Source organism: Heloderma suspectum, chromosome 4 (genome assembly GCF_057233095.1).
Source record: "Heloderma suspectum isolate Gila_16-S chromosome 4, 16-S_ref, whole genome shotgun sequence".
Lineage (NCBI taxonomy): Eukaryota > Metazoa > Chordata > Lepidosauria > Squamata > Helodermatidae > Heloderma > Heloderma suspectum.
The window spans coordinates 226578003-226720728 of NC_139461.1; the positions used below are offsets into that span (position 1 = coordinate 226578003).

General features: G+C 44.0%; 4 protein-coding genes and 1 long non-coding RNA gene across 8 annotated transcripts; 3 read left to right on the forward strand and 2 right to left on the reverse strand.

Annotated features, from left to right (window-relative positions):
* The first annotated feature begins 457 nt into the window (after positions 1–457).
* On the forward strand, positions 458–20143 carry ECHDC2 (enoyl-CoA hydratase domain containing 2). Of its 3 annotated transcripts, XM_084852496.1 has the most exons (10): positions 458–692; positions 4804–4871; positions 5242–5329; positions 7971–8057; positions 8458–8550; positions 8796–8852; positions 14784–14971; positions 16500–16550; positions 17569–17616; positions 18244–20143. In XM_084852496.1, the coding sequence occupies exons 1-10, from the start codon at positions 533–535 to the stop codon at positions 18319–18321; spliced, it is 918 nt and encodes a 305-aa protein (XP_084708622.1). In that variant the 5' UTR covers positions 458–532; the 3' UTR covers positions 18322–20143. The 3 variants fall into 3 exon arrangements, with proteins under 3 accessions (XP_084708622.1, XP_084708624.1, XP_084708623.1); XM_084852498.1 differs by lacking the exons at positions 4804–4871; positions 5242–5329; XM_084852497.1 differs by lacking the exons at positions 16500–16550; positions 17569–17616; positions 18244–20143 and adding an exon at positions 15515–15690.
* Positions 19238–36269, reverse strand: LOC146348160 (protein zyg-11 homolog B-like). Its single transcript, XM_084852492.1, has 14 exons — positions 36125–36269; positions 34183–34348; positions 32823–33577; positions 31607–31747; positions 31194–31370; positions 29108–29172; positions 27473–27572; positions 27334–27387; positions 27033–27194; positions 26887–26934; positions 26265–26462; positions 26121–26182; positions 23000–23097; positions 19238–21214 (listed from the first exon to the last, which is right to left on the reverse strand). The coding sequence occupies exons 1-14, from the start codon at positions 36197–36199 to the stop codon at positions 21024–21026; spliced, it is 2292 nt and encodes a 763-aa protein (XP_084708618.1). The 5' UTR covers positions 36200–36269; the 3' UTR covers positions 19238–21023.
* Positions 36270–36366: 97 nt separating this feature from the next.
* On the forward strand, positions 36367–40234 carry LOC146348161 (uncharacterized). Its single transcript, XR_014790554.1, has 2 exons — positions 36367–36936; positions 39393–40234. It is a non-coding gene; the product is annotated as an uncharacterized LOC146348161 (long non-coding RNA).
* Positions 39764–75736, reverse strand: LOC146348162 (protein zyg-11 homolog B). Of its 2 annotated transcripts, none has more exons than XM_084852494.1 (14): positions 75295–75736; positions 60913–61078; positions 59080–59834; positions 55392–55532; positions 54020–54196; positions 52402–52466; positions 49878–49977; positions 49726–49776; positions 47866–48027; positions 46513–46560; positions 44924–45121; positions 44782–44834; positions 42303–42400; positions 39764–41032 (listed from the first exon to the last, which is right to left on the reverse strand). In XM_084852494.1, exons 2-14 carry the CDS (start codon positions 60923–60925, stop codon positions 40869–40871), a joined length of 2025 nt encoding a protein of 674 aa, XP_084708620.1. In that variant the 5' UTR covers positions 60926–61078; positions 75295–75736; the 3' UTR covers positions 39764–40868. The 2 variants fall into 2 exon arrangements, with proteins under 2 accessions (XP_084708620.1, XP_084708619.1); XM_084852493.1 differs by lacking the exon at positions 75295–75736 and adding an exon at positions 73535–73677.
* A 39-nt stretch (positions 75737–75775) lies between these two features.
* On the forward strand, positions 75776–78386 carry COA7 (cytochrome c oxidase assembly factor 7). Its single transcript, XM_084852499.1, has 3 exons — positions 75776–75979; positions 76889–77029; positions 77366–78386. Exons 1-3 carry the CDS (start codon positions 75874–75876, stop codon positions 77815–77817), a joined length of 699 nt encoding a protein of 232 aa, XP_084708625.1. The 5' UTR covers positions 75776–75873; the 3' UTR covers positions 77818–78386.
* The last annotated feature ends 64340 nt before the right edge of the window (positions 78387–142726 follow it).

Consider the following 142726-nt stretch of genomic DNA (forward strand, 5'->3'; position numbering starts at 1 on the left):
TGCATGTATTTATTTATTACATTTCTATACCGCCCAGTCGCTCTCTGGGCGGTTCACAACCATTAAGACTACACGTCCTAAAATACAATATAAAAGTTTGAAACTACAGTTTAAAAGTACAGGCCACAATAAAACCTAGCAGCAGTGCAGAGATTTAAAATTACATGCACACCTAAAATAAAGTCTTGGGGAAAGCAGAGGGTTAAACCTGTGCCTGAAAGGGGGGGGAGGTCCCCCGCCGCCGCACCGGTTGGGAATGCGCCTACTGCGGCTCAGGGAGCGCAAGATCCCGGCTACGCTTCCACCGCGCGACCCCAGAGCGCCAGGTCTCTCGCCTGGGCCAGAAAGCGTTGCGCTCCCCGCCGTCTGGTCGACTAGTTCGAAGCCGCGCCCCGCGGGGCAGAGCTTCGGCCGACCGGCGGGCGGCGCCTCTCTCTGTCCCCCCAGCTCCAGCGGCGGGGGAGAAAGGGCCGCCCTCGAGCCGCCGCAGGGTCTTCCAGCCTGGTCCGCCCGGGAAGCCGGAAGCGGCGCGATGCTGCGGCTGGGGAAAGCGGCCGCTTGGCTTCGGGCGCTCTCCGCCGAGCGCCTCCGTCTCCTCGGGCCCGGGGCACGTGGCGGCTTCCCCCGAAGAGCCGCGTCCGGAGGGAGGGGGAAGGAGGCCCTCCTCCGCGTCCTTGGAGAGGGGGACTGTGGTGAGTAGCGCCAGCAGCTTCTCTCCGAAGCGCGCTCGGGCTCCATCGCCCGTCGGGACGTCGAGGGCAGAGGAGCAGCGGCAGCCTTACAGTAAAAGTGCGCTTCTTGGATACGTGATCGTAGTAGCGCTCCAAAATTCGTGTGGACTTAAGCATGTGGTTCCATAGGAATGTTTCTTACGGACAGCACGGCCGCCTTTTTTTGTTTTTGCATCTATTTCCGGAGGGGAGCCGTGTTAGTTTATTGCAGCAAAAACAAGGAGATCTTTAAGGCGCCGCTAGACATTTTTTGCGGTTTCGGGTGTGTATGATCGTAGTAGCTGCTCGTGTAGGCAAGCCCTTGCGTCGCCTGCTTACTGCACCGAAAAAACGAACTAACTTCCCCTTCGTCACAGCTGGCTGGTGGGAGGTTCCCTGAGCAGAGACTAACTTCCTCTCCCTATACCGGCCGTTTCAAATTTTTCCGAGCTGGCTCAGCCCCACTCCCGCACGCCCTGATAACCCGCCAATCATTACGTTGCCCACGAACCGCGTCCACCTATTAGCCATGCATAGAAAGCACCAATCACCATGTAGCAACTCGAAGGATTCCTGAGCCAATCGCACCTAAACGGTTCCTTGCCCTTTCTCATGCACAAACAGACTGCAAGGAGTTGCTGAGGTCTCCACTCCACCCCTGCCCCCTGCAAAAGGCTGCCATAGCCCAGTGGTTAGGGAGGGCTATGCACTGCACTAATAGGCGACAGAGCCTGGTCACTTGAGGATGGGTTTGATTCCCACTTGCATCCAGTGCCTCATTACAGGGGGATGTTGCAGAGGGCCACAACATGGAAATGGCTGTACTGCAATGAAAATGGCCAGGGTCATAGCAGAGAAAGAGCTCCAGATTCCACAAAGGCTAGGGACACACAGCCCCCTGAATTCCATTCCCAAGAAGGATATAGCCTGCATAGGAAAGCTGTTGTGAGTGGTATCTGTTAAGGACAGCCCTCATCTTAAATGTGGATGACAACACTGGATTACTTGACAGAGTTGTTGTAGCCACTGTCTCTCAGCATCAGCCCTTCCCCAACCAGTAATATGCGATAACTTTTGTACTTTAGCAGTACAAATGTTCTAAATTGAAAACTTTAAAGAAAAATAACTCCCCCTCCCATAAGCAGCCTTGAGTTCTCACTGTTAGCACTCCAGTGGGAGATGGTCATGGTGATAAAAATAATCAGGAAATCTGGTTTGCTGCCAAAGAAACTGTCAGTTCAGAATTCTTCTGTCTATGTTCATGTGCCCACCTCGCTCTACCCTTGATGTTGGGGAGTGAAGGTGCTGCACGATTGAGCGATCCAGCTTGTTGCTACCAAGGGATCTGCTTTTCAGAAGTGTAACGCAAGTTCAGTAGAGGGCAAAGTGCCATCAGACCATTTACAACTGTGATCTTGAATGCATTAATACAGTCTTCCTTGTATTAATGAGACTTGGGAATAACGTTGCACATGTTATAGAAACATCCATAGGGGGCTCTTGGCGATTGGGGTAAGATATCCACACATCTCTCCAGTATTCCTTCTTGGGTAATGGGGAAAAAGACCCCCTAAAGTGCAACATCCCTGTTCCAAACATCAACTTTGCTGAACTTCAAGGCTTGTATTGACAACTTGCTTTTCAGCTGACTCTTGTAACTCCCTGGTTGCAGGCAGTGCAGACATCTGATGCTCCTCTGTTGTAGGGAAGTCCCTTAAATAAATAGCACATAGCTCATTTCAGCTCTGTCTTGAGCAACATATGAAAATAGCATTTATTTGCCTAACTTGAAGGGATTGCAGATAAAATTGATCAGATTAGGTGTGTTACTCTGCACACTGTGGATACAGTTAGTGAGCAAGAGGCGGCCTGTGGCAAACCGGTTTTTTGGGATTGGTTCCAGCTTCTTCCTTCTGGTGAAGTGGACAAGGTGCTTTCATCTGTAAGGCCGACCACCTGCTTACTTGATCCTTGCCCATCTTGGCTCATTATGGGCTGCAGAGAGAGTGGGTGAGGGGATCAGGGCGGTGGTGAACGCCTCCCTTGAGGAGGGAGTGATGCCATCAGCCCTCAAGGAGGCAGTGATAAGACTGCTCTTAAAGAAGCCCTCCTTGGATCCTCAAGTTCTGAACAACTTTCGCCCAGTCTCAAATCTGCCATTTTTGGGCAAGGTGATTGAGCAGGCGGTGGTGATGCAGTTGAAGGCACACTTGGAAGAAACTGATTATCTAGACCCATTTCAGTCGGGCTTCAGGCTTGGGCATGGGACAGAAACGGCCTTGGTCACCTTGGTGGATGATATGAGGAGGGCTCTGGATAGGGGTGAATGCTCCTTCCTTGTTCTCCTTGACCTCTCAGCGGCTTTTGATACTGTCGTCAACCGCCTGGAGGGGTTGGGCACTGGAGACACCGTATTGCAGTGGTTCCGGTCCTTCCTCTCCGGCAGGTACCAGAGCGTAGCACTGGGAGAGGAGGTTTCGGACCCATGGCCACTCACTTGTTGGGTGCCACAGGGTTCCATCCTCTCCCCGATGCTATTTAATATCTATGTGAAGCCGCTGGGGGCTATCATCAGGAGGTTTGGGGTGCGGTGTCATCAATATGCGGATGACACGCAGCTCTACCTCTCATTCAAATCTTCACCAAGGTTGGCCGTAGAATCCCTGTCCAAATGTGTGGAGACGGTGAGTGGCTTGATGGGGAGGAATAAGCTGAAGCTGAACCCTGACAAGACCGAGGTACTTTTGGTGGGAGACAAGAGGAGGCTGGGGGATGTTGACCTGGTGTTGAATGGGGTACGGCTACCCTTGAAAGACCAAGACCGCAGCCTGGGGGTCATTTTGGACTCCCAGCTGTCCATGGAGGCTCAGGTGTCAGCTGTGAGCCGGACAGCGCTGTATCAACTCCATCTGATACGGCACTTGCGCCCCATCCTTCCCAACCATCTGCTCCCATCGGTAGTACATGCCCTGGTCTCCTCTCGTTTAGACTACTGTAATGCGCTCTACGTGGGGTTACCCTTGAAGACGGTTCGGAAGCTGCAGCTGGTACAGAACGTGGCGGCTCGCCTGATCAAAGGCAGCCGCTGGCAAGATCACATCACTCCAGTGCTGAAGGAGTTGCACTGGTTACCAGTTGTTTTCCGGGCCAAATTCAAGGTGTTGGTTTTGACCTTTAAAACCCTATATGGTTCCGGCCCAGCCTATCTTAAGGAGCGCCTCCAGCAGCACCAGACAGGCTGCTTGACAAGATCAGCCTCGGATGGCCTTCTCTCTGTCCCATCAGCCAGGACAGCTAGACTGGTGGGGACGAGGGAGAGGGCCTTTTCTGTGGTGGCCCCCAGTCTGTGGAACTCCCTCCCTAGGGAACTCTGCCATGCCCCCTCTTTAATGAGCTTCCGCTGTGCATTAAAAACATGGTTGTTCAGGCAAGCATTTGGGGTGGGTTAGGGTATTTTAGAAAATGTTTTTATGGTAGAATTTTATTGTTTTAAACCGTTTTATTGTATGCTGTACATCGCCCAGAGTGGCTGGGTGACCGGCCAGATGGGCGATTAATAAATTTAATAATAAATAAATAAATAAATAAATAGGGCATGTGTCTTACAGACCAAAAAACAACCTGCCCCTGTCGACACAGCCTTTGTTGTAGAGTGGTCTTCCCTGAGCTGGAGCTGTCCAGATGTGTTGGGCTGCAACTCCTTCCACTGGGCTGAGGATGATAGGAGTTGTAGTCTGACACATCTGGTGAGCTCTGGATGGGGAAGGCTGTTGGAAACTGTGTACAGAAGACAAATTTAGAATCTTTGACCTTCTTGCCTGCAAATTAGATTCATTTCAATGGAACAAGATTCCCACCTAGAAAAGAGTGATACCCCAAGCTTAGGGTACCTTAAGATGTATTTGCTCTTTGCTTGCAAAGCAAAATGCTAGTGAGTTCCTTTTTTTTCAGTATTGTACTGTGAGCCGCCTTGGAAACATGGGCTGAAAGACAGCCTTGAAATCCCTTTAAATAAGAGATTAATAAAATATGGGATCACTTTTTTTTTTTAAGTGTATTTTTAAATTTAATTATATATCTTTTTGGAGTAAAGGTATTGCAGAAATTCAGATGAACAGACCACATGCCAAAAACTCACTGGGGAAAGTGCTTGTGGATGAAGTAAGTGAATATTAAGTTTCTGTTATATAGATCCTTTTTTAAAATGTATCTATGTCCAGGGTCATGATTTTTAGCTCCTTCCTCTGTGGTAGTTCCTTAGACCTTAGCAGAGCTTTTAGATTTTGGAGTGGGGCAAAAGTGTGCTGGGAGGAATCAAATATGGATATAGTAAGGACAGAATAAGTTTACAGAATATAGTAGCAGAACACTCTCCCTGCATGCTGAATATCTGATCCACTCACTTGCATGTATCTACTTTATCAGTTGCACTTCTCAGCAACAGTTACATAATAAAATAAACAAAATCTGTGGATTCTGGTACAATTTTTCTGTGGATTGAATTTTGAATTTAGTCTCTCCTACTCCTTAGCTGTATAAAACCCTTGATGTTCTCCGTTTTGATGAAAGTGTCCGTGTGGTGATAGTTAAGAGCAATGTAGGAGGTGTGTTTTGTGCAGGTAAGTAAGGGTGTTTTCATATTTTAAGAATGGGTGCAGGAAATAATTTTATTTATTTATTACATTTATATCCCAACTTTTTTCCTCTTGCAAGTAGCCCAAGGTGGCTTACATGATGCTCTTCCTCTCCATTTTATCCTCACAACAACCTTGTGAGGTAGGCTAGGCTGAGAGTCAGTGACTGACCCAAAGTTACCCTGTGAGCTTCATGTCTGAGCGGGGACTAGAACCCAGATCTCCCAAGTCCTGGTCCAAGACTCTAACCACTGCCATCACACTGAAAGAACTGGGCATGTTTAGCCTTGAGGAGGCTGAGGGGAGATATAATAGCGCTCTTCAAGTACTTGACAGGTTGCCACAGAGAGGAAAGCCAGGATCTCTTCTCGATCATCCCAGAATGCAGGAGACGGAATAATAGGCTCAAGTTACAGGAAGCCAGATTCCGGCTGAACATCAGGAAAAACTTCCTGACTGTTAGAGCAATGTGACAATAGAACCAATTACCTAGGGAGGTGATGGGCTCTCCCACACTGGAGGCATTCAAGATGAAGCTGGACAGCCACTTGTCAGGGATGATTTGACTTAGATTCCTGCACTGAGCAGGGGATGGACTCGATGGTCTTGTAGGCCCCTTCCAACCCTACTCTTCTGTGATTCTATATGAAGTATATATGTGTGTGTGTGTGTGTGTTGTGTGTGTGTATACAAAGCATATATATGTATTGTTGTTTGTTGTTCAGTCGTTAAGTCGTGTCCGACTCTTCGTGACCCCATGGATCATAGCATGCCAGGCCTTCCTGTCCTGCGCTCTCTCCCGGAGCGTGCTCAAGTCCATATTCATTGCATCGGTGATGCTATCTAGCCATCTCATCCTCTGCCGTCCCCTTCTCCTTTTGCCTTCAGTCTTTCCCAGCATCAGGGTCTTTTCCAGAGAGTTTTCTCTTTGCATTAGGTGGCCAAAATATTGGAGCTTCAGCTTCAGTATCTGTCCTTCCAATGAGCACTCAGGGTTGATTTCCTTTAGGATGGACTGATTTGACCTCCTTGCAGTCCAGGGGACTCGTAAGAGTCTTCTCCAGCACCACAGTTCGAAGGCATCAATTCTTCGGCGCTCAGCCTTCCTTATAGTCCAGCTCTCACAGCCATACATTGCTACTGGGAAAAATATGTATATGTACATGTATATATCCCACCAACTCCATGTTTGTTTGCTTGATTTTATTAATAAAAGATACTTCCTGCACCCGTTCATTTCATCCCTTCGTTATGTCTTGTGTATGTTTGTCACTTTAGAAATTTCTACCTCATAATCAAGAATCACAAGTAGAATCATTTTCAGTATTAGGTATAATAATAGTATATTGTTAAGGAGCTCTGGTTCTTTGACAGCTTTACTGCTTTTCTTTGGCATTAAGAGTTAATTTGATCATTAGCCTAGCTCTTTATTTACATCCCCCGCCCCCCTGGTCTACAGAGCAGCTAAGACTCTCTGCATAAAACACAATTCATGATTTAGGGTGCAATCCTATGCATGTTTAGACAGAAAAAAATCCCAGCATTCCCCAGCCAGCATGGTTGGTAGGGAATGCTGAGAGTTGTAGGATTTTTTTCTGTCTAAATATGCACAGGATTGTGCCCTAAATCTCATTGAACTCTACTTGCCATTGCAGCCTGTACTTCCTGCAGCTTACAATTCCATGCACGACTTTTATCTAATGGTTTATATAATGGCATATCTGAACATTGGTTTTCTATTGAAAACTAGTTTCAGTAAGTGGCTTTCTAACCAGGTAAGTGATTTGACTGAAATGGAAGAAAAACTTAACAGTTTGGAGGGAGACCCTAATTCTGTGCTTTGTAGGTGACATTCCTAGCAGGTAGAAGCAACTGCATTATGCCCTATGCTACATATTAGTGTTGATTACTTTAGGTGCTAAAGATTTTGCTTATTGCAGGGATCTTTCAAAATCTGAGAAATACCCTCTGCAACTATTAGTGCATATTCTGTGCACTGTCAAACAAATAGTTAATTTTTGGTGGCATCAGCTGTGGTTGGCATCAGTACTTTCCCCAGAAGCCTTGTTGGTCATTCTTTGTTAGACCTCTAAACTGAGATGCTTGCCTTAATTGCACCCTCATTCATTTTGCTTTGATTATATTACCAGACAGTGGTGCAAACTTTGAATTCCTCAATTTCTTGGATTTGATTGCCATGCTTAGCTGAGATCGTACCACAACTGAAGTAACCTTGTGAAATATGCTACCACAGTACAAACACCACACAATGAACGAATGCAGTTGACACTGCACATTGGGGTTTTCTATTAGGGCATACCAATTATGTTGGGGGAAGGAATGACAAAAGTATACATCACTCCATCAGAATTGCTTTAAACGACTACTGAAGCTGATGAACATTCCTCGGACCAGATGTTTGGGTTCCTTTTCCGCTTGATCAGCAGGTGTCTCTTTAACTGTCCAATCCTGTGCAGAGTAAGGCACACTTGCTTCTACATAGGATTGGGCTGCAGGATCCCTTTGTAGTTCACAGGACAGTTACTGATGCATTGAAGCATTGCTGTTGAACTCATGGCCTCCCCTTTCTGTATTCCCAAATGGCCCTCGGTTGCTCTGAACATAGGTGCTGACTTGAAAGAGCGTGCCAAGATGACTGATACTGAAGCTGACCACTTTGTTCAGAGGCTCAGAAGCTTAATGGATGGGATTGGTAAGTAGCTCGCAGCCACCTCATCTGCATGTGGCAGTTCTTTGAATATAAATGAATAGAAGTGCCACATTAATTAGCATTGGCCTGGAACTGAAAAAGAGCCGAAGACAAGGGTGCGAGGCCAAAAATATCAAAAGAGACCAGCATGTTGCAGTGTCCAGCTCTCACTGCCAGTAACAAAGCCTTCGGAGAGGCATTTTAACATTTTAGAATGGAGGAAAAACTGCACAAAAGTTAAGAAGCCACCCGACGATTGGCGTTTGGGGGAATGGGGAGGGGGCCATCTTGGGACCCCAGGAGGGCCGGATTTGGCCCCTGGTCCTGAGGCTCCCCGCCCTGCTTTATAGGACAGATTTATTACAGTCTGGAGGCTGCACAGTGACTCCTTTCATTTTTACAGCTGCACTACCAATGCCTACTATTGCTGCAATTGAAGGTTATGCATTGGGTGGAGGCTTAGAATTGGCACTAGCTTGTGATATCCGAGTAGCAGGTGAGTACACTGACACATCTGGTATCTTCTGCTCATATTGCATGAACACGAATTCAAATAAAGATGGTTGGGTTACTCAAATCATAACCCAGTATAGTCTGACAGTCGGAGCTATTCTCCTGCATCTTTCCAAGTGCATAGTCATGGGCTTGATCCAGCCAAGGCTTAGCACGTTTAAGCCCTCTTAAATGTACACTATGTTTGTGCTAATGTAGATTTTTCCCCTTGGTTTTTTAAAATATCAGCATCATCAGCTAAAATGGGCCTGATCGAAACAACCAGAGGACTCTTCCCGGGTGCAGGTAATATAGCTTCATCCACTTTTCCTGCTGCTTTTTCATGTGGGTGTACTGTCGTGACAGAATAGTACGATCAGTTAAAACAAGGCACAGTCCTATGTATGTTTAGACAGAAAAAAGTCCTGTAACTCCCAGCATTACTCAACTGGCATGGCTGGCTTAGGAATGCTAGGACTTTTTTTTTTCTGGCTATACATGAATAGGATTGCACCTTAAGTGATACTAGGAACTGCTCCCAGTTCTGCCATTGACTTGTAATTCTTTGGCAAGATATCATCTCTGTTTTTCCATTTTTTTAATGGCTTCACTACTACTTCCTTCTCTAAACTATAAAATGTAAGCACTTCTGTATATATCAAATTAACCATACCATTTTAAAGACTGGAAGGCCCTTCAGGCAGTGAGAGAGCAACATTCCAGCCATATATCTGATAACTATTTCTCTGCTTTTAAGATTTTAAGTTTCCCAATCACAGGAATTCCACAGCCCCTTCTGGTAATTTCCTCTTTTCATAGCTACAGATTGTTCCCGAAACTTAACCAAAAGCCTATTTTAGAATACCACAGCATTTAAATACTATAGATTGGGGATTCTACAGTATTGCCCCCATTGTGGAAAGATGGCCTTTAAGGCAGAATATGAAAGCTTCTCCACAATCTCAGCTTTCACTTAGGGAAAAAAAAATGAACATGGGTAAGAATCCCACTAGTTTCCCTCCTTGAACAGAAGTCTTCTGTTGGCAAAATGGGGAAGGGGGCAAGTTCTGACAATTCCTTCTCCTCTTGCAGCCCCCAAATCTGGTCCAGAGGATTGGAGGAATCTCCACAGCCGACTAGAGGTGGCACGGGGTGGGGTTTCAGGGCCAGGGGGAATCGCTTAAGATGGCCCCCCCTTCTGCTAACAGAAGCCTTCATTTGCAGAGGGAAACTGGATTCCGTCTCGTGTTCGCGGAAACGTAAAAATGCATGAGCAGGTGGGGCAGGAAGACCTGCTGTTTGTGCTCCATTAGCCTCCTGCAGGAGAGGAGGCCTTGTTCCATAATGGAGCTGGGAGCACAAAAGCTGGGCATACCATGGGGGAGAAGCTTTTGGGTCATCCCTAGATGAGTCAGCTGTGACTGGCAGTGGTGCACCATGGCATCTCCCAAAGTGTAACGCTACGTGTGTAATTGGTGCCATACTTGGGTGAGTCCTGGGATACTGAGTGAGACCTTGCATTGGAAGAGACAGGCGCATGGCCATTCCATCACCTTTTGAATCCTTAATGTTGAATTAAGGGCATTTGTCCCAGATCTATATGATGTTGTTAGCATTAATAGATCAGAATGGAAATAGTTTCAGATACAGATGAAGGAACAATTCAGTAGGTTTAGTATCATATCAAGTGTGCAAAACATTCAGAGGTAAGGGCCAGTCTTCTCACTATATATTAATATAAGAGAAAATTATTATACAATTCTTTACCAATGGTATATGGTTGTTGTTGTTGTTGTTCAGTCGTTCAGTCGTGTCCGACTCTTCATGACCCCATGGACCATAGCATGCCAGGCCTTCCTGTCATGCGCTCTCTCCCGGAGTGTGCTCAAGTTCTTATTCATTGCATCGGTGATACTATCTATCCATCTCATCCTCTGCCGTCCCCTTCTCCTTTTGCCTTCAGTCTTACCCAGCATCAGAGTCTTTTCCAGAGAGTTTTCTCTTCGCATTAGGTGGCCAAAATATTTGAGCTTCAGCATCTGTCCTTCCAATGAGCACTCAGGGTTGATTTCCTTTAGGATGGACTGATTTGACCTCTTTGCAGTCCAGGGGACTCGTAAGAGTCTTCTCCAGCACCACAGTTCGAAAGCATCAATTCTTCGGCACTCAGCCTTCCTTATAGTCCAGCTCTCACAGCCATACATTACTACTGGGAAAACCATAGCTTTGATTAGATGGACCTTTGTCGGCAAGGTGATGTCTCTGCTTCTTACTATGCTGTCTAGGTTGGCCATAGCTTTCCTCCCAAGGAGCAAGTGTCTTTTAATTTCATGGCTACAGTCACCATCTGCGGTGATCTTGGAGCCCAGGAAAGTAAAATCTGTCACTGCTTCCATTTCTTCCCCTTCTTTATGCCAGGAAGTGCTGGGGCCAGATGCCATGATCTTAGTTTTTTTAATGTTGAGTTTCAAACCAGCTTTTGCACTCTCCTCTTTCACCCTCAACAAGAGGCTCTTTAGATCCTCTTCGCTTTCTGCCATTAGGGTGGTATCATCTGCATATCGGAGGTTGTTGATAATTCTCCCAGCAATCTTAATGCCGACCTGTGATTCATCCAACCCGGCGTTTCTCATAATGTACTCTGCATATAAGTTAAATAAGCAGGGTGACAATATGCAGCCTTGTTGTACTCCTTTCCCAATTTTGAACCAATCGGTTGTTCCATGTCTGGTTCTTACTGTTGCTTCTTGGCCCTCGTACAGGTTTCTCAGGAGACAGGTAAGGTGGTCTGGTATTCCCATCACTTTAAGAATTTGCCACAGTTTGTTGTGATCCACACAATCAAAGGCTTTAGCGTAGTCAATGAAGCAGAAATAAGACGTTTTTCTGGAATTCTCTTGCTTTCTCCATGATCCAGCGAAAGTTGGCGATTTGATCTCTAGTTCCTCTGCCTCTTCGAAACCCAGCTTGTACTTCCGGTAGTTCTCGGTTCGCATACTGCTGAAGCCTAGCTTGTAGGATTTTGAGCATCACCTTTCTGGCATGTGAAATGAGCGCAATTGTGCGGTAGTTTGAACACTCTTTGGCGTTGCCCTTCTTTGGAACTGGAATGTAAACTGACCTTTTCCAGTCTTGTGGCCACTGTTGAGTGTTCCAAATTTGTTGGCATATTGAATGCAGCACTTTAACAGCATCATCTTTTAGGATTTTAAATAGCTCAGCTGGAATACTGTCATCTCCGCTAGCTTTGTTGTTACTAATGCTTCCTAAGGCCCACTTGACTTCACTCTCTAGGATGTCCGGCTCAAGTTCAGTGACCGCACTCTCCTGGTTATCATGGACATTGAGATCTTTCCTGTATAGTTCTTCTTTGTATTCTTTCCACCTCTTCTTAATCTCATCTGCTTCTGTTAGGTCCCTGCCTTCTTTGTCCTTTATCATCCCCGTCTTTGCACAAAACGTTCCCTTGAGATCTCCGATTTTCTTGAAGGGATCTCTAGTCTTTCCCATTCTGTTGTTTTCCTCGATTTCTTTGCATTGTTCATTTAAGAAGGCCTTCTTGTCTCTCCTTGCTATTCTCTGGATCTCTGCATTCAGTTGGATATATCTTCCCCTTTCTCCCTTGCTTTTCGCTTCCCTTCTTTCCTCAGCTACTTGTAAAGCCTCATCAGACAGCCACTTGGCTTTCTTGCACTTCTTTTTCTTTGGGATGGATTCCGTTGCTGCCTCCTGAACAATGTTACGGACCTCCGTCCATAGTTCCTCAGGCACTCTGTCTATCAGGTCTAATCCCTGAAATCTATTCCTTACCTCCACTGTATATTCATCAGGGATATGATTGAGGTCAAACCTGAATGGTTTAGTGGTTTTCCCTACGTTCTTCAATTTAAGCCGAAATTTTGCAACAAGAAGCTCATGATCTGAGCCACAGTCAGCTCCAGGTCTTGTTTTTACTGACTGTATAGAGCTTCTCCATCTTTGGCTGCAAATGACATAATCTGATTTCGATATAGACCATCTGGTGATGTCCATGTGTAGAGTCGTCTCTTGTACTGTTGGAAAAGAGTGTTTGCTATGATCAGCGTGTTCTCTTGGCAAAACTCTATTAGCTTTTGTCCTGCTTCATTTTGTACACCAAGGCCATGCCTGCCTGTTATCCTGGTGATTTCATGACTTCCGACTTTAGCATTCCAATGCCCTGTGATGAAAAGGACATCTTTTTTTGGTGTTAGTTCTAGAAGGTGTTGTAGGTCTTCATAGAACCGATTAACCTCAGCTTCTTCGGCATCAGTGGTTGGGGCATAGACTTGAATTACTGTGATGCTGAATGGTTTGCCTTGGATTCGTACTGAGATCATTCTATCGTTTTTAAGATTGTATCCCAGTACTGCTTTTCCCACCCTTTTGTTGACTATGAGTGCTACTCCATTTCTTCTAAGGGATTCTTGCCCACAGTAGTAGATATGATGGTCACCTGAATTAAATTCGCCCATGCCTGTCCATTTTAGTTCGCTGATTCCCAAGATGTCGATGTTCAATCTTGCCATCTCATGTTTGACCACCTCCAGCTTACCTTGATTCATTGATCTGACATTCCAGGTTCCTAAACAATATTGTTCTTTACAGCATCGGATTTTCTTTTCACCACCAGACACATCCACAGCTGAGTGTCCTTTTGGCTTTGGCCCAGCCGCTTCACTCTTTCTGGCGCTACTTGGAAATACCCTCTGCTCTTCCCCAGTAGTATATTGGACACCTTCCGACCTGAGGGGCTCATCTTCCGGCGTCATCTCTTTTAGCCTTGTGATACGTTCCATGGGGTTTTCTTGGCAAGAATACTGGAGTGGGTTGCCATTTCCTTCTCCAGTGGACCACATTTTGTCAGAACTCTCCGCCATGACCTGTCCGTCTTGGGTGGCCCTGCACGGCATAGCTTATGGCTTCACTGAGTTACGCAAGCCTCTTCGCCACAACAAGGCAGTGATCCATGAAGGGGGGTATATGATTGCATACTTGCTAAGCTGAATTTATGCAGATAATGGTGACAAATGTTAGGAGTATGGGCAGCAAAGAGCTGACTTTGTCCACATATAGTGGAATTATCTAATTCTTATTTTGGAAGTAAATCATATAATTTCTATTATAACAAATCACTATTCCTCTAGATCCTGTAGGGCACAATCCTATGCGTGTTTACACAGAAAAAGTCCTGCAACTCCCAGGATGCTGGGAATTGTAGGCCTTTTTTCTGTTTAAGCATGCATAGGATTGCATCCTTAGAGAGCAATCCTGTTAGTGTACTGAGAAGTAAGTCCCACTGTTTAATGGGGCTTATTCCCAGGTAAGTGTTTATAGGATTGCAGCCGTAGTACTTTTGTTGGGATATGTTAATGACCATAAAGAAAAGAGAGCTTATATGGGATCTGTTAACAGCAACTAGAGTATTAGTAGTTCAAAGATAGTGAAGTGCTTCAGCCCCATCTGAGTGGTTACTGCAATCTGGGAAAGTGGCTGATATGGGAAAAATAACTGAACATTTACAACTGAGAGAAGGCAGAGGGAGAGTGCAGTCAACAAACAGGAAAGTTTTCTACCGATTAGTCTTTATTCATTTTATGAAAACATAATGCAATTTAGACACTGATAAATACAAATTACTTTCTCTGATGTAAACATGTTTGGTCCCAGGAGCACTATGGTTGATTTTAGTAGATGTGTGTTGAGTGGTATAAATACTGAGATACGTTCTTTGTATTATTGATATCGTAATCAAGATATTTCAAATAATTAGTGTAGTATTAAGCTTCTATAATTGTAGGATAGGTATAGCATAGAATGAAATATGTAGTTATATAACCTTTTTTTGTATTTTAGCAATAAGGTATTTAAAAAATACACAGGCAGTTTACAGTGGTGTCTCAAACTCAGTTACATTGTTGGGGGATCCGCCAACAATCATGAAGCAGGACCTCTTCACTCTAGTAGTTATTCACAGCACAATCCTTTATGTGCTTGGTCAGAACTAAATCCCATTGATTTCCTGGGTAAGTCAGTATAGGATCGCAGCCCAAGTAAATGTCCATGGGACTACTAGAGGAGCTTGGAGCAACACATTAGCAGTCAATTAGAAGTATAACATTAAGTATTTTCACTTTTGCGTTTCAACATGGAAACCTTAGTGTGAAACTGGCTTCTTGTAAACCACGTTTGCAGTAGTATGCTGGTTTTTCTGTCTAGGTGGAACCCAACGTCTACCACGCTGTATTGGAATAGGCCTAGCTAAAGAACTGATTTTCACTGGCAGACAGATTGATGGACAAGAGGCATTCTCAATAGGCCTAGTTAATCATACAGTGCCACAGAACGAGGAAGGGGATGCAGCATACCAAAGAGCGCTGGCTTTGGCTGAAGAGATTGTTCCTCGGGTCAGTGTATCCTTCAATTTGCCCTGTATCGTCTGAAGATACAAACTCTTTTTTAAAAATAACTTCAGAGTTCTATTCATTGCACTATGCTTTCCCCCCTCTAAAGAATATGCCAGGGTGACCCAAACTGTGAACTCAAAAACAATATGCAGTTTTGCTTAAACTTATTTTACTTCTATGGGTGGTGTCCAACTGTGTCGCAGCTAGGTTCCGAACTATGCGCAAGGGGAGAATTCAGCTAAAGTTCTGCTTGTGTAAGAGGTTGTGCAACCACTTTCAGAAGTGAGACATGTGTTCTGCCAGTGCAGTGCGCAAGCATTTGTGCAACTGAAAGATTTGGTGGCGCTCCACTAGTGCTATTTGTGTTTGCAGTCTGACACTGTTGGATGCCGTCTATTGATTTACTTACTTATATTGTGAGGTTAGATTTGGATTCTGTCCATTTTGTCAGGGATGTGTCTCTCCCCCCCCCCCCCCCCAATATTTATATTGTAAACTTCTTGGCGATGGGAACCTGCCTATTGTTCTTATATGATTCTACAGGGCATCATGTACATTGATGAGGATGTATAACTAATAATGTTCCACCTGATTCCTGTAATTCCTGGCTAAATCATAGACATAATTGCCTTGCTGGATCAAAAGTCCAGTATTCCACTTCCAGAATTTACAGCTAGATGAATTCAGGAAACTGACAAAAGGCACAGGGGAAATACTGTGTAGGTATCTCTTGATAAACCTGTCCTGTGACTGTAGTTGAACTAAGGCTTTACTCCATAAAATGTGACAAGAAATTCAAAACTTAGTTGTGTTATAAATATTTCCTGTTTGTCCTGTAGCTGTCAAGTCCATTAAACAACTGGAAGCTCTAGTGTTAGAATGAACTTTCTCCTCACTTTAAACACACTTTACACCCTTCGTAACTTTGGAAAGTTGTATGCTGTCGCCAAACATTTTCATATACTTTTTTAAAGAAGCTTTTTTCTCAATAGCAAGAAGCTCCTTCTCCTCAGTTGTATAATATCCTTTGTGAGACAATATGTGCTGTTCTAGCTGCCTATGTGCAATTCCTTCTCTAAACAACTTGCTTTTATACTGCCATTGCACACTGAACAGACAGAATATTTTTTATCCAGGTTTTCTTTGCCTGCCAAGTAGTGTGTAGGTGAAGCTAGAACTTTCTCCAAGCTGCTTCACTTAATGTAATTACATTGACTCTGTTGCCAAGCTAAGCAGCTGGGGATTCTTTGGTTGGGCTGTGTTTATACCTTGCTGGATAATTCGGTGTCCTCTGCCACTATAAACTAGCTCACTGTTCCTTTAAAAATTGGTATAAATAAATAGATCCCTGGAAGAACTTTTGTTTACTCTCTCCATTGCGAAACTACTTGTTTCCATTTTAAGTATTTACATAAGAGACTCATCTTATTCCAGAGTAAGGCACTCTGGCAATAGCTAAACTCCTGAATAGGATTCTACTTGTGTGTTCGTTTCTAATTACTCACAAATGTTTCTTCTCTTTTAAAAGGCCCCAATAGCTGTGAAAATGGGTAAAGTGGCTATAAACAGAGGGATTGAGGTAATCATTTCTTACAAATTTAACTTTGTTAAACTTCTTTACATTATTAAGCCACTGGAAGGTGTGTATTTAACTCTTTTCCTTTAACCATCACTCTCTCCCCTGCAACTCCCTCTCCTCAAACCCTTTTTCTCCACCTCCAACCCCACTTCCCCTATGGATGTTGCCTATAAAGCCAAGTCAGGAGTAGATAAGCAATTGAGTGAAACAGAGATCTTCATTCTTAAGAGTTTTTTTTAGCAAAGACTAACTCTATTGAGTGCATATTAGGTAGGTTCCAGACAGGTAACTATATTAATCTGCAGGACCATTAAAAAAAGGCCTGGGGCACATGGAAGACAGATATTAGAACAGCAGCTTTCATGGTCTTCCCAAAATCACCTTCCTGCACAGCAATTAGGCTTGGTCCCAATGGTGGCTTTAAAAAAGTCTACTACAGTGGGGTGTGGGTGTGTGATTTGGGCAGGGGGTAATAGCAGGGGATGGAAGTGTTAAATCTCCCCACCCTGTACTGCAGTCCACCCAAGTTGCCCCCTATGCAGCAATTAAGCTTTTGAAAAATAATAATTGATGCCAATGAAGACTGTTTAAAAGCTCAAGTGTTACATGGGGTGTAGGGGAGAGAAAAAATAGGAGAGAGAACGTGAGAGAAGCAGGGAAGAGAAAATTGAATCCATGGATAGGAAGTGTGCATGCTCTGCAAAGATTTTCCACAAGGGAATACAGCCCTGAGGCTGAAACTTTATCAAATGCATGCATCTGATACAAGGGGCTCTAGGCCACAAAAGGTTTTGCTACAATAAAGTGAGTTACAAGGTGCCTTAAGACTCATTGTAAGTCAAGACACTCTGTGCCAAACAACAACGGTGAAGTCTGGATGGCTGTCAGGTATCTCATCAAGTCTTATATGAAGGCACACTATTCATTAAAGCCGTAACTAGTACAATAAATACAGAAACGCTAATATTTTAGTGTTTCTCTTCTAGCATACACATAAGATTCCGTTTCCTCCTTTCAGGTGGATATTGCCTCCGGGATGGCTATCGAAAGAATGTGTTATGCTCAGGTAGGGGAGCCTTTATTTTTACTTTTAAAATAATTTGCTTCCCTCCAACATAGAAAGTGTATCCTGCAGCTGTTTTGGATTACAGATCCTGTAATCTGTGACCAGTGGCCATGCTGGCTGGGGCTAATACGAGTTCTAGTCCAAGACATCTCAAAGGCACTGGATTGCCTAACTTAACATTTAGTCCTAAATATTAAGGATCTTAGCTGTGCAGCCGTTTCTGAAGTTCAGCAACCAAATGCTACTACAACTTGGCTCCAAGATGTATTGATGCGCTCCTCAGAAACTTACTTGGAATAGTTAACTTTCCTCAGTTCTTGAGCACTGAATGATACAAGTGAACAAGTACATATCTTACTCTAAAGAGGAGCTGTATACCCAATAAAATCTAGTAAAAGTTCAAAAAGGCCATTTGAAAACTGTTGCTCTGAGTGTAACACACACATGCCCCACTTTAGCCTTTACTAGAAGAACAGTTTTGACTGGGAAAAATAGACACAGTGGGAACAGGAGACTGAGCAGACTACACTCTAGATCCATTATTCAGGTCGACTTTTGTACACTTCAGGGGTGGTTGAGATTAGAAAATGAAGTATTAACTGGTGCCTTGTTGTATTTTAAATACAGAATATCCCTACCAGGGACCGTCAGGAAGGGATGGCTGCTTTCATAGAGAAACGACCACCCAAGTTCATTGGGAAGTGATGCTGCCCAGCTCTGTTCAGGTGCCTAAAGACGACTCCAAGATGTGACCAGAAGGCTGTGCCTTGTTAGAATATTTTTCTACATAAATTTTGCATTGAGACAGTGGATGAGTTTCACTTGTGTACTGCCTTTGAAGAGTGAGCTAAACAATAAAACTGTAGAAGGATGCTGGTGGGAAGACTGTAGATACCTTGACTGAGTACTAGGTATCTACCTCATAATGACCAAAATAGAGATGTTAGAGAATTCCGCCACGGATTTCAGTGAGGCCTCCCACCCCCCGCCACCCTGCGGAATCCCCCTGGGACGAAGCTTACCTGGGGTGGCGGCAGCTGATCTCTCAGCCAGCTGCTGCGGCCGCCATTTGCATCCTGCCAGGCTGCCGTGATAGGCTACGTAAATACTTACGTAGCCTATTACAGTAAAGGCAGCCACGCAAATGGCTTACGTGAATACTTACGTAGCCTATCACGGAAAGAGCAGCGGCGCAAATGGCGTAGCAGCTGCTGTTTGCGCCCCTGCTCTTTGCCGTGATAGGCTACGTAAATACTTATGTAGCCTATCACGGCAGTCTGGCAGGACACAAATGGCAGCTGCCATTTGTGGCTGCAGCAGCCAGCTGTGGCCAGAACTCCAGCTGCGGACGGTCCTGGCCAGTGGCTCCGTGGAGCCTGCCAGGGAGGATTCCAGGGGGAGGGGGGGAGGGAGGGACGGAGCGCCCCCCCCCCCCAGATCAAAGCTGCGAAAAGGTAAGTGACTTTCGTACATCCCTAGACCAAAAGGTCAGGCTGGTACACCTTGAGAAGGTGAGTCCATTTTCTCAGTAACCAGCCTCTCCTTGCTTATAAGTAAACATCCTTTGTTCTTCATATTTGAATAAAAAGGATGAAGCGAAGGAAAGTATTTTGCTTCCCCGTTCTTTCAACATCAGAGTTACATTGTCATAAGAGATGTTCTTATGATGCCCACCCAGGCTGCCAGAGGGCCTTTGCCAGATTTATTTATTTAAAAGGAGAATTCAGAATGCAGTTAGCAAAACCAACTCAGATAGGGGAACAGCAGGAGAACCTGGCTTTCAACACATTCAAGAACTGAACATCTTAATACCCCCAAACTCATAGCCCCATAAAAGATTTAAGGATAAAGCTTATCTTCTAGGATAGGAAAGAGATTTTCGCCTTTGGCAGCTCCAGAATTTGTATGTTGTGTTCAAGCAGTTTAAGTTGAGTAGCCTGCATCTCGCATTTCCAGCTATTGTGTACATAGAATGGGTTGGATTTTATAAGCACTAATATACTAAACATCAGACAATTTGAGAACCTTAGTCTTCATATACAGCTGTTCAGTTACATACATTTTCCAAACCTTTTACCAAGCACCTCACTCATTTTGTATAAGAGAAAACAGGATGTCAGTGGCGTAGAACAAGATGACAATTTCCTTTTTGCAACTGAATATGGCCCCCAAGTTCAGAAATATGATTTATGATTGAACAGAAACAAGTAAAACCCCTTGTTCTTTGCAATTTTGCTCATGATTAAATAGTTATGGAATCAAAAGCTGCTTTCAGATCCACAAAAAGTGGCATACAAATAGCCTTTGAGTAGTTGTGGATCAAATGGATAGAAGATATTTTTGGCTCTGAAACAAGCATAGGCCTGCAGCAAGAATTGTGCTAGTTAGGCAGTAGGGTCATTTTATATTTTATACCGGTCTTTGTCTCTCTTGCACTTGAACAACTATACCACCAACAAAATGCATTCTATTTTACAACTACTGAAGTACTACATATATTATGTCAATTACACTTGAAACAAACTTGTTACCTGCATGATTTCTTCTGAACAAAGGCCTCTATTTCACCCTTAATGCTAGCCAGTTTGATAAAGGTAGTAACTTGCAATCTTTAAGTGCCATCATTAGACATGCCTTTTATTTTAGATATGAAAAACTAAAAAGCACCTTGAAAGATTCCCCCCACCCCACCTCATACAAAAATAGTTTGTATATACACTCCCAAAACAATGCAGTTATACAGTGCCTTATGTTGAATCATGGCAATATACTGCACAGTTGACTAGAAGCCAGAATCTCCCCTCTAGACCATAGAAATGTGTATAAGCAGCTCATGAAAGCAGCTTGTGACCAGCCTAATGACCTGCAGACTAATCCAACGTTATAGTTAGAACAAACTAGTGTTCCCTTGCCCAGTATTTTCAAAACACTCTTTTCTCCCATAACTTTTTTTTTTTTTTTTAGAAAGCAGTTTAGTCTTGAACCAGTAAGGCTAAGCAGTCATATTTTCTCTCAGCAACCATAAGCTGACTATTGTTGATAGGGCATTGTCAACAATAGAACAGCTCCTGGACAGTCGAAGAGGGATTTCTGGCAGGAGAACATGTAGTTTTAAAGTCTTGACTACCACTATAAAAATTGGCAGCTTGCAATCACCAGACTCTGTTCAACCCCTGTACGGTAAACTGTTAAGCAGTTTTCTCTATGGATTGTGCCCCATTTCGCTTGTCAGAAGGCAAGTCACAAATTAAAGCTACCATTTGTAGAAGACTTCCACGCAAGCATACCATACCAGTATCCTCAGATCCTACAGGAAGGCATCTTGATTGGAAATGACTGTGAAAGGATAAAGAATCGCCAGCACAGCTTGTGAACATTACAGGATGAAGGTACAACTGTGGCATCAGTTATCCATTTGACTTGGCCTGTAGCTCCTTTAAGTGTTTAGGCTTTCCATAATATTTCATGTGAGTGTCCATGTAAGTTAGTATCTCAGTTGTTAGATACTGGACATCTGGATCGCTCTGGTCATTTTCTTTGATATTATATAAGTTCTGTACTCCTTTTTCTTCTATTAACATAGCACAGTATCTGGCAGCTGGAGAGAAACAAGAGTTTGTTCACTAGAAGATCCATCATGAATAAAACTGGTGAGATATTGGTGTTAGATTCAGTGGGCTTAGATCAGAAAGATCTTGCCAAGTCAAGCTAGCCTACTTCTGCTCCTGTTAACCCCTCACTTCATCGCACTTGAGAACTTTTAGTAAACATGACAAAAATATCAAAGTCTTACAGCAGACATAGTGGGCAGTTAGCTCTTCACTGCAGAAATACTGCATTTCCAAGTGCTTACAACTGCAGTTTGCACAAGAGAACTGAAACTTTGTACCTGAAGGAATATTGAGTGGTCGTCTCTACACTGAAGCAAGGTTCTCTAGACCAGGGATAGGCAACATGGCGCCCTCCAGATATCCTGGACTACAACTCTCATCATCCCCAGTCAATGCTGCAAATGGTCAGGGGTTATGGGAGCTGTAGTCCAAAACGTGGAGGGCATGAGGTTGCCTACCCCTGCTAGACACACATCCGGAACAGAATAACCATTATGCTGTATAGTGCAGCATAAAAAGCAGCATGTCGTGCAGTAATAACCAGGTAAGAGGTGACTGAAGTCAGTGCACGGGGAAAAAAGCACCAAGCCCAGCTAACTGTTCTACACCTTTGCCAGGTAGACCCCCACATATTTGCAAAACAATCTAAGGGTACACTTGCACCTGCAACTAGGGATATCAGGACCTTACTCCCACTGTAGTGCCGCAGCAAGAACTTACTCCACTATGGAAACACAGTCTTAATAATTTATTTAAATAATGAAAGGGGATGGCGGGGAGCAGCAGAATCAGTCTGTACTTGCCTCGCGAGCGACTGCAGGGACTAAGCCAGTCCCCCTCAGCAGCCAAGAATGAGGCCCCCAGACCTATGTCTTATGCAGCACTTTCCTGATGCTGTTCTTCACAGCTGCGTGTCACAGCCACAAAACACTGTAACTAAGACAGGTACCTGTGGGGTCTCATTGCAGGATGGGGGTTCACATATGCTTTACAGGAAAACTACTCCCTATGGCAGTTAAACTATTATGGGCACTTCCTCCAGCAGATTTGGCAGCAGTAGTTTAATATGACTCACAAATGAACGTACACATAAGTAGGAGCACTTCCCCAATTAGATGCTGGTGCAAATGCAGATCAGATGTAAGAACAAGGGCTAGAATCCAAAGCATCATGAAGATATTTTCGGCAGTTTTTCTTTTTCAGTCTTCCCTAAAATATTGTATGTCTGCCTGTCTCACACTTTTTGAATTCTTGCTTTTAGATATATATGGTTCAATTCACACAAAATGCCAAACGATGGCTTGACAATTTGGCAGTGGCCCTGCAGGCTCACATATTCCTTCCTCCCTTCTTGGGACACAGAATCTCTTCCTTTTCTTCCTGGTTTTCACTAACCATACTTCGCCATGTCATCTGATTTGGCAAAACTATCCCTATCACTAACCTCTAAACCATGGTTTGCAAAGCTACTTCAACCGGTGGTTTCAGAAATTGGCTAGGCAGTAAGGTGCTAATTTGGACATCACAGCAATGTATGATTAGTGAAGCCAGGAGCAGAGGAGGAAACCTCCACGAGATGGGGAAGGAAGGAGTGCCTGAGCCTATGAAGGTGTGTCTGATCACCGAGCCATAATTTGGCATTCAGTCTGCTGATAAAGCATACATTTTCATCTTCAGCTTAAAAAAAAAGTTAAATGGAAATTTGTCCCAACTGGTTTTAAAGACTGAACATCAAATCAAACGCTTATTAAAGTAAAATAAAAAATACATACGGGTTTTGCAACAGATGTGCAGGATTGCCCATGCTGCCCAGATCTGTACTCCAGGTAATGCAAAGCAGTCAAGCAACGGGTAGAAAGGTTTGAGGGATCTACCGATTAAAGAAGAGTTACCTTGCATATTTTTCAGTCATTTCTGAGTAAATATACTGTCATGTCACATAAGCAAACTATTGGCAAACAGACAGGTAGATTCTTAATCATACAAAAGACATGGCATAGCCTTGGAATATTCAATCAAAACCTTCAAACACAGTATGCAATACAACTTTGTAATTGTAAGATGCCATGGGAGCATCACAGTAAATGGAAAGGCATGATGGAAATTCAAAAAACAATGTTTGTGTAGGGCGTATACACATTAGAATCTATGTATGCAGGCCCCTACAAATACATTAGTCCAACATGCAAACATATGGTCGGGGCAGGGTCGGTTGTTGAGATCCCAAATCAGAGGTATTACAGAATGGGATAAGCTATCAAAATGGGTGGTATGAAGAATGTCGACTTGTAGAGCTATTTTAGTGTATTATTTTCTATTACAATAGGAGGCAACATAAAAAGCAAAACACCCCATTTTAAATTATTAAGAGCCTGGTTCAGAAAAGTACATGGTGCAACTTCCGGTCGGGACCGATATCACTCTGGTAGCTTCCCATGGGGCTCCGTGGGACCTTTCTCAAACAGCTTTTTAAAAGGTTGAAAAACCTTTTCATCTCCCCCCTGGAATGGAAAGGCGGGGCAAGGCAATAGTTCTGGACAACATCTTGGAGAAAGGTAACTCCCACGCAATAGTGGGGGGGCCGGATTCCAGGATTATCACCCAAGAGCTTTACCAACGCAAAAAGCTGTACTGAGACTCCTATTTTATAGGAGAAAACAGGGCTGACATGTTCCATATAATATATGCTTTAAGAAATAACAACCTTTGAGGTATGATTTAAGAGATGTTAACAATATTTGAGAACATCTGAGGACCTATAAGATCTGTGAGAGAGAAATATGACTGTGCTGAGGAGAAGAAAGGAGCTGGCATCCACTCCCCCCACATCCTCTGTGTCCAAAATGTCGAAGACAGAAGATATAGGGGAATTATTTACGTACACTGATAAAGACCTTTGCAATTTACGGAGCAGGTCAAGAGGCTGGATTTAATCCAAAATTCCATCACCACCCTGCAAGGAGCTGTAGATTTAATCAATGCATCACCGCAAAAAATGGAGATGAAAATTAATAAGCTTGAAGACCGTGTGGCTGGAAATGAAACCACGACTCAAATTATTTTAAAAACACTCTTGATAGAATTTCTCAACAGGAGGCTTTCACAAAGAGATCCAATGTACGTATTTTGGAGATTAAAAATTTGCCTAATGATGTAAAATTGCTTGTTTTTGTGGATAAACTTTTGCATGAAATACTCCCTATTCCATCTGATTATTTACTTGATATTGAGCAGGCATTTCATGTGCCAAATGCTAAAGGGACTGATTACACCATCATAGCTCAATTTGCAAAAGTCTCCACAAAGAATTATATCCTGCGCTTGGCAAGAGAAGCTTGAAGTCTTTCCTGGAGACAAGATAAAGTTATGTTATTTCCTGATTACATCAAAGAGGTGGTGGATAAAAGAAGGCAATTTATCAAAGCAAAGAACTTGGTAAAACAAATGAACTTACAACACTGCTTAAAATATCCTGCTACTCTTTGCATTGTGCCTGAAGGTCAGATTAAGAAGTTTCAAAATCATGAAATGGCGAAGGCTTGGCTGAGTGTAAAAATGCGTGAGAATCTTGTTACAACCCCATGAACTGGAATTTTTAAACAAGCTTTGTTAATTATTTCTATTTAGCCTATATGATCCAGGCTAACTCAGAAAATAAATGCATATATATATATATATATGCGCTTATTTTCTTTCATTTCTTATTTTTTCTTGCCTTTATTTTAAAATAGATAATATATCTAGTATAAAATGTATTACTGAGTGTTGAAGGTTTATATTAAGTTTTATTATTATATAATATTTTATATATATATATATATATATATATATATAATTACTAATAATACTAGGCTTCTGGGAATGAATTCTGGAGCTTTCTTTGATATAAGATTGATGATATGATATAGAAATGTAAGGTTGTTTATTAAATTGTAAGATTGTTAAGGTTATAGATATAGTCTTTAAAATAGAATGACAGTAGAGAGCAGGGAGTGTTGGAGCTTAAACTCAATTCTTTAGGGGGGAGGGAGAGGGAGGAGGGAGCGAGGGGGAAATATTTCTTTTTCTTTTTTCTTCGCTTCCTTTCCTCCTCCCCTTTCCCTTTATTTTTTTCTCTTTTTTCTTCTTTTTGTTATTGTGGCGTCCTCATCAGAATATTGTATTGCTGAAAATGGAAGCACTGATAAGGTTGTTGGTAATTTTGGTACTGTTTATTTCATTTAAATAAAATAAATAAAAATATATTTTTTTAAAAAGCACATGGTGCTTATTTTCTCACACAAGAGAAGACACTGTGGCTTTCTTAACCACGCTCCAGAAATTAGTAGTGGGCTGTGGGATCATATGCTCCATATCCTCTCTCCTCATTCACGTTCCTTCTTCTCAATCATAAATCCTCCCGACACCCATGAGCATTATGATCATTGCCAAAGTTAGCAGCAAATGCTAATGTGGTTCCCCTTATTGTTTGCTAATCAGTTTCAAGTACTGACTAAGAGGGAACCATGGTTAGCATTAAAGCTGGGAGGAATTTTAGCTAGAGAGGTGAGGGTACACAAACCTGTAGACTGATCCTGATGACTTGGCCATGGTCAAGATATTCCCAACATTATGCCTGCACTTGCCTTTAGAGGCAAACAACGTAAAATGTGGATCTAATCCAGTGAAATTACTATTGTCCAATAAAGATCTTGGGATCTGTTTAGCAAGTTCTAAGAGGTGGCCTGGTGAGTACATATCTGCGTTAGAGTACTACATAGTGCTGCTCGCGCTGCTCAGCAGAGGTTATTTTTCGCATTTATTTCCAAACAATACTTTTTATAAGGGCACTACTCAGCAGATTACTATAAGCATACAGTTATTGTCCAAGACATATTTTAAACAATGTTATACCTATAGGCGGGCAGTGCTACCATCTTGCATTCTGGTGTTGGCCACTTCAAAAGGGCTGAATGCTGTAACAGACAGAACCAAGTGTCATCTTTTCCATCAACCATGAAAATGCTCCAAAGAATTATGGAATCTAGTTCACCATACCAGTTTTTCAATAAGGGATCTTCTCTGTGTTTGACTCAATGTCCAGGCTTGTTCGCCTCTAGATAGCAAATTGGCAATAATTCCAGCTGAGAAGTAACTGACTTCCATCTCAGCACTGCTCAGCAATTCACTGACATGATCTATGAAGTCCTTCTGCATTAACTTGGGATGTAGTTCTCTCACTTCTGCTACATTGTTCTGACATATGACAGGGGGGGAAACCCACAACCATGAAAAAGACATGACAGTAAACAGTATAATTCATTGCAACTTCTTATTAAAGTAAATTGATTTCCTCTAAAGGAGAATGTGGCAGCACCTCATTATCTGTTTTCTGAAGAAATGTAATGTATTTCAAACCAGTAAGGCATTGGAGCTATGTATTTCAGTGCTCTACAGTTCTAGTTAAGTTAAGCCAACTTAAGGGAAGCTTCTACTGAAGCAAAAGCACCTTCTTTGGGGTAATTTTATTTCTTCTATTTGTTCTCTCAACTTTTCATGAAGACTGGACAAGTGAAAGGCAAGGAGGATTACCCTAATCATAAGTGGCATATTTATACCTTTTTAAAAAAATCTACATTTTACAATAACTCTAGGATACTGCGCTTGATCCTGATCTTACCAGAAGGCCAAGAACTTTATGTTGTATAGAAGAATCTGAAGAAAAAGTCTGTGAAGAGAAAGAAACATAACTATTAAGCTTATGCAGAGTTCTATTTATCAATATATTATTTTTCTTCTATTTAGGAAGATAGATGCCATGTTTACCTCTAAAACTCTCATGAAAAGTTCCAACCCTTTGTTGTCAATGAAGTGCCCACATGTAGTTGGAGCTTCATCTGTGAGATTCCAAAGTGCACTCAGTGTAAAATGGAAAGTCGTATCTAATTCATTCTGATTTGTTTTCTGTTCAACTATTTCAAGAAGTTTCTATTTTTAAAAAAAGGACAACACCCTTAAAAATACAATATAAATATATGGGAAATGCAAGTTACAACATAGCACTCTCCCCTTGCCCCCTTAACATACTTGCAATACTATTATATGGGGGAAAAGGCATACAACTCACCCCAACGACAATGTAGAACTCTGAAGTAAGTTGTGCAGCTTGCTCATCTGAAAGCTGAAAACAAACCAAATTTTAAAGCAATACCTGGAGCTGCTGCCAAAAAATAAAGATGCACCAGATCAAATGTAAAACCGCATACCTTAAGTGCTAGGATAGAGATTATATTAACTGCAATTCTTTGTATATGTTGATTTTCCTGGTTACATAGCCACTGAACAACAAATTTGGCAGCTGCAAACCTACAATTTGAAAGCATTGTCAGAGGATATACTTGGCAACCCTTAAGCAAGTCATAGCAAAGAAAGGTTAATAAAGCAGTTCTTCCCTTTCATCATCACCAGTTTTTAAGGAGGTGTTAACTCCTGTCCTCAGGGAAATGACAGCTGAGAGAGCAGGCTTCTGCTTGCAAACCAAAAGCTAGCCTTTCTGTATGCAGAAATGCAACAGGAAGGTTTAACTATTAAAGTCTTGTGAGGTCACATCTAGCAATAAGACCACTGTCTACATGCTGCTGTTGTTGTTCAGTCGTGTCCGACCCTTCGTGACCCCATGGACCATAGCACGCCAGGCCTTCCTGTCGTGCGCTCTCTCCCGGAGCGTGCTCAAGTCCGTATTCATTGCATCAGTGATGCTATCTAGCCATCTCATCCTCTGCCGTCCCCTTCTCCTTTTGCCTTCAGTCTTTCTGAGCATCAGGGTCTTTTCCAGGGAGTTTTCTCTTTGCATTAGGTGGCCAAAATATTTGAGCTTCAGCTTCAGTATCTATCCTTCCAATGAGCAGTGAGGGTTGATTTCCTTTAGGATTGACTGCTACATGCTGTAGAGCTCCAGTAAACAGCTTTTTTTAAAAAAAAGAAGTGCGGCTCTTACTTTGGCTTGAGCAAGGCTCAATTCTGTTCCCAAACAAGATGCAGGTGAAAGGTTGCTGAACTTCCCCAACCCACCTCATCAGGAAGAGCAGCAGCTTTGGCAGTGGCCTTCCCTTATCCCAAGGCATGTGAAACTGCCTAAGACTGAATCCAGTCACTCATCCACTTGACTCAGTACTGTCTACTCCAACTGGCAACAACTCTCCACGGCCCCAGGCTTTTCAGTCTGGATACCCGAGATCTGTTTAATTAGAGATGCCAGTGACTGAATGGGGGAATCGTCTAAGTATGAAACTCTACCACTGACCTATGGCCCCCTCCCAGGCAGATGCAGAGGGATCTTTGACCCTATCCTAGAGTGAACAGCAACAGGAGCTACATCAGAGTTGTGCGCCTCAGCTGCTTATTTCCATTTGCCTGTGTCTGGGCAGTGCTGGGCAGGTGAAATGTGTTTATGCATATGGCATTCCACATAGCCAGTTTCATGTTAAGAAATGGGCTCCCATTATCAGTATACCATTATCAGTATGCCAACCACCTGGCCCATGGATCTCTGGGGTACCAATGCTGCATGCTCAGATGTAAATCTAGTTTAAATGGGATGACCTAGTCACATGGAATGCCACTTGGGTAGGCATCTGGCATCATATTTAAATTGGTCTTGGAGTGAGTATCTGAGAGAAGAGATCTACCCAAAAGTACCTCTGTATGCCTCCCACTGAGGAGAGGAGGTTAAACAGCTCTTTGCCTTTATCCAAGAATGAACATGCACACAAGAAGACAGCCTTGAGAGAGAAAGAGACAGGCTATGTTGGGGGCTAAAAGGAAGAACTCTTGAGTGCCAAACTGAGCTCTTGGGCCTGCAGTTGCCTAACCCTACAGTACAGTATTAGAGTGTCACTTGCCTGTTAAATGGAACATCTTGCAGTATCCTGACACTAGATAATGAAAGGAGACAGTTCTTCTGGAGCTATATGGAGAGAAAGAAGTAGAAAGCTCAGTGTCATGAAGTTCTGCATTCAAAAACTAGAATTTAATTATTACAGGTATTCACAAAGTAGGTGATTTAGGAATGCATGTTTAATACTTTTATTTATTTATTTATGTATTACATTTATATCCCGCCATTTTTCCTCTTTAAGAAACCCAAGGCGGCGTACATAATCCTCCTCCTCTCCATTTTATCCTCACAACAACAACCCTGTGAGGTGGGTTGGGCTGAGAGTCTGTGACTGGCCCAAAGTCACCCAGTGAGATTCCATGGCCGAGTGGGGACTAGAACCCGGATCTCCCGGCTCCCAGTCCAACACTCTCGCCACTATACCACAGGAAAGTGATTGGTTTGGTCACATGACTTGTCCAACATAATATCCTTAAGTGATACCTTAAAAAACAGACAAGAGGAAAAACACAGGAGAATTTGATAAAAACAACCTATACATTTCCTCTGTGCTTAGTGTCTGAAAGTGTATGCCATTGTCCTTCAGAGGACACCAAATGGCAGGGCACATAGTTCTGCAGTAGGGCTTGTGCTTTGTTTGAAGAGGGTTTGTAATTCAAGCCTTGGAAGGATTGAAGAGGTTATCAGGATTGGGAAAGGCCTCTGTTTGAGTCCTTGGAGAATTGTTGCCAGAATACAGTATTGGGCAAGAATGAAAGTAGCCTTAGGCCACAATCCTATGCATATTTAGGCAGAAAAAAGTCCTACAACTCCCAGCATTCCCCATCCAGCAATGCTGGATGGAGAATGCTAGGAGTTGTAGGGCTTTTTCTGTCTAAACATGCATAGGATTGTGCCCTTACTTTCTACATGGTAGCTTCTTATATTCTTAGATCAGTGTGCAGAAACAGTTGTTACCATTTCTTTTCAGTTAAACAAATTTAAGAAATGAAATTGCGACCTCTAAATTTCTTGTATCAGACCAGTTTTCCTTCAAAGTTGTGTCAGTGCTGATTATATATTATTCCTGTTGAGGTCCTAAATATTTCAAGTATTTTAGTATTTCAGTATCTAAATACACACATCGTCTATAGCAGTCTCTCTCACACTGGTGCCATCCAGATGTTTTGGATGGAAACTCCCATCAGCCCTAAACATGGCCAATGGTGAGGGATCATGGGAATCAAAGCCCAAAACATGCAGGGGGCGCTAGGTTGGGGAATGATGGCCTACAGAGTGTAGGAACAATTGTCCCAAAGGCTGGATTTTGTTTAACGTTTATGACTCACACCCTCCAAGTGAAAGATAAATTTGTCAGAGAAAGTCATCAACTCATGGCTGAAAGGGTAAACAGAACAACTTAAGTGGAACAGCTCATTATCTGTGTCATCTGTGTCAGGGAAAATTATCCAGCATTATGGAAATAGAAATAAGACTATTTCTGAGATATTTCTGACCGAATCTTACCTTTTCTGAAGTCAGAGATGGGTGCTAAATGGAAGAAGGGGTATGTATGGAATGTTAGGGGGAACACCTGTGTAGAGCACAGACCTTCCCTAAAGCCCACACTGGACTACTTCAGTGTCACTGCAACCAAAATCCTGTATGTGTCATGGGGCAGTGAGTGCATCCTTCACCCATGTGTACAGCGTAAAATGTGAAGAGGCAATACCTGTGTGAACTGAGCCAGCATGTTCTACCAATGTCACACATTACATTTATGGGCACTGGAGAGGGTGTATGTCTGCCTCCGCACCCAAATATAGCTCAACCCCTTAAAAAAAACATACAAAAACCTAACAATCCAAGACAATATTCTAAAAGAGCTAACATTCTGTAGTACACAACCCTAATTGTGCCCCCTAATGGCATTTTTGAAAGCCAGCAAAATCTGGGGAGGGGGACGATATAAACTTTCTATGCTGTCTGTTCCAACATTCATGTGCCCTAATTTGCTCAGAAAACCTTTAGCGCTGGAAAAGTAAGTTCTGTAACACCTGCTCCTTAATTAGAATGAACTGTAACCATGTCTTCTTGCCCCACATCCTTACCTGCTGCTGTTCAGGAAAGGTTTCCATGGCTTTGAGGAGCAACTGGATTACACTGGAGAGCAGACGAACAGGCATGCCTGCTGCTAGGCCTTGTCTAGTTAAGTTAAGGGCACAGGCACTAGCAGTTAATTGTACTGCCAAGTCCAAAGGGTGATTCCTCATTCCAATAATCACAAGCTATAATATGAAATGTAATGAAGACATATTTAGAATAACGCATACTGGAAGAAAAAAACCAATAAAATAATATTGGGCAGAATAAACAGTTGTCTATATCTTTTGGGTATAGATAGGAGCTGATGGACTTAAGATGTAAGAAAACGTTTCAAAACCCCAGAAACTGATATTGATCCAAACTGGCCACAATCTAATAGTTTTAAAACAATAATTTCTTTCAGGCTAATTTCGCTTACCTTTAGGATTTCAGGCTTTGTAATTCTCATAAAACATGTCTGAGTAAAAAGGTGAAAGAAGGCCTCCTTCACAAAGCATGCCCTTTCGCTGTACCGTTTCAGAGCTTCCGAAATCTGCATTTCATTTTCTCCTCCTGATACCTTTGAACATATGAAGACTTTTTTAAAGCTTACTGGGCTCAGAATTTTCATTTCATGTCTAATAAATTCAGTAGACAACATAGTCCTGCAGCAACATTGCCTAGAAGGTGGAAGATACACCAAGCATGAACACAAAGTTCCAGCACCCAAGGCAACCCTGAAATGTGGTGGAATGCACATCTGGAATGCCTCTACCCCTATTCCACATCTGGAATGCCTCTACCAGGATGTCCTAGGAGGACTACTATACTGGATAGGCCAAAGGGTTGTCAGGCCATCATCCCTCCCGCTTCTGATGGTCTGAAAGAGGTTAAGTTACATTCAGCTATAAGTGAATGTGCTTAAAAACTAGCTTGGGCCTAGCCAGAGGCCTCAAACAAAAACGGATCCAGTTTCTAGAGTACTTCACCCCTTGTTTTACTTCTCTGACATAAGCAGTCTGCCCTATGCACTGCAAGCTGTGCAGTGCACACTGTCAGGAAGCTCCATTCTCCCTTGCAACAGCCTTTCCTGCTAGATCAGCTCTCCCTGCTACAGGGAAGATGGGTTAGTTTGTTGCTAAAACGTTGCCTTTAGAAAAGAGTGGGTCAGCCTCAGCCTGTTCTCCTATGTAGGAAATTCAGGAGTTGTGCACTTCCCACCCCTGCCCCCACCCCCAATACACACACACACACACACACACACACACACAGAGTTGCAAGAAGCAGCCTTAAGGTTTTGTCACTTTGAAGATGGATCCATTTCTTGTGGGAGGAGGAAGAGAATACTGTTTTCTGCCCAGCACCAGGCTCAACTGGTTCCATGATGTGGGGCCAGTGGGTGGAAGCCATATATGAAAGCCTTATGTGTAGATACAAATTAGTTCTTCCTTTTAAAATTTACTATTTTATTTCAAATTATTTTTGACTATCACGCCCACTTTTAAGAAAAGAAAAAGATCTAGTAACTTTAAACATTCTTGGTCCAAAGCTGCAAGCAAGTCAACAAACTGGAATTAGAATAGTGCTTCCAAACCATACTGTTTGCTGAATAATCACCTCTCATTGTAGTTTCAGAATATTTAAAAAATTCAAACCTTCAAGGTTCCCTCTCCTGAAAGGAACTCTGTGTATCCAGCTTCAGTACCTAGCAACCCCACAAACCGCATTCTTGGCCTCTGTCTGACAAATGCTTCTACAGCCTCATCAGTAATGTATTTACTTCCAGAAATGTCCAAAGACACGAGATTGGGCAGAATGTCTTTTTGCCCTAGCAAACGGAAGGGAATATCCGATGTGGAATGTTGCTCATCTGAGATATCAAGGTGAACCAGATTCTGTAGTCCTCTTATTACATCTAAGAACTTTGGTGTAGACATTTTCAAACATTTTAAACTATGCATAGTTAGAGACTTGAGTCGATTCTTGCAGGCAAGGAGTGCAGTTATGTCTGTGACAGAAGTGTTGGATATATCCAAGCTTTCTAATCTTGGCAGGGAAGCAACCTCTGCTAGATCTTCATCACGGAAGAGCACATTGGTAATGCTCAAAGAACGAAGACCAGACAACTGACTAAAGCACCTTTCATAGGGATTTGTGGGGGAAAGTGTTAATGAGTCCAAGACAAGGCACTGAAGGTTGTTCTGGATCCATGTGCTGCTGCCCAGCCCACTCACAACATCTGCAACAGTAACAGCGTCATTCATTCCTGCAGCATCAAGTTCTACTAGTTTATGGTGGCAGAAAGCCTTCTTGAAGGATTGGGCTGAGATTTTTGCTTTGCGGATACAAGCTTGCTTCAGACGCATTTGGTTGCCTCGGAAAATGCCCACTGTGCCATCATTCAGCAGCTCTATTAGGAAAGGAAAACAAACCCGTGTCAGAGAAAATTAACCTGCTGAAATACAGACAACTGTTTCCCAGTTATGTACGAGATTCTGTTAATACATGGTGCACGTTCATTTGAACACATAATCACAGCTCTGAATTTTTCCTAAAGAATGCAAATCCTTGGTATGTAAACACTTGGTATGCAAGATAAGCAAGTTTAATTATGTTTGGATAGTTTATTCCACTTCTGCTAGTCATACTGGGGATCAGAGGAGGTGGGGGGTCAGTAGAAGACAGTAGAAGACAAGCAACATGTTGAAGAGGACCATGAGACCACTGGAAATGAGCAAATTTTGATCTAAACATGGTAGTGAAGCCAATGTTATGCCTAAATTTTGATAGCTACGTCACATTTAAATTGTTATCTTTATCCAGTTCCATGCCTCTTTAAAGCCTTTAGAACAGTTCTAGTCCAACACTGTACAATACAGGGAATCATTCTCCTTGAGCCTTCATAGCACAGAAGTATTTTACAAACAAGAACATCTTGTTCCATATATAAGTGACCCATGTTCAGAACACCGATGCCTAATATTCTATCAAGGCTGGCACAGAAATAATTCTTACCTCGATACGCCATCGTCTGCAGTAATCGATCAGCCACTTCTTGAGGAAGCCTTTCAGACTCTTTCAAGCACAATGACCCATCTGGTCTTTCTATACAGAATTTTTCTAAATCAGCAACCAAGGCATTCAAGCAGATGTCAACTAGAGAATATGGAGATGCTTCAGCCTGTCACCCATTAAAAAAACAACTGCACATTAGCAAGAAAATAAAACCACAGTCCTCCACAAGAGTACATAAGATTATTAAGCCACATTTCAAATTTATTTCATTTTAATACCCATCATCAACTTAAACGCCTACATTTAATACCTTTCAGTAAATGAAGAAGCTAATATATAAACAAAAGGAGTGGATAAAAATATTACTATGGATGTTTTAACAGGTTATTTCTTAGGATTAGAAAACATGTATCCTCACATAGATTACAGTACCAGATCACGTTCTTATTAGCTTAACGAGATAGAAGCTCCCCAATGGGCATGGTATAAAAATGAATTATCTAGCCTCACCTTTGTAGCACAGGATTTGCCCCCTAAAGCAAAACTATCCCCCTCCCCACCATGGGATACGTTGGGAGCAAGATCTGGGCTAGATCTATTTTGGCATTAAGAATATCATCATGTGTCTTCCCCTTAATCTGGAAAACTTTTATAATATAGTAAAATTCTGTGCATGCTCAGGAGTCCCTCTCCGTCGTGTTGCCCAGAAATAAGTCTTGGCACTAACAAAAGGGGGCAGAGCTGAGTCTCTAGTCAGGGGTAAGCAACTGCTTTGGGCCATGGGCGTATTTGGAAATTTGAGAAACTGTCCTGGGCAACACCAGGAAATCAAGACAAAACAGCTGCCATGAGAAGCAGGGCAAAGGAAAGTAACCTGCCGCAAAGACTAAGGTAGAGGTGGGATCTGAGCCCCAACACACTAAACAACTCATTTGAACCTACAATTTTCAGCATCAATAGAAAGCTATTTCAAAGCAATCCCAGCTGCTTGTAAGAAAATGTGCTTTTTTTTAGCACAAGTGGGAGGAGTAGGGCACACTGGTGCCCATGGGAACCACGTTGCCATCCCCTGCTCTAGCTTGTTAAGTCCCACAGTGATCTTTCTCTCTCCCCACAAACTTATCCATCCAACACCTTTCCATCAAACAAGCCTTAGATTCAGCTCATTTGCACTGCCAAAGGCCAAATCCCTACAAAACTCTCTTTTACCTCCAAAATAATTAGTGATCCCCTGCACAAAAGAAGAGCCTGCTAGATCAGACTAATGGTCCATCAAGTCTAGAATCCATAGTGGTTAACCAGATGCCTCTTGGGAAAGCAACAAGCAGAACAGTTGTTCCTCCCCAGCAGTCGATACAAAGAGGCATGCTGCCGCTGAAACCTGGGGGCAGAACATACCCATCAGGACTAGATGGCCGAAACGCCAAAAAGCAGTAGTGCTACAGGTGACAAGAATGGGCAAGTGCACCTCCTAAAAGAGAGGGATAGGCAACCTGGCCAAAACACCCCCCCCCCAAAGTTTTAAACTACAACTCCCATAATCCCTGACCACTGGTCATGCTGGCTGGGGCTTATGAGAGATGTAGTCTGAACCATCTGGTGGGCACCAGTTTACCTATCCCTGTCCTAAAACGTTGTTAACTTCCCACACACACGACAAAGAACTCTTTCCCAAACAACTCAGCCATACGAGACCGCGCTCACGATGGCTTCGGAGTCTAGTTAGCCCTACCTTTGCCTCAGCAACCCACTCCAGGCAACCTCTGGCACCCCAAGGGTTCTGCCCCAGTAACAGTCTCCAGAGCCCTCCCCTTCCCTCGTTCTTCTCGGTCCCATTGTCTCTCACTCCGCCACGGCCACCGCTACCTTCCTCCGCTCTCCCTTCCTGGCAGTTTCTAAGGTCCCGGCTCGTTCCCTAAGAGTCGCCACTCGCCGTATTCACCTGCACGGCAGGGCAATCCCCGCAAATGGTCAGCGGGGCTCGCTGCCGGTTCTGGATATGCAGGAACCGCACCATTGCAGGGAACCGGCGTGAACTCCACCAGAGGGGAAAGGGGGGGGGAGAGAAAGAGAGGAGCAACCGGAAGCGGTGCAACACGGACCGACCAAAGGAACACCATTTGTCCTCCGAGGTCGAGGAAGTAGCTAGAGCGCATGCTGGGAAGATTCGTTCCCCCTTCCTTTCCCTTTTAACGCGTAGAGGGCGGAGAGAGGACAGATCTCTCGCGAATGGCGAGTGAAGTCGACTGAAGAGCAATGGATGGATGGTGATGGCAAAGCAAGCGCGAGGGAGCCGCTGTTTGTGTGTAAATACAATCGCTTTGCGGACTAGATTTTGCTTGGCACTTCTGTTGCTACGTTAGCCCAGAGGAGGAGGAGTAGAACGAGAGGACAAACTGCCACGCACACAAGATCTGTCATGTGCATACCTGTCGTTTTTCAGGCCCCCTCACGCCAGGTATTTTTTATACACAGAAACCATGTCAGAGTAACAGCAACCGGTACACCGCACTAGAGAAGAGGGATGCAAAGCTTTATTTTGCCACAGGCCTCTGCCAGGAAGCTGTGTACTTATAACAAAATAAAATGTTTGCTCCAAACTTCCAAAGCAAATAGGATTGCCGCTGGCTGCACTGGCACAAGAATAATTAGAACTCCATCCTCTTGGACAGAACTATAAGATGCTAAATCAAGAAAAAAAGATTTCAGGCACTTGGGTTGGAACAGCACAATCCTATGCAACTTTACTCAGAAGTAAGTCTCATTGTTCAATGGGGCCTTTACCCTAGTGTTTAAGGATTGCAGCTAAAGTTACACATGTGGTGGTGGCTGCGTATGTAGACTAGGATGCACACGTAAGATGTACTGCCCCCAATCAAAAGGTGTATGGAGATAATGTGCCAGTTTGCAGGGTCTACTCAATGAGACTGCATGTGTCAGCTGTTGTATTCTTGGTACCTACAAGTTCCAGCCCAGCATCAACACTCAATATGATGGGCACATCTGTGACTGACATTGGTTGTTAGCATTCTTTATTCCTTCCTTTTAAAAAAGTTAAAACATTTTTAGGTGCAGCATCATTCAGCCTGGTGTTGTAGCCACCATTTTTATTTCTCTAGCATAACTCTAGGTGACACTTGAGGCCCGGAGAATTCTGGGAAAGTGATGGTGGTGGCAGTGGTAGTCGCCTTGCTTGGAGGTTCTCTTCTCAATGTTGCTTGAATGGCACAGCCCATCTCTGCTGCTGCCTAGTAAACTTACTTGGGGTGGAGGTTGGCGGTCAGGGTGGTGGTGGGTCCAGAAGGCACTTTGCAAGGACACCTTCAAACCTGGCGCTGGCCCTGTATGGATTCCTGAGATGAAGGGAGCCTGAGCATATGCACATTACTTGGAAATTAAGCCCTGCTGAGCTCAATAGTACTACTTCCCAATAAGTGCATACAGGATGGCAAAAGCCCTGCTTATAGGGAAGATGAAAACTTTCAGTTATCCTAACTTTATTCCAAACTAACAAGTTAAATAAACTACTGTTGGATGAACGTAGATGATCAGTTATGATCGTTAGAAGAGTCAAAAGCCATAGGTCAGCAGTTCCTGGGTTTAGTACATTAGCAAGGTTTTTTTTCCAACAGTGTTTGTTTTCAGAGATATAGCTGGTAAAGGTGATAGGCTTGCTGTCTACAGACTACAACATGGATGACCAACTTGGCTTAGGAAACAGCTCAAGCTTCTAGAGTTTTTTGATGATTTCACTTGTCGGAAATAACATTATGGTTCCAAACTATGATTAATAGAATGGGACTTAACTTCTGAGTAGACATGTGTAGGATTGTGCTGTAAATGTCTACTCAGATATTAAGTCTGATTGAGTTCAATGGGGCTTACTCCCAGGTAAGTGGGTATAGAATTGTAGCCCTAGGTTGCAATACTACACATACATGGGAATAAATCCCACTGCTCAGTGACACTTACTTCTGATTAAACATGCTGTTAGTTTCTAGCTGATGGAGGGCTTTGGAACATTATGCTTCCAGCAATTACTTGTGTTGTTTTAGAAGGGTGTGGAAATTACCTGTGAAACTAAATTCTCTACTTGGAGCACTAGAGAGATGGAATACCTACTTCAGTTATTATTCTCTCCCTTACATATACAGAAATAATTGACCCCGGTTTCACATCAAAATTCTCTCTGACCCCACTATTTAAAAAGAAGGTCTCTAGCCAAGTGCTAGGGATCTGACAATTATGTATAGGGTTGTTTTGGTTGAAACACTGGCTGCTAAAATCAGATACAAATGTACCCAGACACAGAGACTTGTGTAACAAATTTGTTTTTGTTATTTTGCTAGTGGTGGTAAAAGTTAGTTGTATTTATTGTTATTTTTATGTCCAACAGCTGAATTAACTATTATTCATTCATTACCCTGTCAGCTACTACAGTGCTAGAGTGCTCATCCAAGTAACAAAACAGTCAGGGTATCCTTTCCAATATGCAGTACCCCACTATTTTAGGAACTTTAATTTATTTGGCTAATGTACACCTTCCTACTGCGGAAAGCCAACAAAGGAATTCTGAACCAGTCTGGTTTAAACACACATACATGATGCACATAGCACTACAGTTATCTTCCCCGTAACAAGGCTATCCACCCATTACGCAGTACCACACCATACAGCAGGTGTGAGCAACCTGTGGCTCTAGGGCCACATGCTTCCCTCTAATTCCATGTAGCCCTTAACCTAATTTCAAATGCCCTCTGCATGTCAGCAGTTCAGACCTCTGGCAAGAGCGATCTGTCCCTTCCTCAGCAGCCCACTGCATAGGAAGGAAGAAGTAGAGAGAGAAAAGGAGGTGTCAAAAAGAAAGAAAGAGTTACAGAAAAAGGGTGACCTCCCCCACATACACTGTTGCCCTGCCTACCACTGGCTTTGGTTCCACTCACCACTGACATGTGGCAGATTACCCATGAGGGAATGCAGCCCTTGACCAAAAAAAAAAAAGGTTGCCCACCTGTGCTATAGAGCTACCAATGTTTTCAGCTTGAGTGAGTAGGGAAAGAGCTTTTTCCCCATTGTGGCTTTCTTCACACTGAGCTTTTATCCTGCGACTGAAACTGCTCCTTCACAGATGTTTGCGGGCTCTTTATATGACGCTATGAACCTCCAAGGCGTCTCTTGCACTAAATGCCCTTTGTTCTATTTTTAAATAGATCGCAGATAATGAGCTATCAAAGTTCCCTCCATGAGAAGAGGAAAAGCGGCAAGAAGAGGAGCGAGATCAATGAAAGATAATGGAAGACTCAGATACGGGGAGAAGGAGGAGGAAAAGGAAGTGGGTGAAAAAGGGAGTCATTGTGATCTTGCATTTAAAACAGAAGCAGAAAGCCCCATTTTAAATGCAGGATTTTAGGCTTGTGTCGAGATGTCCTGTGAAGCAGATTATAGAGCAACACTTTGGAAATAAGAAGCTTAAGTCATGGCATTGGTTTGCTTTCCATCAGCTCTACTTTATAGTAGGCTTTGTGTATTGTTGTTGTGATCTTAACGTGTCCCATAAAAGATTCACAGATACACCTCAGAGGAAGGTTTTAACCATGGGAAGTTTTATGTAAAACTTTAATACTCCACACAATGATGTAATTTACACCAGACTTTACATAGGATGTTGGATGAGATCTTGTATGGTGTTGCCTTGCACATAAAGTTCACTGCACAAATACTGACGAAGTATTTACGAGAAACAGCAAAGCAAATTAATAGTCTGTCATAAATAAGGTGATCAGATATCCTTGGTCTCGTACAATCCCATAAGGTGAGCAAGTTCTTTCCACATTAGGAATCCTTTTGGTGGAGAGCTCCACAGTTTTCCCACTCTTCTGTTAAATGTACACATAGCTTTTAAAAAGCATAATAGCATTATTTTTTTCTTCTTCTCTCTCTCTTTTTTAACTGCAATTCACTGCTTTCCCTCCTATACATTTGGCTCCCTGGAGCAGAACCCATGTTTATTCCTACAAACAGATTCTTACCATACTATATTAGGGAAGACAAACTCTTCATTCAAAACTCAGATGTTCCTGCTAGAGAGAGTATGTGAAACGTGAGACAAATTTGAAGGCTCCAGACTGGTTTAGAAAGGTCCTTAGAGGAACAAAACCTCCCTGGTCACCTTACTCATAACCTGCCGTGCTTTAATGTGTGGATATATGATTTTGCTTTGAGCTGGATAGTGCTAACATTACAAGCACAAACAGTTCTATTCAAATACTGAGTTGGTGGAGAGTTCTATTTAAACACAAGTATTCTGAAGGGATGAAGCAAGCAGAAATGATTTTCTGTACTTGAACTCACAAATTCCTAGAGGTTTCATTTTGGATGTACATTTGAATTGTACAGTCTCCATTTTTTTCCACAGCCAAAGGTGATCAAATAGACATGACCACTTTAGGAATTCATTGTAGATCCTCATGAAAGCCCTTAATGGCAGAGACCATTAAAGACAACATTTGCCAGCCATGAAGTTGTGCCTGTTTCCACAACAGCTGGCAAAATGTTTTAATGGTGACCACTGTAACCAAAGTTATTCCAACTAGAGACACTTCATAAGGGATTATTAGAGGATAATTTACACACCTATTCCCTGTTATAGTTCGTCTTTCAAATTTGGTTCCACTTCTGTCTGGTTTTTAACAAGGAGGTGGCCGCCCATGCCGCAAAATATGTTTTTCTAAACTATCTAAGATTGAGATAGCAATTCGTTGAACATCCGGATCAGTCAGGCTGTTTTCCTTGATGTTAAACAAGTGATGCAATCCACCTTCTTCGATTAACATGCTGCAGTACCTGGCAGCTGAAACAAGAAAAGGAGGGAGAGATCCAGTGAGGTCAAGTGTCTTGAGACAAGTTGCCTGCTTCCATCACTTAAACATAAAACTCTTACCATTTAAATTCTGGTTAGAAAGGGCAACAGGATTTAGCAAAATTACTTTGTAAACTGTAGTTGTAGCAAGTGATCCCCATTTCTCCTCCAGACTATTCTCTTATTCAAGAGATGGCAGACACTAAGCCACCATTAGCTGTGTTCTCACTTGGCATTTGCAGAAACTAAATATATGCATCAGGAGTAGAAAACATCTCTTCCACAGCCCCAGACTGAGGGATGTGTTATAGAACAGACAGAACCTCCTCCATGCTACTTTCCCACCTCCTAGGACTGGGAGAGGAAGAGGTGGTGCTGAACAAGCCATTGTTCTGCATTCCAGTCCAGTTTTATTCCTTGCTTTTCCCTCCCATTTCTTTCTACCTCTCAGAATCCTTTTTCTGCCTTCCAGAACCATCCCATTTCTCTCCAGCCCGGGCACTGCAGTCTTTAGCAGGTACACCAATATTCTTTTTGTAGGGTACCACCACCCCTGGAACAGTGATGGCTCCTAGCCCTACCTCTACTGTCCAGCTTTCTATTGATCTCACATGTCCCATGCATGGATCCTTGCAGTACTTCTCTAGAGAGACTAGTTTAAATATATGTTCTAATTTTACTTTCTGTCTTGTGGGGTGATCTAGGAGAGCTACATTTGGTGTTAGCTTGAGGAGGAGCAGAGCACACAAGCTGTGCTCTCATTGTTTCTGCTTTCAATTAACAACCCTGAAATGTGAATCCAGAAACTCTGGGTTGTTTATGGATTAAACAACCCAGAGTTACTCCAACAATTGTCCATGGTTATGCAACCCAGGAATTGTCGCTGTGATGCGCAAACAGTTTCGGCGAGTTGCCAGTAAGCTCCACAGCTGAGCAGGAATATCAGCCTTGACCTCCTGATCCAGGTCCAAGACTCCTTCCACTGCACCACACTGGCTCCTAGAATCCAAACACACACACCACCCCCCTCCACTGACTACTTTGCATTTTACCCAGGATAAAAGTGTCAGAGCTTATCTGATGCGAAATCATCATACAAAGGTGCTTTGCAAGATAGTTTTAACTCTCCATTTTCTCTAGAGCAAGTTACTTTAATCAGATATATGGCTAAATATCACAAGAATTATCTGGAGTCTGTCAGTCACTCCAACTACATGTTGAAAGATGTGCTTAAAATGTAGAATTGTGTCTCACTACATACGGTTTTTGCTGCAAACGTGCTGCATGGCCCACACTGCCCACAGCTGTACCCCAGGAGTCATGAAGCAGCCAAGCAAGGGGAAAAATGGGTTGAAGGACCTATTCATGAGAAGAAGAGGCCCAATCATTTTGGAACTTTAATACTATGATGACTACAATATAAGCATGCTTTGTCCATCTTGCCAAAAATGTTTACACAGCTCACGAAAAGAGGATAATCATAAAGAGATCTCAACTGCTTCTATTTGCTACTAATTTGACATGCAAGTCTTTATTCCAACCAAAGTGCATGAGAAGATCACATCTTAACCTATGGACCTTATCTTAACCCATTCCCCAGCCAGGTGCCATCCAGATGTTTTGGACTACAAATCTAATCATCCCAGACCACTGGCTATGCTGGCTGGGGCTGATTGGAGTTGTAGTCCAAAACATCTGGATGGTGCCAGTTTAGGGAAGACTGAAGAAAGAGAGAGAGAGAGAGTGTCTTAACATCCAGGGAAATCTCTTTGCTCTGTCCCTTCAACTCTGGTTCTGTAGGGATGCTTCAGGATTGCAGCTAGCACAACTGGGACAAGGTGATGAAAACAGCATTACATTCTGCTACAAGAGAGGACACATGGCTGTCAGGCAAAGGATGTTCCAAAGCATGGATTTTACTCCTGCAACTCCTGTCAGCATGCTCTGCACTGGGGGAAACATCCTTGCTGAAGGAGGAACAGCTGTGCGGTCATTGGTCTCCTTCATTTCTTTTGTTAAGTCAAGAGTTCTGTGCCCCAACACTAATGAGAGTGGGAGAGAGAAAGAAAGAAAGAAAGAAAGAAAGAAACTAAAGTGCAAAAGAAAAAGTGGAAATCTTAAGATGCAAACTAAATGTGACAAGGAGTTGTGTGTATCTCCTCGTTTTTTTTTTAAACCAAAAGCAACTGCAAGAGGTTGCTACTTTGAGCAGAAGAATGGAGTGAGGGAGAGGTTGCCCCTCTGCAGGGAGTAAAGTAGCTGGAGGGGGCAATTTCGAACAGACAAACTGCCAGAAGGAAAGGCTTAAGCAGCACCATTCATGCCCTTTTCCTCCTATTCCTCTGTTCAAGTTCACAGCCTCCATATACTGCTTTTGGGTTTTTTCCACAGATCCCAGGGGTAGTTCCTTCCTCAGTTAATTTTTTGTCAGTTTCACTTTTGCACTGGAGGGGAAATGACAACACTGACTAAAGATTAACCAAATGGTCCCTCAAGTCCTGAACTCTAAAACTTGCAGCTGCAGCTTTAACTTACTAACCTGTTGGTTCCTGGTGAACTATTGCTGTGCAAGCATGAGTACTGTTGCTAGTGTTAGTTACATTTTTTAAAAAGAAAAGTTGTTCCCATACTGCAGCAATGATGTGGGGAGTACACAGCCTTCAAAGAGATGGGGAGAAGCTCATCACTAGGGAAATCACAAGAAATATCCAAGAGGGCACCACAGTAGTAGTACAATCAAAATTGCCACAGAATTGCTCTGTGCGGGGTAAGCAAAACCTTATTTCCCCATAGTTCTGGGTATTAGGAGAATGCAGTATTTCCACATCAGAAGTACAACCCTTGAGGAAGACATGTGGGCTATGTGCCACAGATGAGAAACAATGCCACATTTACTGATTTGAAAAAAAGCTGGTCACGTAAAAGCCCCAGCCTGTTCCAGCACCCAAAATATCAAAAACCTCATCCTAAACACACCGGGCAGTATCCAGTGGTGTCATTCCACAAACTCAAATCATGCTAGTGGAACAATGCTGAATCTTTCTGTTGCGCAACTGGTTGTGCATTACCTTTGTGCAAGCAGTTGCATAAGTAGTTGTGAAAGCATAACATGCAACCATTTCCACTATCGCTTGCACAAATGTAACTTTGATGGATCCTCCTCTTAGTTACGAACCTAGTTTCAGCTAGCGCAACATCACTTGCAGTAGTGGAATGACACAGTTAGGTACTGCCTGTATGAAAATAAGACCCATTTAGATCGATGCAATTTCCGCTGCCTATGCACAGCATTAGAGTGCAAGGAATCATGCTAAGGGAACAGTCCTCAAGTCCTTTCTCTCAGCAGCAGTAGTACTGAATTCAGCAGGTCTGCAATCCTTTGTGCACTTACCTGAGAGTAAGCCTCACTGAACACAGTGGGACTAACCTCTGAGTAAGCGAGCATAAGATTGCACTGTATAATACTCTTACAGTGCAGTTCAGCAGTGCAATCCTATGTGTGTCTTCTCAGAGATCAGTCCCACTGAGTTCAGTGGGATTTACTCCCAGGTAAGTGTATATAGGACTGTGGGCTAAATATTTCACTAGACTGTTAAATCAAGGGTCATGACTTTGCCATTAGTCAGAACATTTGGACTGGCAGACCATTAACACTTCAGGCAGAAAAATGTCATTTGTAGCAGATTAACCAGAGCTCAAGTTAATATTTTTCTCAAGTATGATGTGAAGGCTGTAATTACCTGTATGCCACCATTTCACATTCTGGAGTAGGCCAATTCAAAATGGCAGAATGCTGTAAGACAAGGGAAGAAGTGATGTTATTGTTAATGTTAACGTTGCTCTGGATTAAAGAGTAGGCAGCATTTTCAATCACATAAATACCAGCTCTTCTAGGAGTGAGGTTCTCTGGCTGCGGCTCAATGTCCAGGCTTGTTCTCCTCGCGATATCAAGTGAGCGATAATCCCAGCTGCAAAGTAACTGACCTCCACCTCCGCACTGTGCAACAGCTTGCTGATGTGGTCGATGAAGTCTTTCCACATTAGCTCCGAATGGAGCTCTTTAACCTCTGCTATGTTGTTCTATGTGGAAACAAGACAGAGGGATTTCAGTATGGACCAACAGTTGCACATGAATAAGCTTGTTCTGTAGATTAAGGCTGGAGTCATGAGAAATGTCAAACCTGTCTCATGTCAAAAGATTACAGGCTAAGCTATGATTACCTTGATTGCATTTGCAAATATTCAAACACTACTCCAGAGAACGTCTGAAAGTGACAATTGTCAGAGTCACTCAGAATTGTCCCCAACCCCAAAATGCCCCTCAATGATATTGTGTCCAGGTCATTTTGGGGTTAAGAACATGGTGGCCAGGCCTCTGAGAGCGAGGCTGTGCCTTTGCTGCTGCCTGCAACATCAGCAAAATAGTTTAAAAAATAAAACAAAGCCACCCCACCACCACTGCTAAAGGTAAGGGCCCCCCAGAATGGTGGCTAATGTTGGTGCACACCCACTCCAAAATTGGAGAAACAGCCTTCCATTTTGCCACCCATGAAGTTTGAAATTCAGTGGGCCATGTGTACAGCCCTAAACGAAACTGGGTTGGATCTAGATTTACACTGGATCACCTGCACTGGTGGAAGTGTACTTCCCTACCCCCTTCTTCCCATGGCAGCCCCTCCAGCCCCCTGAAAATGCTACACAGAAAGTCAGGAGAGCTTGCTGAATGGGGTGAGCTGTGGTGTGGAGGGAGTGGCGTATCCCCAAAAATCAGGTGGAGGGACCTTCTGCGGAGCCTTTCCTCTTGCAGAAGGCAGATCCTGGATCCAACCCACTAATCTATCTATCTATCTACCTACCTACCTACCTACCTACCTACCTACCTACATTTCTATACAGCCCAATAGCCAAAGCTCTCTAGGTGGTTCACAGCAATTAAAACCATAAAATACCACACAATAAAACTATAAAACCTAGCGGCACTGCAAAGAATTAACATACAGGAACAGGTTTTAAAACGACAGAAACTAAAAGACTAAGATGCCTGGGAATATAAGAAGATCTCCAGCTGGGGCTGAAAAGACCACAACGTAGGTGCCAGGCGAGCCTTTCTGGGGAGCTTATTCCACAACAGAAAAGGCCCGCTTCTTAGTAGCCACCCACCTCACTTCATTTGGCAGGGGCTCCAGAAGAAGGACCTCTGAAGATGGGCTCTTATATTCTAACGCTGTTCCCGTAATATGAAACTGAAACCAATGGGAGCTATGTGGGAACAGTGTTTGGGCGGCTTTACCGCTCAAAATAATAATAGAATGGCATCTAAAGTAATTCATTGCATGTAGTATTAAATGTTGGGGAGAGGGGGAGAGAAGTAAACAAAGAGAAGAGAAAACAAGCACTTCCAATATCCGGATAATTATGTCTTATTAAAACCATTCCTCCCTCGCATGACGGTTTGATTCTATTAATCTTACCAGAAGGCCAAGAACTTTCTGTTGGATAGAAGACTCAGATGGAAAAGACTGTAATGAAAAACAAAGGATATGCAACCATTCAATAAGCCTTTTGATACATATTATGATTTTCAAAACAAGTAGCTCCTTGTGAGAAGGTTCATGGAATTGTGGGGAGCCTAGGAATTCAAATATGTCATTATTGTTTCAGCAATGCAGCCTCCCGTCCCCCAAACAGGAAAGACTGGGATCAGAGGTAGCATGCCAAAGGACACCTGCAAGCCTTTGAGAGCTAGTGCAGGGGTGAGGAGCCTACGGCCCTCCAGGTGTTGTTGGACTCCAACTCCCATCAGTCCCAGCCAGCAGGGCCAAAGTTTGTGGATGAAGGGAACTGTAGTCCAGCAATATCTGGAGGGCGACGCATTCAAATGTCTGAGGTTATGATGGGGGAGGGGGTGAAGAGTAGAATTTGGGTTTAGCAATGAAGGGAATTGGGTGTTGGATGGGGAGCGCTTACCTCCTCTGACCCAATGGCTGCTTTATGGGAGACAGCACATTCATGAAGGTTCTTTCTTCCCTTGCCTCTCAGGCATTCAAGAGAAGGAGCCTTCTAGAAGGTATTTCCTTTCAAGCAATAACCGCAGCAAAAGAGTCAGTGAGACAAGGCCGATCAACCTAAGAAGAGCCACGGTGGAACATACCAAGGGTCCACCTAGTCCAGCATTCGGTTCACACAGTGGCCAACCAGCTGCCCATGGGAAGCCCACAAGCAGGACAAGAGTGCAACAGCACCCTCCTGCCCGTGTTCCCCACCAACTGGTGTACATAGGTATACTGCCTCTGATACTGGAGGTAGCATATAGCCACCAGGACTAGTAGCCACTGATAGCCTTATCCCCCATGAATTTGCCTAATCCCCTTTTACAGCCATCCAAATTAGTAGCCATCACTACAACTTGAGGTAGCTAAAACCCTCCCATGATGGTTTTAGCAGCAAAGAGGGGCCGAGCTCCATGAGCCCCCTTTGCCTCTGAAACAATTGTTTTGGGGAGGGGATTTGGACTTGGGGGAAATACAGCAGAAGGACACTTCCTCTGCGCCCAATTACCCCTGCAATTGCTTTCCTCCACCCCCATCCCCGCCAAGGCTAGCGCCTGTGTGTGCAATCTGATTTGGGAAGTTGTAAGGGGGTTATTACAGGCCCCCTCTCCAGTATTCTAATGTAATGATAGGAGGTCTCTATCATGAGTCGAGAGTCTCCCCTATGCTGCCCAGACCCTCAGACTGCAAACTTCAGGATCAGCATGCAGACATGGGAGTCTGCAGACAGAAAGAGAGATGCGCAGATACTGACAGACATCCTTCATCTCTCACCTCCAAGACTTTCATGAAGAGTTCCAGCCCTTGATTTTCAATAAAGTGCCGACATGTGGTTGGGGACTCATCTGTGAGATTCCAAAGTGCACTCAGTGTAAACTTAAGAGTAGTATCCACTACATTCTGATTCGTTTTTTGCTTCACAATTTGAAGTAGTTGCTAAAAAGAAGAGGAGGAGAACGGAATTGCCGTTGCAAACGACATGCTTGTTTCAGATCTCAGCTCAAACAGCACAATGGTAACAATCACATTTGTTTGGAACCAGCTCTGTCCCAATATAAAGAAAAAACTTAAAGAAAAAAAATGCTTTTCATATAAAGAAAAAAGTGATAAGGTGCCCCCCTCCCAATTCTGAAAGCAAAAGGGATGTGGGGGAAGGGTGCTAAAGCCCTGTCCTGCCCACAGCTGACAGCCACACAGGCTCTCTCCCAATGCCACTTTCCTCCCAGCTGGACCCCCTCCTGGTGTCAGAGTCCAGCTGTGGGAGTTGAGAGAGTGAGCGTCTGGGGATAGGCTGCAAGGAAATAAACGGGAAGCTCTCTCTTTACCCATACATTCTTTTTGCCCTAAAGTTTAGTCCTCTCACAACCTTAAATAAATAAATAATTATTACAGTCCATACTCAAAGGGGCTTTTGGATTTTTTCCCCTTTTGATGTTTTGTGCGAACAGCGTCTTCCCTCTTGGTTGTCTAATACACAATTGGGGCCAACCTGGGTTTAAACAAACAAGTCTGCTGTGGTCACAAATAGTTTGTAGTTAAACGCAGATGAGCAACACCAGAACAGTATTTCTCTACAAGAAGAATACCTTACATGAAGGCAGAGCTGTTGAACGGCAAACCCATGGACCAAATCTGGCCCATCTGGGGTTCCCAGATGGCCACGCCCTCTACCCTAACTGTTTTTCTGTATGTTTTCCCCCCCATTCTAAGAGTTTGAAATGCCTCTCCTAATTCAGCAGGACTTGCTTTCAGGTCAGTGTTTATGGGATTGTAGCCTCATGATTTCATATAGAATAGACAATAAGGAGTGGGGCTCAAGAAAGGCCTTTGGCACACTGCTGTCTAAAGATGAATATCAGAAGCCAAATGCTTCATCAGATTAGAAGAGGTCTGGTATGCGTACTACCTCCATGGCACATATATGAGTCCAAGGCCTGGCAGAGCAGTAAGCCATGTGGCACATGGCGTAGGGGTAGGGTAGCCAGATGCAAAAGAGGAATGGGAATTTCAGCAGGCATCACCTGCCGTGCATGTAGAAATCCCCTCTTCTACACAACTGCTAATGGTGGAGGACTCCACCCCCACTCCCATTCTCTTTTGCATCTGGCTACCCTAGGTAGAGGTCCACAGACTGCATGTCTGCCACACCAACTAGTTCAGTTTTTTGAATAGCACTGTCTGCCCGTCTAATGAAACACTGTTGGTGCTGCTGCGTAAGCACTAAATAGCACTCTGCCCTCTTTTGAGCCCTATGATTAATAAATAAAGGAGATTAACCTTCCAACACAAAACTATAACAAGCCCACAGGAGGTTGTAGTCCACACCAAATAAAAGAAGGAAAATCAAATGTATTTCCCCACAGAACTTGAAGTAATAGCACCACTCCTGCCTCTATGTTCCCGGGGGTCCAGGAGGAGGGACAAGTATGTGTGTCAAATTCATCAGAATACTTAAAAAAAAAAACCTTGAATAGCATAAAGACTTAATATTCCCATCTTCCCAATGTACATTTTTAAATTTATCATACCAGTGTAAACTTTTAATAAAATTACTGTCAACTGTAACAAACTTGTGCAGTTGATCATATTTCAGCCAAAGGTAACAATTCAAAATGGTGCCACCACTTAGCTTACCCTGACAATGAAGAGTTCTGCACCAAGTTGAGCTGTTTGTTCCGTTGAAAGCTATAAGCAGCACACACAAAAAAATGAAACACAGAAATATCAGATTACTGTCAGAAGGGCCTTGGGAGTTAAGCAAGTTACAGACATTGAAGGTCTCACACCTTTGCGGCGAGAATGGAGATTATAGCCACGGCCATCCTCTGCATATTCTGATCTTCATGGTTACATAGCCACTGCATAACGAGCTTGGCTGCTTCAAACCTGAAGGTAACAGACAGAAAGTTCACAGATCAGCAGGTGGCTGGGAAATGCAAACACAATATCCCACATTTCCCAGACAACAACAAAATAATAATCAAAGCACTTTGGTCCCTGCTACTCAGACAAAAGTGTACAGTTGAATTTTAAAATCCCAGCTGACCTCAGGCCTTGTGATGAGCAAAATGTCTTCCCTCTAGTCTTCTCTGCCAATGGTTATAAGGAGTACCCCACTTTGGGCCAGGGATGTGTGGCAAAGCCGGTTTTCCCACCCACCCTATCTTCAGGGCTTTTACTTTAGCTATTAAGCAGAAAGTGCTATGGATCCCAATTCATTGTTGAGTGATGGGACTGGGAAGGATTTTTTTCCATGACAGCAGATTGGCATGGGCAGTTGAGCATTTTTATAGAAACTCAAAGTGACTCTAACATAGGATGTTGGTTTCTGTGTTGTGCTTGATGCTTTGTCACAACACCTCATCTGTGCGGAACTTCGTCACAAGGCAAAGACTGCAGTTTTGAGAGGTAAATAGGAAGGGGAATCCATGATTCTCAAAAGGAGGGGACTCTCCTTAAGAGCCTTTGGGGGCAGAGGTCAGTTCCCCTGACCTGAACTGGGGAGGGGACAAAGCCCCAGCCCCAGTGGGGTGGCAAAGCAAGCAAACCAACCTGCACTGGACTCTTGCTGCCATCATCTCTCTACTAGGTCATGGTAACCTGCTTATGATCAGAAGTATCTCTCACAAGGGTTATGTCCTCATCTCCGATTGGAGGTGGGGTTTGCCAGACTCAGTGCTGTGTGTAAAGCTGCTAATAAGGCTTGGGGTAGTCTTCAATGTTCCAAGAATGAATGCCATCTTCTTGCTCTCCCAACATGCTATCCAGACACAACTGAAAATTGTTTTAACTCTTACTAGCCACTGGCTAACCTTTTGGGGTACCTCTTACTATACAAAATGTAAGGCTTTATTTACAAATCTCCTTAATTACACCTACCATAGGAGATAGAAAGGGGTGGGGCTGTGTGCACTTTGTACATCCAAAAGTTGTGCTGAGGGTGGGGGGCAGGGAGAAAATTAAACAACCTTTCACATATTATTTACACTCAGACAGAAAATTTTTTATTCTTTTAATCAAGTGTGGGGATGGAGGAACAGGGAGCTATGCAAGAACTATTGGAAAGCATATCCAGTCCATTTCTGGTTTCCAAGCTTTTCCCAGGCTGTGCTCACATCTAAATGGGCCAGAAACATTTGCAGTAAAATTGGAATTTGCAAGATACCAAATCCTATGTTGTTGATTATTGTTGTTGTTGTTGCTGTTATTATTATATTTATTTATTACCTGCCTTTTCCCCCAATACTGGGACTCAGGGCGGCTTTACAACATTAAAACTTGTACAGTTAAAACCTATAAATAGAAGTATAAAAAAGTTAAAGATATAATGGAGGGAGCAATCCTATGGCCACTAGACAGCGGCTAGACGGTCATAGGATATGCAGTTTTCTGGGAACCGGCCTCAGAGCTTGTGCTCTGAGGTCGGTTCCCAGAGAACCGACCTCCCTGCGCTTCCGTGCTGCCTCGGAGGCAGTGCGGAAAAGCCCCACCCTCCACGCTCGCGAGAGGAGCATGGAGCAGCCAGAAAGGGGCGCGGCTGGGAGCATTCCAGGGCGGGGAGAGTGGAAATTCCTGTACGACACATCCTATGTGTCGTACAGCAGCCTCCTTCCCTGCTCCATGCTCCCGTGGCTAGACAGCCAAAAGCAGCTGTCTAGCTAAAAAAGCAGGGTAGGAGGACCATGGAGGGAACAATCCCCTTCGTGCTTCTCCTGTCCTGCTTTGGATAGACGGTCGCCTCCGAGTTCGGAGGTGGCCGCCTATCTAGATAGGATTGCGCCTAAATCATCAATAATTTTAAAATTGTATAAAGTTTCCCTGTTAAGTACCAAAATTCCTTATGTATAGATTAAGCCATGATGCACATAGCTCTAGGTAGCATGCATTTATTTCTTGCTAGAGCAGAAGGCAGTGGGTGGATTTTCTACCCACTTGGCACTATCTAGGAATATGGACAATTGTTCCAATTTAGTCAGAAGTTGGAGAACTCATAGGCTAATCATCTTCACTGGCATTAACTCTGAAGAAGTACTGCTATCCCTAGTAGCTAGGCAAATGCCATTTTCATTAATGTACAGAATCCAAAGCCTTTTGGTCTAAAGTGAAGTCAACCCACATGTTTGTGCAGAAATGTTTTTTTAAACCGCCCCCCTCAGCATCAATTATTTATGATTGGGGAAAACATCCACAAACAAAACACCAAGTAAAACTCTGGCATGCATCCAGCAAATGACACCTGTGTTTCATGACAAAAAATTCAAGCATCTGAAACGCTATCCCCTCCTTCGAAACTCAGAAGGTAAAACAAACCTGTTAAATGGAACATCCTGAAGGATCCTGTCACTGCACAATGACAGAAGGCAGTTCTTTTGCAGCTGTAAGAGAACAAAACAGCACTCAGTACAAAATGTTTCACATGCAGGATTTTTGAGTCTTTCCTTCCTTCTAGATCAATCTAATAAATCAGGGCTGGGTAACTTGTAGTCCTCCAGATGTTTTCACCTACAATTCCCATCAGCCCTAGCGAGCATGGCAATGGTAAGAGATCATGGGAGTTGTAGGCCAAAACATCTGAAGGGCTATAGGCTCCCCCCGGAACAAATTATTAAAAATTTAAACATACCTTTTACAATTTGATATTGTCATTTGCAAATGTATTCATTTAGAACAAAATGGGGAGAGGTGAAAGGGTGCAGTCTTCACAATGTATCGGAGTTTACCAGACACTTCTATTTTATAGATTTTTACCCCACCATTTAGAAAGTCTTCTCACAAAGTGGTTTACAAATTACATATAACACTAAAATATCAACAACAATAAAATACACATAATAAAAACAGCACAGCTAAAAGTATTTATCACAGCCAGTCAACATGCATAGATTAAAAAGCTAATAATAAAAAGCCTTCTTGAATAAAAATGTTTTCAAGTGAGTTTAAAAGTGTAAAGAGAGTGGGTGTGCCAAACTTTCCCAGGAAGGGGAAATGTTATTTATTTTAGCAAATTTTATTTTAAATAGCTATCTAGGTTCTTTAGATAGGACACAGTAGACGGAACTTGGACAAGCTGTGGTTAATTTTAACTACTGTTAGTAGAAACAAGCTAACTTCAAACCATAGTTTAGGAAGCTGGTTTGTTTTCAGTAGTCATAGCGAAGATTAGCCAGAGCTTAAATAAGCCTCAGTCAAATGATATCCTAAACTGTAGTTAATCTAAAACTGAAGCAGAAGCTTCCGATCTCCTCCTACTGGCCACGCTGGAGGAAGAGAAAGAAGGGTAGAACACGAGCATGAAAGGAAGCTAGGTGTGTTCTTGTAATGCTAAACTGGCCTTCCCCAACATCCTCCAGATGTGCTGGATTACAACTCTCATCATCCCAGCCAGCCACCAATGGCCATGCTGGCTGGAGACAATGAAAGTTGTAGTCTAACACATCTGGAGGGCACCACGGCTTAACCCTACTTCCAAACGCAACCAATAAGATATAGGTGGAAATGGTGTTGTATAACACTAACATCATGAGAATTACAGCAATCTCAGCTGAACTACTGTTAAAAATTCACCAAGCACCTTAGGGTTAATGAAATTTCATGGCAGTGTAGTAAGTTCATCAGCCCTGAGCCAATATGTGCCACATTCATAACAGGCAAAGTCTGATTATAATTTTTTGAAAATATGCTGAAACCATTTGGCTCATAAGACATTTCCAACAAGACATTGCTCAACTCCTGTCCTTTACGGTCAGGTTTAACACTAGTGTACTCATAACTAAAAGTAAATGGTGTGGGGGAAGCACTTACCCGACCTCTTCTAAGGAGATGGAATTCACAGGAAAGTTTTTTTGTTTTGTGTGTTTACAGTTTTCAAGAGTTTCAGCACACTAGTTCAGCCCCATATCTTGGGGGGGGGGGGGATTAAATGGCTTACCTGTTGATGATTGGGAAAGTGCTCCATGGCCTTAAGGAGCAAATGAGTGACATCTGCCAGGAGCCTAACAGGCATGCCTGCTGCCAAATCTTGTTTTGTCAAGTTAAACACACAGGCACTTGCTGCTAATTGCACTGGCAAGTTCAGAGGGTGATTTTTCATCCCAATAACTACTAGCTGAAACAAAGAATCAAAATAGGCCAAATCAGAACTTCCTATCACATATAAAGTCACACGTACAGAATCAGCTACAAGATCCTAAGGCAAAAGTAAGCTTACTCATGCCAGGATCCTTTACACTAGCTGTTATACATCACCATCCCAAACCAACTGCATTACCCTTCACATTCCCGAGGGAGTAGGGTGGCCAGATGCAAAAGGTAACAGGGCTCTTGTAGCTTTCATAGTGGTTCAGAAGAGGGAATTTCAGCAGATGTAGCTTATATGAGCCCTCTTCAACACAGCTATTAAAGGTGCAAGAGCCCTCTCCTCTTTTGCATCAGGCCACCTTATAAGACAGGGAGAGACAGATCAGCCTTTTCTTCTAGTCAGATGGACTGCCCCCCCCCCATTCCCCTTTATTTCCCAGGAACACCTTAATATAGCATTATAAAGGAATTGGAGTGAAGAGGGACACAGGTGGCTCTGATGCGAGGTAAGCTTGGGAAGAAAAGCCCCGAGCAATCCCAATCCCCACCCCCTCAAAACACACCTGGAAGTAGATTCGGTTTCTTGTATATCTTTGACTGATAACACATCTGGGCAATTTTCCCCTCAGGCAAGCTGAATAGCTGGGGGAGAGGTTATGGTGAGGGGAGAGGGAGCAATGGATCTATGGTAAAATTGTCTCTTCCCTGGTGCCCCTCCTGTTACTTCTTGGGGGGAAACTGTCCATCCCCTTCACTCACAATTTTACTGCTGTTTGGCAAAGGCCCATATTCAAAGACATCTAGCTCTGTCCATAGGTTGGGTCATATCACAAAATGGAAAACTAAATGGAGTTGCTACTATTTCATTTCCCAATTTCCCGTTGAATGAATTCCTGTCATGGGCCTCCAAGCTATGTCCTTCAAAACTCTCACTGTGTGTGTATTATATATTCCTTACAGTGGAAGCGCCTCTCTTGCTCTCTTTTTTTGCACCACATACTTCCCCAGCCTCTCAAGTTAGTATAACCTATATAAATAGCATGCTCATTTCCCCCTGATTTTCCAGCTATCTACATTTATTATATCCTCTTTTCCCTTGCCCCCTCCAAATTTGCCAGTCCCCACACATTTTTGGTCTGTGTTTTGCTGAAGACAGCCTCAGACAGATTACATTCACAAAGCGATGTCTGCAAAGATGCCTTATCAGTGCTAAATAGTTTTACCTTTAGAATTTCTGGCTTGGTTTTTTCCATAATATGCGTAAGGCTGAAAAGATGAAAGAGTGCTTCCCGCACAAAGAATGCCCGCTCGCTGTAACGCTTCAGAGCTTCGGAAATCTGAGTTTCATTTGCTTCTCCAGATACCTTCAGTATACAAACACAACATACTAGAGTTTGAAATTGTGGCAGAAGAAGATATAGGTAATATATCTGTTTTGAAATGTATTTGTTGTTGTTTGACAAACACAGGAAATAAAATTGTACATAGCTTGGAAACCAGAAGAGGGCTGAATATGCTTTCCAATAGTTCTTGTATAACTCTGTTCCTCCATCCCCGCTCTTGACTAAAAGATTAAAAAAATATTTAGGCTCAGACATAAATATTTTTTTTAATCTTTTAGTCAAGAGTGGGGAATATATGGAAGGTTGTTTAATTCCACCCCCCCACCCCCCGCACAACTTTTGGATGTACAAAGTACATGCACCCTCTCTATCTCCTATTGTAAGTGTTTTGCATGTTTAACTTACTCATTATACATTATTCTTATATAATCAGGCCTGCAATTCAGCATTGCTTATGAAAAGCTAAGCATTCAGAATACAATCCTATACATGTTTACTCAGAATTAAGTCCCAAGAAAGTTCAATCGAGCTTACTCCCAGGTAAGTGGGTATATGATTGCAGCTAAGATGCTGGACCTGTTTATGCATGAAATATTACAGTCTAGCTCAGGTGTGCAGAACCTGTTTCACCCCAAGGGCCAAATTCCATTTTGGAGAAGCTCTTGGGAGCTGCATTCCAGTAGTGGGCAGGGCAAAGGACAAAAAGGGTGGGGCCAAAAAACAAAAAAATGCCAGCAAGGTTCAGCTTCAAGCTCTTACTGCTGGTAACTAAGCCTTAGGAAAGGCATTTCAACCTTTTAGAATTGGGGAAAATGCACAAAGGCCAGGAAACCACCCATGGTTGGGGAAAGGGGGTGGGCCATGGGAAGGGGAGTGGTCTTCTGGGGAACACCAGAGGGCCAGATTAGGACCCCAGGAGGGCCAGATTTGGCCCCCATGCCTGAGGTTCTGCACCTCTGGTCATGTTGTTGCCACAATTGGAATTCAGGCTATTATCAGGAAGCAAACTCTGACATTCTTACCCAAATTCACCATGTTTCAGAAAAACTGTATGCCTTCATCCATTAGAAACCAGGACATTTTCATCCTAGCCAGTGTAGTGTAGTGGTGAGAGTGACGGACTGGGAGCTGGGAGATCCGGGTTCTAGTCCCCATTTGGCCATGGAAGCTCACTGGGTGACTTTGGGCCAGTCACAGACTCTCAGCCCAACCTACCTCACAGGGTTGTTGTTGTGAGGATACAACGGAGAGGAGGTGGATAATGTAAGCTGCCTTGGGTTCCTTGCAAGAGGAAAAAAGGCGGGATATAAATGCAATAATAATAAATAATATAGTTGAGCCTTCTGTATTGTTCTTATATTTTAACCCTTTCATGCCAATCCATCGTGTGATTTCACCCACATCATGTACGCATGATGTACCCATGATGTAGTAGTGTAAACTTGACTACTTATACATGTACAGTTCAGTATTTGTGCACTCTTCCATGCTGCAATCCAAAGCTGCTGGGCAATGCTGATAGACAAAATATACTGCAAATGCAGACACAAAATAATTTTTTTGTTAATTTTTGTGAACCGCCCAGAGAGCTTCGGCTATTGGGCGGTATAGAAATGAAATAAATAAATAAATAAATAAATAAATGATCCACCACCTTCAATGCAGACCTGGATATCCTGGAAGAAATCAGTACCCTTGTTTCAGATGAACAGACCACAGAGCAAATGTTCCTAGTGGTCTTGAAGCAGCCCTTGTTCGGCAATGAAGGCTTCAGTCCTATACCCACTTTCCTAGAAGCATGCCCCAGTGAAATTGATGGGATGTACTGTCAGTGTCTGAAGTAAAGTTTTTGCAAGGACCCCTTATGTGAATCACTTGGAAAGAGGTGTGAGTGCACTTGAACACTTGTGCGAACCATTTATGTATAATTATATTTTAAAAACCAGACAACAATTACAGGAAAACTGATACAATGAGCAATTTGTACTGGAGAGGCCTCAATTTTCCACCCATCTTGAAACTTTAATAGGACAACTAATCAAGTGCAACTAAATTGAAATTTACAGTGCCATTGATATTTTGTAAGCATGGTTAACAAATTGCTGCCACATGCCTTTACAGAAGCTTAGTGACCCAACTGACAAATATCTTTGTATAAACCACCATTTTTAGGGACTATTCAAATGCAGGGCAACTGTAACATTTCAAGAAAACTAGCCCGAGTGCTGGCTGACCAACAGGTTGCCAGAAGACAACATACTAATAGGCATGGCATTGCCATTGCACAGATCTGTCCTTTGTTGCTGGGCAAGAAATTATCCTCCTCTTCCACAAGCAGAGAAACACAACACCACCCACTTCCCATGGCTGTGCGCCTCAGCAGGGGGTGGTGGGAGGTGGGAATGACAAAGCCACAGAGTCCCCTATCAGCCAGTAGAAGCAAACTGAACTGTCATTATTATGGTGTTTGGGCTTTGAAGAGCAAGATAACTTCTTTTATACACTGCAGGGAAAGGAAAACGACAGATGGAGTTACAGAAGAAGAAAGAGAAAAGTTCTCATTTTGGAACAGCCTCTCACAAGCTGCAATATATACTGTGGCAAACGCAGCACACACCAGCCTGCATTTTCTTGAAATGTTATGGCACCTTAGAGAACCCAAAGTGCTCAGAAACCTCCTGAGCTTAAAAAACAAAGCAAAACACCCACGTTTTGCCATAAGAACTGTTTAAAAGAAAAATGGAGGGGTGGAGGGAATAGTAGACATTCACCAGTGCTATTCCCCTTTAGAAAGGCCTTTATGTTATTTTTCAAAGCTTTTTTTAAAAAAAACCCCAACACTGAGGGAAGCCTGAAGAGAAGCTTGAGAGGTGTTCTGTGGTTGTACCTTTGAGAAAAAGATTCTCAGGAAAACGGATAGGAACGCCTGCCTCTCTGATTCATGTTCTACATGTACAGAATTTTATTACATATTTATTATATTCATATTCTGCCATACAGCCCCAACAAATCCTCTACAGAACTTACAAACAACAACAACAACAACAACAGTAGTAAGCTAAACTAAAAGACAAAATACAGAGGTTATATGAGGATGAACCCAGAGCCTGAGTTAACCGGCTCACTCAACACTAGAGTGAAAAGGGTTGTGAAAAAAGCAGAACATGGTAAATGAACGAAAGAATAGTGAGAAACTGAGATGCAGGAAGAGTAGTTGCTTGCCAACAATCTATTTTGGAAGCAGGTGGGTAGGGCAAGCATGCTGGGCGAACCCACTCACTCCAGTACTGGCTCCTTAATTCTTTCATGCTGCCTCTTACCTTCTTGGCTGCTCCATACAAAGTGGCATTGTCGTGGTGTGGGGGTAGTGGACCCTTTGCTGGTCTTGGGGGCCTAGAAAGTGCCTGACCTTGCCACCCTCTGGAGATGGCATTACCATGCCCCCTTCCCCCAAGTTGTCAGAACTGACCCATTCACCACCAACCAGGATTTGAAGCTTTACCCCCAAAATATCAAACTTATTTCATAACTAATTCAAATTGAGTAACAGATACCAACAGATACCAACCTTCAAGTTTCCTTCTCCGGTGAGAAATAAGGAGTAGCCAGCATCAGTGGCTAGCAACCCCACAAACTGCATTGCAGGTCGCTGCTTAACAAATGCTTCTACTGCTTCATCTGTAACATGTTTCCTCCCCGAGATGTCCAAAGATACAAGCCTGAGCAATATGTCTTTCTGTTCTAACAAGCGAAGTGCAATATCAGATGTGAACTGCTTATCATCTGAAATGTCAAGATGATTCAGGAATTTTAACTCTCTGATGACATCCAAAATCTGAGTGGTCGTCATTTTCAAGCATTTCAGGTGGTGCATGGTAAGAGACTTGAGGCGGTTCTTGCAGGCAAGGAGAGCAGTTATGTCAGTGACTGAGGTGTTGGATATATCCAAGCTCTCTAATCTTGGAAGCGAAGCCACATCAGCCAGATCTTCGTTGTAAAAGAGAACATTGGTAATGCTCAATGCACGGAGGCCTGTCAGCTGACTGAAGCACCTTTCATAGGGATCTTCCAACGAAAGAGTTAATGAGTTCAGCACAAGGCATTGAAGGTTTTGCTGGATCCATTTATTGCTGCCGAGTCCACTGATGATATCTGTGATCGTAATGTCTGCATTCACACCAGTAGCATCGAGCTCAACCAGCTTATGGTGGCAGAATGCTTTCCGAAATGCCACAGCAGAGATCTTGGCATTGCGGATACAAGCTCTTTTTAAGCGCATCTGGTTGCCTCGAAAAATGCCCACGGTTGCTTCATTTAGTAGCCCTGGCGAAGGGTGGGAAGAAAAACCAGTAACCAGTAAAATCACAGCTTTTGTTTTCAAAGTGGAAGATACCATAGCTAAGGAATTCCCACTATGGCTTTGGGACTGGGCCCTGAGCAGAAGGAAGAGGGCAGGCTTGCTAGAGGAGACAGACGGACTCAGCTGCACTCCTGATTCTGAAGTCTTTCCTTTTTCTAGCAAGTGGTATCAACAGGCAAGTGGTACTGGGGAACTGCAACACAATCCTGTTCTTGGCTGTGGCTGGAGCAAAAGGCAACTGAGAACTATCCCCTATCTCAGTGCTAACACAGATCCCATCAAACCCACATGTGGGCTTCAACTTTGCAGCACAAGGGGCTTTTATTTTGTAGGGTAGGACGTTAGTGAAGAGGGAACAGGACAAGGAGAGAGACTGAAGTAGGCATTTCTATAGGGCTGTTAGAGCAGCCAACCCTAGATGATACTGTAAATTAGTGGTTGGGAACCTCTTTCGGCTTGAGGGCTGAATTAATTTTCAGACAAGCTCTTGAGGGCTGTACTCTAGTGGTGAGTGGGGTCAAAATACCAAAAATACCAGAATACTTTAGCTTAAAAGCTCTACTACCAGTAACTTAGGAGAGGCATTTCAATCTTTTAGAATGGGGTGAAAAACAAGTAAAAGCAGGAAAACCACCAAATGATTGGAACACAGGGGAAAGGGTGTGTGGTCAGAAAGGAGGCATGGCCATCTGGGGAAACCTGAATTGACACCCCAGGAGGGCCAGATTTGGCCCACAGGCCTGAGCTTCCCCACTCTGTCGTACTGAGTGTAACTCTGCATCCAGGACTTCAAATAATTTACAGTGGGGAGTGAAGCAGTGTTTTGTGGCTCTGTCCTACTTGCCTAGTACAGGATGCCATTTGGTTCTAATAGCACAAAGTCTGCCTGAATCACAGCAACTGATGTAGCCCCACAGGAATGAGTGGCAAGTCAGAATAATAAAAATGCCCCGTGCAGGTAAATCAAGAAACAGTTCAAACAGCTATCTTTTCTGACATCCCACCCCTCCCCAGTTACCAGACCCAGAAGAATGGTTTTACCATGAAATGCCATTGTCCGCAGCAATCGGTCAGCTACTTCTTGTGGAAATATTCCAGGCTCTTGCAAACATAGTGTCCCATCATGCCTTTCTGTACAAAACTTCTCTACATCAGAAGTTAGGTAATTCAAGCAGATGTCAAGCAGAGAATATGGCGAAGCCTCTTCCTGTTCAAAATAAAGTAAATGCCTGATATTGTATAGTAAAAAAAAAGTCATAGTCCATCACAAACCAAGCCATTAATACTGCAAAGTATTAATGGGTGAGGAGCTCCCATCACTGTCAGACAGGAGAGGGGACAACTACATTTGCAAATCCCATCATCACTGAAATGATCCTTTGGGGGAAGAAACTGGGCTCAGGGGATTGTCGACACCAGGCATCAGAGTCAGAACTGTAACAGTTTTAATAATTCACCTTTACAGATGTAAACAATATGCATATTCTGGCAATACACATATTGTTGGCTGGAATGAAGTAACTACAAGTTATTGCTTTAAAAATAACTTCCTTTCAAGAGTAGCTCCAAGTCTATATGGGGAGAGAGCAAGGTAGGAGAGGATCTGTACTATTGACAGAGACCATCTCTCACCTGATTTCTAGTGTTACAGAAAAATATCAATGGATCAGAACTGTCAGGGTCAAGGACTGCATGCACACTGCTCTCATGCTGCTAAGGAATACCCGTATCACTTGCTTCCCTTAAGCCTTGGCCCTAAAGACAAGGGGGAAGTGGGCTCAGCACAGCACTAGGGTGGCCATGTGTCCTTTATTTGAAGGGCTACCCAGTCCAGTTTAAAGATAAAGAACCATAAGAAGGGAGAGAAGCAGGGGCCTTGAAGTTGCCCATTGCCAGCACCTGAACAGCAGACTGAGCAAGGCACACAGGTCACCCTGTCAGTCTTCCCCGATCTGGTGGAATGTCTTGCATATCTAATTATAGTAATTTCTAAATTTGTATCTCTACCCAAACAGGCATACGCAACTTTTATTCAAATCTATGTGCTCTTTATTGGTGATGTGCTTCCTTTTTTTTAGTGATGGGCAACACAAGTTACTACCTGTCAAGAACGATGGCCTGTTTTCCATCATAAGATTAGGCCAGGCGGTCATGTCTGATGTAACCACCTGGGACTGCGCGTTATCTAGGGGCTCCTTGGCCTTTCACTCAAGACCAGCCATGGTCCCTCCTAATTGGGAAGTGCTAACAGCTGGAGGTGGTGGGGAGTTCCAGCCTCTCGGAGGCCAGGGCGGTCCACCCAGGGGCTGAGCCAGTGATTGGCTAAAGGAAAATCTGCCCTGGGTTGCCAGGGCTGGGCTTTAAAAGAGGGCTGAGACCAAGGCATGGGGTCTCCCTTTGTCCTGGTGGTTCTGGACCTGCAGATAGCTGGTTGCTATCCTGGGAGACCCATACTTAGGTGTGTAACGATAGGCCAGGTAGATTTATTATTTTTCTTGGGTGTGTGTTCATGAAGCTCTCTGTATATAGTTAAGTAATTTGGCTTTGTGCCCTTTTGCGTAACTTGCTACTTCCATTCTTCCTTCTACCCCTTTATTCTGGTCTTAAAAAACCTTTATCCAACCTTTAGCTGGTATGATCTTTCTGCATAACCTCAGTGCTAACTTCAGTGCCTGTTGGCTTAGGAGGGTGGCTACTGGGTATTTTGGGGGACTGGAAGGCCAAGTTTGGCCAGCCCTGCTTTTGAAAGGAGAGCCGGGATCAGGTCCTGAGTGGTCCTACCTCGCAGGGAGGGTGAGGCTGGTCCTGGCGGGTTCCTTCATGCTACCCTACACAGTATCCATCTTTTGAACCCAATTTTGCTCCCCCAAAGTATCTTTCCTGTAATAAGTAATTACTTATTTGGGGACTCAGCAAGTACCAAAGGATCCTCCCAGCAGTGAAGGGGAAGGTACATCCCTTATATACTATCTTTCTATTTCTTTGATGTTTAGACCACCTCAGTGAGCTCCTGAAGCAGTTTAACAAGAATGATTACAATTGTGGGGAGAGGATTTAAACCCACAATATAAAACACCAATAAACTTCATCAATAAAATCCAGGGCAAGACCACAAAAGCTGGTCCCAGACTGACTAACTTCTGGATAGTATTGTTGTATATGGCAAAAATGAGAAACAACACAACATTTAGCATGGATGACTGGCTTAATTTTAACAGCCATCGAGAGTGTTACAGAGATACTGAAGAATAATACATAAAATGCTATTTAAGCACACAATGTAAATAAAACCTAAAATTTTGTGCAGTAATCGCAATCCTAACTTGTTGAACAGATTACTCCTGCTCACCAAAGGTATCCTGAGCATTTTAGAGCATTAAAATGCATAGTCTTCAGCACTGTATGTCTTTTGAAATGAATGCAGTTGATCATTTGGCAAGCTCATCTTTCTCCTAGTAGACCCTAGGAAATTCCGACTTTATTTATTTATTTATTTAATTTCTATAATGCCCAATAGCCTAAGCTCTCTGGGTGGTTCACAAAAACCAAATTAAAACCAAACGGCACACAATAAAACATTATAAAATATATAGAACATTAAAACCACAATATAACAATACAACCACAATAAAACCTAGCAGCAGCGCAGCGATTTAAAATGCAGATTTAAAACAGCAAAGCTAAAAGTCTAGAAAGCTAAAATCCCTGGGAAAATAAAAAGGTCTTCACCTGGCGTCAGAAGGAATACAGTGTAGGTGCCAGGAGAACCTCACTAGGGAGCACATTCAAAAGCTGGGGTGCCACAGCAGAAAAACCCCTCCCCTAGTAGCCACCCGCCTCACTTCCTTTGGCAGGGGCTCACCACCCACTAACAGCACCTCCGTCTTGTCTGGATTGAGTTTCAGTTTATTGGCCCTCATCCAGTTCATTACCATGCCCAGACACTGATTCAGAACAGCCACTGCCTCACCTGGGTTTGATGAGAAACAGAGGTAGAGCTGGGTGTCATCCGCATATTGATGGCACCTCAGCCCACACCTCCGGATAACCTCCCCCAGTGGTTTCATGTAGATGTTAAACAGCATGGGGGATAAAATAGAGGCCTGTGGAACCCCATGGCACAATTGCCATGGTAGAGAGCAATCATCCCCCAGCACCACCTTCTGGAATCAGCCAACTAGTAGGAGCGGAACCACTGTAGTGCAGTGCCTCCAACTCACAACCCAGACAACCTATCCAGAAGGATACCATGGTCGATGGTATCGAAAGCCGCTGAGAGGTCCAGGAGAATCAACAGGATCGCACTCCCCCTGTCCCTCTCCCAGCAGAGGTCATCCCACAGGCGACCAAGGCAGTTTCCATTCCAAAACCAGACCTGAAGCCCGATTGAAATGGATCTTGATAATCCATTTCATTCAAGAGTGCCTGGAGCTGTCCTGCAACCACCTGCTCAAGCACCTTGCCCAGAAAGGGGATGTTGGCCACTTGCCTATAATTGTTAACACCCTCCGGGTCCAGGTTTGGCTTTTTTAGGATGGTCTGATTACCACCTCTTTTAAAGCAGCTGGCACCACTCCCTCTCTCAAGGAGGAATTTACAGCCTCCTGGACCTAGCCGGACATCCCCTCCTTGTTTGATTTAATAAGCCATGAAGGGCAAGGGTCAAGCACACAAGTGGTTGATTGGACTTGGCCAAGCACCTTGTCCACATCCTCAGGCCTCAATAACTGAAACTCATCCAATAAAACTGGACCAGATGGTGCTCTGAATGCCTCTACCAATGGAACTGCATTAATTGTGGTGTCCAATTCATGATGAATCTGAGTGACTTTATCTTCAAAGTGCCTTGCAAACTCATCACAGCGTGCCACTGAGGGTTCCACCATCTCTCTCCCTGGCCCAGAATGTAACAGGCCGTGAATCAGTCGGAAAAGCTCCGCTGGACGACACTGAGAAGATGCAATGCTGGTGGAAAAGAACTGTCTCTTTGCCACCCTCACCGCCACAGAGTAGGCTCGATAGTGAGCTCTTACCTGTGTTTGGTCAGACTCAGCACGAGTTTTCCTCCATCTATGTTCTAGCCGTCTCCGATGACATGTTGGGACAGCCCCATGGTTGTCATGGCAGCCATGAAGTCCTGAGCCACCCCGGATACAGCGGCCTCGGCATGGAAGTTGAGATCCCCCAGGACCATCATCCTAGGGGTCCTCAACACCAAGTCCAAGACCACCTTGGTCAGCTCAGGCAGGGAGTCTGATGGGCAGCAGGATGGGCGATACACCAACAGAATCCCTAATCTGTTCCAGGTACCCAACACAAGGTACAAGCACTCAAGATCTGCACTCAAATGAGCAGGAAGCCTAGAGAGAGGGATTGAATTCCTATAGACCATGGCAACCCCCCCTCCCTGACCCTCGAGTCGGTGTTGGTGCTGCACTGAGTACCCAGGAGGGCACAGCTGGGAGTGACCCCTCCCAGTTCCCCTACCCAGGTCTCAGTAATACATACCAGGTCAGCCCCCTCATCCACAATCAAATCATGGCTGAGGGAGATTTTATTTTGGACCGACCTGGCATTCAACAGCAGCACCAGACCTGAGGGCAGACTGGTAAGGCCGCCAGGAACCATCAGGTTGGGGGAAGAACCAGAAGAGGTGATAGCAATAAGGTGTCTAGCCCCTCTTCTCCTCAGCTGGCCTGTTAATCCCCCAACGCCATACCTCCCCCTGCCTGTGACCACAGTTATGGTGGCACCTCCCCGACCCCCTGAGTTGCTCAATGGTCCTCCCAGGCACATATTAAAATATTAAGATATAAAATATACAACAGTATAAAAGAAGATTAAAGATAAAAGAGATAAAAAAGAGCAGCAGCTAAGAAGGAGCAGATAAAATCTACATTTGCCCTTTTCTCCCTGGTCTTCAAAGCTGCCATGGACTTCCATTTCAAACTGCCAAATAGTGTGTAAGCCTGGTTTTGAAGTCTTCTGAGAAAGTTGCTGCCAGAAGACACATGGAAAAATGATTCTACTTCCCCCTTGAAATATGGTTACAACTATTCCTTTAGGCTGCACACCTATACTCCCTGACCTGGAAGTAAATCCTATAGAACGTAACTGGACTTACTTCTGAGCAGACTTGTATTGGAATGTATTGGTTTGTTTCTTTTCCAGGCTCCATTGTTCCATGCTGTTATTGCAACGTACTGCAGAATGAATGCAGGCATCATAAAAAATAACCAAGATAATCATGGACTAAAATTTCAGATTGCCTTCTTGGCAATACAAAGGATTATCCAGGTTATTTTTACTTTTTTCTCCCCATGTCCCATACATAAGCCTGCCATTTTCAATTATTGAGCTTTCACCAGCTTAAGGCAATAACACAAACATTGTGACTCACTTTCAGTACTGACAGAAAAAGCCAGCTCAGTGGCTAGCACATACTCCTCCAGCCAACTTTAAATATAGTAGTGCCAACTACTTCTCAAATGAAGAGAAATAATTTCATGCCAGTGCACCAACTCAGTTTAGCATTTCTCTTTTATTTCAGCTTTAAGTATTTTATACCCTTTTGTTTTATTCTTCTGCCTCACATAAGCTTCCTGCGGAACTCAAATGAGCTCTAAAACAAAATGCATTCAATCTTTGCATAGACACACATAAAGTCTAAGCACAGCATATGTGGTTCCCATTAATTTCAAAGCAAGAGCTCTCTCAACTACACACGTAAGAGTATAAATTAACATACATAAGAGCTTCCCTATTCTATTGACCCTCTGTTTTTAACATACATCTGTTGAGTGAAATGTTGGGAAAGAAATATTTGTTATTGCTAGACTAAATGCACAGTAAGGGGAGGGGCCGTAGCTCACTGGTACAGCACATGCTTTGTATGCAGAAGGTCCCAGGTTCCCTGGTATCTCCAGGTAGGGCTGGAAAAAAATCCTGCCTAAAAACCCTGGACAGACGCTGCCAGTCAGTATCAACAATACTGGGCTAGATGGTCCAGTGGTCTGACTCTGTATAAGGCAGGTTCCTATGCTCCTTCTTCGAGTTATCAGTATTATTGCGGCAATCATTCCGCAATCCACAGGCTGCACTAAAACAGGTTGCAGTCTGGCAACTGTACCCATGGGTCACGAAGCTGTGAGCAGTAACATTTCTGGTTGTAGAATACCACAATCAGGAATTTCGCCCTAGCTGATTAAATAGCTACCATGAGACGGTAAGGCAGGTCAAAGGTTATAGTCAGGGGAAAAAAGAGGGAAATTTCAGTCTATCAGCAGCAAGTATTATTTGCTCATATAATACCAGCACTAATGATTCCTTGCTGCTTCAAAAATCTGACAAAGTAGATCAGTAATTATTATCTGGCTAAAAAGATGTTCTCAGCCCATTTCCTAGTAATAACTCGGGAGTGGGCTACAAACATCCCTTTGGTCAGGAAAGTCAAGTGTCAAGTATTATTCAATAATAATTCTGATTATCATTATTATTTCAATAACTTTATACACAGAATGATAAAAGAAGCAAATTTACACAAAACCTGTGCAGCACAAATCAAAAGTAAACTCAACAGCACAGGAATCTTCCCAAGAGAAAGGCAGGTACCTTTTTCTCCAGGACACCTTACTAAAAGCAGGAAGCCATCTATCAAGACTGCATTGCTGGTGGTGTTGGTCCTGCAGTGACTCATAATAATGCCATGAAACAGCTTGCTGAGACAATGCATGGATCAGATGTGAATTCCCAAAGTAGAGACAAGTGGACTTGGCTTTGGTGGTCAGATTTAATAAGAAATCTGACAAGCACTTCATGACAAGCACTTCCAAAGAAGAATGCTTGGACCTGTTCTGAGAAGGTAAAAATGACTTTGTCATTCTGAAACAGGGGTGGCCAACTTGTGGCCCTCCAACTGGTTTGACCTACAACTCCTATCATCCCTCACCACTGGTTATGACAGCTAGGGTTGATGAGCGTTGTGAAATCCCATTGGTTTCAGTGGATCTAACCTAAGTATGACTAAGTCCAAATCCAACACAGAGTTAATTAATCCAGAATAATCAACATACATGGTTCCACACTTATATTCACAAATACAGATTAGAACTGTCACATTACCCATAAATGTGCAATGAGAAATAAACCAAACTTTGTATCTTTTCACTACAATAATATAGAGCCTCTCACAGCCTTCACATGCCCCTTTCTCTGCTATTTGTGTTAAAGATGATGCTGTTAAAGTGCTGCACTCAATATGCCAACAAATTTGGAACACTCAACAGTGGCCACAAGACTGGAAAAGGTCAGTTTACATTCCAATTCCAAAGAAGGGCAATGCCAAAGAGTGTTCATACTACCATACAATTGTGCACATTTCACATGCCAGCAAGCTTATGCTCAAAATCCTACAAGCTAGGCTTCAGCAGTATGTGAACCAAGAACTACCAGAAGTACAAGCTGGGTTTTGAAGAGGCAGAGGAACTAGAGATGAAGTCACCAACATTCGCTGGATCATGGAGAAAGCAGGAGAATTTCAGAAGAAGTCTATTTCTGATTCATTGACTATGCTAAAGCCTTTGATTGTGTGGATCACAACAAACTGTGGCAAATTCTGAAAGAGATGGGAGTACCAGACCACCTTACCTGTCTCCTGAGAAACCTGTACGAGGGCCAAGAAGCAACAGTAAGAACCAGACATGCAACAACCGATTGGTTCAAAATTGGGAAAGGAGTACGACAAGGCTGTATATTGTCGCCCTGCTTATTTAACTTATATGAAGAGTACATCATGAGAAACACCGGGTTGGATGAATCACAGGTCGGAATTAAAATTGCCGGGAGAATTATCAACAACCTCAGATACGCAGATGATACCACCCTAATGGCAGAAAGCAAAGATCTAAAGAGCTTCTTGTTGAGGGTGAAAGAGGAGAGTGCAAAAGCTGGTCTGAAACTCAACATTAAAAAAACTAAGATCACGGCATCTGGCCCCATCACTTCCTGGCATACAGAAGGGGAAGAAATGGAAGCAGTGACAGATTTTATGTTCTTGGGCTCCAAGATCACCACAGACAGTGGCTGTAGCCATGCAATTAAAAGACGCTTGCTCCTTGGGAGGAAAGCTATGGCAAACCTAGTAAGAAGCAGAGACATCACCTTGCCGATAAAGGTTCGTATAATCAAAGCTATGGTTTTCCCAGTATGGCTGTGAGAGCTGGACTATAAGGAAGGCTGAGTGCCGAAGAATTGATGCTTTCGAACTGTGGTGCTGGAGAAGACTCTTACGAGTCCCCTGGACAGTAAGGAGGTCAAATCAGTCAATCCTTAAGGAAATCAGCCCTGACTGCTCATTGGAAGGACAGATACTGAAGCTGAAGCTCAAATGTTTTGGCCACCTAATGCGAAGGGAAAACTCCCTGGAAAAGACCCTGATGCTGGGAAAGACTGAAGGCAAAAGGAGAAGGGGACAGCAGAGGATGAAATGGCTAGATAGCATCACCGATGCAATGAATATGAACTTGAGCACACTCTGGGAGAGAGCGGAGGACAGGAAGGCCTGGCGTGCTACGGTCCATGGGGTCACGAAGAGTCGGACACGACTTAACGACTGAACAACGACCTCAGTTTGCTGAGTGTTCATGGTGAAGATCTTATTCTTTGCCCATGTATATGCATTCCATGCTTATGTTGTCTACTTTGCCTGCAAAAGTCTGCTAAACAAACTTATTTTTTTAATCTGATCATTACATACTTCAGAACAGCTAGACATCTCTTTTCAATGTTCAGTTCCTTGCTTCATCTTTCAATGCCTTCTTTAATTCCTCTGTATACTCCTTCTAGAGCTCTGCATCTTTCTGGCAACAACTTCTTGCTTAGACCAAAGATTAAACATGCTGTCTCCTGCCTCCATCCATTTTCTTTTGTAGCATCTTATCTTTGGAATTCACTGCCTCCAGATACTTGAATGATTCAATCTTTCATACTCTTTAACATGCACCTCAAGCCATATCTGCTTTCCTAGTCCTTCTCTAATTTGCTGAGATTTTAATTTAGCACCTTTCTTCCTGCATTGATTTCCTTACCCTTTCTTTCTTCCATTCCCCGTGTCTGTTTATTTAGATTGTAAGACTGCAGGCAGGGTTTGTCATCGTTTAATTTTGTTACATACCAGAGCATCTTTTTCAGGAAGTTAAGAAATAACAAATTATTATACACCATTTTAATTGTGTTAAGAGTTACAGACTTCAGAAGGTGATCAGTGGATTCTTCACTGAAATCACTATATGGTCCTTTCTCCTGGATATATTAATCCATGAACCAGCCACCAATCTGGAGCTGTGCTTCCACCAGCAATTTACTCCAACGTGGCTGCACAGTGAGGTCTCTGTGTTTCCATGACGTCATGGTCATTCAGCACCAGCCCTGCATTTTATCACTGAAAAAACGCTTCTTCTGAGACTGCTTATAGTCCAACTTTTCCAGCTTACCGTGGCTCCATTACTGACCTGTTTCCACAATTGAACTGGGTCCAGTATCATAGTCCTGCCCATGGGGCATGTAGCCCAGCCTTTGTGGGTGTGTCGCTCTGACCTCAGTGACCCAACCCTTTCCCTCCCTGTTTTCTGGACGTTTCATTGCCATTTTGGAGCAGGATGCCAAGCAGCCAACTTCTAAAACATCATTGAAAACAAGCACTAGAACACAGCCCATGACCCCAGTCAGGTTTTTTCACCTCCCATTGTGCTGAATGAGGCTTGCCCTCTCAATGACCACAGAAATAACACAGAAGCCCCTCAATTGACACAGCACATATCAAAGCACAATTCCTTAAATGCAATTAAGCTTGATCTCGAGGGTCCAGTCCATTGCCTTAGGCCACAACTCCTTCGCAGCTTCCATATAGAGATCCTGTGCTTTAAAATGGGTACTGGTTTCGCACTCTTTCCCACAACAAACCCAGAAGTAACTCCATTGTGGTCAATGAGGTCCTCTGGGTTAAAATGGGGGCTAGTTTCCCTCTTTGTGTTCTCCCCCCTTTCTCAGCACAAGCATGTGTGTGTCTATTCAGAAGTAACTCCCATTGTGCTCAATGAGGCATGTTCCTGAAATGCAGGTGCATCTGGACTTTCAGGGGAAAAGAAAAAAGGGGGAGGGGGGAAAGCCACTCTTCACAGCAAAGCTGATTCCTTTTTAAAAATCCCCATACTCCTCCATTAGTTTCTCCTTCTGTTGTCCTGGAAACATGGCGGAGGAGGCGGGAACACTGATGAGGTAATCAGACCCAACCCAGACTCCACTCAGACTCCACCCAGCCATCAAGAAAATAATTCTATTAGAGCGCAGTGGAAACAGCACAGAGCCCCTAGCTACAGCAATGATAAACCAGGACTTTAAGCACTGTGGAGACTGGAAAAGGAGAAGATGTGATTGGGGAAACATCGCAACAAAGTTGCAAACAAGGTGAAGCTGATAGCATGGAAACCTGCCCTGGGATTTATGGAGCATATATACATGATCATTCCCTTTTAATCCAGACGGTACACTTGAGCAGTACTACAAAACCTGTGGCTTCACTAAAGCGGATTAGAATAGCCATTCTGCATGTAAACATGCACTGGGAAGTCCACTCTTTTACCACTCATTATCCATCTTGTATGCAAGAGGGCAAATGAAATATGTCAAAGAATAACAAATACACCTTAACCATACTCCTAATATCTGTTAACTGTTCTTTCTCACAAAATAGCATATGGCAGATTTACTATCTTAAAGCCTCAGCCTTACGGAAGATTCTTATGGGCCTTTAGGTGTTTAGCACAGATTATATCTGTTCAATTGGTGGTGCACCAAGCCAAATGTAAACCACCAGACACATCTGGCTTAAGAAATTGACATATTCAAATTTATGTAGCCACAATTGTTTTTCTTTTCCTCTTGTTTTGTTTGTTGAAATTTCACAATAAAACTAATTTTAAAAATTCAAACATTTGGCTTCACAGAGCTCCTCTTTTGCAGCCTGCAAAACATAGAGTAGCCCTTTCTTCCTTTTCATCTAGTCACCCTATTAACACACTTGAGCCTAGAAGTTCTTCTTCAGTGGCCAGGTACTGAAAAATGTGCTTCGGGAAATACCTGATGGGAAGCAGTTTTAAATGTATCTGAAGGTAGATGCTGAGCACTACACAGCCAGAGATTCTGTCATGTTACCGCAGCCATGTGGAGGGGCCACTGTAAAATATGATGTGGCAGCGATTCAAAGTTGCAGCTGTAGTGTGAAGAAGGAACTTCTAAAAGAGCCAGCCCTTTCATATGGACCATTGCCATATCAGCACGCTACTGTTGTAGACATTCTCCTTCAATATGGTTGCACTGCGTGGTGAGCAGTTTTCAGACATTGTCTTTGCAGCAGTACAGCAGCCACAAGGAGATACTAAGGCACGCCTTGTCCGTCTGTCTTTCCTCCCCCTTCTCTCTCATTCTCACACACACACACACACACACACACACAGAGTTTCCAGTAAAAATGGAGATTATTTTCTCACCACAAAAGAGATGCCTGGCAACCAAGCACACCACAATAACTAATGACACACCTTACAAAAACCAGCCAACCTACAGCACTTACGACAGATTAGTTGTCCCTTCATAGTCTTTAACCAGCTGGCTGTAGGATGAATCTCGTCTCCCCCAGACTTTCAATACAGGCTAATAGAATGATTCTAAGGGCACAATTCTATGCATGTTTCGTCAAAAAAAAAGTCCTACAACTCCCAGCATTCTCTAGCAGCATGGCTGTAGGACTTTTTTTCTATCTTAGCATGCCTAGGATTGCACCCTTAATGCACACTAGCAATTGCAAACACAGAATTTAGAAGTGGAGGGCAGGCATCTCCTGGTAAAAACACATCAATACACAGTTCCCAAGACATGATCTTCTCGAAGCATGCAATGTTCTGTGAAGTATCTATTCTCTGGGAATTCCAGCAGCCCCTCTTCTCTCCTTGGGGATATATTCTGGTCACTTGATTCAAGCTATAAGCCCGGATTTCCACAAATTTTAGGATCAAGACAGACGTTACTTGAAATGTGTGTCTAGTAGCCACGTCTTCTTTTCATTTTTATTCTAGAGTACGTACAGCCCCCACCCTACCCCCGCCGGTCCAGATATTAAAGCCCCCTCACCCCCTCCATGCTAGGGTCCCAATCCAGAGAAGGGTGGTACGCCTACTCTAGAGTAAAAATGAAAAAGCCATAGCTGCTAGACACACATCTAAAGTCATGTCTGTTTTGGCCCTGATTCGCATCCCCCTATTTTCGGGTTCAGGTGAACAAGAAACGGATCAATCACCCTTTAACCACCCATTATTTATCAAATTAGGCAGGGTTAACGCGTGGCCCAGGGGGAGGGGATTCCGGATCTCCCCGGGTGTGTGTGTGTGTGTGTGTGTTGGGGGGGGGGGGGCTGCCTTCTAACGGGTAAGCAATTTAAACCATTTCCCAAAGCAAGATCCGCCTTACTGACGGATCAGGGATAAGGGAGGGGGGGATATTCCGTATTCATCAACCCGCCCCTAAAGCAGGCACTCTCGCCCCGGGGTCCCTTTCTCCCTTCCTGTTCTCCTCCTCTTGCCTCTTCTTCGACTGCTTCGACCCCACTCACCATTTCTGCGCCGGGGACCCCTCAGCCTCGTCCTCCTCTCCTCCTGCTGTTGCTATTGAGGGGCGGGCCCCGACCACCGTACAGGAGCGAGCCGGGGCCCCCCAGCCTAGCTGTCACCCTCGACCTGGAAGTGAATTTGCCTCAGCGGAGCCGGCGTAAAAAAAAAAAAAAAAACGAAAGAAGAAGACGACAACCCGCACAACCTAGCTCCGGCTTCCCTTAAAGGAGACATGCTCGGGCAGCCGGGAGGCGACCTTCTTCGAAACAAAACCCGAAATGGACAGTGCAATCCTGTCTACCCAGAAGTAAGTTCCACTGAGTTCAGTGGAGCTTAATCCCAGGGAAGTGAGTAGAAGATTGCAACCGGAGTGACTGACAGCAGACCTCCTTCATGCTTCCAGCCCTATAGCTCTGCCCTGGAACCTGGGGTGTTCTTTAATAATAAAGAAGAGCGTATCCCTGGGCCTGGACAGAGTGCTTCCCCTTTCCAAAAGACAGGAATTCTGGGTCAGACAATTCCACACAGATTTGAGCCCCAGCACTTGTGTGTGTTAAATGTTTTAGGCCACTTTTCTGCCAAACAGTATCCAAAGTACAAAGGTATTTTAAAACACTAATATACTAAGTCGCAGCAAAGCAATAAATAAAATCTCTTAAGTTCAAAAATATAACGTTTAGATAAATAGCAGCGATGAGAGTAAAACCATAAGAAAACGTTAAAAGCCTGAATGAATAGAAAGGTTTTAACATAAGTTTTGAACACTAAAGGCTCAATCCTATGCATGTTAACACCAGAAAAAAAGTCCTACAACTCCCAGCATTCCTCATGCAGCAGTTGGCTAGGGAATGCTGGGAGTTGTAGGGCTTTTTTTTTCTGTCTAAACATGCATAGGATTGCTCCTTTAACACAGTTCCCCGCTCTGTATATTGTGCTGGTGTCGAGGTTGACAAGCAAAACCAACATCTAATCACCACTGTGTGGATTTAATCACATCAGAAGGAATAGGAAGAGAGAAACAGCAAACAATGAACCTATATAAACTGAGCATTCTACTCCGCCCCCGCTGCTGTTACTGATGGGACAGGGAGCCATACAGTGAACCCCAGTCCCTGGGGTAATACTTGCACGATTTATTATTTAATTAGCATTTTAGAACAACTAGCGCTAGAACAGTGGTTCCCTCTTCACCCATCAATACACTCTTCTACTCTCACTTTTGCTTGAGATTCACCAGTCATGCTAAAATAGAAGGTAGTAGCCTATAAGGAAAGGAGGGAGAGAATCCAAAAGCCACGGTATGGTTACACCTCTATTAGAACCGACCAAAATGTCACAAACTGATGAACAAGCTTTAGACTCCTTATGCCAACGGTGTTACTCTCCCAAAAGCAGCTGGTAACAAAATTAGTGTTCAGCTTAACAAAAATTTCTTATCTTTGCATCTTATATTGAATATTGAATAGAATTGATTCAATTGAATCAATTTGAATAGAATTGAGCATTGAATAGAAATGTACCAGACTATTTCTCCCATTCTAGATGGAAGAGTCCTAGCACTATCCATTAGGAGGCATTGTGCAGCTATGTTATCTTTTCTTTCTTAGCATATTTTCTGCAGTAAGAGAAAAGAAGCGTTGAGAAACTAGGAGAGGATTACAAATGGGAGATGATGACATATGGACTCCGCCCCAGGGGTTAAATACCAAATTCCGTGAACGAGACAGGGCAATGGCGCCATAAAAGTTTCATCTGGACCCACCTATGCTTCCGTCTCTGCCAGCTGAGGACAACACTATGTTTCTGAGGTGAGCTTTAGCCCACGAAAGAAGCTTCTGCCACAATTGTTCTTAAAATGACACAATACTTTGAGTTTTGTTTTTGTTTTGCTGTAGCAGCCTTAGAGCACAATCCTATGCCTGTTTACTCAGAAGTACCTCCCACTGCGTGCAATGGGGCTTACTCTCAGGTCAACGTACATTAGCCACAGTTTCCTGAGAAGAACCCCCATTGAATACAGTGGGATTTGCTTCGGAGTAAACAGGATTGCGCTGTAAGACGGCTACCCCGCTGGGATTCGTTGCAGGACGAGCACTTTAAGCTATTTACGATCGCGAATGCACAACTTGCTGCGCTGCAAACCACCACGCCCTCGCCCATCCTCTTGGCTCCCTCCAGCAGAGCACGGCGGAAATCGCGCATCTAACCGATTGAGCCTGTCCGGCGCTGATTCTCTTCCGGCTACAGCAGGAGGGAAAGATTTTCTTTGGACGCTTTCACCTTGTAGGGGAAGCCGCAAGGGTGATATGCACTTTTCTTTCGTTTTCTTTCCTGGAACGAAATGGCTGGGCTGATCAATTTCGAGGATGAAGATGAGGTGAAGGAGTATTTGGATAATCTGGGTGTAGAATACAGCTTCCAGTGCTACAAGGAGAAAGATCCTGACGGTAAGGTGGGAGCCGATGAATGGCTAGCAATGTAGCATCAGGTGGTTTGGGCCAACGCTGGAAATCACAAGCTGATGCCTGAAGCACACTAAATAGGAAGAAAGCCCCCTCAAGGCTGCAATCTTATAACCACTTACCTGGGAGTAAGCCCCACTAAACTCAATGGTATTTTACTTCTGAGTAGACATGTATAGGAATGTGCTGTTGATTTAAGAAGATTTACTTGAGATTTACTTAGGAACAGGTTGCAAGTGTTTGTTCCAAAGCTGGTGACCATAGTTTCTTAATTCAAATGAACCAGGTAACTGTGGTTAATTATAGGCTTATTGAGGTACCTCCAGATGGAGGGTTCCTAGCACTACTACTCAAAATACATTGTGCAGCTAGTTTGTCTTTTTTCTCCTGAACAGATTTTATGTGGTGGGAAAACATAGGAGGCTTATTGTGCGAGTGCAACAATGTCTGGTCCCCTCCCCAGAGTTCAGTGAATGAGGCAAGCAACACTGTAATAAAAACCTTATCTAGAAGTATGCCTGGTTTGATTGCTCGTTCTGAGAAGGGAACAATCAAGGGTCCTCGTGTGTGTACAAAAGGCTCATTCATATCTTGACTTATTGAGCAAAGATATAATTAAACCAGACCAGTGTGTATCAGTAGCTTATGGGCTTTTAACTATATATGGATTTATAGCTTTAGGATTTACTGGCCAATCCCATCTCTAACCCAGAAATTTACCTCATGCCTTTTCTTACTTTGCCAGGCAGCAGATGTTGGGAACAACCATCCCATTATCCTAACTGATGAGAATAAAATCAAACAAGCAAGAAAGCAGAGCTTACAAATGAAGCACAAGAAGGGTGTGTGTGTGATCATAGCTTGTATTAAAATTGCTTCATTGTAAAATCATAGGTTGTCACCGTCTTGCTGAATACCTAGAGGGGGTGAAGAAAAACTTTGAAACAGCTGCAAAAGTATTAAAGGAGAATTGTGAGAATAACCTGCACAGTCAGAGCTGCTACAAACTTGGAGTTTACTATGTGACTGGGAAAGGTAAAGAAGAGCTTCTCTCTCTACTACCCAACTTCTCTCTGAAAGTGAAAGAAAAGGCCAAGTAAGACTGTTGGAAGCATATGTATGAATGAGTGAAAGATCAGTGTAATGTAGTGGTTACAAGAGTGTACAAAACTCTTTGCTACAAAATCCCCAGTTCAAATCTCACCTGACCCATGAAATCATTGGATGGCTTTTGGCCTCAGCCCTCATGTCCATAATATGGGGATAATACTGAGCTCACTTACAGGGATGTTGTAAGGATTACTAATGGATGTGAAGCACTTTGAGCACTTCGAAAAAGCACTATGTAAATAAGTCCTTTTCTCATTGCAGGTGGGATCCCTTCAGATTTGAAAACTGCATACAACTGCTTTTTAAAATCATGTGAGAAAGGTGGGAAGAAATCCATAGATGCTTGTCACAATGCTGGCCTCCTGGCATATGATGGACGGGGAAATGATGATGATAAGCCCAATGCGCTCCTAGCCAGGGACTATTACAGTAAAGCTTGTGATAGTGGTTTTGCCCCCAGCTGCTTCAACCTTAGCACAATATACCTTCAAGGAGCCCCTGGGATAGCAAAGGATATGAACCAGGCATTGAAGTATTCTCTGAAAGCATGCGACTTAAGACACATGTGGGCATGTGCCAATGCTAGCCGAATGTACAAATTGGGGGACGGGGTTGAGAGGAATGATGCTAAGGCAGAAAGCCTAAAAAATAGGGCAAGGGCCTTGCACAAGGAACAGCAGGCAGCTTCAAGCTCCTTAACGTTTGGAGAGTAAGCTCAGTCAAGTGAACTACAGTTTTCTCAAGAAGCATACTTTACTCAGTGGTGCAGAAATGGTCTGCCAGTCCATTATGTTGCATGCTCAAAAGGTGCATTTGTGTGAACAAGTATTTCTTTTTGTGTGTACAAATTGTTATTTTGTAACACAATAAAAATGCCTACATTTTTAGGATGTTGCTTCCCTACCCACACACACCCCTTGTAACTTTAGCAAGTCTAGAGGACAAAATGTGAGACTGTCATTTTTAAAACTAGAATGTGAGAACTGTCCTAAACTAAACTGTTTAGAAGAACTTGGTTCCTGAATGCATAGAAATTACACATACAGAATTAACTGTCCAAATCTTGTGAGAGCGTTAGAAAGAGAAATAAAGGCCGCCATCCTCTACAGCCCTTTTGGGAAGTAAGTCCCATTGTACACAATAGCAGTAGGCATGGATAGGGTTGCACTAGCTAACGCTGTATCTAGACATGTAAAGAGACTTGCTGGACATGTCATTGGAGCCTAAAATGTATTATTTTTATTTTTCCAGATCAATATTATTTCCCAAAGTCTCCCACCTATCAATTAAAAAAAGAAAGAGGCAAGCCCTGCCCTCAGGCTTTCAGACTACACACAAGGGGAGTGGAGGGATACAGTAGAGCAGGCTTACATAGCCTTTTTGGTCTGGAGGGCTGCATTGGGTGGTGCCAGGCGACTGTGCATGCACACACATGCTTATGTGTTCTCTCACACGTGCATATACAATGTAAACAATCCTCTCCTTATCTAAGTAGAGATCGGAGATAAGGAAGAGGAATCCCAGGCTGTGCTGCTGTGATTTTTTCAGCGGTAGAAGATGGTAGTGGTGGTGGTGGTGAATCAGTTGCACTTTTTGCAACCCTGCAGCAGGGGAAGGAAATCAGTTTGGTATGTTGTAAACATGTACTGATATCTGGTTGGGGCTAGGCTGATCTTTCATTGCTAGTGGTCTTCTTGTTTGGAGAGAGGTGCTACAATTGGTGCAGCAGCCATTGATCCCTGGTTAGTGTTCCAGAGAGTGTTTCCCTTCCGCTGTGCAGTCTTGAGGACAGCAAAACATTTTAGTCTTAAATACATTAATTAGGAAGCAAGTTAGATTAATTTTAGTGGCACAAACTTTGATGGAAATATGCTTTGGATGACAGTGTGAGTGACATCTTAATGGGGTATCTTATGTATTTCTGTTTACAAGGCAGAAAGTATGCAAAAAAAGTCATCTTAAGCATCCTGTGCATGAGCAGCTCCTTGCACTATTATTCTGTCTCCTAGGTGTAGTAAAGAAATTAAATTCAGTTACGTTGTTTGCAGCTAGTACGTGGATGATTGATATAAATGATCTTAGCAAGAGAAAATACCGCTGCCTATAGCAGGTGCCAGAAAAGGGTAAATGATTATCATAATTCTAAAATTTAGGGCCAGGTCACGTAATATTGAGCTACACACAAACATGCAATTCCTGATTGCCTGAATAAGCATAACATGATCTGGATGATCACAAATACAGCTGGCACCTTACCATTTGTGAGAAGGGTGGCTACTTACGCATTGCCAAAAAAGAACAAATGAGACTACATTTGCATAAAATGTGCATATGCCAATTTATAAGTATATATGCAAATTTAGAAATTACTATAATTTAAATAGAAACAGTACATCTCATAACAGTGGGGGAAACTGTGCCCGGGTGACCTGTGTACCTGTTCAGTCTGCTGTCTAGGTTCCAATTGTTGATGGACAACTTCAAGGCCCCTGCTCTCCCTTCTTATGGCTCCTTATTTTTAAATTGGACTTCAACAGAACAGCCCTTCAAACAGGTATTGCCTTCAATTAGAGGATTGTGCTCTGTAAAATAGGACACCTGGCCCCCCTACTTGCAATCATAAGAACTACTGCCAGCCCTGGCAGGGACAGCATGAAGCAGGCAATATGTTTCTCCACATGAGTACTGCTGCCTGAGGGGAGTTGGGAATGGTCATGTAGAAAATAAAATTACGTTCACCAGTTCTCGGACTTGTATAAATCATGTTGGAAACAATTTTATTGGCCATATATTTTCTCAATAGATTGTTGCGGATGACATTCAGCTTTATTTGTTAGCTGTTTTCCATTCAGTGCATTCTGTAGGTAGTTTGGATTGTTATATATTTTTAAAGGGTAGCTTCAATAGCTGAATCAGTGATTCCTTGGGTAGGAAAATGTTAACAGGGCAATCCTGTGTATGCCTACTCAGAAATAATTCCCACTGAGTTCAGTGGGACTCCCAGTTAAGGGTGTAAAGATCACAATCAGTTAAAACTTTGAGATATAATATCAAGATGTGTGACTGCTTATTTTGAAGGAACTCATAAAATTAATAGACTTTCTACATTTTTTCTGACACTAGGAGGCACTCAAGTTTTAAAATCCACATTGCATTAAGCGCTATTCTCATGTGTTTGTATATAGCAGGCCCTAGAAAATATTTTATTTCAGGATAAAATATTCAGGATGCTGATTTAAATCTGAGAAATGGGCCCTTTTAAGGCATAATATGTTAAGTGCAATTTATCATTGTAATACTTAGGCTTGAAACCAAAGAATTTACATTTGCTGCTTTTAGCAGGTTCATATCCCAAGTTTACTATCAAACATATTTATTTATTACATGTATTCTCACAATTCTATCATGAATGAGGAGAGTGTAATTGCTTGATTAATCCTTAAACCTATTCCTTTCATTACTGCCTTCTGAGTTTTAAATTACTGATTTCTTTTATAAATATTTGTAATACATTTTATATTTTACATTTCTTTTATAACGTTCAGTCTTCTCTAATTTTTAAAAACATGAATATTTTGTCAGCAACGTTAGGAGATAGCTAATTAGGAAAAGCTTTTTTTTCTTATGCCTCTCTATGAAAATAGTATAAAATTCTCCGAGTAAGCAAATATTAAAACAGGGATAAGCAGAAGTTTTCACCATCAACAGGGGCCTATCATTCTAATTTTGAGTGGCAGGGTTCATGTTAGGAATATAAATAACATTCCCCTGAGAAACCCTCAATTTCTCTGGCTTCATCTACCAAAGGTATTCTGATGTACAGTGGTGAGAAAAAGTTTGTGAACCCTAATGATAATTACGGAAATTCCATAGTTTTACCATGATAGCTTTCGTGAATCAAAATCAGTCATTTTCTAAATATCCAATAGGGTTTATATTAACCAATTCTGTGTCTTGTGAAATAAAACAATGTATAAATTAGGCAAACAATGAGTACTTAAGAGTCAGGGCATGTGCAAACGTAAGTGAACCCCTGGTTGCATCAGCTCAATTAAAGGGAATAATTAGAATCAGTTGTTTAACTAATTAGGTTGATCTTCAGGGGTGAGTTTGGGGGCCCCACCCTATAAAAGGATCAGAAACTTTGTAAGTTTGGTTTTCACCATACAGTTGTGTGGAAACATGTCATGCCACAATCAAAAGACATCTCTGAGGACCTCAGAAAAGCAGTTAGTGCTGCTCATCAGTCTAGAAAGGGTTACAAAACCATTTCTTAGGATTTGAGGCTCCACCAATCCACTGTCAGACAGTCTACAAATGGAGAAGGTTCAAGACCACAGTCACTCTACCTAGGCGTGGTTGTCCTACCAAAATCTCCCCAAGAACAAACAGTGCATCATCCAGGAAGTCAAAAAGAACCCCAGAGTAACATCCAAGGATCTGCAAGCCAGACTTGCCTTGGCTAATGTGAGCATTCATGACTCAATGATCAGAAAAGGACTGAGCAAGAATGATGTTCATGGGCGGATAGCCAGGAGGCAACCACTGATCTCTAAAAGGAACATTGCTGCCCATCTGAAGTTTGCTAAAGATCACATAGATGGTCCCCAAGTCTTCTGGAACAATGTTCTCTGGACAGACGAGTCAAAGGTAGAACTTTGGCCTCAATGAGAAATGTTATGTTTGGTGAAAAACACTGAGTTCAGACAGAAGAACCTCATTCCAACCATCAAGCATGGTGGTGGGAATGTGATGGTTTGGGCCTGTTTTGCTACCTCAGGACCTGGGCAGCTTGCCATCATGGACACACCCATGAATTCTGCAGCATGTCAGAAGATTCTAGAGGATGTCAAGCCATCCATCCATGAGCTGAAGTTGAACCAAAAATAGGTCATGCGACATGACAGTGATCCTAAACGTACAAGCAGATCTACAAAAGAATGGTTGTGGAAAAAGAAATTCCATGTTTTAGAATGGCCTAGTCAAAGTCCAGCCCTAAACTCCATCGAAATGTTGTGACAGGATCTGAAGTGAGATGGTCATGCAAGGAAGCTCTGAAATGTCACTGAGTTGAAGCAGTTCAATAAGGTGAGCCCACTATCGAGCCTACTCTGTGGCGGTGAGGGTGGCAAAGAGGCAGTTCTTTTCCACCAGCATTGCATCTTCTCAGTGTCGTCCAGCAGAGCTTTTCCGAGTGGTTCGCGGCCTGTTACATTCTGGGCCAGGGAAAGAGACGGTGGAACCCTCGGTAGCACGCTGTGACGAGTTTGCGCGGCACTTTGAGGATAAAGTCGCTCAGATTCGTCATGAATTGGACACCAACATTTACGCAGTTCCATTGGTAGAGGTGTTCAGAGCACCGTCTGGTCCAGTTTTATTGGATGAGTTTCAGTTACTGAGGCCTGAGGATGCGGACAAGGTGCTTGGCCAAGTCCGATCGACCACTTGTGTGCTTGACCCTTGCCCTTCATGACTTATTAAATCAAACAAGGAGGGGTTGTCCGGCTGGGTCCAGGAGGTTGTAAATTCCTCCTTGAGAGAGGGAGTGGTGCCTGCTGCTTTAAAAGAGGCAGTAATTAGATCACTCCTGAAAAAGCCTAACCTGGACCCAGAGGATGTTAACAATTATAGGCCAGTGGCCAACATCCCCTTCCTGGGCAAGGTGCTTGAGCGGGTGGTTGTAGGACAGCTCCAGGCACTCTTGAATGAAACGGATTATCTAGATCCATTTCAATCGGGCTTCAGGCCTGGTTTTGGAACGGAAACTGCCTTGGTCGCCCTGTGGGATGACCTCTGCCGGGAGAGGGACAGGGGGAGTGCGACCCTGTTGATTCTCCTGGACCTCTCAGCGGCTTTCAATACCATCGACCATGGTATCCTTCTGGATAGGTTGTCTGGGTTAGGAGTTGGAGGCACTGCACTACAGTGGTTCCGCTCCTACTTGGATGGCCGATTCCAGAAGGTGGTGCTGGGGGATTATTGCTCTGTGCCATGGCAATTGTGCCATGGGGTTCCACAGGGCTCTATTCTATCCCCCATGCTGTTTAACATCTACATGAAACCGCTGGGGGAGGTTATCCGGAGGTGTGGGCTGAGGTGCCATCAATATGCGGATGACACCCAGCTCTACCTCTCTTTCTCATCAAAACCAGGTGAGGCAGTGGCTGTTCTGAACCAGTGCCTGGGCACGGTAATGGACTGGATGAGGGCTAATAAACTGAAACTCAATCCAGACAAGACGGAGGTACTGTTAGTGGGTGGTTCGTCTGCCCAGCTAGGTGATATTCAACCTGTTCTGGAGGGGGTTGCACTCCCCCTAAAGGATCAGGTTCGTAGTTTGGGGGTGCTCTTGGATCCAGAACTGTCACTTGAGGCACAGGTGAACTCAGTGGCACAGAGCACTTTTTATCAGCTTAGGCTGGTATACCAACTACGCCCTTATCTGGACAGAGATAGCCTAGCTACAGTTATCCATGCTCTGATAACTTCTCGTCTGGATTACTGCAATGCGTTATACGTGGGGCTGCCTTTGAAAACGGTCCGGAAACTTCAGCTGGTCCAAAATAGGGCAGCAAGATTGTTAACAGGGACTGGCCTGCGAGCTCATATTACGCCAGTACTTTTTCAGCTGCACTGGCTGCCAGTCCATTTCTGGGCCCGATTCAAAGTGCTGGTGTTAACATTCAAAGCCCTTAACGGCTTGGGGCCAGGTTACCTGAAGGATCGCCTCCTCCCATATGTGCCTGCCCGGACCTTAAGATCATCATCAGCGGCCCTTCTCCGTGAGCCCCTGCCAAAGGAAGTGAGGCGGGTGGCTACTAGGAGGAGGGCTTTTTCTGTTGTGGCACCCCGGCTCTGGAATGAGCTCCCTAGTGAGGTTCACCTGGCACCTACATTGTACTCCTTTCGGCGCCAGGTGAAGACCTTTTTATTTTCCCAGGCATTTTAGCTTTCTAAATTTTTAGCTTTGCTGTTTTAAATCTGTATTTTAAACTCCTGCACTGCTGCTAGGTTTTATTGTGGTTGTACTGTTATATTGTGGTTTTAATGTTCTATATATTTTAAATTGTTTTATTGTTTGTTGTTTGGTTTTAGTTTTTGTGAACCGCCCAGAGAGCTTCGGCTATTGGACGGTATAGAAATAAATAAATAAAAAATAAATAAGGAGGAATGGGCCAAAATTCCTCAAAACCAATGTGAGAGACTGACCAAAAGTTACAGGAAATGCTTACTTGGAAGTCATTGCTGCTCAAGGGGGTGCCACCAGGTCCTGAATCTAAAGGTTCACATACTTTTTCACACATGGATTCTGAATATTGAATCATTGCGGATAAATACATGTTGAAAAAGCATCATGTTTATGTGACATTTGTTTACTCAGGTTATCTATTGTTCTTTATCTAGGATTAAATATGTGACAATCCTAAGGGGTTCACAAACTTTTTCTCACCACTGTATCAGTTTATTCAGATATTATTTGCATGAAGGAGCTTTCAGAGTTGTGGATGTGCCTGCTCCATTTCACCATAATTGCTTCAAGAAACAGATCATCAGATTCTAATATCATGAGATGATAATACATTTCCAAAAAATATTGTAATGTCTTTTATTAGTGCAATGATTCCCAATCTTCTAAGTTGTTTGCCATGATTTCAGTATTAGCTGTTTTGTCCAGAACGAGATGAGTGACCTAAACAGTTAGTTCTGAATATCTCACAGTAATGACTTGGAGAAGTAATAGGTGAGTGTTCCTTCCAAAGGCAGAAGTGGCTGGGGTGGATGAAAGCATTTGCAGCAGCGATATGGATGGCTTCCAAACATAGTAAGTAGACATGATCTCTTGGATTCCAGGAAACAAATCATTTTGCGTAATAGAATTCTAGGAGTCCCAAGATGGAGTTGTACAACTCAACCAGTCTGGTGTTTAATAAGTACATTTTAAAAAAGAGGATCCTCCCTTTAAAAGTTGTATTTACACCACCTTTTGACTAAGAAATAATCCTTTGCGACACAAAAAAGGTTTATATGGCCCAGAAGAAGATATTTTAGTCATTTATTTATTAAATTGTTTTGTTTTAAAATCATCAACATTCACAGTTGGATACCACAACCTTTAATTAAGTGCACTGCCCTTTTTACAAATGAATGCAAATCTTATTCTGCTATGAGTAAACAATGAGAATTCAGTGTACTGAAATGTAGCATTTATTATATCCATTGTAGCTTTTTATAAGGAAAACTTGAACAGTGGTATATCACATTGAAGGACAAGATAAAAGCTTGTAGGTTGTGGCAACAGGCGGCAGCAAAGATCCCTTATATGTTAGCTGCTGAATCTTTATTATGCCTCAGTCTAAATGGAACAAGCACCTGAAGTGGAATTTACTTGGTGTCCTTGTAGTTATTAACTGGTGGTCAAGGGGAACCAATGCTATTTACAACAGTAACAGGGATGGAGGTGCTGGTGAGAAGATTAGGATGTTTGTCTCCATCATATTCAATTTGAAATGTTGCTGGAACATTTAGCAGGTAAGCAAATGAGAGACATAGACCTGGTTCATATGCAACATTAACCATGGTTTATTTAAACCATGGTTTGTTCCCCCGGGGTTTGTCTGGCAGATGGATCGAACAAACCGTGGCTTGTTTTCTCAATCCCTAAGTTGTTTGTTTCCTTCCTCCTTTGCCCGCTCCCTCCCTGTATCTCAGCTGCCTTTGTGACACTGCAGTACTGGCATGTAGAGAAGCTGGGTTTTTTTAACCACTCTTGCCTGCTGCCTCTGCAGCCTGACAAAACAACCCATGAACAGTCCACAATTCTGGGTGCACCCATAATGACAAGCCACCTTTTAAACAATCCACAATTTTCAACTAAGCAACAAAGAATGGGTTCTCTTCATGGATTGCTCATGGCTAACAAATCATACTTAACCCACAGTCCTGGGTTCTCACTTAACAACCCACAATTCAACAAACCATGGTTTAAACCATGGTTTGTCATTACATGCAAACCAGGTCCACACACTAAGGAAAAGGGAAGAGGTCAAAGATAAAAGCTAAATTTTAGAGATGATCAAAGTAAATTTGATGGCAGGAACTAAAGAAATAAAAGAGAAAAGCAAGAGGACAAACGCCTACAGATCTTCTATTTGGAGTGGAAGATATAAGGAGCAAGAGGAGGTATAGATGTAGGGAAAGGAGCATGACTGACTTCACCTGCTGCTTTTCCTGCTTCCATTGTAATATGGGATTCACTCACTGATTCTCTCTTGAGAAGAATCAGGAGAGGAGGACTCTGTTAAAGAAGCCCGAAGAGGGGAGAAAACAGAGGGTTGTGTGTGAGATACGTTGAAATCATGCTATGCTTGGCGAGATGACTGAGACCTCAGAGCAAGTCTCCAGATTTGCCCAGGGAAAGATCTTTGACTACCTTAAGAGATGACTGTGTTCAAAAAGCAAATTGGAGAGGGTTGGAGGAAAAGAAGTTTAACAGAAAGTGTATAGCTCATTTGCTCAAGGAACTGGAAATGATTCCACTTCGGTTGTGGAACGAGCTTCCTAAAGAAGCTTACCTGGTGCCTACATTATGCTCTTTTTAGCACCAGATGAAGACCTTTTTATTTTCCTAGGCATTTTAGTTTTTCAGTTTCTGTTTTAAATTTGGTACTGTATTTTAAATCTTTGCACTGCTGCTAGGTTCTGTTTGGTTATTTTTATTTTATACTGTAGTTTTAAACTTTTACACTTTTATATTGTATTTTATTGTGTTGTATTTTATGGTTTAATTGTTGCAAATCGCCTAGAGAGCTTCAACTATTGGGCAGTATAGAAATGTAATAAATAAATAAATGAGAACGAGGAGAAGAGATGGGATAAGTAGTGGTAAAGGGAGAAGTAAGGTGAGCCAGTTTGGAGTCAGAGGAGAGTATACAAACTGAATTGATGAGTAGAAAAGCTAGGGATAGTTTTCATGAAAATTGACACCTAGTCTTGGTAATATCCACTTCGCAAGATCTTAGTGGTAAGATTTCCAAATCTGAAAAATCATACCTTCATAAGAAACAGATTCTATATCAAGCTTTCATATCCTATGAAAGTATTTACTATTCTGAGAGAAGCAAGGGAAATTAGATAATTCTATCGACATCATCTGAAGGCATGCTGTTTTAATTCATTTAAATATCTAAAGAATATGAAATACTCAATGTATTTTCCATTTCTCTTTTTGACAGCTTTTGAAGTGGTTGGATGTTAGACATCTTTGGCATCTTGCTATGCTTACCATAACACTTCTTTGACCATTTGTAATAATATGCCGAAGAATCAATACAATTAGGACTCCTAAAAGGTTTGAAATAATATAATACTCTACAGCCCACTAAAAAGATTGGACTATGTCAGGTCTTAGCCCTCCCAGTGGATATGTAGTCAGACAAAGAAGTTGATCTCTAAGTAAATAGGCTTTATTATGGTAAGCAATCAGTCTGTCAGCAAGTCAGGTTGCAGACTTGGTTGTCTTCTGACAACCCAATGTGAAGATCTTTGATTTATTTATTTATTTCATTTTTATACTGCCCAATAGCCAAAGCTCTCTGGGCAGTTCACAAAATTAAAACTACAAAAATATAACAGAAAATACAATATAAAATAGAATAGATTAAAACCACAGACTAAAAATACAACCAGAGTAAAACTAGCAGCAGTGCAGATATTTAAAACGCAATAGCAGATTTAAGACAGCAGAGTCTTAAGACTTTTTTTTAGGGATGTAGGAGATACAGTTGTGGCAATTCTAACACTAATGTACAGCACAGGCCCTGAAAGGCTTTCTCAGTCCCACCCTCAGGGAGGGTCGTCTTCTAGAGACCTCTTTCTAACCTGATAGAATGCCTTCTGAGTGCTGCTCCTCCCTCTTGACTTTATGTCTGATGTGTGCATCTGTTACACTTCCCTCCTTTCCCTCTGAGAGTTACTGAGTTCCCACAGAAGGAGAAGTTGTGGTTGGGCTGTGATTTAACTCATTAGACTGCTCTTGGGAAGAATCTTCTCTGTCTCCTTGACATCTTTGAAGCTCAGGTTCCTCCCACTCATCCTCTGACTCTGAATCCACTTCCATGGTCTCTGCTGAGAGTCTGGGCCCAATCCTGACAGACTATTATTACGTGAAGAAAAGAATGACATCCTTCATCATTTGGAGGAACCCGTTCAAAACGGTGGGTTGAAAATGACCATGGCAATTTACAAAGGTTCATTGGGTAGCATGTGGTCCTCTAATAGGCACTGTGACACTGAAAATGTGGTTGTGATAGCTTATTTCTAAAATATCCCTACTGGCACCCTTACTTTTGCCATGTTCCCTTCAAATAATCTAGCTTTCAGTTTTGCTACTTAACTTAATTGTGATATATGACTTCTCGACCGCAAAAATGTTAGAGAGATTAAAAAGAAAATTTAACTGGAGGAGGTCTGAATATTCCCATCTCTCTAAGGGAGAAATGATAACAATATTTGGAATTTCTATAGAACAATTTCCTAAGTGCTCAGCGTGCTTCACATTTATTACTGTGGTAATCCTTACAATATGCCTGTATAATGTATGCTCCCATCACAGATGCAGAGCTGAAGCTCAGATATAAGCTAAGCTAGATAAGCTAGAGTCTAAGGGGTTCATCACACGGAGCTTTTATCCTGCTATTGAGATGGCTCTCTCTCAGAAGTTTGCAGGCTCTTTAGATGATGCTGTTACACTCCAGGGTGGCTCCCACCATTTCCACCAGCCTATCTTGTGTTTTCCCCAAACACAAAAATGTAGTATTTTTTCCAGTCCACGGAACAGGAGCGCCATGACCTCCCCGTGAAATTCTCCAATAGTGGGAGAAACCACTATATCTGCCTGCTGTGAGCGTTTGTTTTCAGTTGTTGGGGGCATGGTCAGGATGAGATTTGACAGGCACAAGGGCAAGAATCTGCCTGCCGATTGTATCTCCTGCCTCTGGATTTCCCAACTGGGGGGAGAAGAGGGTAAAATGCCTCCCTGCAACGAAGGGAGACACATCTGATCCCCCACCCCACCAAGCTCAGAAGCAACGTCTTCTGTTGTTTCAGAGCACCCTATTAAATTCAGTGGGGCTTACTCCCAGGTAAGTGTGCCAAGGGTTGCAGACTTATAGGGTGATCTTATGTCTACTCAGAAGTAAGTCCCATTGAGTTCAATGCAGCTTATGCCCACACAAGTGTGCCAAGGGTTGCAAATTTACAGCACAATCTTACATGTTATGTCTACAGAGAGCTTCGGCTATTAGGCGGTATATAAATAAATAAATAAATACTCAGAAGTAAGTCAGAGGTTTCCTGGGGGCTGTGAGAAAGCAGAAATTAAGCTACGAAAACAAGACACCCCCCCCCGCTCCTTTGCACACATGCCAGGGAGGGAGGGAGGCACTCCCTCCGTTCAAACGACATGGCTGCCATGTAAAGCCCTTCCTAATCCCGCAAAGAAACTGAAAGCAGGAAGCTCTGGAAAGGATGTGGGTTTTTGCAGGGAGTTTTGCTTAATGTAGAAACACCTAAGGCTACCTAGTACATTTGTGACAGATGAGACATCAGTCCCAGCAGCTAAGTGCTCATGCACTGAACCAGTTTCCACTGGTTCTGATACCGAGAAATCACCCAATGGGGAGAAACAGAAGGCTCACAGTATACAGCACAGACTTCCTCAACCTGGTATCCTCCAGATGTGTTGGACTACAACTCCCAGCATCCCCTAGCCGGGTTTTGAAGTCTGGTATACCAGATATATTTAATACAGCACATTATGTTATAAACTCATATTAGAAATAGCAAAGTGATATAAGATCTATGATATAAAAGTGCAACCTACAACAAAATACTTCAAGTGTGGAGTGTTCCTGTTCAGAGTTCCAGACATTCCATTCCCTATCATACCCTAGCTGCCAATTCCCTCCCTCCATCAGCCACAGCATGCTCAGCTGTTTTTCAGGTCTCTGCCCCATACTAGGGCTGTATGAAAGTTCCACCACAGATCTCGGGGAGGCCGAATGCCAGTGCATTCGGTCCCCCGAAATCGGTGGTGGAATGGCCCCCGCCCCCCCCCAGGACGGGACTTACCTGGGGCGGATCTTCCTGGCTGCAGCGGCTCCGGCTCCAGCGGTGGTTCGGCGGCGGTGGCTGCGGCGGCTGGTCTTCCGACTGGCTGCTGCCGCCGCCACCATTTCCAAGTATAAAAAAAAAACAAAAAAATGTGATAGGCTACGTAAACATTTACGTAGCCTATCATGGCTAAATTTAAAAAAACACCGTGATAGGCTACGTAAATGTTTACGTAGCCTATCACGGCTGATTAAAAAAAGAAAAAATGCGTGTATGCAAATGGCAGCGCCCATGGGTGCCGCCATTTGCATTCCTTATTTTGGCACGTCTTAGTCTACGTAAACATTTACATAGACTATGGTGAAAATAAGGGGAACGCAAATAGCGTAGACGCTACGCTATTTGCGTTCCCCTTATTTTCGCCATAGTCTACGTAAATGTTTACGTAGACTAAGACGTGCCAAAATAAGGAACGCAAATGGCGGCGCCCATGGGCGCCTCCATTTGCATACGCACGTTGTTGTTTTTTTAATCAGCCGTGATAGGCTACGTAAACATTTACGTAGCCTATCACGGCTGACTGCAGGGACACAAATGGCAGCGACTATGGCCACTGCCATTTGCGTCCCTGCTAGCCAGTGGCCGGATGTCCGGCCACTGGCGGAGCCGGCCAGCGGCTCCGCAGAATCCCTACGGAGCAGAGCCGGCCTGCCAGGATTTGGGGGGGGGGATGGAGCGCCTCTCCCCCCCCAGCCAGAATTTCGGGGGGAGGGACGGAGCACCTCCCCCCCAGCATCAGCATAATCCGCGAACAGGTAAGTGACTTTCGTACATCCCTACCCCCCCCACACACACACACACGTTGTTTTTTTGTGTTCTTCCTTCTGCAAACCTTGGATTTTCCCCAAGTGTACTGATACCTCCCCCTTAGGCATGGAAAGTGCCATTTGGGCTACATGACCAGTATTCAGAGAATTGAAATTGCTGTTAGTATATACAAATGAGACCTGCAACACAATGTTGCTGTGTGGACTGTTCCTGTTCACTGTTCCAGTTGGTCGACGATGCCCTCTTCCATGATACTCCATTCCATTCCCCTTAACATCTGGGTTTCCCCACAAGTCGACACAACAATCAGCTTTTCATGATCAATGAGCACCTTCAGTCTTCACTGGGCTCTTTTCTAAAGATTTTTCATATTTCTGCAAACTTGGGGGTTCCCTCAAGCCTGCTGGCACCTCACTTTTGTGCATGGATGGTGTCATTTTGGCTACATCAGCTGTGAGTACCACTGCATAACACCTGAAATAGAGGAAATGGTGGTGATACATGCTATAAGCTGTTGCAGTGCGCATATTGACAATATGTCAATATGATTAACATAGAGAAAGAAAAATACATTTCTGATAATGTCCTTTTTTCCTGTTTGGTGGATTTCAGTCTCCTTGACAGATTGTCAGGCTGATAGATCATTTCAGCATATGTTTTAAACATTCGTGTTCATAAAGAAAAATGGACAACAATCGCATATCCATATCCCGGGGGTCAGGGCCCAAGCATGATTTGGGGCAGGGGCTGTACAAAAAGGTTGGGCTCCACTTGAACCATAATGGAACCCAGCTGCTGGTGCTTACCATAAAAAAAGTAGCAGAGCAGCTTTTAAACCAAGACCCACTTTTGTGGGTGAAGATGCAGTCTATAATTTCTCTAAATAAATAACCTGACCTCTGGGGATGAATTATCTGCAGGGGATGAGGATGAAAAAGGTTTTAATTGCCAAATGGGGATGGGTAGAAATTGACCATGAGCATGCAACAGAGCATGATAGCCAGTCAAAGAGATGAAGGGGGGGGGGGAATTCACATGCCAGAGACATCTGGGGAGGGACACCATGTTTAGTTGTTTCTGTGCCTATGCTAGAAGTCTCTGAGCCAAGATGGTGGAGTAGGAGTGACTAATTTAAAGAAGAAAATAGTTACAGTGTTTCTATAGTAACAGAAACTTGGTGGAAGGGAGAGAAATATGGTAATCTCTGGATACAAACTCTATAGCATAGTTGTACAACCTGGAGCCTTGCAGAATCCCAGGGCCTTTACTGCAGTCCCCCAAAGGCGGCCTCATTCCCCACTACTGATGAATTCCCCTGAAAGGGCCGAAAAGGTTGTACACCCCAGTTCTACAGGAAGGGCAGGGCAGGGTGTACTGGAGGCAGTGTCACTCTGTACATCCAAAAGGGCGTAGTGTCAGACTAGAAACCTCAAATGGGGCAGACTCCTCCACAAAATCATGGTTGGTGACAATACAAGAACCCAAAAATAGTTTAGTACATGCTATTATCCCCCTGAACGAAATATTCAGGGTCATCTTGAGATGGAGAATGAAATCAGGGAGGAATCCAAAGGAGAAAGTGTTGTAGCAATGTTGGGGGTGGGCAACCTTTTTCCTGCTGAGGGGTGCATTCCTTTACATTTAATCTTTTGGGGGCTGCATGTTGGTGCTGCGTGGGCCAAAAGCAAGTGGTAGGCAAGGCCAGAGCCAAAAGTGGGTGGGTTATCCCCTTTCTCTTTCTACCACTTCCTTTTATCTCTCTGCATCTTCCTTTCCACCCAGCAGGCTGCCAGAGAAGGGACAGATCACTCTTGTCAGAGATCTGAACTGATTGCTTGGAAACAGCTTTTGAAATTAGGCTAGATGCCCTTGAACTGACCAGGTGGGAGGTGGTCCTAGACATAATCCTAAATGGGGTTCAGAATCCAATGGAGAGGAGACAGCGACCACCACGCTATCACATTTTATTTCTATGCAAGTGGTTAATTGCCAGGGAAGTTTAACACAGTCACATTTAACTTCAGAAGAGGAAACTGCTCAAAAATGATGGGACTGGTAAAAAGGAAGGGAAAGTCAAGAGGGTCAAATTTCTGCAGAATGCTTTGGATTATTCAAAACCACAATAATAGAAGCTCAAGTAGAATATATACTGTGAGTCAGGAAAGGTATGACCAAGTCCAAGAGGTCACCAGCATGATTAACAAGCAGTGTCAAGAAAGCTATTAGAGAAAAGAAGACTTCCTTCAGAGAACTGAAGTCTTGCCAAATAAGGAGAGCAAAAAGGAACACAAACATGCACAAAATAAATGCAAGCAGGCAAGGAATGTGGAGGAAAAGGAGATTTTGAGGAAGATAATGCTAATAATATTTTAGAATTATGTACCTTTGATCCAATGTCAATAGTAATCAACCATATGTGCCTGCCTGGACCTTAAGATCATCCTCAGTGGCCCTTCTCCGTGAGCCCCTGCCAAAGGAAGTGAGGCGGGTGGCTACTAGGAGGAAGGCTTTTTCTGCTGTGGCACCCCGGCTCTGGAATGAGCTCCCTAGTGAGGTTTGCCTGGCACCTACATTGTAATCCTTTTGGTGCCAGGTGAAGACCTTTTTATTTTCCCAGGCATTTTAGCATTTTAGCTTTCTAAACTTTTAGCTTTGTTTTAAATTGTTTTATTGTGTGTTGTTTGGTTTTAATTTTTGTGAACCGCCGAGAGAGCTTCAGCTATTGGGCGGTATAGAAATGAAATAAACAAACAAACAAACAGCACAACTGTTTACTGCTTTTTTTATGATGGTGGGATAGTTCCATCACATTTCCAATGTCACACACTTTATATGACTTAAATGACTGTGCCAGTGTGGTATATTTACAAATTTACAGCACAATCTTAAATTTGCACAAATTTACAGCACAATCTTACATGTTATGTCTACAGAGAGCTTCGGCTATTAGGCGGTATATAAATAAATAAATAAATACTCAGAAGTAAGTCAGAGGTTTCCTGGGGGCTGTGAGAAAGCAGAAATTAAGCTACGAAAACAAGACACCCCCTCCCCGCTCCTTTGCACACATGCCAGGGAGGGAGGGAGGCACTCCCTCCGTTCAAACGACATGGCTGCCATGTAAAGCCCTTCCTAATCCCGCAAAGAAACTGAAAGCAGGAAGCTCTGGAAAGGATGTGGGTTTTTGCAGGGAGTTTTGCTTAATGTAGAAACACCTAAGGCTACCTAGTACATTTGTGACAGATGAGACATCAGTCCCAGCAGCTAAGTGCTCATGCACTGAACCAGTTTCCACTGGTTCTGATACCGAGAAATCACCCAATGGGGAGAAACAGAAGGCTCACAGTATACAGCACAGACTTCCTCAACCTGGTATCCTCCAGATGTGTTGGACTACAACTCCCAGCATCCCCTAGCTGGGTTTTGAAGTCTGGTATACCAGATATATTTAATACAGCACATTATGTTATAAACTCATATTAGAAATAGCAAAGTGATATAAGATCTATGATATAAAAGTGCAACCTACAACAAAATACTTCAAGTGTGGAGTGTTCCTGTTCAGAGTTCCAGACATTCCATTCCCTATCATACCCTAGCTGCCAATTCCCTCCCTCCATCAGCCACAGCATGCTCAGCTGTTTTTCAGGTCTCTGCCCCATACTAGGGCTGTATGAAAGTTCCACCACAGATCTCGGGGAGGCCGAATGCCAGTGCATTCGGTCCCCCGAAATCGGTGGTGGAATGGCCCCCGCCCCCCCCCCAGGACGGGACTTACCTGGGGCGGATCTTCCTGGCTGCAGCGGCTCCGGCTCCAGCGGTGGTTCGGCGGCGGTGGCTGCGGCGGCTGGTCTTCCGACTGGCTGCTGCCGCCGCCACCATTTCCAAGTATAAAAAAAAAACAAAAAAATGTGATAGGCTACGTAAACATTTACGTAGCCTATCATGGCTAAATTTAAAAAAACACCGTGATAGGCTACGTAAATGTTTACGTAGCCTATCACGGCTGATTAAAAAAAGAAAAAATGTGTGTATGCAAATGGCAGCGCCCATGGGTGCCGCCATTTGCATTCCTTATTTTGGCACGTCTTAGTCTACGTAAACATTTACATAGACTATGGTGAAAATAAGGGGAACGCAAATAGCGTAGACGCTACGCTATTTGCGTTCCCCTTATTTTCGCCATAGTCTACGTAAATGTTTACGTAGACTAAGACGTGCCAAAATAAGGAATGCAAATGGCGGCGCCCATGGGCGCCTCCATTTGCATACGCACGTTGTTGTTTTTTTAATCAGCCGTGATAGGCTACGTAAACATTTATCTGGGCATTTATATTTATAAACATTTATAAAGTAAACACATATAAACATTTATATTTATAAACATTTATAAAGTAAACACACACTTTATCTGACTTAAATGACTGTGCCAGTGTGGTGTAATGGTTAAGAGTGCTGAACTGGGACTTGACAGATCTGGGTTCTAGTCCCCACGAAGTAGGGATGTACGAAAGTCACTTACCTTTTAACGAAATTGATTTGCGGTGGGGGGGAGGCGCTCCGTCCCTCCCCCCAAAATTCTGGCTGGGGGGGAGGCGCTCCGTCCCTCCCGCCTGAAATTCTGGCCGGGGGGAGGCGCTCCGTCCCTCCCCCCCCCCCCGAATCCTGGCTGGCTGGGTCCGCAAATGGTGGTGGCCGTAGCCGCTGCCGTTTGCGTTCCTGCAGTCAGCCGTGATAGGCTACGTAAATGTTTACGTAGCCTATCACGGCTGATTTCAAAACAAATGCGCGTACGCAAATTTGCGTTCCTTATTTTGCGTTCCTTATTTTGGATTTGCGTTCCTTATTTTGACACGTCTTAGTCTACGTAAATATTTACATAGACTAAAACGGCGAAAATAAGGGGAATGCAAATAGCGTAGACGCTACGCTATTTGCGTTCCCTTTATTTTCGCCGTCTTAGTCTACGTAAATATTTACGTAGACTAAGACGTGTCAAAATAAGGAACGCAAATGGTGGCGCCCATGGGCACCTCCATTTGCGTACGCGTGTTTTTTTTCCTTTTAAATCAGCCGTGATAGGCTACGTAAACATTTACATAGCCTATCACGGTATTTTTAAAAAATCTCTACCACTAAGTCATGAAACTCACTGGTTGACTTTGATCCTGTCACTGACTCTCAGCCTAACGTACTTCACAGAGTTGTTGTGAGGATAAAATGGAGAGGAGGAGGACCATGTAAGCTGCCTTGGGTTCCTTGCAAGGGGGAAAAAGGCAGGATATAAATGTAATAATAATAAACAATCAAACAAGCAATGTGGATTAGAACTGCAGACTGGGTGCTCTGGTCAAATTGCCTTGATTACAGATAATGAATACCTCTTTGCAATAGTCAGCTTGCATACTTTCCCAGGTTAAAATTATTAGGAAAACATGTCATCTGGCCCTATCACTTCCTGGCATATAGAAGGGGAAGAAATGGAAGCAGTGACAGATTTTACTTTCTTGGGCTCCAAGATCACCGCAGACGGTGACTGTAGCCATGAAATTAAAAGACGCTTGCTCCTTGGGAGGAAAGCTATGGCCAACCTAGACAGCATAGTAAGAAGCAGAGACATCACCTTGCCGACAAAGGTCCGTCTAATCAAAGCTATGGTTTTCCCAGTAGTAATGTATGGCTGTGAGAGCTGGACTATAAGGAAGGCTGAGCGCCGAAGAATTGATGCTTTCGAACTGTGGTGCTGGAGAAGACTCTTACGAGTGCCCTGGACTGCAAGGAGGTCAAATCAGTCCATCCTAAAGGAAATCAACCCTGAGTGCTCATTGGAAGGACAGATAATGAAGCTGAAGCTCCAATATTTTGGCCACCTAATGCGAAGAGAAAACTCCCTGGAAAAGACCCTGATGCTGGGAAAGACTGAAGGCCAAAGGAGAAGGGGACGGCAGAGGATGAGATGGCTAGATAGCATCACGGATGCAATGAATATGAACTTCAGCACGCTCCGGGAGAGAGCGCAGGACAGGAAGGCCTGGCGTGCTATGGTCCATGGGGTCACGAAGAGTCGGACACGACTGAACGACTGAACAACAACAAAATGCCATTTATCATTGTAGGTGTTTGGCTTTATACTCATAGATTGTAATGGCTAATTCTGACGAAAGCCGAATTCCATTAGAAAAAGCTACCTCTGTCTGTGCCATAAATAGAGCAACTGAGTCAAACAGATGTAGGATGCTGCAGGTTATTCCCTAATACAGAAGACTGAAAACAGGATTTTTGTAGGACTGGCTTCATCTCCCTATTCTTGTGGGTATGTTCCTTCAGTTTGCTCAGCTGAGATGTGTTTTTGGAAACGAGCAGCTTTTGTATGCAAACATATACTGTGTACCTTCAAAAACAGTCCTAGAAATTTTGAGGAAAAACCTGCATAACCCCACTTTTCGTACCAGCAACCCTGTGGGGTGGTGGAAACCATGGGACCTGGATTCATAAAGGAGCGGAATGAGTGGGGGAGAAAAGTGCTGACCCCAAACTAGCATGCAGTGCCTCCAGCCCACCAGGACCTGTCTCCTGAAAAGGGGTGGGGAGAAAACAAGTGAGCAACTTATTAAACAAGAACTGGGATTCATTTAACAAGGAAAGGGAGCAGGGAAGGAAGCCAAAGCAAACATTCAAATTAATAAATTATTTAAAGTAACTCTCTAAGGGCACAATGCCATGGCTGCTTGACAGTGGCTAGACCGCCATAGGATTGATCAGTTCCCGGAGAACCACCTCCCCACTCCCTCCCCCACCGCCTTGTAGGCGGCGTGGATCATCCCTGTGCTCGGGAGAGCAGTGTGGAGCAGGGGAAAGGGCATTCCTGGGGCAGGGTGAGGAGTTCGTAAGTGTTGGTACATCACTTCCTATGTCTCGTCTGGCCTCCCCACCCGATGCTCTGATGTCCCATGGCTAGACAGCCAAAATCAGCCATCTAGCCATGAATGCAGGGCCGCTGGAGCGCAGAGGAGACAATTCCCTCCACACTCCTCCCGCTGTGCATTGGATAGGCGGTCACCTCCAAGTTCAGAGGTGGCCGCCTCTCCGCATGGGATTGCTCCCTAAAGCAATAAAATGGAAGGAAGGGAGTCCAATGATTATATAGTCCACAGAGGTAGGTGATTTCTCAAAACCTGTCTCAAGGTGGGCATTTGGATTGGATTTCTCAAAACCTGTCTCAAGATACACTGCACAGGGTTACAGCTGTGTTTCCATAGGTCCACTGGGAAAAGATATTGGGTTGGATCCAGAGTTAGTCATACTTAGAGTAGACCAGCGCTGGCTCCAGGTTTTTGAGGGCCCTGGGCAAGACACCCTCAAGGGCCCCCCTCCCTCATTGAGTCTACCTTCTTACCACCATTGTCACCAGCTGTTATTGTTCCTCATCCTCTTTCTCATCATTGCTACCACTTGCTTGCTTGACAGGCAGACAGCCAGTGAGCAAGTAGGCAGTGGCATCTCCTGCTCCTCCTTCCTTCTCACCACCACATTGTCGGGGCCCAAGTGAGAGGCAGGTGAACAAGCATGTTGCAATGATGAAGAGGAGGAGCAAGTTCATGTTCTTGTCAGTGGGATACTGCCAGGGTACGGGCCCTTGGCAGGTGCCTGACTGTCAGGATTTCAAGCCCTCCCACTGAATAGTGAGGCAATAGAGATTCACGGTGCAATCCACAAAGAGCATTTTGACACAAGGCTAAAATCCCGCAACTTTATCGGGGCTTTCTGCTTCCATTTTAAATGCAGGATCATGATGGGCTCCCTTTACACGCGCTTCCCTTCCCCCTTCCCCCCTTTATCTCTGTGTTCTATATGTCTCATTATACAGCCACTAGATGGTGCTGTGGTCTAGCTCCTCTTATTGCATAACTTCCTCTTTTCACAAGGAAACTCAGTGTGTTGTAATTTGATAGCTCATTATCTCCAATCTTTTAAAAAATGGAATAAAGGTCATTTAGTGCGGGAGACACCCTGGAGGTTGCCGACATCATGTAAAGGGTCCTGCAAGCTTCCATGAGTTGTTGTTCAGTTGTTAAGTTGTGTCCGACTCTTCGTGACCCCATGGACCATAGCACGCCAGGCCTTCCTGTCCTCCGCTCTCTCCCGGAGAGTGCTCAAGTTCATATTCATTGCATCGGTGAACCAATCTCAATTGCAGGATAAAAGTCCCATGTGGAGAAGCTGGAAGTCTTTATTCAGTTAAAACACCTTTTCACACCTGCAGCATCTGTGAGGGCTAGGTAGGGATGTCAGAGAATTCCGCCACGGATCTCGGTGAGGCCGAATGCCAGTGCATTCGGCCCCCCAAAATCTGTGGCGGAATGGCCTGCCACCCCCCCACCCCCCCGCAGATCCCCCCCAGGACGAGACTTACCTGGGGCGGATCTTCCGGGCTGCGGCGGCTGGTCTTCCGACCGGCTGCCACCACCATTTCCAGGCTTGGTTAAAAAAAAAAAAAAGACGTGATAGGCTACTTTACGTAGCCTATCATGGCTGGGTGGGTTTAAAAACAAAACAAAACCCGCGTATGCAAATGGCGGCGGCTACAGCCGCCACCATTTGCGTTCCTTCTTTTTGGCTGTCTTAGTCTACGTAAATATCTCCGTAGACTATGACGGCGAAAATCAAGGGGAACGCAAATAGCGTAGCGGGCGCTATTTGCATCCCTTTTTGATTCGCTGTTTTAGCCTACGTAAATATTTACATAGGCTAAAACAGTGAATCAAAAAGGGACGCAAATAGCGCCCACTACGCTTTTTGCGTTCCCCTTGATTTTCGCCGTCATAGTCTACGTAGATATTTACGTAGACTAAGCCAAAAAGAAGGAACACAAATGGTGGCGGCCGTAGCTGCCACCATTTGCGTACGCGGGTTTTGTTTTTGTTTTTACCCAGAGCCCTCCGCAGCCGGAAATCCGGCTGCGGACGGCTCTGGCCTGGTGGAGCACAGCCGGCTGTTCGAGGATTCTGGGGGGAGGAATGGAGCGCCTCCCCCCACGGCGAGGATTCTGGGGGGAGGGATGGAATGCCTCCCCCCCCCATAAACATAATCCGCGAACAGGTAACTTGTTCACTTTCGTACATCCCTAGGGCTAGGAGCTGTCCTCTAAGCCTAATTAGCTAAACAAAGCAAGGCAGTTGCCTATTGACTAAATGGACAGTTTCCCGCCATGCCCAACAGGCTTTTACTGGACTTCTCCTTCAGGGAGGGTCCTCTTGGCCCAACTTCTGACATGCAGCCAATCTGGTGGACCGCCTCCCACCTCCTCTCAACTCCACTCACTTAACCCTGTGGTGGACTCTGGGGTCTGTCATTTCTGGTGCTCCTTTCCCCTTCGACAAAGGCTGAGGTCCCACAAAGGGAGCGGGCGAGGGGAAGATGGTCTCTGAACCTGGGCCTCCTGTTCGATAAGCTCCTGGGAAGATTCATCCCTGACTCTTGGAGAGTCTTGGAAAATTCCCTCCCCTATTCTCTGTCTCGACTGGGCTTCTTCTAGATCTGCCTCTGAATCTGAAACCATCCATCCTGACACCTGACGATGCCTACCTTCGATGCCTGCCCTGGAATAGACCCATGAAATCAATGGGGCTTAGTTAGTAATGACTAACTTTAGTCCCATTGATTTCAGTGGGTCTACTCTACATATGATCCTACCCATGATATAGTGAGGATAGCATATTGTTGAATTAATCTTACATTAAGCAACTGAAAATATGTAAATAAATTGGATCTAATCTCATTATGACGTCTTAAGGTGTAGTTCATTCATCCTTGATTATTTTTCTTGGATGAGCTAGTGTTTAAAAGGGTATAACTTAGTGGGTCCCATAACTACATGGAAATCTGAAACAAAATAAACATGGATATTTTTATGTATGAATCAGTGTCTGGGAAAGGTGGCTGAATGAATTGCACTTGTAGTTAACTCTATTTATCATCAGTGTGGAGGCCCATTACTCATTATTTGGTTGCACTTGAACACCCATAGCTGCAATACATTTATCTCCAAATGGAATGGAATCAAATGGAAGAATCATTCAAAGATGTGGTAGTATTCAAAAAGTCTGGAAGTCTAGGTATACCCTTTGCTATGAGCAATGGATTAAAGGAGGAATAGGCAACATGGAGTACACCCTTGGATACCTTTCTTAGTGCCCACCAAGGTGCCCTACTCCTCCCACTTTTTTTTTTTTTAAGATAATTAACAAATGTCCTTACCAGCAACTAGGATCACTTCAAAGCAAAGTGAGGGCCTCCAGTTACTGCCATCTTCATTTCCCAATTATGCCTCTCAGCCACACGTGAGACCCAGAGACATTCTTAGGAAATGAAGATGGCAGGTGGCTATAGGCCAATGCTTTCCTCTGCAGTGGACTCAGCCACCAAAAAAAAGAAGGGGGGGGGGAGAAAAAGTGATTCCTGTCACTTCTGTTTGGTTAGCTGGGGGAGGGAGACTAAAGAGAGCAGTGGGGAGCGAGGGACAGCAATGGGGAGGGGCTAGGAAAGACTGCAGGAAGCCAGCTTTGGGGTCAGGGAAGCTATGAAGAAAGGGGAGGGAGAACAAGAGAAAGTCAGTGGGGGCTGGGGGATCTAGCTGGGAGCAACCTATGGGTTGGGGAAAGTTGTATGCTTGTATGTCTGAATGGATGAGGCAGGGCCAGCATCAAAGGAAGGAATGATCGGGCACCTGCTGAGGGCTCATGCCCCAGCAGAGGCCCACTGAAAAGAGCCCCCTGGAACTGCTCCTCTTCACCGTTGCAACCTGCTGGTTCATCTTCTCTCACTCTGGCCCAGACAATGGTGGTGGTGAGAAGGAGGAGCAGTAGATGCCACTGCCTATTTGCTCACTGGTTCTCTGCCTGTCCAGCAAGCAGCTGGTAGCAAAAATAAGGGAAGAGAATGAGGAAAAATAGCAGCTGGTGACTATGACAGTGAGAAGGCAAGACTCAGGACTTCTTCACACGGAGCTTTTATCCTGCTATTGAGATTGCTCACTCACAGAAGTTTGCAGGCCCTTTACATGATGCCGTCAACCTCCAGGGCGTCTCCTGCACTAAATGAACTTTATTCCATTTTTAAATAGATGGGAGATAATGAGGTATCAAGTTACCCCCCTTGTGTTGTGCTTGAGTTCCCTCCTTGAAAAAGGAAAAGCCACAAGAAGAGGAGCTAAATCAACAAAACGTATGGAAGACTCAGATAAAGGGGGAAAGGAGGGGGAAAGGAAGCATGTGTAAAGGGAGCCTGTTGTGATCCTGCATTTAAAATGGAAATTTAATTGAATTTTGGTGAAATCAAAATGGTCGCACCATGAAAAGAATGGCTGCCTGCCTTACCGATGTTTTAAATGTGGGATTTTAGGGTGATGTAGAGATGCTCTCACTGAGGGAAGGGGCTCATTGAGAGTGTGCTGCTCAAGGGACCTCAAAAGCCTGGAGCTGGCAATGGGATGAGAGCTGCATGTGTGCAAGAAAGAGAGAGGGAGGGGGAAAGGGTTGAGGCTGTGCATGTGAATTTTGGGTGCTTGCAGTGAGGAGAAAAAGGAGGGAGGTGTGTATGTGTATGTGCATGTATGTATGCATGCATGGTGGATATGTGGGGTATATGTGTGCTGGTTGGAGGGAAAGAAAAAGAGCTTGCCTTCTGTGATATATGTTTCTGTTGGTGCTGAAAACTGTGGGTTTAAAAGACTTATTTAGTGTGTTGCAGCTCTGACCCCACCTCTGCCTTGTGCTCAGCATTTGGAGCATTTTATTTGTCCTTTGTGACTAGCCACACATCCTATGGAAGCCATTTTTTGGTTGGTGCCCAGGGCAGTTTCTCCAATTGCCATATGTGCCCAAAGACCCAAAAGGTTGCCTACCCCTGGGTTAGAGACGTCCTGGAGCAGATGGCACATGAATAGATATCTGCTATTAAGAGTGGTAACCATGACAAATGGAAAAAGAGCTGATTTCCTAGAATTATATGGAGGAGCTTGATTGTTGACATTTGTAAGTTTCTGCTAGGCTTCTCTCTGCACCATCCATTTTCTGAGTCTCAGCTAGATGCTATACTAGCTTTTCTTTCAGGTGTTCACTCTCTCTTCCCCTTCCTCCTCCTCTTATTTGATTATATGGGAGTATGAGATGGGAGTGATGGGGAAGGGAGCTCACCTGAATTTAGTAGTACAATGTAGCACATCTGGTGCTTTATGACTTAATTAACTAAATTGATCTCTACTAGTTATACTGGCTGTGCATCTTTGGACTGCTTTTTGTTCAGCCCTGGACTGAGGGAGTATATGCTGGCAATGTTTTTAATATAATTTTTTAAAAAAACTTCTAAGGAAATGATAATAAATGGCACAAAGTCGCCATGTGTGAGCGCAAGCGAGAGAAGCTGAACTCTGTCGTTCCTTATGCCTTGATGGATCAAGCGCTTGTATCCCATGGACAGCATCCATTTAGCTTGCAATTGTTCCATTCAGGAAACACAGCAAGACTGTTTTTGAAGTTGTCTGCCTAGTTACATTCTTTTAAACTTGTGTAATGGAATGCCCAGGTTCCTGGGTTGCAGTTGGGGCAGACCAATTACTGCACTAGACTTTGGAAGCACTAATTTCCAGTGGATTTCAGGTCTGATCCATAAATAGCATGGACCACAATCAGGCTTAACTCTTTTCAGTAGAATTATTACTTGAATCAGAAGCTAAACATATACCTAAGAATGGCTGTCTGATTAATGCTCCTTCATCACTCCATGTTAGCTACATCAGGAATAATGAAGCTAGCAAAGGCAACTCCTAATACTCTGGAAAAATATTTAGTTAAGTGCTCTCCACTTTTTTGCGAAATTGACCTAGTAATTTCATAGAATCATAGAATAGTAGTGTTGGAAGGGGCCTACAGGGCCATCAAGTCCAACCCCCTGCTCAATGCAGGAATCCAGGTCAGAGCATCCCTGACAGATGGCTCTCCAGTCTCGTCTTGAATGCCCCCACTGTGGGAGAGCCCACTACCTCCCTAGGTAAATGGTTCCATTGTCGTATTGCTCTAACAGTCAGGAAGTTTTTCCTGATGTTCAGCCAGAATCTGGTTTCCTGTAACTTGAGCCCCCCCTTCATGGATCACTGCCTTGTTGTGGCGAAGGGGCTTGCGTAACTCAGTGAAGCCATAAGCTATGCCGTGCAGGGCCACCCAAGACGGACAGGTCATGGCAGAGAGTTCTGACAAAATGTGGTCCACTGGAGAAGGAAATGGCAACCCACTCCAGTATTCCTGCCAAGAAAACCCCATGGAACGTATCACAAGGCTAAAAGATATGACACCGGAAGATGAGCCCCTCAGGTCGGAAGGTGTCCAATATGCTACTGGGGAAGAGCAGAGGGTATTTCCAAGTAGCGCCAGAAAGAGTGAAGCGGCTGGGCCAAAGCCGAAAGGACACTCAGCTGTGGATGTGTCTGGTGGTGAAAAGAAAATCCGATGCTGTAAAGAACAATATTGTTTAGGAACCTGGAATGTCAGATCAATGAATCAAGGTAAGCTGGAGGTGGTCAAACATGAGATGGCAAGATTGAACATCGACATCTTGGGAATCAGCGAACTAAAATGGACAGGCATGGGCGAATTTAATTCAGGTGACCATCATATCTACTATTGTGGGCAAGAATCCCTTAGAAGAAATGGAGTAGCACTCATAGTCAACAAAAGGGTGGGAAAAGCAGTACTGGGGTACAATCTTAAAAATGATAGAATGATCTCAGTACGAATCCAAGGCAAACCATTCAACATCACAGTAATTCAAGTCTATGCCCCAACCACTGATGCCGAAGAAGCTGAGGTTGATCGGTTCTATGAAGACCTACAACACCTTCTAGAACTAACACCAAAAAAAGATGTCCTCTTCATCATAGGGGATTGGAATGCTAAAGTAGGAAGTCAAGAAATCACCGGGATAACAGGCAGGCATGGCCTTGGTGTACAAAATGAAGCAGGACAAAAGCTAATAGAGTTTTGCCAAGAGAACATGCTGATCATTGCCAGATGGTCAATATCGAAATCAGATTGATTATGTCCTTTGCAGCCAAAGATGGAGAAGCTCCATACAGTCAGTAAAAACAAGACCTGGAGCTGACTGTGGCTCAGATCATGAGCTGCTTCTTGCAAAATTTCGTCTTAAATTGAAGAACGTCGGGAAAACCACTGAACCGTTCAGGTATGACCTAAATCATATCCCTGATGAATATACAGTGGAGGTGAGGAATAGATTTCAGGGATTAGACCTGATAGACAGAGTGCCTGAGGAACTATGGACGGAGGTCCGTAACACTGTTCAGGAGGCAGCAACGAAATCCATCCCAAAGAAAAAGAAATGCAAGAAAGCCAAGTGGCTGTCTGAGGAGGCTTTACAAGTAGCTCACGAAAGAAGGGAAGCGAAAAGCAAGGGAGAAAGGGGAAGATATACCCAACTGAATGCAGAGTTCCAGAGAATAGCAAGGAGAGACAAGAAGGCCTTCTTAAATGAACAATGCAAAGAAATCGAGGAAAACAACAGAATGGGAAAGACTAGAGATCTCTTCAAGAAAATTGGAGATCTCAAGGGAACGTTTTGTGCAAAGACGGGCATGATAAAGGACAAAGAAGGCAGGGACCTAACAGAAGCAGATGAGATTAAGAAGAGGTGGCAAGAATACACAGAAGAACTATACAGGAAAGATCTGAATGTCCCTGATAGCCATGATAGTGCGGTCACTGAACTTGAGCCGGACATCCTAGAGAGTGAAGTCAAGCGGGCCTTAGGAAGCATTAGTAACAACAAAGCTAGCGGAGATGACAGTATTCCAGCCGAGCTATTTAAAATCCTAAAAGATGATGCTGTTAAAGTGCTGCATTCAATATGCCAACAAATCTGGAACACTCAACAGTGGCCACAAGACTGGAAAAGGTCAGTTTACATTCCAATTCCAAAGAAGGGCAACGCCAAAGAGAGTTCAAATTACCGCACCATTGCGCTCATTTCACATGCCAGCAAGGTGATGCTCAAAATCCTACAAGCTAGGCTTCAGCAATATGCGAACCGAGAACTACCGGAAGTACAAGCTGGGTTTAGAAGAGGCAGAGGAACTAGAGATCAAATCGCCAACATTCGCTGCATCATGGAGAAAGCAAGAGAATTCCAGAAAAACGTCTATTTCTGCTTCATTGACTACGCTAAAGCCTTTGATTGTGTGGATCACAACAAACTGTGGCAAATTCTTAAAGTGATGGGAGTACCAGACCACCTTACCTGTCTCCTGAGAAACCTGTACGGGGGTCAAGAAGCAACAGTATGAACCAGACATGGAACAACCGATTGGTTCAAAACTGGGAAAGGAGTACGACAAGGCTGCATATTGTCACCCTGCTTATTTAACTTATATGCAGAGTACATCATGAGAAATGCCAGGTTGGATGAATCAGAGGTCGGAATTAAGATTGCTGGGAGAATTATCAACAACCTCCGATATGCAGACGATACCACCCTAATGGCAGAAAGCGAAGAGGATCTCAAGAGCCTCTTGTTGAGGGTGAAAGAGGAGAGTGCAAAAGCTGGTTTGAAACTCAACATTAAAAAAACGAAGATCATGGCATCTGGCCCCATCACTTCCTGGCATATAGAAGGGGAAGAAATGGAAGCAGTGACAGATTTTACTTTCTTGGGCTCCAAGATCACCGCAGACGGTGACTGTAGCCATGAAATTAAAAGACGCTTGCTCCTTGGGAGGAAAGCTATGGCCAACCTAGACAGCATAGTAAGAAGCAGAGACATCACCTTGCTGACAAAGGTCCGTCTAATCAAAGCTAATGACAGATAATGAAGCTGAAGCTCCAATATTTTGGCCACCTAATGCGAAGAGAAAACTCCCTGGAAAAGACCCTGATGCTGGGAAAGACTGAAGGCCAAAGGAGAAGGGGACGGCAGAGGATGAGATGGCTAGATAGCATCACGGATGCAATGAATATGAACTTGAGCACGCTCCGGGAGAGAGCGCAGGACAGGAAGGCCTGGCGTGCTATGGTCCATGGGGTCACGAAGAGTCGGACACGACTGAACGACTGAACAACAACAACAAACTTGAGCCCATTATTCCGTGTCCTGCACTCTGGGATGATCAAGAAGAGATGCTGTCCTTCCTCTCTGTGACAACCTTTCAAGTCCTTGAAGAGTGCTATCGTATCTCCCCTCAGTCTTCTCTTCTCAAGGCTAACATGCCCAGGTCTTTCAGTCTCTCTTCATAGGGCTTTGTTTCCAGTCCAGTTCCTCTCTTCATTGCCCTCCTCTGAACCCTCTCCAGTTTGTCTGCATCCTTAAAGTGTGGTGCCCAGAACTGGACACAGTACTCCAGATGAGGCCTAACCAGTGCTGAGTAGAGGGGAACTAGTACTTCTTGGGATTTGGAAGCTATGCTTCTATTAATGCAGCCCAGAAGAGCACTGGCCTTTTTTGCAGCCACATCACATTGTTGGCTCATATTCAGCTTGTGATCGACAACTATTCCAAGATCCCTCTCGCTTGTAGTGTTGTTGAGCCATGTATCCCCCATCTTGTAACCGTGCATTTGGTTTCTTTTTCCTAGGTGCAGAACTTGGCATTTATCCCTATTAAATGTCATTCTGTTGTTTTCTGCCCAGCGCTCCAGTCTATCAAGATCACTTTGAATTTTGTTCCTGTCTTCCAAAGTATTAGCTATCCCGCCCAATATTGTGTCATCTGCAAACCTGATCAGCATTCCTTGCACCTCCTCCTCCAAGTCATTAATAAAAATGTTGAAGAGCACTGGGCCCAGGACTGAACCCTGCGGTACCCCGCTCGTTACCTCTCCCCAGTTTGAGAAGGTCTCATTGATAAGCACTCTTTGAGTCCGATTCTGTAGCCAACTGTGGATCCACCGGATCGTTGTTTCATCTAGTCCACTTTGAGTTAGTTTGCTCATCAGGATATCATGGGGCACTTTGTTGAAAGCTTTGCTGAAGTCGAGGTATATTACGTCTACAGCATTCCCACAGTCCACAAGGGAGGTTACTTGATTTGAAGATAAATGGCTTTGTAAGGTGGCCCTTTCTCCTGCTTTATTTCTCCAAATCATTTAACTGATTCTCCCACATGTTTACTTCGGAGTCAGCCCATTGAATGCAGTGGGGCTTATTTCTGATTAGACATGCAAAAGATTGCCTTGTTATCCTCTGATTCCTCCCTCCCCTGCAAAATAACATGGACACCTTTTAAACCTTTGGGTCTGCTTTCAGATAAAGCATCTTGGGGGATGGAGGTTTGCAAGATATTCTTCTTAAATTAAAAAAAATCAAAATGTGAAAAACACTAGTTTTTCTGGTAGTTCAGGTATAAAAATTGGGTTGCATGGAATGGCACACTGTGGCTTATATTTTTCCATCATTGCCCTTACTTTGGAGATCTATTTATCAGTACACCTCTCAAATAAAATGAGCTGTTGGAAAAGCAACTTTTAAGTAGGTATATACAGTCAGGGCCTGAAATATTGGAACAAGGATAACTGTTTTGGCAGTTGGCCTCTGTACACCACCACATTGAAGTTGAAAGGAAACACACCTAGATGGGAGCAAAGTCAGGACTTTCAGCTGTAATTCAAGGGGTTTGACAAAAGTGGGGCACTAACCATTCAGGAAAAAAGCCAGTGGCATACACACACACTCATCGTTGGGGGCTCATAAATAATGGAACAAACCAACATCATTCCAAACTTAAGGATTGCCTTTAATACCTGGATGAAAATCCTTTGCAGTCAATGACTGCCTGAAGTCTGGAACCCATGGACATGAGCAAATGCTGAGTTTCCTCCCTTGAGATGCTTTGCCAGGCCTTTACTGCAGCTGCCTTCAGCTGCTGCTTGTTTGTGGGTCTTTCTGCCTTCAGTCTTGTCTTCAGGAAGTGAAAAGCATGCTGTATTGGGTTGAGATCAGGTGACTGACTTGGCCATTGAAGAACATCCCACTTCTTTGCCTGGAGAAACTCTGGGGTAGCTTTTGCTGTATGTTTTGGGTCATTATCCATCTGCAATATGAAGTGGCATCCTATCAGTCTGGCAGCATTCAGGCGAATCTGAGCCCTATATACTTCAGAATTCATCCTGCTGCTTTTATCAGCAGTCAGGTCATCAATAAACACCAGTGACCCGGTTCCATTAGCAGCCATACATGCCCATGCCATAACACTGCCTCCACCATGTTTGACAGATGATGTGGTATGCTTTGGATCATGAGCTGTTCCTTTCCTTCTCCATACTTTTCTCTTCCCATCATTCTGGTACAAGTTAATCTTGGTTTCATCAGTCCAAAGAATCTTATTCCAGAACTGGGCAGGCTTTTTTAGGTGTTTGCTGGCAAAGGCTAATCTGGCCTTGCGGTTCTTGAGCATTACCAGTGGTTTGCACCTTGTTGTGAAGCCTCTGTATTTACATTCCTAAAGCCATCTCTTGACTGTAGATGTTGACAATGACATGCCTACCTCCTCAAGAATGTTCTTGACCTGGCTAGATGTTATGAAAGGGTTCTTCTTCACCATGAGCAGAATTCTATGGTCATCCACTTTAGTTGTCTTCCGTGATCTTCCAGGCCTTTTGCTGTTGCTGAGCTTGCCAGTTAATTCCTTCTTTTTCAGGATGTTCCAAATTGTTGTGTTGGCCACTCACAATGTTTTTGCTATCTCTCTGATAGGTTTATTTTGTTTCCTCAGCCTAATGATGGCCTCCTTCACTCACATGGACACCTCTTTGGACCTCATGTTGGGAGTTCCAGTGAACAGCTACCAAATGCAAATGTAACACTCAGAACCACCTCCAGGCCTTTTATCTGCCTGATTGGTCATGGGGTACCCAGGAAACAGGGCACACCTGGCCATGCAGCTGCTTGTCAGCCATTCATTCCATTACTTATGAGCCACCAATGATGGGTGTGTGTGTATGCCACTGGCTGTCCTTCCTGAATGGTTAGTGCCCCACTTTTGTCAAACCCCTTGAATTACAGCTGAAAGTCCTGACTTTGCTCCCATCTGGGTGTGTTTCCTTTCAACTTCAATGTGGTGGTGTACAGAGGCCAACTACTAAAACAGTTATCCTTGTTCCAATATTTCTGGCCCTGACTGTAACTGCTGTTCACTACAATGGCTACTCCCAGTGAATGGTAAAGGAGGCAGCCATTCTTTTCACAGTGGTGGCCATTTTGATGTCACCAAAATTCAAAAAGCACCTCAGGAGGGGGGCTTTCAGGGAGAGGGGATGGCAACCATTCCAATCCTTTTCCCCAAAATAATTTCACCTCACCCTCCAAAACATAGCTGAAACAAAGCAGCCATTTTGAGGTGGGTGAAATGGCTGATAAATGATCTTTGTCAATTTGGTGCAGTCCTAGATAGTTTCCTTTGAATGAGAGAGCACTGGAGTCTTATAGTGTCTTTATCATATTTGACAAACTGTTTCTCTACTCCAGGGACAGGGAACATGTGGTCCTCCAGATGTTGCTGGACTGCAGTTCCCATCCTTCCTCGTCATTGACCCTGCTGACTAGAGCTGATGTGAGTTACAATCCAACAACATATAGAGGGCCACATGTTACCTACCTCTCCTCTATTCCTTCCAAGTAGCTGACGTTCTTTTTACCAGATGGAGGGGGCTGAACCTGTTCTGGTCTGGATGGGTTTGCACTCCCCCTGAAGGAGCTGGCTTGTAGCTGGGGAGTTCTCCTGGAGCCATCTTTGTCACTTGAGGCTCAGGTGGCCTCCGTGGCATGGAGTGCCTTCTACCAACTTCAGTTGGTGGCCCAGCTATGCCCCTATCTGGACAGGGATAACTTGGCTTCAGTTGTCTTGGTAACCTCCAAGTTAGATTACTGCAATGTGGTCTACATGAGGCTGCCTTTGAAGATAGTTCAGAAGCTGCAGCTCATGCAAAATGTGGTGGACAGAGTGCTAACACAGACAAGAAAGGCCAAACATATAACATCGATTTTGGCTCGCTTTCACTGGCTGCCTGTATGTTTCCAAGCCTAGTTTAAGGCAGTGGTTTTGACCTATAAAGTCTCGGGACTGCAATACCTGATGGAGTGCCTCTCCCTGCATGAACCTACCCACACACTATGTTCATCATCTAAGGCCTTCCTCCGGGTGCCTTCTCCAAGGGAGGCTCAGAAGGTGGCTACAAGGTAAAGGACCTTCTCAGTGGTAGCCCCCCAAATATGGAATGATCTCCCTGATGAGGCCCACCTGGCACCAACATGGTTATCTTTTCAGCAGCAGGTTGAGACCTTCCTCTTCTCTCAAGGATTTGGTGGCATATGATAGGGTTTTTATCAGGTCCTTAATTTTTCTTATTGTTTAAAATTGTTTAGATATATGTGTGTCTCTGTGCGTGCTATCTGTTTATATATCTGTATGTAAATAGTTTTTATACTATGTATAATGTATTTTAAGGTTTTTAATCTTTGTAAACCACCCAGAGAGCTTCGGCTATTGGGTGGGATAGAAATGTAACAAATGATATGAGATGAAGGGTGTCACCTTCCCAAACTCAAAGTGATGGGTATTATATTCCAAAAGCTGGAGAGGGATTCCTGACCATCAGGAAAGCATCTCCTGTCATGGCTCCCATTGATAAAACATTGGCTGATCATCCTGGACTATTAAGGCTAAACTAGACATCATGTGGGAGTTATTAGGCTGGAATGCCCTATTTTTTTCTTTCTCCAAAAGCAGCCATTGTGGGGTGGGGGTGGGAACTGAAATTTTGATGACACAATAGGAGGGGAGTTTAACTCTTTGCCTTTGTGCCAATTCCCCAGTTTACCCCCCCCCCTGATATTATCCATGGAAGGGGAAAGTTAAGGCCAGTCATCATATATTTCCCCTCTGCAGCTAATAGCAGCTTTGGGAAAATTTAAGTTGAGGAATTAGAATGGGGAAAGGGGTGCTCCCTGTCGCTCCCATCATGGTCCTGATCAAAATCATCCTCCCCTTATAGCTACTTTTAGACAAGGGAAAAACACCAGGTTGGGGAAGGATGGATTATATTGTATGATGAACTGGTTATTAGAATACATGCTGTTTGAGCATGCATATTTATTCTAACTCAGACTCTGCTTGGATAGATTAACTATCAGAAAAGTATCACTAGGATGCAAGCAGCCAATGTTTCAGAAACCAGTTGATTTTTTAAAAAGTTTCTTAAGCTACTGTTACTTGGTCTAGGAGCCTTCCTTCATACATCCCCATGTACAGCTGTTCTTACAGCTTTACTAATTCACCTCTGCTTTCAGAATCAAGGTTGCCTTTCTTTCATTTCATATCCTTGAGAGAACATTAGTTTGCTATGAGCACAGGAAAAAAAGACAGGCAAACCGACTTGATCCCTTCAAGACAATACTAAGTTGAGCTTCAGTCCTGTCTAGTGTAAGGCAGAATCAGGGCAAGCAGGAACAGAATACGATTCCGATAAGATGGAGTGGCATTTCATGGAATTCACAGGGACATATTGGTAATTGACCCTGAGACTCCAACAAGAAACAGTGCCTTTTATTCCTCTAATGAAAAGAGCGACGGAGGGAGAGTGCTTGACACAAAATTAAGTAGGTTGCTTTAGTCTTACACCTGAAAGAGATCATTAAAAGATATTCACTGTAGGAATCAAGTGTCTGTCAAATATCCTTCGAAGTGGCCTTCTAGGTTTCCACAGTGATATGGCTAAAAGGATCGGGATTCAACCTGATCCCCATGTCTGAAGAAAATTACAGTGGCTTTGGTCAGCCAAAAGAGTTGTGCAACACAGGACAGAATTGCAGGCTCTGTGGATTATGAGCAAAGTTATTCATTCATTCATTCATTCATTTGATTGATTATTAATTAATTAATTGTTTGTTTGTTTGATTGATTTCTACTCTACCTTTCCACCAAGGAAATGATGTTCAAGGTGGCATGAGGTAAGAAAGCAGAAAACACTGGGCAATAGGAGTAACTGAGACATTGCAGCAAAATCTTCTGTAAAACAGGCTGCAGGAAGGTACAGGTTGCTTCTCCTGGGCCCCATCTACACAAGCCATTTGCCATGGTGCCACTTTGAAGGGAAGATCTTTGCGACAGATGACGCAGTCGCCACTTCACAGCCCAATTGTGGTTTTCATGGAGAAATCCAGGTTTTCTCAGAGTCCATTTGCTGTGAAGTTTTCACTTGCTTCGGGTTCACTGCAGGGACTTGAGCTGCCTGTCCCCTCCTCAGATTGAAATTGCAGCATTGTCATTGATGGTCACTATGTGACGCCTTTTCGCCCCTCCCAGTTCCTCCTCCTTCGCAGCTCTGCAGTTACAGAGGCATGAAGAAGCGGGTGGGTGGAAGCCGTGCTGATTGGTGGAAGGGAAAGGGGGTGGGGTGGGGTGGGGGTGGGGGGCAAAGGGGCAAACATGTCTACCGGGAAGTAACTCATTGCCTTCATTCCATGTCGCTGCCTCTCTCAGATTAAGTATCGAGCTTGAGAGTGGAGATGCTCGGCTACAAAGGAACACAGCTGAGAAATGCTGCATGCCTGTGGATTTGCAGCTGCGCAGTTGAGAAAGGGTGGGTGCCAGGACAGGTGATTTTCATAAACATGTACTCAGAAGCACTTCATTGAGCCTGTGTTTGTCTGGGGTGGGGGGAGCCTGTTGACTGGGCAGTTAAGGGACTACGTGCTACTTGCTCTCTCCTCCTCCCCAGCTATGTGCTGTCTGCTGTCAGCACTGGCTCAATCTCTGGAGGCAGCGGCTGCCTGCCTGCCTGCCCGCCTCAGAAATGTGTATGCGGGGCTTGTTATGAGCATCTACTCGCAAGGAAGTCCTACATGCTAGTCGCGTACCCTCCTCCCCATCTCTGCGCTCTTTGCTCTTCCCAGCTTGGGAAGTCCACATTAACCCTCCCATCTATTGCCCCAGTTGTTAATTCACAGTGCTAATACTGCACAGCTCCGACGGAACAAACAGTGAAATCAGTGCCATGTAGATGCTGCCCTGGACCATGAGCAGGTCTAAGGCAGCAGTGAACATGCTCAAGAGATGCCACATGCCGCAGCACTCAGCTGAGCCCTTACATCAGCCTACTTCAACCTAGCGCCCCCCAGATGTTTTGAACTACAACTCCTATCATCCCTGACCACTGCCCATGCCGACTGAAGCTGGTGAGAGTTGTAGTCCAAAACATCTGGAGGGCATCAGTTTGGGAAGGGCTGCCTTATAACGTGGGCTTGCTGAATGTTCTAAGCCCTTTCATTCAAGTGTGCAGTGCACAATGCTTAAAGAAGCTGTACCCTGGCCTGGACATACATGGTACTCTGTAGGTTCTCAGTGGGCCTGTTGACTCCTCAAGCAAAGATCTGCACAGTCAAGAGGTTGGCAAACTGATTCCTCACAAGTACTGGGCTGCTCAATAAGATGGTCAGTCTGAGGATTTGGGACTGACAATGAGTCTACTTCCACACAAAGGTCAATGATGTGCTCCTCCTCAAACTACTCTTTGTATTGAGATGTCTGAGGTCCTGATGTGGCTTCCTCTGAATAGATGTCAAGGGGGGTGTCTCCATGAGCGATTTCACTCTGATCTGGCTGTGTTTGGAGGTCATTAGGAATACATGACATAGTGACCACCCAGCAGCCACCCCAGAGCTTTTCATAGAAAAACTGATTTCTTGAGACTGCTTAAAGTCTGATACTTTTCTCAAGTCAAGTTCTCAGAGGTATAGTTGTTGTGTGCCCCAACCCCCACATTTACCTCGGGTATGCTAGCCCTGCCCAGGGGTGTGCTTTTTACCATGACCCCAGTCAAGGGGTGATTCCCGTCCCTGTGTTTCCCAGCACAAACCCACTAGTGTCTACTCAGAACTAACTCCCATTGAGGTCAATGGGGCTTGTCCCCTGAATGTGTACATCAGAATTTACAGAGATCCCCCCCAACTGATATAGCACATTTTAAAGCACTAATTCCCTAAAGGCTGTAAAGTGCTTTCTCAAAGCTGCGATTCTCCATTGTTTGGTTTATTGCCATTTGGAAGTAACTATTTCCACCTTTGATCATCCAATCCTGCCCAGCATTGGGTTAGAAAGGGGGCTAGTTTCCCATCCCTTTGTTTCTTGTCCCTGCCTTTCCCAGCACAAACATAAGTGTGTCTACTCAGAAGTAACTCTCATTGTGGTCAATGAGGCTTGTTTCCAAAATGTGTACTCCCAAAATTACTGAGGTTCCCATGAATTGAAATAATGTATTTAGGAGCCTTAATGTCAAAGCTTCGAAGCTTCGAAGATCCCATTGATCACAACATGGCAGGGAGAATGCTGTGTTCTTTGTTGCTTTAAGGAAGGAAGTAACGGGGTGGAGGGGGGCAGGGGAGAGAGGGAGATTGTTTGAGCCCTGGCAGGTTCAACGCAGAAGAACACTCTGTTCTTGTAATGATTGTTGCTTTAAGGAAGGAAGTAATGCAGGGTGGGGGAGAGAAGGAGAATGATTTTATCAAAGGGGAAAGGGGGGAGAGCTGGGGGGGAAAGCCTCTCTTATTGGTTGAGCAGCTCCACATTCACTCCAACCCACCTGACCCCACCTGGAAGCGACTTATACTGGTGTGGTGCACTCACACGTGGAGCCCTGCGCAGACCAAAGCACACCAAAGCCAATCCCTTGAAAAAATCCAGGTAATCCTCTATTCGCTTTTCCTTCCATTGTCGTGGAGAAACCCCTGTAGTCACTTACTCAGGGAACATGACAGGCCCCAGAGAGCCAAACTAGACATGTAGTGTCTATAGAGGAGCCAATGCACCTCTGTGCACTCAATGCATAGTGATAAATTGCCTCCACTATCTGACACATTTGGCTTCCAATATGTTGTTGATGCATTCCATGGCCTTGTAGTCCACAGACTCTTTATCCCCTTTGACGCACCCCATAACAATGCAATCATACAGCCCAACATTTTGCTAGTCTATAGATTCTATGTATATAAAAACCACTTCTCAGAATTCTCTCCTTCTTTACCACACTTTAGCATGACAAAGAAATAGAACCCAGGAAAGGATTAAGAAAGGTGATCAGAAGCAAGGATTCCCCCACCCCCATTAGTATTCATGGGTGCATCTTTTTACTTTCTCCCTAATACGTAAATGGTTGCCATACTGTTGGCCCCAGGATTTGCGGGGCCCTTGCGTAAGGCACCATTAGGGGGCTTTCTTAATCTGGAAGAGGAAGGGTAGTAATGCAAACCAAAAATTCTTTTGCGCAGCCTCTGATTTTCTTTGATGTTCCATGCAAAGTGAGAATAGTTACACAGATGGGGCAGCAGGCCCTCTTGAGGACAAGATAATGGGGAACTATGCTGACTCGTCTTTCATATTCTCCTATTGATGTCCAGACAGAAAGAAAGAAGTTCCAGGTTGCACAAATCCTTGTCCACCTATTAGGAAAAAAACACACCATATAGCTCCCATGTGCAATGGGATTGTCTGCTAGCTGTGCCCTGTCCAGAAACTGATAATGATCACTACCAGAAGCTTGAAGCTTCATCACTAATGGAGTGATGTATCCATGGGCTTCTTCACATGGAACTTTTATCCTGCTATTGAGGTTGGTTACTCACAGGAGTTTGTGGGTCCTTTAGATGGCATTGTCAGCCTCCAGGGCATCTCCTGCACTAAATGACCTTTATTCCATTTTTTAAAAGATCGGAGATAATGAGCTATCAAATTACAGTGCTTGCATTCTGCTTGAGTTCCCTCATGAAAAGAGGAAAATTCACAATAAGAGGAGCTAGACCACAGTGCCATCTAGTGGCTGTGTAATGAAACATATGGAAGACTCAGATAAAGGGGGAAAGAAAGCGCATGTAAGGAGAGTCTGTCACGATCCTGCATTTAAAACAGAATCAGAAAGCCCTGTTTTAAATGTGGGATTTTAGGCTGGTGTAGAGATGCTCCATGAGTTAACATTTACTCCTGGCTCTTGACCATCAAAGGTTTCAAGACAATTTACAGATAAGCATGTCTGCTTTTTTATACCTCTTGATGAACATACATTATAACTGCAAGGTCTATGTTGTGAAGGTAGCTGCTAATTTGGAATTCAAAGCTTCATGTATAATTTGGAGTTGGTCCCATGTATGTTACTACACTTGTCAACAAATGAATTTTATCTGACAGTTTATTGCACTGTAAGTCACTTTTGTAAAATAATGCTCTTTTAACTCTTCATAGACATTTTTGTGTTTGCCTAATTCTGCCTCCCCCAACCAATCTGGTGCCCTCCAGATGTGCTGGACTACAATTCCCAGCATTACTAACCATTTGCCATGATGGCTGCTGCTGATGGGAGTTGAAGTCATCTGGAGGGCACCAGGTTGGGGAAGACTGGCCTAATTCATCATGTTGTTTAATTTTTGATTTGTTGAATAGATTACTGGGGTTTGCTGAAATTGGCCTCTCTACTCTTTTATTTTTCCAGGATGTACTAAAAGGCTATCTGGACTTAAGAGCTGGGATATCAGATTTTTTTTAAAAAATTGCCCATTTGTAAGCATTCATTTGTCTCATTTACTGTATCCCCACTTATGATGCAACGGAAATATACTGGCAGTATGTGCTGCTTTTATTCTTTTTGTCCGGTGATGGATGGTAAACATGTATTTTGAACTACACTTGGTTGGGTCAGAAAAAGTACTAGTATTACATTGATCTAGACAATATCCACCATTCTGAAATTAGATGGCCATTATATTAATGACTATAATTGAATACCCAAGCTAAATGAAAAACTGCAGACCAGCCCTGAGTCTTCTGCATTAGAAATTGTGGCTAGATTGACCTATTGAAAAGCATCATTCAATGGACATTCGTCTTTTTCACATTAGTAAGCCACATGGTCCTACATTTTTGAACTTACATAAAGACCTAATATTAGCCTTTTCACAATGTTGAACAGTACACTTTAGAACTTGCCTGCCTCAACATGGAGCAGCTGTTAATGGATTCTGGGAACACTTCATACAAATCTATAAACACTATTATAGACCAACAGTACATTTTTGATCTTTCCACTGTGAGTAGTAGCTGTGGAATGTGGATTTTGGTTTGGATTGCAGCACCCATAGATAAAATGGGAGATGTTTTGGCTTGGATTTAGGCTAATAATTAAACACTAACAATTACAATGAATTAATTTCTATGGGTTGGATCCAGGATTTGCCTCCCGTGAGAGAGGCCTTCTGCAAGAGGAAGGGTTCCACTCACGTAAGTTCTCTCACCTGATTTTTGGAGATTCCTCCTCCTCCCCGCACCACACCTCACCCCATTCAGCAGAGTCTGACTCTGTGTAGTATTTTTAGGGAGCTGGAGGGGCTGCCAGGGGAAAGAGGGGTGAGAGAGTCCATTCCTTCAGCACAGATGATGTAGCTGTGCGGACGGAATCTGGATCCAACTGCAAATCACTATTAACTGTTAAAAACCAAGGGCTTCTTCACATGGAGCTTTTCTCCTGCTATTGAGATTGCTCACTCACAGAGGTTTGTGGGCCCTTTAGATGACATCATTAACCTCCAGATGATTTGGACTTCAACTGCACTAAATGACCTTTATTCCATTTTTAAATAGATTGGAGATCATGAGCTATCAAATTACCCTGCTTGTGTTCCGCTTGAGTTCCCTCCATGAAAAAGGAAAAGCCGCAAGAAGAGGAGCTAGATCAATGAAACATACAGAAGACTCAGAGAAGGGGGAGAAGGCGGGGGAAAGGGAATGGGGGAAAGGAAGCAGAAAGCCCCATTTTAAGTGCAGGGCTACTCTTTGTTTCTGTCTTCCAAGGTATTAGCTATCCCGCCCAATTGCGTGTCATCTACAAATTTGATCCGCATTTGATCAGCATGGAAGTCACCTCTACTGTCACCTGCCTCTTCCATTCTTTCCACCAATTCTTGATTTTCAAGATGGTAAAAGTTAAGGTGGTGTGTGTGTGTGTATGAGTGTATGTGTTGTCACCCCACCCACTAGTTCCACGCAGTTAGGAATGTAGGAAGCTGCCTTATACATAGCTGCCTTATGCGCTTGTACCTTGTATTGGGTACCTAGGACAGATTAGGGATTCTGTTGGTGTACCGCCCACCCCATTGCTCATCAGACTCCCTGCCTGAGCTGACGGAGGTGGTCTCTGACTTGGCGTTGACGACCCCTAGCATGATGGTCCTGGGGGATCTCAACTTCCATGCTGATCAAATGCGGATCAAATTTGTAGATGACACGCAATTGGGCGGGATAGCTAATACCTTGGAAGACAGAAACAAAATTCAAAGTTATCTTGATAGACTGGAGCGCTGGACAGAAAACAGCAGAATGACATTTAATAGGGATAAATGCCAAGTTCTGCACCTAGGAAAAAGAAACCAAATGCACAGTTACAAGATGGGGGATGCTTGGCTCAACAACACTACAAGCGAGAAAGCTCTTGGAATTGTTGTCGATCACCAGCTGAATATGAGCCAACAGTGTGATGTGGCTGCAAAAAAGGCAAATGCTATTTGGGGCTGCATTAATAGAAGCATAGCTTCCAAATCCCGGGAAGTACTAGTTCCCCTCTACTCAGCACTGGTTAGGCCTCATCTGGAGTACTGTGTCCAGTTCTGGGCACCACACTTTAAGAAGGATGCAGACAAACTGGAGAGGGTTCAGAGGAGGGCAACAAAGATGATCAGAGGACTGGAAACAAAGCCCTATGAAGAGAGGCTGAAAGAACTGGGCATGTTTAGCCTTGAGAAGAGAAGAGCGAGGGGAGATATGATAGCGCTCTTCAAGGACTTGAAAGATTGTCACAGAGAGGAAGGCCAGGATCTCTTCTCGATCATCCCAGAATGCAGGACATGGAATCATGGGCTCAAGCTACAGGAAGCCAGATTCCAGCTGAACATCAGGAAGAACTTCCTGACTGTTAGAGCAATACGTCAATGGAACCATTTACCTAGGGAGGTGGTGGGCTCTCCCACACTGAAGGCATTCAAGATGAGGCTGGAGTCTGGACAGCCATCTGTCGGGGATACTCTGACTTGGATTCCTGCACTGAGCAGGGGGTTGGACTCGATGGTCTTATAGGCCCCCTCCAACCCTACTACTCTATGATTCTATGATTCTATGCTGAGGCCACTGTATCCGGGGCAGCTCAGGACTTCATGGCCACCATGACAACCATGGGGGTCATCAGCCCAACACATATAAAAGGACACACGCTTGATCTGGTTTTCTTGACTGGGCAGGAGAATGGTGATCTGAAAGTGGAGGAATTAACGTCTGACCTTTTGTCATGGTCAGATCACTTCCTCTGAGGTTTAGACTCTTGGCAGCCTTCCCCCTCTGCAAGGGTGGGGGACCTATTAAAATGTTCCACCCCCAGAACATTTGGATTCTGATGGATTCCAGAGGGCTCTGGGGGATTTTCCTGCTGGTATGGCTCTGTCAAAGCCCAGGTCGCTCTGTGGAATGCAGAGATGACTTGGGAGGATGACATGATCGCGCCAAGTGCCCTCTCCCTCTGAGCAGAGCCCGGCCAGCTCCTTGGTATACGCCTGAGCTGAGGACAATGAAGCAAGAGGGGAGACAGCTAGAATGCAGGTGGAGGAAAACTCGTGCTGAGTCTGACCGAACACAGGTTAGAGCTCACTATCGAGCCTACTCTGTGGCGGTGAGGGTGACAAAGAGACAGTTCTTTTCACCAGTATTGCATCTTCTCAGTGTCGTCCAGCGGAGCTTTTCTGAGTGGTTCGCGGCCTGTTACATTCTGGGCCAGGGAGAGAGACGGTGGAACCCTTGGTTGCATGCTGTGACGAGTTTGCACAGCACTTTAAAAGATAAAGTCGCTCAGATTTGTCATGAATTGGACACAACGATTAATGCAGTTCCATTGGTAGAGGCATGCAGAGCACCATCTGGTCCAGTTTTATTGGATGAGTTTCAGTTATTGAGGCCTGAGGATGCAGACAAAGTGCTTGGCCAAGTCCGATTGAACACTTGTGTGCTTGACCCTTGCCCTTCATGGCTTATTACATCGAACAAGGAGGGGATGTCTGGCTGGGTCCAGGAGGTTGTAAATTCCTCCTTGACAGAGGAGTGGTGCCGGCCTCTTTAAAAGAGGCGGTAATAAGACCATTCCAGAAAAAGCCTAACCTGGGCCCAGAGGATGTTAACAATTATAGTCCAGTGGCCAACATCCCCTTCCTGATGGGCCAGATGACTGGACAAGGGCTAATGTTGTCCCTATCTTCAAAAAGGGTAAAAAGGAGGAACTGGGAACTACAGACCAGTCAGTCTGACACCAATCCCTGGGAAAATTCTGGAGCAGATGATAAAGCAATCCATCTGTAAGCACCTTGAAAACAATGCAGTGATTATTCGAAGCCAACATGGATTTGTCAAAAACAAGCCCTGCCAGATGAATGTGATCTCATTTTTTGATCAAGTAACCTCCCTTGTGGACTGTGGGAATGCTGTAGACATCATATACCTTGACTTCAGCAAAGCTTTCGACAAAGTGCCCCATGATATCCTGATGAGCAAACTAGCTCAAAGTGGGCTAGATGAAACAATGATCCGGTGGATCCACAGTTGGCTACAGAATCGGACTCAAAGAGTGCTTATCAATGGGACCTTCTCAAACTGGGGAGAGGTAACGAGTAGGATACCACAGGGCTCAGTCCTGGGCCCAGTGCTCTTTAACATTTTTATTAATGACATGGAGGAGGTGCAGGGAATGCTGATCAGATTTGCAGATGACACAATATTGGGTGGGATAGCTAATACTTTGGAAGACAGGAACAAAATTCAAAGTGATCTTGATAGACTGGAGCACTGGACAGAAAACAACAGAATGACATTTAATAGGGATAAATGCCAAGTTCTGCACCTAGGAAAAAGAAACCAAATGCACAGTTACAAGATGGGGGATACGTGGCTCAACAACACTACAAGCGAGAAGGATCTTGGAATTGTTGTCGATCACAAGCTGAATATGAGCCAACAATGTGATGTGGCTGCAAAAAAGGCCAATGCTCTTTTGGGCTGCATTAATAGAAACATCGCTTCCAAATCCCGGGAAGTTCCCCTCTACTCAGCACTGGTTAGGCCTCATCTGGAGTACTGTGTCCAGTTCTGGGCACCACACTTTAAAAAGGATGCAGACAAACTGGAGAGGGTTCAGAGGAGGGCAACAAAGATGATCAGGGGACTGGAAACAAAGCCCTATGAAGAGAGACTGAAAGAACTGGGCATCTTTAGCCTTGAGAAGAGAAGAGCGAGGGGAGATATGATAGCACTCTAGCAAGACGATAGCGCTCCAACAAGATGAGGCTGGACAGCCATCTGTCAGGGATGCTCTGACTTGGATTCCTGCATTGAGCAGGGGGTTGGACTCGATGGCCTTGTAGGCCCCTTCCAACCCTACTATTCTATGATTCTATGGTCCTGGGCAAGGTGCTTGAGTGGGTGGTTGCAGGACAGCTCCAGGCACTCTTGAATGAAACGGATTATCTAGATCCATTTAAATTGGGCTTCAGGCCTGGTTTTGGAATGGAAACTGCCTTGGTCGCCCAGTGGGATGACCTCTGCCAGGAGAGGGACAGGGGGAGTGCTACCCTGTTGATTCTCCTGGACCTCTCAGTGGCATTTGATACCATCGACCATGGTATCCTTCTGGATAGGTTGTCTGGGTTGTGAGTTGGAGGCACTGCACTGCAGTGGTTCCGCTCCTACTTGGATGGCCGATTCCAGAAGGTGGTGCTGGGGGATTATTGCTCTGTGCAATGGCAATTGTGCCATGGGGTTCCACAGGCCTCTATTTTATCCCCCATGCTGTTTAACATCTACATGAAACCGCTGGGGGAGGTTATCTGGAGGTGTGGGCTGAGGTGCCATCAATATGCAGATGACACCCAGCTCTACCTCTCTTTCTCATCAAACCCAAGTGAGGCAGTGGCTGTTCTGAATCAGTGTCTGGGCATGGTAATGGACTGGATGAGGGCCAATAAATTGAAGCTCAATCCAGACAAGACGGAGGTACTGTTAGTCAGTGGTTTGTCTGCCTAGCTAGGTGATATTCAACCTGTTCTGCAGGGGGGGAAACCACAGACGCAAATGGTGTAGTGGATGCCATTTACAGCCGTAAAGCCCTGCCATGTTGTGATTTACGGCTGCATTTAGGTTACTCTAAGAGCTTTATGGCTGCAAATGGCATAGTGGATGCCATTTGTGTCCGGAGTCAGCCCTTAACCTAGCGATATGGCACGGCAATGGCAGCCGGCCATATCGCTGGTGATACAGAGCCAGTGATGGGCTCCACAGAATTGCTGCGGAGCGGAGCCAGCTGAAGAGCATTCTGGGGGGAGGGACGGATCGCCTCCCCCGGCGGGCGGATTCCACCCCGAAGGCCATCCCTAGTTGAGGCACAGGTGAGCTCCATGGCATGGAGCACTTTTTATCAGCTTAGGCTGGTATACCAACTATGCCCTTATCTGGACAGAGATAGCCTAGCTACAGTTATCCATGCTCTGATAACTTCTTGTCTGGATTACTGCAATGCGTTATACGTGGGGCTGCCTTTGAAAACAGTCCGGAAACTTCAGCTGGTCCAAAGAGCACACAATAAAACAATATAAAATATATAAAACATTAAAACCACAGTATAACAATACAACCCCTTCATGGATCACTGCCTTGTTGTGGCGAAGGGGTTGCGTAACTCAGTGAAGCCATAAGCTATGCCGTGCAGGGCCACCCAAGACGGACAGGTCATGGCAGAGAGTTCTGACAAAATGTGGTCCACTGGAGAAGGAAATGGCAACCCACTCCAGTATTCTTGCCAAGAAAACCCCATGGAACGTATCACAAGGCTAAAAGAGATGACGCCGGAAGATGAGCCCCTCAGGTCGGAAGGTGTCCAATATGCTACTAGGGAAGAGCAGAGGGTATTTCCAAGTAGCGCCAGAAAGAGTGAAGCAGCTGGGCCAAAGCTGGAAGGACATTCAGCTGTGGATGTGTCTGGTGGTGAAAAGAAAATCCAATGTTGTAAAGAACAATATTGTTTAGGAATCTGGAATGTAAGATCAATGAATCAAGGTAAGCTGGAGGTGGTCAAACATGAGATGGCAAGATTGAACATCGACATCTTGGGAATCAGCGAACTCAAATGGACAGGCATGGGCGAATTTAATTCAGGTGACCATCATATCTACTATTGTGGGCAAGAATCCCTTAGAAGAAATGGAGTAGCACTCATAGTCAACAAAAGGGTGGGAAAAGCAGTACTGGGGTACAATCTTAAAAATGATAGAATGATCTCAGTACGAATCCAAGGCAAACCATTCAACATCACAGTAATTCAAGTCTATGCCCCAACCACTGAGGCCGAAGAAGCTGAGGTTGATCGGTTCTATGAAGACCTACAACACCTTCTAGAACTAACACCAAAAAAAGATGTCCTCTTCATCATAGGGGATTGGAATGCTAAAGTAGGAAGTCAAGAAATCACCGGGATAACAGGCAGGCATGGCCTTGGTGTACAAAATGAAGCAGGACAAAAGCTAATAGAGTTTTGCCAAGAGAACATGCTGATCATAGCAAACACTCTTTTCAAACAGCACAAGAGGCGACTCTACACATGGATGTCACCAGATGGTCAATATCGAAATCAGATTGATTATGTCCTTTGCAGCCAAAGATGGAGAAGCTCCATACAGTCAGTAAAAACAAGACCTGGAGCTGACTGTGGCTCAGATCATGAGCTGCTTCTTGCAAAATTTCGTCTTAAATTGAAGAACGTCGGGAAAACCACTAAACCGTTCAGGTATGACCTAAATCATATCCCTGATGAATATACAGTGGAGGTGAGGAATAGATTTCAGGGATTAGACCTGATAGACAGAGTGCCTGAGGAACTATGGACGGAGGTCCGTAACATTGTTCAGGAGGAAGCAACGAAATCCATCCCAAAGAAAAAGAAATGCAAGAAAGCCAAGTGGCTGTCTGATGAGGCTTTACAAGTAGCTCACGAAAGAAGGGAAGCGAAAAGCAAGGGAGAAAGGGGAAGATATACCCAACTGAATGCAGAGTTCCAGAGAATAGCAAGGAGAGACAAGAAGGCCTTCTTAAATGAACAATGCAAAGAAATCGAGGAAAACAACAGAATGGGAAAGACTAGAGATCTCTTCAAGAAAATTGGAGATCTCAAGGGAACGTTTTGTGCAAAGACGGGCATGATAAAGGACAAAGAAGGCAGGGACCTAACAGAAGCAGATGAGATTAAGAAGAGGTGGCAAGAATACACAGAAGAACTATACAGGAAAGATCTGAATGTCCCTGATAGCCATGATAGTGTGGTCACTGAACTTGAGCCGGACATCCTCGAGAGTGAAGTCAAGCGGGCCTTAGGAAGCATTAGTAACAACAAAGCTAGCGGAGATGACAGTATTCCAGCCGAGCTATTTAAAATCCTAAAAGATGATGCTGTACAAGTGCTGCATTCAATATGCCAACAAATCTGGAACACTCAACAGTGGCCACAAGACTGGAAAAGGTCAGTTTACATTCCAATTCCAAAGAAGGGCAACGCCAAAGAGTGTTCAAATTACCGCACCATTGCGCTCATTTCACATGCCAGCAAGGTGATGCTCAAAATCCTACAAGCTAGGCTTCAGCAGTATGCGAACCGAGAACTACCGGAAGTACAAGCTGGGTTTCGAAGAGGCAGAGGAACTAGAGATCGAATCGCCAACATTCGCTGCATCATGGAGAAAGCAAGAGAATTCCAGAAAAACGTCTATTTCTGCTTCATTGACTACGCTAAAGCCTTTGATTGTGTGGATCACAACAAACTGTGGCAAATTCTGAAAGTGATGGGAGTACCAGACCACCTTACCTGTCTCCTGAGAAACCTGTACGAGGGTCAAGAAGCAACAGTAAGAACCAGACATGGAACAACCGATTGGTTCAAAACTGGGAAAGGAGTACGACAAGGCTGCATATTGTCACCCTGCTTATTTAACTTATATGCAGAGTACATCATGAGAAATGCCAGGTTGGATGAATCAGAGGTCGGAATTAAGATTGCTGGGAGAATTATCAACAACCTCCGATATGCAGACGATACCACCCTAATGGCAGAAAGCGAAGAGGATCTCAAGAGCCTCTTGTTGAGGGTGAAAGAGGAGAGTGCAAAAGCTGGTTTGAAACTCAACATTAAAAAAACGAAGATCATGGCATCTGGCCCCATCACTTCCTGGCATATAGAAGGGGAAGAAATGGAAGCAGTGACAGATTTTACTTTCTTGGGCTCCAAGATCACCGCAGACGGTGACTGTAGCCATGAAATTAAAAGACGCTTGCTCCTTGGGAGGAAAGCTATGGCCAACCTAGACAGCATAGTAAGAAGCAGAGACATCACCTTGCCGACAAAGGTCCGTCTAATCAAAGCTATGGTTTTCCCAGTAGTAATGTATGGCTGTGAGAGCTGGACTATAAGGAAGGCTGAGCGCCGAAGAATTGATGCTTTCGAACTGTGGTGCTGGAGAAGACTCTTACGAGTCCCCTGGACTGCAAGGAGGTCATATCAGTCCATCCTAAAGGAAATCAACCCTGAGTGCTCATTGGAAGGACAGATAATGAAGCTGAAGCTCCAATATTTTGGCCACCTAATGCGAAGAGAAAACTCCCTGGAAAAGACCCTGATGCTGGGAAAGACTGAAGGCCAAAGGAGAAGGGGACGGCAGAGGATGAGATGGCTAGATAGCATCACGGATGCAATGAATATGAACTTGAGCACGCTCCGGGAGAGAGCGCAGGACAGGAAGGCCTGGCGTGCTATGGTCCGTGGGGTCACGAAGAGTCGGACATGACTGAACGACTGAACAACAACAACAAATAACAATACAACCAGAATAAAACCAGAATAAAACCTAGCAGCAATGCAGAGATTTAAAATACATATTTAAAACAGCAAAGCTAAAAGTCTAGAAAGCTAAAATGTCTGGGAGAATAAAAAGGTCTTCACCTGGCACTGGAAGGAATACAATGTAGGTGCCGGGCGAACCTCACTAGGGAGCTCAATCCACAGCTGGGGTGCCACAGCAGCAAGATTGTTAACCGGGACTGGCCAGCAAGCCCATGTTACACCAGTGCTTTTTCAGTTGCACTGGCTGCCAGTGCATTTCCAGGCCTGATTCAAAGTGCTAGTATTAACATTCAGAGCCCTTAATGGCTTGGGGCCAGGTTATCTGAAGGATCACCTCCTCCCATATGTGCCAGCCTGGACCTTAAGATCATCCTCAGCAGCCCTTCTCCGTGAGCCCCTGCCAAAGGAAGTGAGGCGGGTGGCTATTAGGAGGAGGGCTTTTTCTGCTGTGGCACCCCGGCTGTGGATTGAGCTCCCTAGTGAGGTTCGCCCGGCACCTACATTGTATTCCTTCCAGTGCCAGGTGAAGACCTTTTTATTCTCCCAAGCATTTTAGCTTTCTAGACTTTTAGCTTTGCTGTTTTAAATATGTATTTTAAATCTCTGCATTGCTGCTAGGTTTTATTCTGGTTTTATTCTGGTTGTATTGTTATACTGTGGTTTTAATGTTTTATATATTTTATGTTTTATTGTGTGCTCTTTGGTTTTAATTTTTGGTGAACTGACCAGAGAGCTTCGGCTATTGGGCGGTATAGAAATGAAATGAAATAAATAAACTGAGTCAGACTGCTGGTCCATCTAGCCCAGTATTGCTGATGCCGACTGGCAGCCACTCTCCAGGGTTTCAGGCAGGAATTTTCCAACCCCCACCTGGGGATGCCAGGAATTGAACTTGAGACCTTCTGCATGCAAAGCAGGTGCTCCAGCACTGAGCCACATCCCCTCTTGCTTTTCTGAAAAACTATATCCTCAAGTGGCCCACATCAATAAAAAAATGCAACAGTGTGTGGGTGTAAGGCACTGTGCATAAATGAAAACGATACACAGACCCTGTCCTCAAGCTTACAAAACCCAAAGACAGCCCATACTACGTAAATCTTTATGTAGCCTATCATGGTTGGGGGTGGGTTAAAAAAAAAAGGAAAGGAAAGGTTCCTCCTGTGCAAGCACTGGGTCATTACTGACCCCTTGAGGGATGCCTGCTTATGCTGGCGTTTTCATGGCAGACTATAGCGGGGTGGTTTGCCATTGCCTTCCCCAGTCGTGGAGGAGTCGCGGAGGGCTCTGGGTAAAACAGCAACAACAACCGCGTACGCAAATGGCTACGGCCGCCGCCATTTGCGTTCCTTCTTTTTACCGTCTTAATCTACGTAAATATTTACGTAGACTATGACGGCGAAAATCAAGGGGAACGCAAATAGCATAGTGGGCGCTATTTGCGTCCCCTTTTGATTTGCCGTTTTAGCTTACGTAAAGATTTACATAGGCTAAAACGGTGAATGAAAAAGGGACGCAAATAGCGCCCGCTACGCTATTTGTGTTCCCCTTGATTTTCGCCGTCATAGTCTACGTAAATATTTATGTAGATTAAGACAGCCCAAAAGAAGGAACGCAAATGGTGGCGGCCATAGCCGCTGCCATTTGCGTACGCGGTTGTTGTTGTTGTTTTACCCAGAGCCCTCCGCGGCCGGAAATCCGGCTGCGGACGGCTCTGGCCTGGTCAGGCCAGGCCTGGCCAGCTGCTCCGCAGAGCTGCCGCGGAGCACAGCCGGCCGTTCGAGGATTCCGGGGGGAGGAACGGAGCGCCTCCCCCCCCGGCCAGGATTCCGGGGGGAGGGACGGAATGCCTCCCCCCCCCCACCATCAACATAATCTGCAAAAGGTAAGTCACTTTCGTACATCCCTAAGAAGGACAGTGGACAGACAAGGTAGCTTTAGGGCACAATCCTATTCCTCCTGCTCTGCATTTTTGTTAGACGGCCTTTTTTGCCTGTCTAGCTGAGGCATTTCGGAGGCGGAGGGGGAAGGAGGCTGAAGAGGCCTCAGGATATTTTGGCCTCTCCTGTCTCCCTGCCCAACAAAATTCCCCCTTTTCTCATCCTCTGAGGTTGAGTTCCCGACCTCAGAAAGCAGCTGGCATGGTTCTTTCTGCATTAGCCATGAGAGTTCGGAGCACTGATACCCCCTCCAAGGTCAGACCACCATCTCTGACCTCTGATCTGAAAACCCCAAATATCCTATTGTCCCTCACTGTCTAAGGGCCATAGGATTGCTCCCCCTGAGACTGAACGAGGAGGAGGGGGAGATAGAGGCAGTAAGACTGAAGCACTGAAGGAAAAGCCAAATTTGATATATACAACGTTAACTAAGCAGCCCACACGAATGATTCAGCCAAATCTTTGCAGCTCTCTAGTTTATTTTTCATGGAAGTTGATTTTTCATTTTAAAAAACCAACAATTGCTAAAGTAACTTCAGCAAGCAAGCAGGAGATGTCATCTCCTTGATGGCAGTGATGACTACTGAGTAAGGCAGACAAATTGCATGTGAGTAGAAAATTGCTTTTCCCACTGCTCAGAGCAGCCAATCAGCCCACGTGCTATCTACCTGTTCGATGTAATCTCTAGCTGCCTTTCTTTTGTATGGTGCCTGCTTCGTGCATTTTTGTATGCTTGTTTCCCCCAGGGGATGTTCTGAAACTAATTTTTCAAACTAGGAAGAAAAGTGCCATTTTTTATGGAAACGGTGCTCACCACCTGTCAGGCAATTCTTTAAAACTGCTGTTTGGAGAAGGAAGGGATAAAGCTCAAATTCCTAATCAGCAGTTCTTTCTTTATTTTGTTCGTTTGCTTGCTTGAAATCGGGGGGGGGGGCTTGTGGCTCTCCAGATGTTGTCCGACTGCCACTCCTGGAAGCATGGCCAATGGTAAGGGCCATGTGGAGCTGCATGAAGGAGCTGCAGTTCAACATCTGGAGTGCCACAAATTGCCACCCTTGATTTAAATAAATGCTGAAAGAAACATTTCTAAAATAGATCATGATATTTAACAGCTTATTTTCCACAATTTCGAAATGAACTTTTATGAGAACAACCCCTCCTGCAATTTTCCAGCTGGCTTTGTTGCAGTCATAACTTATAATACCTAAACGCCAAGTCACTCAAGCAATTGGCGTTGATTTGTCCGGTGGAGGCTCCAATGTCAGCAGGGCGGTGAATCTGCTCTGGGTTTCAGTCAGAACTCGAGAGGAGCTGTTCAAGGTGCTTTGCTATCCTGAGTGCTTCTTACTGAAACCCGCACTGGATTCGTCATGCCACGGACGTTGGCGCCACCAGCCTCCACTGGATCTGTCAGTGTTGGTCAGCTCAGTCTTTTTGGGTCCAAGCCCTTTGAAGGCTTCCCTGTGTTGCAGAACTCAGAGTCAGAGAGACCACGGAGTGAAGGAAAAAGAGTTTATTTATTTAACACGCGGGCTTAAGGCTGGAATCACTTCCAAAGAGCCAGAAGCCCCGATTTACATCAGCACATTGTTTTTATAGATATTGTGACACATAGGAAACGGCTCCTCCTCTCCCTCCCGTGTGGGGTTGCAGTCCTTAACATTTCTTCTCCTAGCACCATTGTTTATAATACAAGAAATGGGTTATAGGGTAGCCATGATAAGCAGAGAACAGAAGAGAACAAGATATACATATCACCATGACCTTAGCCTTCGTTGACAAGATAAGAAATTCCTGTGTCTCGTCATCTTACAAACATATATTTCAGAGAGCAAGAGCTCAGCAAGAACATGAAGCATGAGGCTACTTAGTCTGACCCCCGATATGGCTGCTACATTCCCCCCTTAAATGCATAATTTCATTACAATTATAGCATTTCATTATGCAAATAGACATTCAGGTTTGCGAAGCATAACACAGGACTCTTATAGCAACCCTCTTACTTAATATCTTGTTGAGCTATTAGAGCGTAGAGGGCGGCAGTTTTACTAGCCGAGACATAAAACAGATTGGTTAAACAGCGTATATAAGACAAGGAATGCAAAGGCATAACAGTATGTCTATGAACAACACTGGTAGAATTAGGATGAACAATGCCTTAAGCCAGCTAAGATCTGGAAGCCAAGGGGTTAACTAATTTAGCCAATTGTTTTCTTATTGTTATGTTAGCTACTATATTATGCATGCAGATTATTGATTTGAACATCTACAGAATTACTATTATTAGTCAAATTAAATGATGGAGGAGAAAAAGATAAAAAAACCTGTTTGCAGGTATATCTTTTGGCAAACAAAAATGTTTTACTCCAGTGATGTTAGCCAGGTGAAGCCAGTCATTATCAGCGAATCGCTGGGACAAATTTCCCTCTCTAGGGCAGTCCCCCCTTTTTCGCACCTTATTAAGGAAACACAATGCAACACTACTAACACTACAACACGCATGTTTGATCTTCTTTGGGATCTGACCGTACGCTGGGCAGCTATTCACCTGGCTAGCTGCAATAGGGTCTAGTCCCCTTCTTCAATTCTCCAGTTGCAAGTCTGACCGTACGCAGGGTGGACAGTCTCCCGGTGTGCCCACAGTAAGGTCTAGCCTGAGTCTTACTGCTTTTTCAGAATGATTTTTAAAGGATTTTCAGGATTTCCTTTTTGCTTTTTTTTTACTCGTGTCCAATGTATCCAGGGTTTAACTCCAGCTACTTTTATAGCTGCGGGGGTGGAAAGTATGACAGTTTTTGGTCTTCTCCACTTGGGAGTTAAAGGGTTATTTTTTCTCTCTTTAACTCATACTTCATCACTTGGTTGGAAAGGATGAACTTCTGTGATGGGAATTGGAGGCTTATTTTCTAAGACAAAGCGACGCTGGGCTTGAAGAACTTTGCCCAGTGTTTGGACTTCTTGTTTAAGGCTAACGTTTGCTTGCTCTTGATGCCGCTCCAGTGTCAATTATGAAGTCAATGTCACGGCCCCTCAAGCTGTCTTCTCTCTCGCCCGTTCTGGCTCCTTTGGTTTTCTCTTTTGTGTATTTGATTCATTTTATTTGGGCATTCATGCCACCAATGTCTATCTTGTCCACACTGGGCACACTGGTTCTTTTTTTAAGAATCCTCTGCCTCTGCTGGGTCTTCTTCTATTTTTTCAGTCCACATCTTCTTGGGCCTCTGGGTCGAGGGGGGTATACTGGCGATAGGCATCTAAAAGATGCTCTAAGTACGCTCTGGGGCCTTGGTGGCACCTTGCAGCACTTTAGACACTTTGGTCATATTAACTGACTTCTTCATACCTGCCTTCATGGCTTCTAACAGCAGGGTTTGATACTGGGTGAGGCGCTCTAGCCCCGCTTGTGTTTTGGGATTCCAGCAGGTTTACTTACAAGGAGACTTTATTGGGTAACTTACAGCACACAGGCGTACCTAATGGTTGGATCAGACAGCTTCTCTGAACCACGAGCTATTGGGCTAAATGGGTTTTATACCATACATGTTACTCATGAGGCAGCACAACACTAGCAAGCATTTTCAGCATAGGCTAGAAGTGTTTGGTTCTCAGGCACAGCTTTCTGTAAACAAACTTCTCTTCCCAAGCAAAGTGCTTGATAACACTTTTATTCATTAGTATGGGAAGAGAAATCTCTCTCTTTTTTTTGCTTTCTTTTTCTTGCTGATCTGCCTGTATTGCAGATCATGTTTCAAACTTTTTACATAAAACTTTCTGCTCCATGCACCAGCATTGTCTCTTTATTTGTCTTTTTCAAGTTAAACCTCACTTACTTAAACCTTTCTGCCTTACACTAGTCCCAATGACACTATTACACTAGTCCCAAAGAACTATTACATTATTGTGGCTACTTTACCCCAGGTAATAAGCTCCAGGCATAATCAGCTGCTTCTAATTCACCCTGGGGGCAACTATGGCCACGCTTCTTCTTTACAAATGTTCTTTCTCTTTGCCTCTTGCCTTCTCTTTTTTCTTTTTTTCCCCCTTTCTCTGTCTGCCACTTTCTCTATTTCTCTGTCTTTTTCTACTTGCCTCTGTCTTTCTCTACTTGTCTTTGTCTTTTCTCTTGTCATCCATTGGGAACCACACTCAGTATCATTTGGAGTTTCAACTAACACTAATCTGCAAATATCACATATATTTTATGATATTTAAGAAATCATAAAATATACACAACAAAATTTTTCTGCAATTTAACACAATGAATGGAAAACACTTTTTGCATGGTAAGGCATGATGAAGCAGATTCAGCAATTGGGGGGGGGAAAGCTCTCGGGGCTATCTATCACTAGAAAAGCTAGCCAGGGATTTACAATATCACACACACACACCCCTCTTTTCTTCTCTTCCCCTTCAACTTGGTACACGAAAGCAAAGTGCCGAAACTCAGGACGCTGGGGGGTGATGGGCATCGCCTTATACTTGCATTTTTCAGGCAGCCATTAATCTTCTTCGGGGAGGCAGTGGGGTGATTTGCAGGACTTCAAAGGCAAGCTTCTCAGTTTGTTTGTATTTGTAAATCCCAAGCTCAAAACAGGACATGATGAGGTACAGGGCAGCTAAATTTTTGCTTTGGCACGGGCAACAAATAACTCGGGTCAGCTTTCTTCGCTGGGGTCTCAAACAGGAAAACAGTCTTAATTTAAAGTTGTAACATCACTGACAGCATCAGCTAGCCAGCTACACAGATTTCACTGTTTTTTTAAAGACAGTTACTCCAATATCTTCTTTTCTTCTCAATCAGGTTGGGTCTCTCAGCTTACACAGTTTATTGCAGCTTCCAGGAGCATGGTAGTAGCGTGATTTTGGCTTGGCCAGGAACATGCTGTCTGGTTTCTCGGTCTCTTCAGCACACACACTCAGGCAGTCTAACACTGGACACTCAAATTAGTGAGATTCCTTCATTGCAGGGAATCCCACGGCAAAAGCTTAACGGTTACGCTCTTCAGAAATCATATAGCCAATGGACTACAGGCTCTATGAAATTCTAGGACAGTTCAAAGCTAAACACGGCTACCTTGACAGAGATCTTCATCGTGGTCTTTCTGCTTCATTCTGCCTTGGGACAATCTTATGGCACACTTTTCACTCGAAGAGGGGTCTAGCCTGTGCCCTGGGGGCTGATTCTTCACTTTTATTCTCCATTTTGCTCCTTCATCTTCTGGGTCTTCATTTTCAGTTTCCATTTCTTAGGGATTTCATCTCAATTAGGCGAGGTGATGATGTTGCACAGCTCAGAACATTGTGGGCAATTTTCCTGCCCCACCTCTTGGCGCGCTAGGCTTACAGCTACTTCTTCGGCCTCACACTCCCACGCTTCGTTAAAAGCCAGGCTGTCCTGCAACATTTCTCTAATTAACAACCTCAGATCTTGTTCTTTTTTTCTCTCTCAGCTCGACCTTGAGCTTTTTGCTGTTTCCTCTCTCTATTCTGAATCCTTTAAAAAAAATCTTTTTCCTTTTTTTTTAAACATACATCTCAAGGGGGTGCAAGTCTTGCTTCCCCCACCTCCCATAGCCTCCCTCCTAAGATGAAGACAGACACAAAGAGGGAAGGGGATTGGTCAGCGAGTAAGGGGTCTCACTGACCGACACAAAAGGAATTTCACACCATGCACTTTGCTACTGGCCTGGGCACCCGGACGGTCAACTGTATGCAACAGAAACCGCAGTAGCCACTCACACAATCATCAATTTCACCACTTCATTCATATGTCCCTGCCACCCACTTTCCACTAGAGCGAAGCAGTTTCCTCAGCGCCTTGCTGAGTATTAGTGCCTGCTCGGGGGAGTGATCAAGTCCCCCCTTCAACCCCCAATCGGGTGGGTCACCTTCTGTATATGTATACTAACACTGACCTTCTTCATAAGGCGGGGCCCTCTTTTTTTCTGCCCAGTGGCCTTTCTCCTGAAGGCGGGGCCCTCTTTTTACTCCATATACTTGCCTTTCTCTTGAAGGCTTCTAATGTGGGTTTCAACTCAATTGCAGCTGCAGTATGGGCAGGGCTCAAGTTCCTTCCTCCGCTTCCCAAGGTTCTCTTGCCGCTCGCTGCCGTTTGGGTGGTCCCGGCGCAGGCTTTCACCCGTTCACCCGACAAAAAGGTCGGTGGCGCCAAGAAAGGGAGGCGTGCACCGAGCCCTCCCTCCCGGTGCGGCGATTAAGAGCAGGCAACTGCCACCTCTCTGTCTCAGAGCCTGCCACATGCGAGTCATGGCACCATTTATGTTGCAGAACTCAGAGTCAGAGAGACCACGGAGTGAAGGAAAAAGAGTTTCTTTAACGCGCGGGCTTAAGGCTGGAATCACTTCCAAAGAGCCAGAAGCCCCGATTTACATCAGCACATTGTTTTTATAGATATTGTGACACATAGGAAACGGCTCCTCCTCTCCCTCCCATGTGGGGTTGCAGTCCTTAACATTTCTTCTCCTAGCACCATTGTTTATAATACAAGAAATGGGTTATAGGGTAGCCATGATAAGCAGAGAACAGAAGAGAACAAGATATACATATCACCATGACCTTAGCCTTTGTTGACAAGATAAGAAATTCCTGTGTCTTGTCATCTTACAAACATATATTTCAGAGAGCAAGAGCTCAGCAAGAACATGAAGCATGAGGCTACTTAGTCTGACCCCCGATATGGCTGCTACACCTGTAGTGGTTAGAGCACCCTTCCCCAACTTGGTGCCCTCCAGATGTGTTGGACTACAACTCCTAGCATTCCCAGCCAGCATGGCCAACATGTCTGCAGGGCACCTGGTTGGGGTAGTCTGGGTTAAAGTGCCAGATTGGGGACAGCCAGATTCAAATCCTGATTTAGCCATGAAGCATACTGGGTGACTTTGGGCCAGTCAGTCACCAACTCTCAGCTTAAACTACCTCACAGGGTTGTTGTGAGGATAAAATGCTGTGTGTGTGTGTGTGTGAGAGAGAGAGAGAGAGAGAGAGAGAGAGAGAGAGACCATGTATGCCACCTTGAGCTCCTTTTACTAGAGCCCTGAAGTCCACTAACTGAAGTGAAGTTCAAAATAGTGGCTCGGGCAGGCAGACAAACACTAGGAGTTAAGGAACAGGATGCCTCTGAACACATTCTCAGTTCAGGAATTTGTGATCAATACCAGAACCAGCTTCTTAAGTCTTTTTCACACCAAAATCCACTCCAGGTTTCCCCCCATGCATTCTCTTTCAGCAACCTAGTTTAAGGGAGAAAAGCTTTTCAGTTGTTGCTATTGTTAGACAATTGGGTGTCAGAAACCCTTGATGATCTACTGCAAATCACCCAGAGATAGGGATGACAGAAAAATCCACAATGGAACCGAATGAGTTTGGATTTTCATGAATCCAACCCTTGGATTCCGCAGCTGACTGGCTTTTCCCCTGTCAGGTGGATTCTGCCAACTTATGGACTGATTTTTTAACTTTCCTGAATTTTGCACAAATTTTGTCATAGAAAAATACGAAAAATAAAAAACAACTGGCCAAAAATATGCATTTCTCCCTTAGGCTAAAGTCTGAAAATATGCATTTTGGGGAATTTGCACATTCTTGCTTGCATAAAAATGCACAATTTCTCATTTGTGGAAATGCAAATTTGTGCAAATTGGGGGGGGGGAATCCAGTTTTGTAAATGGGCGGACAAGGGAATGAAAGGCGTCTGACAATCCACAAAACACAGATGGAACAGATTTTACACAATCTGTACATCCCTACCCAAAGATCTACTAGAAGATCCCGTTCTAACTGACACACACACATACTGCACACTATAGCACAGCAGATTCAGGGTCAAACTAGACAGTGTTGTTAACCATGACTTTGAATTTTGTGGCTGGCGGCGGTGGCTGCTTCTTCTTCTTCTTTAATAAATGACACTATGGAGAATCTGAACCAGAATGGGAGCACAATGCATGGGAGTTAATCTCTTCCCCGCCTGCCCCCAGGCAGTTTCCTGCTGAAAATTCCCCACCATCCACACTTTGCTCCTGAAGCTGCAAAAAGCAATCTTTGGGGGATGGCAAAAGCAGCTTGGGGAGGGTGGTGGGGGAGAGAGAAATTATTTCCAGCAGGCAAATATTGGTGGGAGAAAAAAACAGTAAAAAACAACAACACCATGCTAAAGACTCAATATGGGTTGGTGCCCCTGTGGCTGTGACTTTTAATACAAAGGTGGGCAGATGGGGATCTACTTATAGAACTCTGGGTAATTTGCAGTAGATGGGCAAGGATTTCTGTCTCCTAATTGTTTAATAACAGGAGCAACAAAAAGGATCCACCACCACCCTTCCAAAGTTATGCTGTTGAAATGAAGAAAGCCTGGGTTAACAAATGATTTTTGTGTGGAAGGAACATGAGCTCAGTTCAGTTCTGGTACTCAGAACAAGTTCCTGGACTCAGAACTCTTTAATACTAAGTGTATGCATTATGCACCTGGCACTGGTTGTTGGATCTTGGGGTTCTAAGAAAAACCTAAGTGGATCCCACAAGCTTGCAGTCTTCCCATCCCTGCTACCAAAGAAGAGGAGAATCCCAATCATTGGATTCAAAGATGTGCCTGCATTCACATGGACCAGCCTTCCCCAACCTGGTGCCCTCCAGATGTTTTGGACTTCAGCTCCCAGCCAGCATGGCAAATGGTCAGGAATTCTGGGAGTTGTAGTCCAAAACATCTGGAGGGCACCAGGTTGGAGAAGGCTGGCACAGATATTCAAAAATGCACACAGCTCCAGGCAGCCTGAACCATTAATTCCACAGTTTAAGGGTCAACATAAGTGTGTTAGTAGCACATCTTTGAATGTGGTGATGTGGTATAGCAGAATTGTGCAATTACACAAGATTGCTATGGTGTTATAGAGGCCATTCAGAAAAAATACCACATTTTCCCCTTTAAGGAAAAAAGTGATAATGGCCGGAAAGCACTGGAGAGGCCCTGGAGGAGGATGACATCATATAAAGGACCAGCAAAGTACCATGAGTGAGCAGTCACAAGTGCACGATAAAAGTCTCATGTAGAAATGCTCTAAGATACCAGAAAAGAGGTAGGTGCTGCCACTCATCCTGCCCTCCAATGTCTATGTGTTGAGTGCAGACTTCTGAAGAGGAACCTCTACGTGTGAGCAGCTGCTCATGTGTAGGGGCTTTACATGGTCAGGACCCCAAATTGTGTGAGGGTCTTAAACACATTAAAGCCCTATGTATGAGCAGCTGCTCACACATAGAGGTTCCTCTTCAGACCACCGTGCTCAATGCACGGTAGTGTAGCCCTGCTCATTAATCTACACTTGGACCCCCCTCGTGTGTTGCTTCACTACTGTTGTTTCTTCTCTCTGTCTCTCTCTCAAACACGTATGTGAGCAACCAGGGATTGCAACATGTGGCTCTCGCAGCACTGGAAGTGTGATGTTGGGGCCTAATTGTGACCAAGAGTATAAATTCTGGTATGGAGTTGAATCTGTATTCATGTGCTTTCAACATTGCTTTTAATGCAGGGTTGTTAAACTTCTTTCAGCCTGAGGGCTGAATTCAATTTCGGAAAAGCTCTCGGTGGCCGCATCCCAGTGGGGGGGTGGGGGCAAAGGCAGAAGAGGCAAGGCCCTAACATACCAAAAATACCAGTGTATTTTACCTTAGAACTCTTACTGCCAATAACTGAACCTTAGAAGAGGCATTTCAACCTTTTAGAATGGGGAAAAACTAACTGTAGTGGTCCAGGGAAACGGGGTGGGGCCAAGATAAGGGGGCAAGGCCTTCTGGGGAATCTTTGGGGGCTGCACTAGGATCCCAGGTGGGCCAGGCTTGGCCCACCGGCCTGAGGTTGAACTCCCTTGTTTCAATTATGTTTTACTGCTTTATTGTCTTTATGTATTATTGTTTTTGTACTGTTGTACACTGCATTGGTAACATTTGTGGAAAGGTGGTATATAAATATTAGAAATAAGAATAACATTGTCTATTGATAAATGGTACAACAATGCAGTTTTAAAGATGCAAATCATGGAAATGGCTAAGCGTTGTCCTTGTACGCACTGTAGAGAAGCCCATAATAGTCCAAGGACTGTCACAGTACTCAACTACAGATGAATAGAATCAAGACAGCAAAATATATCACCTTATTCTACAGGTGATATATCTCCAGGCAACCAAGCGACAAAGGCCGCATTCAACTTTGCTTGAGAAGCTGAAGGTAATTATTCTGGGTGCTTTTGCTGAGAAGGCAAAAGGTACTTTTCAATGAACTTTAGAACACAATAGAAAATGTCAAACTACATGAAAACTAAAGAAATGTCAATATTGAAAATGGTGTGTGTGTGTGAGAGAGAGAGAGAGAGAGGGAGGGAGGGAGAGAAAGAAATGGTTTAAACGTGAAGGAGCAGTAATTGCTGGACAACCAAAGGTTACAAAGGTTCGCTGGGGAAGGAAGTTAAAATGAAAGTGATGAGTAAATGTGCACAGATTAGAGGGACTTTGACAAGAGACAGACATAATATTTTCAGAATTATGTATTCCTTACGGCTTTCCTGGCTATAGTTTTGCTATCTGGATTATCAGACAGATGTAATAAAGGAGACAGGGACTCTTGTTTCAAGTTCAGGAGAGGCAGCTTTGATACAAGAGAAAAAGCCTGTTTGCTCTCTCTAAAAAAATATGTTAAATGACAAGTGATGTTAGTTCTAGTGTGCGAGGTGGGATTGGGCGGGTTCTGTTCAGTTAAAAATCTGTACTAAAAGTAAGAAAATGATCTTTAAATGGTGGGCCACTACTGTGCATGCAAGCCAATAGCCTTCTACTTTTTTTTTTAAAGAGCCACGTGTGTTTACTGCAGTCTAATAAGTACACAGTCTAATTTTTCTATTCCCACCTCCAGTGTTCTTCTTTCATCCATGCATGTTCCTCCATTAGAAGCCTGCCACATCCATCCTGCAACTGGCATCTTGTTAGATGTCACATCAGAAAAAATCAACTTGGCTATTTGATTAAACATTGGTACAGAATGAATTATGTATTTTAATTATTTCACAGCTTCAATGAAACCTTTGAAATAGCTTGTTCTTTTAGTGACTAAAATAATTTAGTCAGTAAAGGTATACTGAATGTTTCCTTAAACAAAGAGAACTAAGAACAGCAGTTTGAAGAAATTTCTTCATTTTTTTCAAACAGGTTTTTACACACTACAGATAATACAGCAGAACTCTGTTTCGCTGTAAGAGTAATAAAGGTAAGTGCTGTATCAAAAATACATTTTGTTTCTTGTGTTTTCATATGTTTCCTTTTGACTTTGGCTCAGTTAGGTCCCTTAGCTAACAGTTTATCTACATGGCTGCTGTGTCTGTCACAAATTTATCTTGGTTAGACAGTAGAAAATAAACCCTTCTATCTGCATGGCAGTCTGTCACTTTTAAACCAAACATTTCAAAAAGAAGAAGCAAAACCCACCATCCTCTATATAATAACGTATTTAATTGACAATTATTTCTCCTTTTCTCCCATCTGTTTTGTTTGTCCTATTTTCCCCTTAAGCACGTGTAATCGTTTTGTATTTTTGTGCTTTCTTGTAAATAACTGAAAGCATTTATCATCTTTTGGGAAATAATTCCCTGTGCTCATGTTTTAAGCCAATTGGAACAGCTGATGGCAACCCTGAGTGAAACATAACTACCTGAAAATAGCTTGTGTATATTTTCTGATTCTGCCTGAAGAAAATCTGTCTAAAATACGTCATCTCTACAGCAGACAGAATAGTTCATAGTGGCCTATCCAGTGGTGTAGAGGAGGCAGGGCTCGCAGGGACGCAGCCCCGGTACTTTTTCATTGGCAGGGACTCTGATGTCATCTGCCACCCCCCCCAGAGTTCCCTGTTCCCTCTGAGCTTAGCTGCGATCCTCACTGTAGCTGTGGAGGGAATGAATTTTCCAAGCAACAATATATTGTTCCATGTTGGAATGCAAAGTATTTGGGATGACTTGGTCTGGAATGGGCAGTTAAGACGTATTCGCTTTACCAAAGACATGCTCCTAGAACTGGTTTGTTGATATGGATTGACACAGCTGCCTAAAATGTTTGGACTGCCCTTGGAGACTGTCACAATGAGCTCCAACATTTCCAAATTTACCACTACACCACTGTGTGTGTGTGTGCGCGTGCGCGTGTGTGTGTGTAGTTCAATCCAGCTGGGTGTGTGGAAGTTTCTGTTGGAGGGGGAGCAGGGAGATATAATGAAAGAGCTTAGGGAAGGCTAATGGGTAATGTTGGTGTGCTAAGGGAGTGTGCAAGGGGGCTGTTTAAATGAGAAGGGATCTGTCCATGAGGGATGAGTTGAGAGGGTGAAGCTTCCATAGAGTATCGTATTTTGAAAACCTAAACTGTTTGTGTCTGAGTGAGTGAGTGATTGGTTAAAAAGGATTTGAACACCCCTGCATTTTTTCTCAGACGTCCAATTGAAATACCACTGCCTTACTCTCAGCTGCACTGTTTTTGGATCCCAGTTGAAGGTTGTATAATCTTAGAAGGGGGTGTGGCTGTGAGGGGGCGTGGCTGTGACTGTCACGAGGGGACCCTGCACTTCTGAATTTGCTGCTACGCTACTGGGCCTATCTATAAGTTAAGGGTGAATGCATACAAGCCATTGCTATACAGAAGTATAACAGTTACTTCTTTTGACGATTTATACTCTGCTTTTCAATCATATAATTCTCAAAGCAGCTTACAATAGGTTATAATAATAATATCTCTCTCTCTCTCTCTCTCTCTCTCACACACACACACACACACACACACACACACAGTCCATTAACTCTTACTCCTTTGGGTGATGGGTGGAACCCTTCAGCTCTGTAGTCTTTGGGCAACTGCATATAGCAAAGATATAGATAAAATATTTCCCCTCAATGCACAGGATTATTCACATATATCAGGGGTGGGCAACACACAGTCCATGGGCTGCATGTGGCTCCCTGGCCCTTTGTGTGATCCCCACTGCCCCCACCCCCTCCCCTGGCTGCCAAATTTGCTGCGAGAGTAGCAAAAAGAAGTGGCAATTTTGCATGAACACAAGGTGCAATTTTGCACAAAAACAAGGTGCTTCCAAACAAGGTGCCTTTTGTTTGGAAGCAGAATTGCACTCCTGGAAGTGCGCCTCGCTTTCAAGCCAAATCACCACTTTTTGCCACATTTCAGCAGCAAATTTAGCAGCAGAGAGAAGCAGAGGGGTGGGCCCTGGTGGAGTGGGGGCAATGTGGCTCCTGGTCTCTGGAGGTTGCCCATCCCTAACATATATCTTCTGGGTAATTCTTGCATCTCCGTGATAATTTAGGCTGGTATTATTATCTCCATAACACAAAAGCAGTGAGGCTGAGAGACAGTGGCTTACTTAAAGTCACCCAAAGAGTTCAGAACAGGGAGACAGAGATTTGAGGGATCCTGGGTCAGAGCTCTGAACAACTGCAGTTACTCTCACTTGCTTTCTGGTGGCATGCTCCCTGTATGCATATTTCAGGAAATGACCCTTTGGGTTATGTGCTTGCATGCATGTTTGGGAGCACCATGCATATTAATCCATGGATTTATCCATGGTGAGGTAGCGGTGAATCCACCCTGTCTTTGAGTACATTGTAATGAGGGAATAGAAGACGATTCATTTGGACCTTCGAGTTCTAGGATAACAAAGAAATGGTGTCATTATAGACCTGC

Bases quoted from the DNA above. Each gene is read 5' to 3' on its own strand.
- LOC146348160 (XM_084852492.1), bottom strand. From the start codon at position 36,199: ATGGTGCGGTTCCTGCATATCCAGAACCGGCAGCGAGCCCCGCTGACC. The intron at 31,748-32,822 runs GTTTGAATTTTT...ATATGTTCAAAG, and splicing joins CAGGAGAGGGAACCTTGAAG to GTATCAGGAGGAGAAAATGA. The intron at 26,183-26,264 runs GTATGGTGAACT...TGTCTGTTACAG, and splicing joins GATCCCTTATTGAAAAACTG to CATTCAGCCCTTTTGAAGTG.
- ECHDC2 (XM_084852496.1), top strand. From the start codon at position 533: ATGCTGCGGCTGGGGAAAGCGGCCGCTTGGCTTCGGGCGCTCTCCGCC. The intron at 8,058-8,457 runs GTAAGTAGCTCG...TCATTTTTACAG, and splicing joins AAGCTTAATGGATGGGATTG to CTGCACTACCAATGCCTACT. The intron at 17,617-18,243 runs GTAGGGGAGCCT...TTTTAAATACAG, and splicing joins AAAGAATGTGTTATGCTCAG to AATATCCCTACCAGGGACCG.
- COA7 (XM_084852499.1), top strand. From the start codon at position 75,874: ATGGCTGGGCTGATCAATTTCGAGGATGAAGATGAGGTGAAGGAGTAT. The intron at 75,980-76,888 runs GTAAGGTGGGAG...GTAAAATCATAG, and splicing joins CAAGGAGAAAGATCCTGACG to GTTGTCACCGTCTTGCTGAA. The intron at 77,030-77,365 runs GTAAAGAAGAGC...TTCTCATTGCAG, and splicing joins TTACTATGTGACTGGGAAAG to GTGGGATCCCTTCAGATTTG.
- LOC146348162 (XM_084852493.1), bottom strand. The intron at 49,777-49,877 runs GTGTGAGACCTT...TGCTGCTTATAG, and splicing joins TCTCCATTCTCGCCGCAAAG to CTTTCAACGGAACAAACAGC. The intron at 42,401-44,781 runs GTAATTACAGCC...TCTCATGAATAG, and splicing joins TGTGAAATGGTGGCATACAG to GTCCTTCAACCCATTTTTCC.